Source organism: Lemur catta, chromosome 13 (assembly GCF_020740605.2).
Source record: "Lemur catta isolate mLemCat1 chromosome 13, mLemCat1.pri, whole genome shotgun sequence".
NCBI classification, from domain to species: domain Eukaryota; kingdom Metazoa; phylum Chordata; class Mammalia; order Primates; family Lemuridae; genus Lemur; species Lemur catta.
In genome coordinates, this window is record NC_059140.1 from 36932835 (window position 1) to 37077013 (window position 144179).

General features: G+C 35.0%; 1 protein-coding gene, 1 long non-coding RNA gene and 1 other non-coding gene across 20 annotated transcripts; 1 reads left to right on the forward strand and 2 right to left on the reverse strand.

The window, feature by feature from the left end:
• Positions 1-7540: 7540 nt before the first annotated feature.
• Positions 7541-14337, reverse strand: LOC123649389. The gene is made up of 3 exons (XR_006739001.1): positions 14317-14337; positions 7802-8008; positions 7541-7688 (listed from the first exon to the last, which is right to left on the reverse strand). It is a non-coding gene; the product is annotated as an uncharacterized LOC123649389 (long non-coding RNA).
• Positions 14338-15845: 1508 nt separating this feature from the next.
• Positions 15846-101517, forward strand: RBM26 (RNA binding motif protein 26). 18 transcript variants are annotated; one of them, XM_045567500.1, is made up of 22 exons: positions 15846-16398; positions 42415-42533; positions 43135-43271; positions 46109-46197; positions 46892-47109; positions 51043-51303; positions 52090-52329; positions 52721-52891; positions 53237-53392; positions 58521-58632; positions 59815-59974; positions 62544-62708; positions 63408-63539; positions 64792-64863; positions 73636-73761; positions 74101-74175; positions 75487-75654; positions 77157-77261; positions 80841-81041; positions 83504-83590; positions 93643-93756; positions 101072-101517. In XM_045567500.1, exons 1-22 carry the CDS (start codon positions 16328-16330, stop codon positions 101093-101095), a joined length of 3003 nt encoding a protein of 1000 aa, XP_045423456.1. In that variant the 5' UTR covers positions 15846-16327; the 3' UTR covers positions 101096-101517. The 18 variants fall into 18 exon arrangements, with proteins under 18 accessions (XP_045423456.1, XP_045423457.1, XP_045423451.1 ...); XM_045567501.1 differs by having other exon boundaries at positions 101075-101517; XM_045567495.1 differs by lacking the exon at positions 101072-101517 and adding an exon at positions 95400-96850.
• Positions 26654-26725, reverse strand: LOC123649565. Its single transcript, XR_006739065.1, has one exon. It is a non-coding gene; the product is annotated as a small nucleolar RNA SNORD56 (small nucleolar RNA).
• Positions 101518-144179: the final 42662 nt, after the last annotated feature.

A 144179-nucleotide genomic window follows, 5' to 3' on the forward strand; every position in this document is an offset into this window, starting at 1 on the left:
AACCTGAATGTCGTGTTAGTATATTAAGATTTAATTGATTAAAAATGCCATATGGTTACTTTGAAGATAGGAGGGATATAAAACATTTGCATAGCTAAGCAATACCTTATATAATTCTGAGTATCTATAAATATTGTTTTATTTTTTGTCATGACATTGTAATCTATGATATACTAATTTATGACATACTTTGCAAAATTTCAAGCTTTTGTTTTCTTATTTTGATATCTATTTTTATCTTCCAGGTCACTAATTTGTGTCTCAGTATTGACCATCCCATCCTTTTATTTAATAAATTCCTTAACTTTTTTGTGCTGTATTTAAATCTCTTTAAGGATGGATGTCTTAAGAAAAAGCAATTCAAGCTTTCATCTCTCTCTTTTTAAGTTCTACTTTCCCCTTGTTTATTCTGACTGATAGGCCTCTCTCATACTGCTAGTGCCTCTAATGTAAGGTGTTATTTTTCTTGGTTGGTTCATGAACTCAATTCTGAGTGTTAAAACACTGGGAATTCCACATGTGGTGGAAGGCAAAGGTGTTTACAGTCAGTGATGTGCAGAAACCAGTTGTTACCAGCTTGTGAAATGATTGTTAATTTTTCAAGAATTTTGCAAGCTAGTTAGTAAACGCAAACTTTATCAAAAACTAACTTATATAAACTTAAAATTACATTACTTATATTAAAAACAATGCAATAAATACTCAAAACTCCTCATTTCCTAATTATTTTCCTTCATTTTATTATTATTAATATTTATGCTCCTCAGGTAATTTACATCTATTGTACCTGCATGGTGAAAATATAGTATAATGGTGTGCTACTGTGAATCTCTTTCCAACTCTGCATTCCATGATGTTATATTGGTAACTCGAAGTTGGCTATGGTGGGAACATTTACACCATGGAACCTGGCAAACACTACAAGGCTGGGCTTGGTTTACTGTTTTCTTGATTGTCCAGACATAAGAAAGTAATGCAGAAAATGTTACAGATACAAGCATTTGGGAAAAATAAACTAAAACATTTTGTGAAAACCAATTGGCCATATGGAGTTTACAATAAAGAGTACTGTATATTTTATCAGTATTTGTAAATTGTTTGCTACACATTATTTTTATCAATAAAACTTATGCTCATACTTATATATCCTTATATTTTGTTTTCAAGAAAGCCAGTCGTTAAACATTAACCGGCACACCACTATAGTCTCTACTCCTAAAGTACAGGCAGGCAAGCAGTCAGTTCTCTGTGAGGCTCCTGGAAGAGTCACTGACATAGCACTTGCCCAGTCTCAAAGATAGTGCTATGGTTTTAAAATATGTCCACAAATTCTTTGATATATCTCCTATCTAAAGGCAGGGCCTAATTTTCCTCCTCCTGATTGTGGGCTGTATCTAATGACTCTAATGAATAGAATGTGGTAGAAGTAACTGTGTTAGACTTCCAAGGCTAATACATAAAAGACTTTGTGGTCTCTGACTTCCTTTCTCTTGGATTACTTTCTTTGGGGGAAGCCAGTGACCATGTAATGAGGACACTCAAACATCTATGAAGAGGTTTATGTGGTGTGGAACTGGGGACTCCTGCCAACTGTTATTTTCAAAGTAGATTCTCCAGCTCCAGGCAAGGCTTCAAATGACTGTGGCCCCAGCAGACATCTTAACAGCAACTTCACAAGAGACCTTGAGCCAAACTTCTCAGCTAAGAAGCTCCTGAATTCCTGATGCACAGAAACTATGATATAATACATATTTGTTGCTTTAAGCCGCTAAGTTTTGGAGTAATTTATCATATGGTAATAGATAACTAATATAAGCAGGGAAGACTCATTATTGCCATTAAACTTCTTGAACTTCTGGGAGTCAGTGAGACCTAAGACTCTCATATAGTGCCAGTACCAAGTTTGCTGAAGGGGGGATGTCTTTCCAGAAAACTCTGAAAACTAAACTCTGCTCAGGATTCAGGTGCTCAGAAACCATCAGTATCCCTGTTCCTCACTTTTCTTGCTTAGTTTATGGGGGAGCAAGTCCTAGATCAATTCCTTGTACCAGGGTCCTCCACGGAGCTCAAGGTCTCACTTTCTCCTAACTTCCTATAGGCCTTGGAAAGGATTTGGCTCCAGGGAGACAAATGTCTTGGGAGTTGGAAGACAGGGAAAGGAAGTTATATCTAAGTTGCCATGTTTCAAGAATCTCCTGCATGTTATACATTAAAAAAAGAGATTAATCTTATATTATTGCCAAAAAATAAAACAAAGCCAATAAAATTTAGTTGAAAATATTTTAAATGCATATAGTATATGAGAAAGTGATGGAACAACCAATCTTATGTAATAATTTCTTTCCTTTTCAGTTTAAATATTTTTCATGAACAAAGTATAAATAATGGCCATTTCTTGTATTAATGCCTTTGGACTATCAATTAACCTTTTAAAACATTTTTTCCAACTTTAATTTTACAGAAAAATATGTATAAAGGGAAGAAGAAACAAATTCCTTGTGCAGTCTGCCTCTCATACCTAGTAAATCATAATTACCCAAATGTGCAAGACTGTTTGTATCCATTATTTGTATCCATTATTAGAGGTATTCCCTTTTATGTTTTTTGTTAATATATATTCACATTTTATATCCCAAATACTGAAGAAATCAACTAATGCATAAATAATAATGTGATTTAATACCTCTATTTTGTCAAACTCAGAGGAAATAGAACACAATGTGAGTCTAAAGAATCTGAATTTAACGGAAAAACCCAGACAAGATCTCATAAGATCATTATTGCTTTTTCAGTTCCTAGTAATTCTTATACAATGACAATTTGCAGTAGTTTTCTTTGGGTGTTTTTATGTGCTTGTGTGTTTTTTTGTGATTTGAATTTGTCTTTTGAACATAGAGCTCCCAGACTAACTTAAATTAATATCTACCTTCTGGAAAATTACATGCAAACAGATATTAATTTATTGAAGAAAAACAATTAGAATCTGATACTTATTAAAGTATTATCTGTATTAAAGTCACAACTTTTAGCATGCCAAGTGATTTCACAACTTATGTTTGTAATAAACCCCTCTTCCTTGATCAAAGAGATAGATACATACTCAAGCAAAGTCAATTAGATTCTCTATACCAATAACTTGTATCTTTTTTTTTTTTTTGAGACAGAGTCTCACTCTGTTGCCCGGACTAGAGTGAGTGCCGTGGCATCAGCCTAGCTCACAGCAACCTCAAACTCCTGGACTCAAATGATCCTTCTGCCTCAGCCTCCCAAGTAGCTGGGACTACAGGCATGTGCCACCATGCCCAGCTAATTTTTTCTATATATATTTTTAGCTGTCCATATAATTTCTTTCTATTTTTAGTAGAGACGGGGGTCTTGCTCTTGCTCAGGCTGGTCTCAAACTCCTGAGCTCAAATAATCCGCCTGCCTTGGCCTCCCGGAGTGCTAGGATTACAGGTGTGAGCCACCGCACCCAGCGATAATTTATATCCTGAACAGAGATACCCAAAGTGGGTGATTGTTACTGAGTCTGTTGAATGTAGGAGAATTCTATAGAAAACATCCATGAATGGACAAGTTTTGGCTGCTGTGATTCCTAGAGGTTTGATGGTTTCTGTTGCCTTGGAAGCTTATTCAGCATTTCCTTTGATGCTATGAGTTACTTTAATTTCATTCAAAAAAAAAAAGAATCTTTTTATATACATAAATCCACTGTGAATATTGGCTGAACGAATGATGGAGTGAAAATTAAGGCTGTGTCATAATAAACACATATGTTGATAGAGACCATGATCCTCAGTTTATGTTTGCTGGGCTTTCTATGAGTTAGTGTTCACTATATAACTAGCCACCAAAAGCTTAAAAACTTTATTAAATTTCTCACCAGTGTGTGAGTTGCTAGGGAGCTCTTTTGGATTGGCTGGGCAAGTTGGGTGGCTTAGGATGGTCTCACTCACAAGCCTGGTGGTTGGCATGCTGGATCTATCTGGGACTTCATCACATGGCAGCCTCAGTGTTCAAGCACTTTGCAAGTTGTTTCTTGCATCACATTTATTTTCATCTCATCATATTTTCTTTAATCTAATCAGCCAAAGCAAATCACTTGGCCAAATCCAGAATCAGTGTGTGAGGAAACTACTCAAGGGCCTAAGTATGGGAAATGTGAACAAATTGGGTGCATATTACTGCAGAAATTTACCAAGTGCTTGGAAATATGATTAAGGATTGCCTTTGGACTCCTCTACCTTTTTAGCTCCTCAAAATATAAAACAAAGAAAAATCTTGTAATTCTTTTTTAAACCAGTTCATTTTATTTTTTCCTCTTTCTTTGGGAGAAGGAAAAATATCAAAAAAGTTTATTTTTTTAAAAAACAATCTCTCTTATGGAGTAATGTTTCAATTCATTGCACCTTGAGTAACAGGCAAGTGTCAATTAACATTATAAGCATGATAATTACAATGCAGAAGAAAAAAGTGATAAATATCTATTTAAAAACACTTATTATTATTTATTATATGTTAGATTTGGGAATAAAAGTGAATAGAAAAAAGCTTTTGCCTTCATGGAATCTAATCTTTTAACAATACTGTGTGATATAACAGGGATAAACACTCTGCACATTCGTTCCAGTCAGGGAAAACTTCCTGGAGACAGTGATTTTTCAAGATAAGTCCTGAAGGGTGATTAGGACTTAGGTGAAGGACAGGGTTGGACATGTTAAATGTTCTAAACAGAAGGAGCTCCTTGTGCAAAGAATATAATGAAGGACAGCATGATTGGTTTGTTTGTAGAAATAGATTAAGGAATTTACAGGCCCTATGCACCAAAATATCATAGTGCTGTCCCATTTGAAATTCAAAATAAAAATAATGCTTAACTATGAAATACATGTAGAATCGTCATTCTATTTCTTCTCATCATGTTCTCATTATTTTAAAAAAATGCTAAATATTCTAAAAAATACATTCATGCTCCTGTTTTGATGGTCATACTACCAGTGTTTGTCTACTGCATAATGCAGTACTATTTGGGGAACTGAAAACACATTGGTTTGGCACCATTGTAGAGTGTGAAACGTGGACAGTGAGAAATGATGATGAAGAGCCAGACAGGGCCGGGCGCGGTGGCTCACGCCTGTAATCCTAGCACTCTGGGAGGCCGAGGCGGGTGGATCGCTCGAGGTCAGGAGTTCGAGACCAGCCTGAGCAAGAGTGAGACCCCGTCTCTACTAAAAATAGAAAGAAATTATCTGGACAACTGAAAATATATATAGAAAAAATTAGCCGGGCATGGTGGCACATGCCTGTAGTCCCAGCTACTCGGGAGGCTGAGGCAGTAGGATCACTTAAGCCCAGGAGTTTGAGGTTGCTGTGAACTAGGCTGACGCCACGGCACTCACTCTAGCCCGGGCAACAGAGCGAGACTCTGTCTCCAAAAAAAAAAAAAAAAGAGCTAGACAGGTTATCAATTAATGAAAGATCTAGGAAAGCCTCTGGTTAAGGATGTGGTGTTTGTTGATTACTGACATGAGTTCAATATTTGTTATTTACTCACTGTACATGCTTGGGCAACTAAAAGCCTTAATTTGCTGAGCTGTAAAATGGGAATGTTAAATTGTGGGGATTAACATAATAAATGTAAAGCACTTAACATAGTGCTTAATACCATAAAATACACTTAATTTCAATTAGGTATTATTAATAAATTTGTACCTCACTCTGGGAAGTGGGGAGCCAATGAAGGGTTTCAAGTAGGTAGTGACATGATCAAAGTGGACTTTAATGGATTCCTTTGGCAGCAAGTGTATAATCTGGGTTGAATGACGTGTAGATTGTAGATGTGCTTAGGAGGAAGATTCAATAGATATTAATGATTGATTGGATAGTGGTCAAAGGAAAAGGATAATACCTATATTTTTGACTTGAGCAACTGGATGATGGTGGCTTTCTATGAGTTAAGTACCATAAAAAAAGGAACGAAGTTGGTTAGGAAGACAATGAGCTCCATTTTGGACAGATTGACTTGAGATGCCTGGAAGATATCAAAGTGAAGACATTTGGGAATTATCAGAAAATACATAGTAGTTGAAATTATAGGAATATAGGTGTTGAATGTGTTACTTAAAAAAAAAAGAAATTATAGGAATAGATAAGGTGGCTCAGGGATAATGTTTACACTGAGAAAGGGACCAAAAATGAAATTTCAAAGCACATCAATATTAATGGATACGAAATATGGTTAAAGTTCAAGAATAAAATGTTGGAGTTTCCAGAGAAATTAGAGGTAAAAAAACTGAGGAGTGTGTGACACAATAAAAATTGTTGAAACAAAGTGTTTCAAGAAAAAAAGATATGAACAGTGTTGTTAAATGTTACCGGTGGTCAACATAGGTATGTGGACATTGGATTTAGTTAATGTCAGTGAAAAGCAGGTCACTGATAACCTTGGCAAGAAGTGTTCTGGGAAAATGATGCAGACAAAATCTAGTTTGCATTGAATTGGAGTGGTGGGAGGAGAGGAAACAGAGACAGAGAGTACAACTCCTGCTTGCCTGTAAAGAGAAGAGAAAAGAGTGGTAGCTGAAAGCAGATCTGCAGTTGATAGAGAGCTGAAGAGTTTTCTGTTTTTTTGTTTTTAAGATAGACACACAACTTCTATCATTTTGAAAAGATCAAGATCATCAACACTCTAGTCCAAACTTCCAACATCTCATGTGGACCATTACAATACTCTCCTGTCTTTCCTTCTTCCGCCACTTCCCATTGTGTCTCTCCCTGCCATCCCCCTCGTACATTCACCGTACAAGTCTAATTATGGCCTTACCTTACTCACGTAAACCAGTTGTGGCAGGTTCTTCCTTCTTGAACTAGAACGGGTGTACCTCTCAATATCCTCTGGTGAGAGAGATCAGAGAAGCTATGGGGCCTCACACTGCTGGTGAGTGTTCATCTCCATCCAGGAATTCACCTGCTGGTGAATATTCATCCTTACTTAGCAACTCACAAAAGGCAGAGTGTTGGCTGGACCCATGCAGGTATTCTTCCCTCCATGAGTCCTACCATTGAACTTCCCAAACTGAACAAATGCCAGTGGTCTTTTCAGCAGCACTTTTATAGAAGGGTTCCAAAACATACCAAAGCAGTACAGAGTAGGAGGACTAGGAGTTATGCTATTAATTAACTGAGCTCTTTATTATATGTCATATCAGGAGAAGAAAAAGTCCTTACATTTTAGAAAAGCACTGTCAATAAAAACATAATGTGAGCCACATATATAATTTTAAGTTTTCTAGTGGCCACACTTTGAAAAGTTAAAAAAAAAAACACACAAAATTAAAAAGACAAAATTGATTTTATTAATATACTTTAGCCCAATGTGCAATTAATATAAAAACTATTGAGATATTTTACTTTTTTGTTATTAACTAAGTCTTTGAAATTTGATGCATATTTTACATTTACTGTACACCGCAATTTAAACTAGCCACATTGTAAGTGCTCAATACTACACATTACTAGTGGCTATTATGGTATTGGACAGTGTGGTTTTTTAAAAAAATTTCAGTGGAATGTTTATTATTCATTTATTATGAAAAGATCTTGGGAGGGATGCTGCTTCCACAGCCAGGAAGTGGTCCAGCTGATGCTGTGTAATGGACTCAACTCTTCCCTCTATCTGATGCATGGTTCTGGGAAGGAAAGATCAAATCCAGTGTGAGTGTTGGTGGTTACGTGAATGCAGGTTTTGAGCTCATCTATAAACTCTGGCTCACACTGCATGGTAGATTACAACATAACTCACTTATATTTGCTGCTCCTCCCTATTTTTAATCCAGCTTGGTCACATGACTTCCTCTGGACAATGAAATGTGGAGAGAGTAGTGACGTGTTCCATTTCTGAGCAGAAAACTGTAGGAGCCAGTACATGGTTTGCTATGATCTTCTCTCTTGTCTCTGCCATTATGACTAACAGTGTCCCAAATAGACAGAAGTTCCATCAGCCTGGGACCTGGAGGGAAGACATGTGGAGCAAAGATGCAGCTAACCTGTACTGAACATACACTGTGTGAGTGTAAAGAACCCTTGTTGTCCATTACTACAGCCAAACCCAGCTTTTTCCTGACTTATGCTCCACTGCTTCTGGGTGATACAGAGTTTTTTGTTTTTGTTGTCTGGAGGATGGAACAGTGTAGCTTTAAAACTTTAGAGTGTGTCTCCTGAGAGCATTTAATAGTGCTTGATGTCTGTTATTCCAATGTTATTGGTTATTTTTCTGGCTCAGGTTCTGACCCCCAATAAAAAGGGTCTTGAATTTCAAAAGCCCTAATTAAGGTTCCACATCATTACCTTTGTAACAGACAGTTTTGTCCTTAGGCTATTAAGGAACCAAGAACAACATGCAGAGGTGAATCTTCTTCAAAAGATCCCTTCCCACACTTCAATTAGAAAATAAGAGAGGGAAGAGGAGGATAGGGTACATGCAGTTTCTTTCCCCCCCTGATTTTTGACTTACAGGGCAGAGATAGCTCTATAATAAATATCTGTTGAATAAAAGGGAATGAAATGAAATGACAGAGTATCTACAGGTCTCTAGAGAACATATGCATATGAGCATATATATATATATCTACTTCTCATGGAATCCCAAGGTGGAAGTTTGTGAATCTACTTTCTCTTGGGATGGTTTTCTTCAAGTATTTATCCTTACAATTGCTAATGGAATGCCATATGTAGTATGACAGATGAGTGAACCTCAGGACTCTTGACTCTCAGTCTGAGTGGTCAAACTCCCACCCAGATTATGGATTTTATTCTCCAGTGTTCATTCATTCAAGAAATATATATTGAGAAATTACTGCGTGCTATAAACTCCTCCAGGCACTGGAGATACAGTTGTAAACAAGACAGCAAAAGTCTCTGCTCTCATGGAACTTACATTTTTCCAGTCTGTTAGCCCTTCCCAGAGATCTTTTTGTTTTCTGGGTCTTCCTGCCTTAATAGATTTATGAAAATGTTTTTTTATTATGAAAAATTTCAAACATACAAAAACTGAAAGAAGTACAATCTTCCCTTTTCATCTAATTTTAACCATAATCAACTCATGGCCAATCTTGTTTCATTGATATTATACTCTCTCCCCTTACCCCATTTCAAATTATTTTGACAGCATAGTCATCATATCATTTCACTGATAGATGGTTTTTTAATAATATTACATATTTTTTTTCTTCTGGATGCTGAGATTTACACTTCTCTGTCATTGTTTGTGGCAGTTTGTTTAGGAGACTTTGTAAGTGGGCATGTGTGTGTATATGAATATGCAATATACGTATAATACATATATACCCTTTTAATGTTATGATTATTACCCATCATAACCATATCCATAAACAATAGTTTCACAGCACCTCTGAACTAGAGATGGAGTCATTATAATTAACCATGGGTATAAACAGAGTGCCCACAGAAGAGGTGGTGATTGTCCCTCAAACCATTTTATACCAGAAGTGCTCTGGTCCTGTTGAGGGGGTATGATATTAATAGTATGTCTTACAATTCCAGTTTACAACATCAGTAATTGCTAAAGTGTTTCCTCTTGAATTACCAAAGGACATACCTCATTACAGCAAGTATCATTTTTATTTGGAAGTAATCAGTGTTTAGTCTCAGATAAGAAAACTATATTCCCTTTATTAACATGGTCTTAATCTTACTTCTAGGGTAATGAAAACCCTGGCATTGTTATGTTAAAGGACAATTTGCATCCTTTCTGTTTTTATTTAAAAATTGTCAAATTTAATTAAGTTCTCTCTTAAAAGAAGTATGCATGGATGTGTTCATATTTTTAATTCATCCTGCCACACTGAAAACCTTTCAATGGCTTCCCATTATATTTCAAATAAAATCCAGTCCAAAAATCTTAACAAAAATTTTTTTACCTCTAACTTGACCTACAGCCACGCCCTCCCACCTCCAACCTGAGAGTGCCCACCTCTCTGGCCTTTAAGATCTTGTCTCTTCTTTACCTCAGGAACATCTCACAACCTGTTATGTGTGCTGGAATGTTCTTGTCTCTACTCTGCTTCACATGGCTAACTTCTGCTCATTATTCTTTTTTCTTAACCATTTAGATATATTCTTAGAGAAGCCATGCTTGAGCCTTTACAATCTAAATTGCTATAATGGTTAATATTTCCCTCTTTTATAATACCTATCATAATTTCATTTTCTTTCATACTACTTGTCATAATAATAATTTTTCCTTATATGATTATTTATTAAATGTCCCCTTTCCCACTAGGCCATAAGGTCCATAGGGCAGATGCCATGCCTTTTTTGTCCACTACTGTGTTCTCAACAAGGAGGAGTACATCTGAAACACAGCAAGCAGACCTCCAGTAAACACCTGTTGAACAAATGAATTAGAAAAACTCAGCAGAGTACAAGATTTAAAAATAGCAAGTAAAGGAAGTAACTGATGTAACAAGGTATCCAAGAAGGCCAGAGGGGATAAAATTCAAAACATTAGATGGAAGATAAAAAGTATGCATGTGTAAAAAGTAAAAAGATAGGTGCTAAATCAATGATGGCCATAGAAAGTCAAAGGCTTGTTAGAACAGATGTCTTTAGAGAAATCATATTTAATTGAGGGGGCCATGGATGGTTTCAAAGAAGCAGTTGGGACAGAAGGGATGGTTAGATTTTATTATTAACTATGAGCTTCTAAAAATTTATAAAAATAGAAGGAATTGGATTAAATTAAATTTGTGTTTTAGGTTGGGTTCTCTGGGGAGCAGACATTGAGATGGAGTTAGAAGTAAAAAAGGTTACTGGAGAGTAGCACCTGTGAAAAGGAAAGGAAGGAAGTAGGATCTGGTGGGGGAGCCATTAGATTATCATGCAGGTCCGACAATGCTTCTGCCATCCCAACATCAAGCAGGTCTTTATATAATACCATGCCTTGCTCAGCCTTTGGCTGAGGATCTATATGGGGGAGAAGGGTTACCCTGAGAATAGTGTAACTTCAGCTTGAAAGCTGAGGTGAATCTAGAAAGAGTTAACAACTGGAGGCTGTCAGCTGACTATATGCCTTGTAGATGGGCAATAAGTCCTTTACTGAAGGGAGGTCTGTGACTGCCGTAGGATGTCAATTCAATCCAAATGAAACTACAACATCAATGAAGAATATTTCTGACAAGTTAAACAATGTTGATCAAAGTATTTGGAAGACCAAAGGTTCACATTTAGCCAAGTTAATCTGAAAAAAAAAGAGCAAAGAGGATGGATTTGCCCTATTGTGCATTAAGATATTCTATAATACAATGGTAAATAAAAACAACATGGTACTGGTGTAGTCATAGACAAATTGACCAATTGAAAAAGAGGTCAGAACCAGAACAATGTATAAATGGAAACACAAAGATAGACAAGTGGTATCAAAAACCAATGGGAAGGGATAAACTGAGTAGAATTATAGAAAAAAATAGGCTAGATCTTCACCTTACATCATATACACCATATACAGGGATGTATTCCAGATAGAATAAAGACCTAACTGTGATTTTTATGGAGAGAGTAATGAACTGTAAAAGAAACAGAATATAGAATACTTTTGTGATCTTGAAATACAGACTGAGTTTTTAAACAAGACCCCAAAAGCACTAGTAAAAGTAATAATATTGCATCCACCAGCTAGGAGAGAGACCTGGAAGAATCTGAGGAGGAGTTAAGCACAATTTAGAGAACACTCCTGGGATCAGGGTTGCTAAAAGATGGAGGCAACTAATGGTAACAAACCATAAAGAGATATAGGTCTGTTAAAAGACATATTATGGCCGGACGTGGTGGCTCATGCCTGTAATCCTAGCACTCTGGGAGGCCAAGGCGGGAGGATCGCTCAAGATCAGGAGTTCGAGACCAGCCTGAGCAAGAGCGAGACTCCGTCTCTACTAAAAATACAAAGAAATGATCTGGACAGCTAAAAATATATATAGAAAAAAAATTAGTTGGGCATGGTGGCGCATACCTGTATTCCCAGCTACTAGGGAGGCTGAGGCAGGAGGATTGCTTGAGCCCAGGAGTTTAAGGTTGCTGTGAGCTAGGCTGACGCCACGGCACTCTAGCCTGGGCAAAAGAGCGAGACTCTGTCTCAAAGAAAAAAAAAAAAGAAGACATATTATTATATTGCCTATCCAAAATATTTTCTCATTCCTATTTAAAATGAAGCACATATCCTTCAATAAACATTTTTGAGTTCCAGAGACTGTGCTAAGTACAGGAACTAGAAAGAGGAATAAGCCTGAGGCCCAGTCCTTAAAGAGCTCATAATCAGGGTTGAACAAAAGATTTGAAAGATCAGAGAACTAAATAAAATGTTTTAACTCCTACTCTACAGGTAGGAAGAGATATGAGAAAACTGGAGTGGAGTGCAGAAGTGGAGTAAATAAATATTTTAACTGCTATTCTACAGGTAGGGACCTATAACTTAGGGTATCATTGAGGAACTGGCATTTGATCAATGAGGAAAGCCATTCCGGAAAAAGAAACAGCATTAACAAAGTCACAGGGCCTTGAAAGAACAGGGTGTGTTGGAAAATATTAAGTAGATAACCTAATACTGGACATTCCAAAATGTTCATGTTACTGAATAAAGAAAGTAGTCTATGGCATTTATTTTAGTCTTCTCTTACTAGCACTGATGATCACATTAACTATCTGTCACCTTTGAAGGCAGGGCCAAACAAGATTAAGCAACGAAGTGATGAGGAATAAATGTTGATGGTTAAGGAAGAGAAGCATGCTAGGAAGCAACAATGACTAACTCCAGAATAACACCGTACCACAGATTTAGTGGAGAAAGAGATTGCCATCAGCTACAGTGCTCAGGAAAGATTTCACCTAAGTGGTAGGGTTTCATTTGGTCATTCAAAAATATAGTTGATCTTTATTATTTGCAGATTCTCTATTTGTGAGTTTGCCTGCTCACTAAAATTCATTTGTAACCCTAAAATCAACACTTGCAGTGCTTTCGTAGTCATTTGTATACATAAACAAAGAGGCAAAAAATTTGAGTCACCTACCTGATGCACATGCTCCCAGCTGAGGTTGAACAAAGGGATGCTCTGCCTTCTTGTTTCAGCTCTCACTCTGAAACAAGTATCCTTTTCATGCTCTATTTAGTAACACATTGCTTACATTTTTGAACTTTTTGTTGCTGATTTCAATATTTAAAATGGCCCCCCAGTGTAGTACTGAAGTACTGTCTAGGTCCCTAAGTACAAGAAGGCTCCTCTTTCTTCCTCTGTATTTTACAGAGAAAATACATGCATTATATATGCTTTATTCAGGCATGAGTTATGGTGTCATTGGCCATGAGTTCAATGTTAATGAATCAACAGTATATATTTAATAAGGTGCCTTTAAAACAGAAACACACATAAAACAAGATGATTTATTATTGGCTCATAAACATGTTGTGACTAGAGGCTTGCAGAAACCTAATCCTGTGTTTCCCCTAGAAGCAATGGTTCCACTTTCACTAATTCCGCATTTGTGATTGTTTTATAGAACATAGCTACTGTGAATAAGGAGAATTGACTGTATATGTCAGGGGCTGTTCTTGAAGCAGGGGATTCAAAGCTATAGTCTACTAAGGAACAGATAATCAGGTAATTGCAAAAACAAAACAACGCGTGCTATAACAGAAGAAAGGACAGGCTGATGTGAGAAAATCTTAGAGGGACTCTTGCTTTAGAGCAGGGAGACCAGGAATAGATTTTCAAAGGTGATGCTGTATGCACTAAATTTTAATGGATAAGTAGGAATCCATCAAATGAAAGGGAGGGGAAACACATTTGCAATGGCTGTTTAGTGAGAGAACACACTTCTTTCAAGTAACTGAAAATAGCTCAGGACGGCTGCAGCAAAGACTGAAAGAAGTTTCTAGGCAAATAGGAAGGTATCTAATTTACAAAAGGCCTTTTATAGGATGTTAAAGAATCTGTTTTTTATCCTCAAGATAATGTGGAAGTCAAAGATTTTAAGCAAGAAACTGACATGAGTACATCCAAGTTTTAGAATTATTGCTATTAAAGACAATTACAATGAATGCAATGGAAGATGAACTGATTATGGGGGGCACTGTAAAAAGGCAGAGATTAAAAGGCTGTTGCTATTAGTTGGGAAGAGTAAGAGAAGACTTTAAACATGATAGCAGCAGTAGCGAGGTTTGAGCAGTCAGAGAAAGAAGTGGAGGCATTCTCTGTGGGCAATGTGAACGAATGTTTGGAGAAAGGGAGGGTAAGCAAATCAGTTTACCTGGAGTAAGTAGCATTTGACAGAGACTCTGGAAGGCTGAAATGGAGAGCCAGAGTAATGGAACAGTTGGTTACGAGGTTGAAAATATTGGCGAAGTCTGCCTGTTGCAAGGCAACAAATAGGCTAAACAATTGTAATTTTAACTTCCAGCAATGTTACATTGATAAATAATTTTTATTGTAAAATATATATAACATAAAATTTACCATCTTAATCATTTTTAAACATATGGTTCAGTGGCATTAAGTACATTCATATTGTTGTGCAACCCTCACCACCCATCTCCAGAACTTTCATCCTCCCAAACTGAAACTCTATACTTACTGAAAAATAACTCCTCATTTCCCATTATCCCTAGCCTTCCCTCCACCTCTGCTCCCGGCAACCACCATTCTACTTTCTGTCTCTAGGAATTTAGTTATTCTATGAATAGATATCTCATATAAGTGAAATCATAATATTTGTCCTTTTGAGTCTAGCTTATTTCACTGAGCTAAATCACTTTAATCAACACCCTGGTTATTTAGTAGCTGGATTCTAATTTGCATCCTACTGTATAAGCTGTATTTTTAAAACAAATGTCTAGCTTTGTACTTAATAATCTTTCCACTTAATGCTTAAGGACACTTCACTCTAGCAAATTATAAACTCAGAATTCATAAGGACAATTTAGTCTCTCACTGTGTCTCCCATAAAGAGCTTTTATTAGTCTACTTACTGTAAGTGTCTTTAGATTGTGAATTATTTTCATTCCTCTATTGTTCATGGACCCTAAGACCCTTTGCAAAATTCCACCTGGTACCTAAATAGAACTCAGGCAGGAATCAAACTTATTTCATCACCCAGGAGGAAGGAATTTATTTATTGGGATGCTCTCTTCTTTGATACTATGTAATCTCCCTGAGATAGGGCTGAATCTGCTCTAAATAAGAAGAATTTTAAAAACAACAAAACTTTTCTTATCTTTACCTGGGAAAAAGTTCCAAAGTTTCATGTGATTGGAAACTACTTGAGAGATGTCAAGTTTACCTTACCCTTCTCTTGAGGAATTCCTAAATCAGTAGGGCTCTGCTCAACGAGTTGAGTAATTTTGGACAAGACACTAATTCTCTGGAGGTCTCCGTAAGTTAGATTAGACCACATCACAGCACACACTGAATGTGATATTGGGGGGGCACTGAGGTAAACTGAGGCGGCAGCACAGCGCAGGACACCTCGAGCCCACCGGCAGCCCTGAGTCCCGCACACCAGTGTGGACGCTCTCAACGAGCTATCTGGCCCGCAGGTTCGTTCCAGCTGACACGCCACGGCTTCTTACCCGGGAGGAGTTGGGGCTACTGCTGTTTCTCAAGCCTTTCCCTCCTCGTAGAAAAGAAAGTATTCATTCACGAAGAGGACCAAAGCGGAAAAAGGCGCTAGGGCCGCAAGCCGCGTTAATGCGCAAATACCTAACTACCGCACTTAGCCGCCGCGCTCTCCGTCGATCTTACGTCTCTTCCCAGCAGGCTCAGGGAGTCACCGCGAGACTTCATCAATTCTCGCGAGATTTATCGGCAGCCATCTTCTTGGGGGTGCTGGGAGCCGGGAAGACCCCCTGAATCGTTCCCATTGAGCTGCCCTTCTTCTTCGCTTTCTTTACTTTTGCGTCTTCTGCGTTGCCAACAAGCACCTAGTTCCGAGGCGGAGGGAAGGCCTGGGTCTGAGCGCGTGTCGCGCTTCCGGTCCGGGTAGATTTGCCGGGGAAGAGAAAAGGGGGAGGGCACGGGCAGACCGTTGCTGCCGTAGCCCGGGCCGGGGGCCAGGGAGGGGGAGCTCCTGGCGCCCCGTGGACTCGCGGCCTGCGGCGGTCCCGGCCGAGCTGGTCGCCGACCCAGGCTCGCGGGAACCTGCCACCGGCGCCTCCCACCGCGGCCCACGCGGGCGGCGCGCGGAGGAGGGGGCGGGAGCAGCGGCGGCTGTAGCGGCCACGACCTGGGCGGGCGGAGTGTGACGGGCCTCGGGGCCGCCGTGGATGGTTTCTAAAATGATCATTGAAAACTTCGAGGCACTCAAGTCCTGGCTCAGCAAGACTCTCGAGCCCATGTGAGTATTCGGGGGACATCGCGTTGCAGGGGTGGCAGTGGGAGATAGGCGGACCCACAGATCTGTGCAGTTTCCCCGAGTGCCTGCAGTGGAGGCCGAAATGGTGAACGGAGGTCCCGGGGCTCTGTATTTTCTCTCCGTTCACCCTCGCTTCCAGGTTGAGGATACCTCTGAGAGCCTGAGCCGAGCTTTATTTTGTCGCTGAGCTGGTCTTCGAACCCGTGCCTCCTGCTCTTGTTTTCCCGTTATATGTAGACCAACCCTGACCTCCCTGCACACACCTATATTTTCTGAAGGCCTCAAAACAGATTTCTTTTCTTTTAATGAATCCGAGAAGACCCTCCTGCCCAAAGACTCTTTTACCTTGTTTTTTAAAATGAAGTGAACAGCATTAATTAGGGATTAGGGAAGTTCTACTTTAAATCACTCATGTTTCACCTAAATACAATCCTTGAAAGAAAGGCCACGTCTCCCATGTGCTATCTGGCTCATCTGCACCTGTCTTAACTGATTGAAGATGTAACAGGTGCTGCTGAGATGCCCAGTAAAATTCCCTTTTCCCGCCTACACGTTCGTTCAGTCTTCATCCATATGGAATATTTAGCAGTTTTAGAGTGGGATGCTATAGATGGACGGGGGTGGAGGGTGGTTAGAGTGCTGAAATATCTTAGATTGGGAAATTTAAGGATTTATTTACCAATACCAAATATAGAATGGACCAAGTGCTTTATCAGAATGAGTTCTTTAAACTTAAAATGCAGTGGGAAAAATTCACTTATTTAATAACTTATAAAGCACCTACTGTGTACTGTGGGAGGCTTTGAGCTAGAGCTTTTAAATTTTAAAGTCGACAAGACATAAGGATCAAGACAATAAGATCTTTTCAGTTATTAATAGAGTTATGGCCATTGTAATAATAATCATGTAAAAGAGTGATTAGAGTTTGGGCTACTTCAAGTCAGATAGTCAAGGAAGGCCTGTCACAGTAGGTGACATTTGATTAACACCAAAGGAGGAGAAGGAACTATCTATGTTAAAGTTAGGGAAAAGAATGTTCTTTATAGAAGGAAGAGCAAGTGCAAAGGCCCTGGAGGAGACATGATCATGGTGTGTTCTAGGAAGAGAAAGAAGGTCATTGTGGCTACAAGGAGCTTTGTGATGGGGGAGGGAATGGAAAAACATGAAGTTGGACAAGTAGATAGAAGCCAAATTTTGTATGGGAAGACAGTAGATGATTTAAAGCAGACAAGGACAGATCTGATTTTGTTGTAACTCTACCTGTTTTGTGGAGACTAAGAGGGCAAGAATGGATGCAAGGAGACAGACTATTCTGAAAGGGATTGTAGGCAGAGATTTAAGTAGTTTGCGGTAATAGTGCAGACAGAAAGAACCAAATATGTTTCATAAGTGGATCTCATAGAACTTGCTGATGAATTGAATATGGGAGATGAAGGAAAGGGAAGCAACTTGATGGTTTATGGTAGAGAGTCTGGGACAGAACAGGTGTAGTGGAGAAGGGAAAGGTGATTGGTTTTGATCATTAAGTATGGAGTTTGTTGTGCCATCTGAGATGTCAGATAGGTAGTTGGTTATATGAGTCTAGAACTCAGGCCTGGATGAGAAAAATTTGGAGTCATGGAAATAGTATTTAAAGCTTTGGAATCATAGAAGATATTCTAGGAAGAATGTGTAGATAGGAAAGAGAAGAAGGCCTAGGACAGAGGTAGGAGGAAAACTGGGCTATGTGTCATTAAAGTGAGAAAGAAATGTATAACAAAAGAGAGAAGTTGGCTAACTTTATGGGATGCTGCAGAATGGATGGAAAAAAGGCTGATAAATAGCCCTTAGATTTGGCAAGGTGGAGGTCATTGGTAACCTTACCAAAATAGTTTCACTGGGGTGGAATGGTGCTAATGGAAGCCCTGTTGCGGTGTATTTGGAGAGTGGGCAGCATAGTACGGGTGTTGAGAGGGAGAACTCCTAGAGCAGAATGGCTAGCTTTCAATTCTGCTTCTGTCTCTTACCAGCTGTATAAGTTACTTAACTCGGTGCTTCCATTTTCTTAATGGTAAAATGGGGAAAATAATGAATATATATTAAGCAAGTCTTTAAACGCTGCCTGGTGTGTGATTAGCATTCAAAATAAATATTAGGTGAACAGAAAACTTTTAAAAAATGTTTTGGGTTGAAATAGCTTTTCTTTTTTTAAGCAGTTTCACATCAAATTTACTGCCTTTTTTTTCTCCACTAACCTAAAGAGAAAAGACTGTATAGCTATTCAGAGTATATGCTTATGAAAATTTTTTTAGTTTTAATAAGACACATTACACATATCATAGAACCTTCTCACATCGTTGTAGCACTGCAGTCATTACTGTTGTAATAAATGAGGCACTGCTAGTAGAGCCTAGACAGAGGTAGGAATTGTGATTGGTCCTTTTCTAATGTACATAGCTGTGGTAAAATTGAGCTCTTATCCAGTTCCTGTCCCTTTAATTGCTTTTCAGGTGGATTCTTTTAGATGATTATTATAAAAGCTGATCCTAATTACTTAAGACCAGTGATTTCTAACCTCGGTTTTGTGAAACTAAAGATCTGTTATCTAAAGGGATTTTTGTTTTACTTTAGCATTGTAATTGAGAGGAACATATCAAGGACCAAGGGTAAGATTTAACTTGAAGCTTCTATAGAACTTTTTAGCTATTTGTGCTAGTAAAATACCCCCCAGGTTTGAAGTTACCATGCATTTTGAATGTATTTATTTAACAAACTTATTGGGTACTTAATCTACTCTGTGCTGACCAATGTGCTAGGTATTAGGGAAATAGTGGGAAACATGACATGAAATGACTATCTTCATTTTGTTTACCATTTAGCAGGGAAGACAGATGTTGAACAGGTCATTATAAGACTAATGAGTGTTGTGAAGAAGTCCAGAATGCTGTCAAAATATATGTCTGGGAAGGTCAGGAAAGGCTTCCCCAGTGAAGTAACATTTATCTCAGCTTGGAAGGACGAAGAGCAGTTTGCTGGGGCAAAAGGATGGTAATGGAGACCTGTGAAAGCATTCTACTTGATTATAAGTTCTGTAGGTGTATCAGAGTTCCGAGTTTCCTTTTTCATAAATTATTGACAATGTAGGTATTAAAATTGCTATCTTGAAGGACTTAGGACTGATGTTTTGTTATCACAAACATTTGCTTAGTCATACTTGCTGCCAATAATAATAAATTAGATGTTGGTCTTCAAACATTCATTTCTTTTTGATAATGTGAAGTCCTGGAAAAAATTTAAGCCCTTTTGTTGTTGCAGGTCAACTTTTTTTAAACGAAGTTTTCTCCTGTATTTTAAAACTTTTTTATGAGTTTACATATCACTTAATGTGGTAATTTAATAAAGTCATGAACTTTTTTAATCTGAAGAGATACCTCAAAATCTAATCAAGCCCTTCAGTTTTTCAGAAAATGAAATTAAGAGACAGCTAGATCTGATAACTTGCCCAGATTTTGTGAGTTTAGTAGTAAAGAACAGAATGCCTGGTTTTGTGCTTCTGCTACTATGTAGTACTGTGGAGGTAGTGTTGTGTAGTGAAGAGAAAATAAGCTTTGTGTCCCCCATAGATCAGTGTTCAGATCTTGGTTCTGTCATCTGTTAGGTGAGTGATCTAGGCAAATGAACCTCCCCTTTCCTAATTGGTATAATAGGGAGAATTGTACTGTTTCCGTATATAATTGAAAGGGTTAAATGAGATACATATTTAAGAGCCTCACCCTTCTCTCCTTCCTTAGATATTGGTTGATTAAACACAAATAGATTACATTACTAGTAATGTACTATTTTCACCACTACTACTGCTACCACTACTACCTGATACTTGTATGCATTGTTGTTAAGCATTTTGTATTACTGTACTTCTAAGTTTTATGAGGTAAGCATTATTTATCTCCATTTTGCAGGCAGTGACACTGACACACTGAAGCATGAAATTAAGATACTTGCCCACAGTGATTTAAACTCAAGCTTTTTGATTCTTGATCCATGTATTTTCTTGATTTACTACTACACAATGCAGCATCCTAGTATTTTCTTTCCTATTACTGTATATACTTTTTTACTAGTACATTTTCATAGTAGTAGCTACTATTGTTGTAAAGGAACAGAGTTCTAAGGCATCGTGGTTATCTGTGCTTTACACAGTTTAAGAAAGAAACCTCTTTGGAGTTTTTGTAGTATTTTCCCCTTCATGCACACTTGTTTACTACACCTTTCTCACCACATTAAAATTTAATTTTGTTCCTGTCTTATAGGAAGAGTTGTTATTTTGGTTTTGCCAAATAATGATCTTTTTATTCCTGAACTTTTGATTCTCTTTGGCTCCTTTGAGCTTTCCCTTTTCTACCGGTTCCTTTAGGCATAGTGAGTCAGTTTCCCATTTTTTTAAGGAAGAAAAACTCAGCAACAACAAAACAAAAACAAAACAAAAAATGAAATTGTACTTCTAGTCACTTTTGTGCTAGCTTTTCCTTTCACTGGTAAATCTTGAAATAGTAGTCAACCTTTAATTTTTCACTAATTTATCCTCAGCCAGTTACTTCTTAATGCCTTGTGATATGATTTCTCCTGTGCATATTCAACCAGAATTACTTATCTCAATGTTACCAGTGAATTTGTTTGTTAAATGTAAAGGCTTTATGTAAATTTTATATTTTTTGACCTCTGTTTATAACATCAGACGTTGATACTGCTTTTTTAACTTCTTATTTTCCTTGAATCCCTAATACTTTTGTTCCCTTTCTTCTCAAATCAGCCTATCCCCTTATGTTTCTTTTCTTCTAATTGCGTTTTTCGAAGTTGTTACCATGCCTTTTTTTTCCTTCAACCATTTCTACTTCTGATATTTCCTACATTCCTACTATGGTTTGAATGTTTGTCTCTTCCAAAAGTCAAGTAGAAATTTAATTGACATTTTAACAGTTGTAAGAGGTGATTAGGTCATAAGGGCTCTGCCCTTATCAGTGGAATTAATGCTATTATGAAAGGGCAAGTTTGGTCTCCTTTTGCCTCTTTGCCCTACTCCCCTCCAGAGGATGTAGTGTTCAGGGTTCCATCTTGGAATCAGAATTACTAAACCTGCCAGTGCCTTGATATTGGACTTCCCAGCCTCCAGAACTGTGAGCCAACAAATTTCTGGTCATTATAAATTACTTAATATGTGGTATTCTGTTATAGCAGCACAGATGGACTGAGACAATTTTTATGAACGGTTTCTTTTATAATCCATGCCAGTGGTTCTTAAAAACTTTTGGGGTGGGGTATGTTTTGTAGATCCTTTGAAAATCTCATTAAAGACTCCCTTCCCTAGGATGTTGCATATACATACATGTTTGCATTGAATTTCAGAGCTTTTTCAACTTGAACTTGTTAATGGACTCCAAGCTAGAATCTCTACTCTCTACATTTATTTTTCACATAAGTATGTTTAGACTTAACCATTCTTCAAAGTTTTAAGCTCTTATCTCTAATTGTTAGCTGTATGTCTGTCTGGATCTCTCAACAGAACTTTAAACTACATTTCTGGAAATAAATGTTCTGTGGATTTACTTACTTCCATTTCATTTCTCCAAATTATCCAGGCTTGAAATTTTGTTTTTTTGGCTTTTCCTCCTTCTGCTCCTTGTACCCCATTGACTTAATCATTAGGTTCCGATTCATTCTATTAATAATCCTAACTGACTTTGCTTAGCAGGGGGCTTACACTCCTTATTTAAAACATTGCAGTTTGTTTCCTAATAAATCTCTATCTCCAGTTCTTTCTCCTTTCCACTTCTGACATGGATGTCCAACCTTGTTCATACCCCATTGCTTGATCAAAACCTTCAGCATTCCTAGATAAATTGCACGCTTTATAGCTTGGCTTTCAGAATGCTAATGATCTGCTTCAAATTATCTTTCCACTTACATCTTTCTATTTTTACATGAGTCTTGATTTCAGCAAAGCTGAATTTTCATTGTGAGTCACTATCATGTTGTTTTTACTGTCCCTTTTTTCCCAACTTTAAGTAGTAGGTAGTATTCATTAAGTGCTTACTATGTGTTCATCATTGTGCATTCATTGTACATGAGCTAAGTTCATTTATCCCAATTTTAAAGATGAGGAAATTGAGTCTTAGGAACGTTAAATAGTGTACTCCATTCATAGCTAGTGAGTGATGCACAAGGGATCCAACACAAGACATTTTGATTCCAGAACCTTGTTGTGCATTATAATGTATAATGCTTTATCTATATCCTTTATATATGTTGAAAGCAAAGATAAAGTGTGATTCCAGTTCTTCCAGAAAGCTATCTGTGATCTATCCAGCTGGAAGCAGTGACTTCTCCCACCCTGACTCCTCTCCCAGCACTAGTTTGCATCGTTTATGACACTTACCACTTGCACACTTATTTAGTTAATTGTTACTTGTTTTGGCTTTATTGTCTGCTCTCAGGCCCTTGAAAGCAGACTTCAGCTCTTAGGATTTAACTGTCTTCCTGTTCTGTACAGCACCTAGCACAATGCCTTCTGTGTGTTATATACTTGGGTATTAAATGCATTAGTTGAAATTTCTAGTTTATGTACAATAATTTGGGTAACACTATAAAATCCACCCTATTTTACCTTGAAATTTATTTCAGAGAAGCAGGTATGAGCAGTTTCAAAATTAAGTAATCTTTGGGTCTATTTCTGTCTCTTTTTACTTCATAGCACCTTCAGATTAGGTAAATCTTAAGTTCAGGTAATTTAGTGATTTTGGGGGGGGGCTGGTAAGGACATTTAAGAGTATTAATAATTACTCAAAGTATTATTGAATGTTACTATGTTCAAGATTGCTACTTTCATGAGGCTGCACAAAGAGAATTATATATAGTAATTCTAATCTGTTGAATTTTATAGCTGATAGAAGAGTTAATATTCTGTAGTTAATAATTGGCTAAAATATTTTTCATTACTCTCTTCATACGTTAAACTTTTGATGAATTGCCTCTCATTACTACATTTTACTGCTGTAGTCTTATTTGGCCTTTCCCATCTGAGTGCTGGGTAATTAAAATAAATTTAGCATTTTCTATATGTTGTAGTACTTCCTTATCTTTGGTATACAGTGCTTGTCAAAATTATTTTAAATGCTTACAATAAGAGATACAGTATTACCAGCAAAATGGAAAATAAGATATTCTCATGGTAGGTATGTATATATTGAATATCACTAACTCAGGCTTGAGCTAAATGGCGTTTAAGATTTTTTTCTATCTTCCTCCTGCTTTCTTTGTCCCCTCAGAGAAAAGAGAATGGATAAGAGAAATGAGTGGATGGTAAACTATTCCTGCCAGACTTACTACCCTCCCACTACCTTATTTCTGTGAAATAAGTCTTTTTCAGTTTACAAATAGTAATTTTGAAATAGATAAAAGTTTATTTTTAACTTAAGGTTATATTTGGTATCTTTTATATGTGTATGGAATAACAGTTCAAAATTTGTTACTCAGTGATTCTTCTAAGATCTTTTGCCTTCTGAGATATTTTTATATAATATATACAAGCATTTTTTATAGTTTTCTGTATAGAGATTTTACAAATTTTTTTTAATGTTTTTTTTCTTGGCACGTGGTGTTTAATAAGTTGCATTTAAAATTTTTATTTCCCAATTTTTACTGTTTGTGTACAGAAGTATAATTGATATTTTTATATTGATGTTGAATTCTGAAACTTATACTGTGTACTTTTTAGTTCTAGTAGCTATTTTGTAGATTCTATGAAATTTTCTTGCACCGATCTTTTCATCTGTAAATAATGACAGTTTTTCTTTTCTGATTTTTATGCCTTTATGTCTTGTAACCTGGCTAGAAGCCACAGTATGATGTTGAATTGGAGTGGAAAAAGTGGGCATCCCTCGTCTTGTCTCAGTCTAAGAGTAAAGAGATTTAATGTTTCAGTATTATCTGACATTAGCTCTAAGTTTTTAGTAACTGCCTATTACTAGATTGAGAAAGTTCTCTTTTTTTTTAATTTGCTGAGTATTTTTGTCATGAAAGGGTGTTGGATTTGTTCAATTCTTTTTCTGCATTTTTTGAGATAAACATAAGGATTTTTCTCCCTTTTTCTGTTAATATGGTATATTAAATGGATTGATTTTTCAAATGTTAAGCCAACCTTGCATTCCTGAGATAAACACTGCTTGATCATGATGTTTTTTTTAAATACATATTCCTAGCTTTGATTTGCTAATACTAAAACAAGCGGGTAAGTATTCTGTCCTCTTTCTGAAATACTTTATTTAAGATTAGTATTATTACTATTTTTTCTTAAAGTGTTTGGGATTCTTCACCAGTGAAGCCATTTGGGACTAAAGTTGTTGTTGTGGCAAGGATTTTTGATGACAAAATCAATGTCTTTAATAAGTATAGGGCTATGTAGGTATTGTTTCTACTTGTGTCACTTTTTACAGTTAATGATTTTCAAGGATTTTTCTCTAATTTGCCAAATTTATCGACATAAAGTTTGCATTGTAGCCTTATTATTCATATAATGACTATAGGATTTATTGTGATGGCCCCCTTCTTTTAAATCATACCTGTTGTTGGTAATTTTGCTTTTTTATTTTCTTGATCAGTTTTGCTAATACTTGTCAATTTTATTCTTTTCAAAGAATAATTTTTTTTTTCTGTTTTCTATTTCAATGTTTTATTTTTATCATTAACACTTTGGGTTTAATTTACTGTCCTTTTTTCCTTTTTCTTAAGGTGGTACCTAGGTCATTGATTTTACACCTTTATTTAGGCCGTTGTATGATATTATTCCTTTGCCTCTGTCCTCTGTTGTTTCTGGTGAGAAATCTGCTATCATTTGAGTATTTGTTCTCCTTTATGTAATGTGTCTATTTTTCCCCTTTGACTACCTTTAAGATTCAGTTCTTTTTATTTAGTAAGCAGTGTGACTGTGATATGCATGTGTGCACGTGTGTGCACGCACATGTGTCTGTGTTAGTGTGTGTGTGTGTGTGTGTTTTATCCTTTTTGGGTTTGCCACTTTGGATCTGTGTCATTCATCAGTTTTGGAAAGTTCTTGGTCATTATGTTTTCATATTTTTTTCTGCCTTATTTTTCTTTCCTTTTTTTCTGAGCCTTCAGTTACTTGTATGTTAGATTGTTTGATATTATCCTACAGATCTCAGATATGATGCAAAAAATTACATTTGTCCCTTTGCTCTTGGTTTGTATATTTTTTGTTTTCCTATCTTCAAGTTAACTGTTGTTTTTCTGTATGGTTTCCAGTGTGCTACAAAGCATAATTTTTTTTTATTTCTGGTGTCATATTTTGTATTTCTAGGTTTTTCCAGTTGGCTCTCTCTCTCTTTTTTTTTTTTTTAATTTCTGTGTATTAGCTGATGTTCAGTATCTCTTCATGCATGTTGTCCACATTTTCCAATAGATAATTTAGCATTTTTATCATAGTTATTGTAAAGTATCTATTCTGTTATCAGGTCACTATCTGGATATGCTTCCAGTGACCGTTTATTTTCATGTGGATCATATTTTCTTACTATTTTGTGTTCCTTGTTATTTGGTCTTATGCAGGACCTTTTGTGTAAAAGAACTGTAGAGACTGGAGTAAGAAAGGTTTATTTGCAGTGAGGGTCATGCCCTTTCTTATGTTAAGTCAGTAGAGGTGAGGCTGAGTCAATTGCTCTGTAGTTGAACTGGTTATGGGCTTTGTAACAACTTCAGTTTGATTTAGTTCACCATTGGTTTCAAATGTTTTGAGGGCAGGATCAGAATTTTCCCTTTGGTAGGACCTAGAATCAGAACTGGTGAGATTCTGGATGTCTGCCTTTACCTCCAAGCCCCCAGCTTTTGGAACTGTGGATAATCTGTTTGACAGCTCTGCTGCCAGGTTTTTTGAGTTGTTGAAGAGATCTTTGTTCTTTATTTCCACCTCCTGCCTTCATGACTTTTGGAACTGTTTTTCACCATAGTTGCTCCTTCCCTTGTCTTTTGAAAGGTAACCCACCCAATTCTCTGTGAAGGCTTATAATGCCTCAGAGGAGTTTTGCTCAGCCCTCTTGCTCCACTGTCAGACTTTGCTAGCTAAAAGCTAGTAGAGTGTTGGCAATCTGTTCCCTGCTCCCAGAATGACTACAGAGTTTTTGGTTGGTAAGTGTTAATGAGTGGTTGTAGACTCACTTTGTGGCTATGGTCCTTGGGATTTTTTTTTTCTTCACTCAGACCCAAAGTATCAACACTCAGTAGGTGAGCTGCTGTTGACAAAAAAATATTGCCATCATTGTGGTCCTTGGGATTCAAATGTCTTGATAGCCCATATGTGACTGGTAAAAGATGATTGAAAGTTTGGCTGGTTTTTCCTTATCTCCATCTATGGCAGATCTTTCTACTTGAGTTTCTACCAGGGATGAGAGTAACCATGGGTTTCTTTTCTGAAGAGCTTGTCACTTCCTAGGATGTAATTAGTTCACTTAAGTTATGTCTCCTCAGCTTATTTGGCTTTGAAAAATACTGTGGTTTTATAGCATAAGTGGGTTATCTTTTGCTGTTGGGGTGAGAACAGTGGCCTTTTGTGATTTTCCACATTCAACCAGAAGTAGAACTGCTAATGTAGTTTTAACATGTATTTGTCTTATAAGTTAGATTGAGACATTTTTCTTAGGTTTAAGAGCCTTATTTTTTTCTTTTGATTGTTCATACCCTTCATAGTTTTTCTGATACATTGTTGGTTTCTTAAAACACTGAATTGTAGAGGCTTTTCATAAATTGAGAAATTTTGACATGGACTGCAACTTTCTCTTTCCCATACTGACATTTATGTTTTGATTCTGCTTATGGTAAATTATCTAATATAGAAATGTTTTATGTAATTGAATTTGTCTTTTATTTCATGGAGTCAATTTTATGTTGTCAGAAAAACCCTGTTCTGAGACAAAGACATTGACAATAATAATATAGCAATAACTGTCATTAATAGGACTTACTTTTTGCTCGTATAGTAATTGACTTACCACAATCAATTTAAAACTTTAAAGACAGGCATGCTACCAATCATACCGTGACTTACCACAGGAAGTCAGTGAGCCAGAAATTGAAACATCATTGTATGTCTTTCAGAGATACTTTCTAATAGTGTCATCCATGTCCTTTATGATCTTATTTTTAACACTTAAAGAGAGTAAGGTATGCAGTATGGATCTGGTCTTACTGATTTACTTTTATTCACTTGCATACAAAGTTATCCCTATACAATTGACTGCATGTTTTTATAATGATTCGAGATGCAACCTTAGTTATATACTAAATTCTTGTATGTATTTGGGTTTATTCTAGACTTTTTGTATGTTGTATTGATCTATGTCTACCACACTACATTTAATTTTTGGTGATGTGTAATTCCTGATAAGGCTAGTTCCCTGTCATTAATGTTCATTTTCAGAATTTTCCTGGCTGTTTTGCTTGACTGCTCTCCTCCCACAACTTTTTATTGTGAATTTTGAATATATAGAAAAGTTGAGGCCGGGCGCGGTGGCTCACGCCTGTAATCCTAGCTCTGGGAGGCCGAGGCGGGTGGATTGCTCGAGGTCAGGAGTTCGAGACCAGCCTGAGCAAGAGTGAGACCCCGTCTCTACTAAAAACAGAAAGAAATTATCTGGCCAACTAAAAATATATATACAAAAAATTAGCCGGGCATGGTGGCTCATGCCTGTAGTCCCAGCTACTCGGGAGGCTGAGGCAGTAGGATCGCTTAAGCCCAGGAGTCTGAGGTTGCTGTGAGCCAGGCTGATGCCACGACACTCACTCTAGCCCGGGCAACAGAGCGAGACTCTGTCTCAAAAAAAAAAAAAAAAAAAAAAAGAAAAGTTGAAAGAATTTTACAGTGACATACCCATCACTTAGATTCTACCATTGACATTTTAGTGTACTTGTCACTATTCTTTGATTCATTTCAAAGTGAGTTACAGACATCAGTGAACCCCGAAAACATGCACATCATGCTTTCGTTCAGTATTTATTTAGTTTTTTTTATGGTTTTAAATTTTAGGATTTACATACAATCAAGTGCACAGATCTTAAGTGTACCATTTAATGAGTTTTGACAAATGCATACATTTTTTAAACCAATCCCCATCAAGATAAAGAACATTACTATCACCCTGGAAAGATTTCTCATTCCCTTTCCTATGCTCCCACCTACCTCTAGAAGAAAGCACTGTTATGATTTTTTTCCATTATATATTAATATTGTTCTAGAACTTCACATAAATGGGATCATGGAGTTTGTTGTTAAAAAGATGATCTTTTTAACTCCTTAGAAAGATCTTTTTAACTCCTTATAATATTCCTGAGATTTATCCACATTGTTGCATATATCTGTAGGTTTTTTTTTGTTGGTGTTTTTTGTTGCTCAGTGGTATTCCATTGTTAGAATCATGCTGTATACAGTAGTTATGATAATAATGCCCATATTGTTTTAGGCTAGATTAGTTAATTTAACACAATTTTGTATGTCTTTTTAATTGAAAATAATACATTGTTGTTTTAGTAAATATTCGAACAGTATAGAAGTGGAAACCCAAGATGAGTTTTCTCACCCCTTCCTGATTCACATATATAAATATGTAAACATAGTATTAAAGTAAACATACATGTATCAGCTATTTATGTAGATATATAATTTTTATATAAATGGGATATTATTCACTACTCATATGAATAATTCATATGAATAATATCCTATTTCAGATAACACTGCACATCCTCCCCTAAAACTTCTTTCTAGTATTCTATTATGAGAATATATTGCAATTTGTTTTAGTAGTGCTTTATGTATGATGTGACCATTACTTTTTAGAAAAAAATATAGCCTGTTTTCTTAAATTATTAAGAAATTATTAAGTAATCCCTACACATAGTTAAAATAAGGGAAACTTACCAGAAGGCTTTGAAATGAAGAGTAAAAAGTCCTCACTTCTCACTCTTGTATTAATAATGTAGTCTTTATACTTTTAAAATGGCTGAAGTCCAATGTTACTGCATGAACGGAACTATCTGGTTATCCACTCTGAATGCACCTGATCTCATCTGATCTTGGAAGCTAAGCAGGGTCGGGTCTGGTTAGTGCTTGGATAGAAGACTGTAGTTTATGTAATCATTTTGTTCTTGGTTGTCATTTAGGTTGTTTTTTATTTTCTGACTTTCTAAACTATTTTTCTTGGTTTTGACTTTCTAAATAACTCTGTAACGAATATCTTCCCCTATGAGTAAGTGTGCTTTCTTCTCATTAGTCAATATTATTTTCCAGAAGTCAGCTAATGGTGCTGTTGGAGGCTTTCTGAGAATTAAGAAGTGTATGTTTGAAAGCTGGGCCAGGTACTTTCTTGGTGGTTTAAATCCAGTACTTCAGATAAAGTTGTTTTATGATGTCATGTATTGCATTGTGACATGTAATTCCCCTCGTTTTCTTGCCTCAAAGAGCCATTTTAAAAGAAGTTAAAGGAGATATTGTGTCAGTGTAAATTCTAGTCTGCTTTTGAGTTCTCTATAACCTCTCCTGCATACATTCTCCAGTTATTTATTTTCCATTGCTTACTGGCAATTTTGAAGTTGCTAGGAAAAAACATTTATGAAATCTTAAATGAAGTCAATTATAAATGAAAAACATTTGAATGATTACAAATCCAATGTAAGCATTAATATGCAGTTCAGATCATTTATTTACTGCTCCTTGTAACAATTTTAAATTTAATAGCAGAGACTTTGAGACCTATAATTTATGACCTTTTTGGGGCTATTTTATAAGAAATTGCCAGAGTGATCCTAATATGTTCATATTATTTTCTTTAATGATAAAACACTAAATTCTTTATAATGGCATATAGACTGTGAAAGAGGTTTCCCATTTTAAAAACTGCATTATAAACTTGCAGTTACCAGTCTATAAAGTTTCTTATGTACTATCCTTAATTGTAAAGTTTGGATGTTTCTGATAATATTAAATAGCCCAAATTGGAAGAACAGTTACATTCTGTAAGAATATATGAGGAATCATATATTGAGGAACCATGCATATTCATTGTGATTAGGAAAAGGCATTTGAGTCTACCTAGTGTTTGTTGGTTTCAGATTAACAGAAGGTTTTATTGCCATGCTGAAGTGTTTGGACATTTTGTGGGGCTACATTATGAGATATTGGGAAGTTTGCTTAAAATGGGAGTAACTTGATCAGATCTCTTTTTAAGAATGTTGTTTATGGCATATAGATGTTTGGTTAGTATGTAGTATTTGGGAGACAAGGAGAGCTAGTTAACACTTTTTTATTTTAGTTTAAGAGTGAGTTGTGAAATGCCTGAACTAGGACTTTGGCAGGTGGTGCTCTTTAGTTAGTCTAGGAGGTAGCAAGAGAGGAGGAGATATCCTTGCGACATATATACCAAATTTGTACAAGGGCAGTCTAATATATATTCTTCAGCAGTAAGGATATGGGAGGAAAGGGCAACTAGGAAGGACTTGTCAATGTACTGGAGACATTTGTATTGACCTTTTTTGTATCTGTGACAGGTCTGTGAACTTTTTAATACATTTTTGTATTTGCCCTAATTGGGTTTGACATAAACGTGAAAATTGCTTTTTCTGAGTATTAGTTGCTGTGACCCTGATGTAGTATGCCCTCATATAATGTTGGTAATTAGTAGCTACTTTTCAATACATTGTGATTGGTTCTGAGGAAAAGGCAAACATAGTTACCTATGGGAGAAGCAGACAAACAAACCACTAGTTACAATTTAACAGTGGTAAAAATGTACAAAGTCTGGCAATTTAGGAAAGAGATGCAAAATGTTGCCATTTAGAAGACTTTAGTTATTATTTATCCCTCCCAATGGTTCAAAATTTTTTTGATGAGTGTTGAGAAAATGGGATTCTATGGCTCTTCAAGAAGTTGTAAAGGAAAACAAAATCCTGATGATGCTAACATTAAGTACTGAATTATTTTGAAGTTCTGGTAACTAAAAGTTACTGGGAACGGGAAGGGAGAAAGGGTGAAATGATGGTGAAAGCTTAGCATTTTATTCCCCCAAATGACCCACTTTTTCAGATCATATAGTTAGGTGCCTTTATTTAAAAAAATGAGTAAACTAAAGTCTAGAGAAATAACATGCTAACCCAGGATTATATAACTAGTGAATAAAGTAGAAATAACACTAGACTAGAAATCTGAAAACTCCAGCTTTTTGAAGTTTGTTTCATGCTTTTTTACAGTACCAAGCTGCTTCAAGGAAAGGCTGACAATTTGGCTTAGAACAAAGTGGGTTTGAAAGGTAATATAGTATTTAAACTGTAGCAACCAGTTTTTAACGAAAGTATATTCTTAGGGGTGAGTAGAGGCATTTTATAACTTTAAAATTTTATCATAGTTCATTCTTTAGTAATCCCTCAACATTTGTTTTGGTGTTTGGCAGGCTGATAAAATGTTTTCTTATTTGTAATCTCATATTATTTGTAATTATTTCTAGTTTGGGAGAGCAGCTGTTACCTCAGGTGAAGAAACTGAAGCTTAGTTTCCTTAGACTTGAAATTTCTTAGCTGAAAAGTGTCTATAACAATTTCTCCTTTTTAATGAAAAATTTCAGCATGATTTTGGTGGCAATCTTAGAAAATTTTGGTGGCAATGTTAGAGATTTAGAAGAGATATTATATGTGACCACACAACATCAGCCAGACCTTTTAAAAAATACGTGAGAAACAAGTCTTAAGGGTTTGACACAGCCAAGTGTGTAGAACAGAATGCTAGAACTAGGTTTTCCATATATCTAGTCTTTGTGATATTTCTTTTGGATAAGTTTGCCTTTGTGGTTGTGAAAGAAAATGTTGACTAGCCTCTGCTCTCTCCTTTTAGTAACTGAAAAGATGGATTACCTGAGATCTGTTTTGTAACTAGGTAGAATGCGAGTAATTGAAAGGGTGGACTCTGCAATCCATCTCTTTCTCAGAGAACTCAGTTCTTCCTCAACTATACATTGGAATAAAAAAAATACCTAAATATGGAGTTTTGTCATGGGCTGCTGTGTTGCAGTTCCACTTTTAAGAGAGAGTTCTGTGGCATGATGTTACAATCACAGCTATCTGTGCTTAATTTGTCATTTGGGCAGTAGCTCTGCACTGAACAGTACAAACTTTTACTTTGGCTTTGGAATCTGACTATTGGGTTTTATCTTTGAAAGTATAAAAATTGATTTGTTTTTGAATTAGACACTTAAAAGATACTTCCTAAATAACTTCTGTGGTGGTTCTCAAATGTGTTACAACTCCTGGAATTTCCTGCGATCCTTTCCTGGCATCTGTGAGGTCTCCATTTTTCCAGTTATATATCTGGGTAGAGCCAGATTCTCTTCATATACTTCAACCAAAATAACATATCACAACAGATCAAATCTAAAAGCACATATAAGAATTGGTCTGTCTTCTCTTAAGCCAGACGAAGGTATTTGCCAAAATGTAAAACATTGTCACTCTCTCATAAAATTTTTATTTTGTTTTAGAAAATACAGTTATTTTTCCATTAACATACATGGTATTTAGTGTCAGGTGAGGCTGTTAATCATCAGTCATTGAGCTATACCCATCTCTAGCCTCCAGTGGGGATATGACCTAAGCTGGGGAAGATGAGTCATTTTCATAGGCCAGTATGGATGCTGGAGAAGAGAAGGGCAGCTTCCTTTTTCTGGCTTCCCTAGCTGTGAGAATAGTGTAAACCTGGAACTGCCTGGGGCCATTGTTGCCACACAGAATGGGCCTGCCTGAAAGTCAAATGAAAGCATAGTAAAACCTAGAGGGTCCTGGTGACATCATTTGAACTCCTAGATCCCACTGTGCCTAAAGTGAGCTCCACATTTGGACTTCCGATTTATTTGTATCAATAAATTCTTCCTTTCGATTACTCAAAAAAATGTGTTTATGCTAAGTTGTAATGTATTTATTGTTATTTCAAGCTAAACTAAGTTAAAATTTACTCAGTTTTAATTTTTAATATGGTAAATATTGATATAACCCTTTAAAATAAAAAGCGCCTTGGAGTTGTCTCTAATTTTTAAATCATAGAGGGGTCCTAAGACCAAAAATTTGAGAACCACTGTTCTAAAGTGAGAAGGAATCACTGCTATTACATTTCTTGGGGTGATATAGGAGAATCAAAGAACTGACTGAATAGTTTTTAGTGTTATAATTACATGTACTTGATACATTTTTGCAGTGATTAAGAAGTAGATTGTGTGATACCAAAGGATGGATTGTGTTTAGATATGCTTATATTGTGATGATTTTATTTTGTAGAATAGACTGTATGACTCTTAATGAGTAACCTTTGCTGTAACTAGTTACTGTGTGCAAATCTGTTTTTTCTCATTTGCATTGAATGGAATGGCATAATAACAGCAATTAAAACTATCAGTCTACGTTTTGTGTTGTTGCAATGAAATTTGGATTTTTAAAAGAGTAATTCTAACTACAGAATATACAATCATGACTGATGCAAATTAGATATTTTTCTTGAACATAAAATGAAAATTTGGAAAGAACAGACGTGGGTGCATATCCGTGTTCTAAAGTTACTCAGTTAGCATATTTAAATTTAATTTTTAATTCCCACTACCACCTCCAGCTCCTTTTCAAGATTACTGAAAATGGAAGCTTGGGTTAAATTCCATCAGTTATCTTCCACTGAATTTCTAAAGTCTCCAAGAAACTTGAGCAAAACAAACTTCTTTTTGAAATATTGTACTGCAGTGTTATAGCTTTTTTTACTTTGCCGTCTCTTTACTATTTTGAAAATCATAAATTAAAAACTAAAAGCCAAAACACTAATATGATGAATGTGTTAGGAGGATTAATTACAACCTTTATTTCTAGGGTGATTTGATTCATATTATTTAAACTATTAAAATTCAGGGGTTTTGGGGGGAGATTTTCTTATAAATTTTGATTTTTGGCATTATTTTGGCTTCTCTTCCTTAGTGTGTGTACTTTCCTCCTCCTAGATATAGTTGGAAGAGAATGACCCTCTTATGCGGTCACTGCCATGCTTCTAAAGGGAATGCATGAAGCTGGAACTCTCCAAATGAACTATTTTTAAAAATAAAAATGCTTTCCTATTAGCTGTATCCTTAACACAGTCTGTTCAGTTTATTTATTTATTTATTTTTACTTTTATTTTTTTGAGACAGAGTCTCGCTCTGTTGCCCGGGCTAGAGTGAGTGCTGTGGCATCAGCCTAGCTCACAGCAACCTCAAACTCTTGGGCTTACGAGATCCTTCTACCTCAGCCTCCCAAATAGCTGGGACTACAGGCATGCACCATCATGCCTGGCTGATTTTTTCTGTATATTTTTAGTTGTCCAGATAATTTCTTTCTATTTTTTAGTAGAGATGGGTTCTCGCTCTTGCTCAGGCTGGTCTCGAACTCCTGACTTTGAGAGATCCTCCCACCTCGGCTTCCCAGAGTGCTAGGATTACAGGCATGAGCCACCATGCCCGGCCTCAGTTTATTTTTAATGCCTTTAAAATCATTGATTTGAATGACTTAATAGTGATTTGTGTATTTAATTTGCCAAAGCTCACTGAAGTAGTTAATTTGAAATCCTTGGAGAGGGGTAAGATTGGAAATCCAAATGTTTGTGAATGCTCATTTTGCTCCATTTCTCTGGACTGTGTTCCTCACAAGTTTCCAGTAGGCTCCCACCTCAGGCCCTTTCTGATGGGTTCCCTTGTCCTGCACTGTCCTTTTCCCAGGTAGCCACAAGTCATGCTCGCATTCCATTCCCATTCCTGTCTAAATTCAGATCCCTGTTTAAATGTCACTTCATCAGTCCTTCCCTGATGATCTTATCTAAGATAAAATTCATTCCCTCCTTGCTTCTATTTCTCTTCTGTCCTCTTCCTTTACATTTAATCTCTTTACCCTGGATTGTTTTTCTTCAGAGCACTTAGTTTTATCTTTGGGATCTAGAACAGTATCTGAAATAGGTACTTATTAAATGTTTTTGACTAATAAATATGATATTTGGAAGATTATCTCTAAATCTAACATAATAAATTTTCTTTTATTCATCAAACTTTATGAAGATGAAAAAGAAAGGGTCCCTGATAGAAATGAGCCAGTGATCTAGTGAGAAAGGTTTGTATATATAATCTCTCTCTTGCTCTGGCTCTCTATACTATGTCTCAGGGACCATAAGGTCCAGAGGCCATACACATGAGTAAGAAGTTCTGGTTTTGAATGTGTTCAATAAAATTATCTTTAATAGTGTGTATTTTATCTATAGCGTATTTTTAAAAATAACTTTATGACTAATATATGTAGATCAGTAATTGAAGGGAGTATTGTCTTATATTTCTTATATTTGCAAAATATCTCATGAACAAAATGAAACCTAAGGTCTCTTTCAGGATTTTGAGGGACTCACTGTCCAATCCAGTACTTATCTGCCAAGGAGTTTTCAGCCTGTGCTTGAAAATATTTGAATGACGAAGAAGGCTTTTTTTCAGGCAGTTTATTTTGCCTTTGGAAGGCCTCTGATTATTAAAAAAGTCCATCTCTATTTTAAGCCAGAATCTATTTGATTGCTTCCATTTACTGGTTCTAATTATATCCCGTGGAGAGTATATTGAATAAATGAAGTAGTTCTTCCTTGTAATAGTCCTTCAATTATTTGAAGACTGACCAAGTTCTCTCTGATTATTTCAATTCTCCAGGATGAGAATCCCTAGTAAACTATCTGATAATGACATCCATTTAGTATCTTGGTCATTTTCTAAGAATCTGTTTGAGTTTATTTATATATTTATAAAGATGGCACCTAGAACTGGAAACAGTAGTGCTCTCTATTGCATAGAAAAGCAGCACTGTTTTCTCTCTAGTTGTCAATTTTCTGTTTTATTGCATCTTTATAATTTGTTTTCCCCCAACCATTTTATACTTTGATCTCATTTAACTTACTGTTTCCTAAAATACTTAAGTTGCTCCCCTTCTACCCTACTTTCCACAAATGCTATTGGTAAGTCAGGTCTCGTGCCTTCCTTACGTAGCTTTTGGCTTTCTTTGTTTTTGTTTGTATTCTCCTTGCCCCCCTGCCTTGCCAGCCCCATCACACACACAGAAGAGTAATAGGAGTTGGAGCACTCTGTGGTCAGAGTCATACTTTATGGGCATATTTTGGTTGTTTGGGGGCTAAGAAGAGCTTATAGAACATAGAATCAGTGAGAATTTGGCCTGGTTTCTAAGTAGGAAGTGCGTCATTCTTCCGATATTATTTCTTAATCCTTAAACATTTTTAAAACTTTTTTTCTTCCTGATCTGTAAGACGATTTCAGTCCCATTTTTCTTTCACATTTCCAGCATAGCAGAGAGTAAAGTCTAGATCTGATAAGATATGTATCATTCAAATCACAAACTTATCAGCAGTGGCAACTGGTATAGTAAAGTACTCATGAACAGTCTTACTTGCCATGGAGACAATTTTTTAAAACCTTTACTACCTGAATATAATTTTCTTTCAATTAGGTAAAAATTTTTTTATTTAATTGATTTTTGCATATCAGGTTACCATTGCTGGGTATTCAGATAATATAGCATTGGCACTTTTAATTAAGACAAATAGAAAAGAGAACATACATTTTGCCTTTCTGTTCCTGGTACCTAACATTTTGGTATAAACTTCTATGGTTCAAATTGTTTACTCAACTGTGATTTTTAAGTATATACTTTTGTTTTTAAAAATAGTGAATTAAAAATTCTTCTGGGACTTAAGAAAAATTGACTCCTAAATGCAAATTCAGTTGTTTTCCTATTAAATGTGAAACTATAAGCCCTGCTTCTACTATATCATTTGAACTGTAACCAATTTTAAAAGTAGTCTGCCTTTTAGACTATTTCAAGCATTTAGAATTTCTGTATATGGTAGTTTATTGTGTGGTGGTTGTGGTTACTGGTTTTTGATTAAATTCAAATTGCTTCCTATAGAAGATGTTGAACAAAGATTGTTCAGGAATTCTGTCTTGCTGTTTTGTAAGAACTGTAGTTTATAGACCACAATAATTACAAAAATCACAAGTCTTCCTCCAATTTTTTAGTTGCTAACATTTTAATTCATTCCTGAAGTGTCCTATTTAAAAAGTAATATGAGAATGAAATAGATTTGATGTTTAGAGAAATGAAAAATGGTAAGTCATTAGAAAAACCATTATTAAAAATTCGCCACAAGGATCAAACCAATATTAAATCGAATTATAGTATTTGGATTCAGTGTAGACTCTGACTTTATTCACAGCAGTTGCAATGAAACACAAAAAACACAGTAATAGTATTGTGTATCATAATGATTTCCAGTAAACTGAAGTATGTTTAGCGTGATGTCTAGTTGATTGTGCTTATTCGGGTTATCTAACATGAATAAGTATTGTTTCATGGTCTCATATAGTGTTACCAGATTGTGAGATGTAAGTGTATCTCTAGATACATTATAAGGTGGTTGTCCCACTTCTTCATGCTTAAATCACAGATCTGAGTATTTTTATGCTCATTATGCTAAAACATAAATTTACTTCATCATAAATCATTTTGTCTGTATTTTAAGGAAAATGTTGGTTATAAGAATATTGAAATAAATTTTTGGAAGAAAAAGTGAAAATCTTTGAAAATCTCTCTTGCATTGAAATGGATTTTTTTCTTGTTTGCTGTTGGGTTATAACTTCAAGTCTTTGTAAATGAATGGAAATAGTTTTATGAGAAAAGTTGATTTATGATTACTGAGTAACAAATTACCTTGAAACTTAGTGGCACATCAGACATTTATGATCTCATAGTTTCTATGGGTCAGGAATTTGGGGGCAGGTTAGCTGGGTATTTCTGACTTCAGTGTTTCTCATGAGATTGCAGTCAAAGCTGTTGGTCACAGCTGCAGTCTTCTCTGGGTTGCGCTGTGATTGTAGAGTGTGCTTCTAAGCTCACTCACATGTGGCTATTGGCAAGAGACCTCAGTTCCTTGCTAGTCATTGTCTGGAGCTCACATTTCATTATCACATGGCATTCATAAGGCTTCTTGAGTGTACTTGGTAGCAGCTTTCTCTAGAACAAGTGATTAGAGAGAGAGAGAGAGAGAGCGCGAGCGTGCGTGCACCCATGCACATGGGAGAACAAGGAGGATGCCACATTCCTTTTATGACCTAGTCTCAGAGGTCAGATACACTGTCAGTTCTACCATATTTGTTGGAAGCAAGTTGCTGGATTCCAGTCTTAAGGGATGGGAAATTAGACTTTACCTTTTTGGAGGGAGGGGTTAAGAATTTGAAGATGTACTTTAATAATGATGTAGACAGAAGGGAGTCTTACAGCATATGTAATAAATGCTATACTGGTTCCTTAAAAGAGTAGTTCTTAACTCTCACCGTATATCATTTACCTGTGCAGCCTTTATTTTTTTTATTTTTTATTCTTTTTGAAACAGTCTCACTCCGTTGCCCAGGCTAGAGTGCTGTGGCATCAGCCTAGCTCACAGCAACCTCAAACTCCTGGGCTTAAGTGATCCTCCTGGCTCAGCCTCCTGAGTAACTGGGACTACAGGCATGCGCCACCATGCCCGGCTAATTTTTTCTATATATTTTTAGTTGTCCAGCTAACTTCTTTCTAGTTTTAGTAGACACAGGGTCTTGCTCTTGCTCAGGTTGATCTCAAACCCTGAGCTCAAATGATCCACCCACCTCGGCCTCCCAGAGTGCTAGGATTACAGGCATGAGCCACTGCACCCGGCCCTGTGCAGCCTTTATAAAAAAATAAAGCAAAATAAAAATGGATGAATTAGGCCTGTTGATTGACTTGCAGTTAGGTTTTTCCATAGAGATTCTGTGCAATGAAAGCTAGTCACGTCTTTAAGATGTACTTTTTGATTCAGTGACATTTATTACTGGTATACTTTTGTTGAACCACTATATATTATATTCTGTGTATAAGAATGGAGATGTTTTAGTATGTGTTTTGTATTTTCTAGATTTTTTTAAATTTTAACTTTGTCTTTTTTTTTGAGGAAGGATCTCCCTCTGTCACTCATGACTAGAGTGCAGTGGCACAATCATAGCTCACTGTATTCTCGAACTCCTGGGTTCAAGGGATCCTACTGCCTCAGCTTCCTGAGTAGCTAGAACTATAGGTGTGTGCCACATGCCTGCTAATTTTTTATTTTTTGTAGAGGTGGGGTTTCGCTGTATTGTTCAGGCTGGTATTGAACTCCTGGCTTCAAGTGATCCTCCCTCCTCTGCCTTCCAAAGTGCTAGGATTACAGGCATGAGCCACTACCTTTGGCCTACCTTTGCTTTAATGTGTATAGGTTATTTAATTAATATCTTAACATTTCAACCTTACCTAGAACATGTGGAGTCTCTATTTTGTGTTTATTATTGTTAGTTGAAACTTTTTTTTTTTTTTTGAGACAGAGTCTCACTTTGTTGCCCGGGCTAGAGTGAGTGCCATGGCGTCAGTGCCATGGCAACCTCAAACTCCTGGGCTTAAGCGATCCTACTGCCTCAGCCTCCCGAGTAGCTGGGGCTACAGGCATGAGCCACCATGCCCAGCTAACTTTTTCTATATATATTTTTAGTTGTCCAGATAATTTTTTTCTATTTTTAGTAGAGACGGGGTCTTGCTCAGGCTGGTCTCGAACTCCTGACCTTGAGCGATCCACCCGCCTCGGCCTCCCAGAGGGCTAGGATTACAGGCGTGAGCCACCGCACCCAGCCTAGTTGAAACTTTTAACAGTTATTATAATAAAGAGAAATAAAAATGGATTGAATATGTCATGTCAAATGTATCATGTATGTGTTTTTCCTCAAATGAATTATGTTATCCTTTTCTCCACTGGTCATTTGTAGTCCTCTGTCCCTACTGAAATTCCCTAATCTTTTTTTAAAGCTATTATCATTAAACCTTTTAATGTCATCCATATGCTTGGAAAATCTGTTTTACTGATCCTCACGTTATTGGTGTGAAATTAAGCCATTGTTTTTATGCTACCAAGCTATGAAATAAAATCTAGGCAGGAGGATCACCTGAGGCCAGGAGATCAAGACCATCCTGGGTAACATAGCGAGTCCCCATCTGTATAAAACAAACAAAAAACAACTTTCCTTCATTACATTATGTTAAGTGAAATAAGCCAGGGACAGAAAGATAAATACTGCATGTTCTCACTCTTATTTGGAAGCTAAATAAGTTGATCTCATAAAAGTAGAGAGTATAATAGAATAGTAGTTACTAAAAGCCAGGAAGGTTAGGGGATTTGGGGATCAGGAGAGGTTGGCTAACAAATGCAAAATTACAGCTAGATAGGAAGAATAAGTTCTAGTGTTCCTTAGCATTGTGGGGTGGCTATAGTTAATTTATTCTATATTTTTAAGTGGCTAGAAGAGAAGATTTTGAATGTTCCTAACAGAAAGAAATGTTAAATGTTTGAGGTGATAGATACGCTAATTACCCTGATTTGATCATTATGCATTGTGTACTGTTATTGACTTATCACATTGTACCTCATAAATATGTACAATTATGTGTCAATTAAAAAAAAAAAGTTTTCCCTCTTGGCCCTGTCCTTCCTTCACTTAGTTTTCACTGTCATCCTCCCCCATACAGGTAACAATAGTTATTGGTTGTTTATCTTTCCTCATGAGTATTTCAAACATAAACCAATCCAAATATATAATTTCTCCCTTTCCGCCAACACAAAGGGTAGCATGCTGTACAAACCTTTTCTCTACCTTGCTTTTTAAGTGAAAAAAATTTGATAATGAAGATTTCAGTAAGAAATGAAAACAGCATTACTCTTGTGTCCTTTTGCTGCATATATGTCATTCCTCTATAACTGGACATTTACACATTTTTGATTTTACAACCAGTATAACAGTGGATAACTTCTACACATGTCATTTTGAACATGTAAGCATATCTGTAGAATAGATTCATAGAAGTAGAATTGCTGAATCGGATTGCAGTTGTGGCCTTGATACTGCCGGTATATTCTTACAGTGGGCTATCAGTTTACACACACCAGTTCAAAGTATGAAAATTGCTTGTTTCCTTAGTCTTGCCACCAGAATATATTTCCATATTTTTGGATTTTGCCAACTTGATAACTGAAAAATGATATTTCATTGTAACTTAAGCTTGCATTTCTCTTATGGATGAGGTTGAATTTTTAGTCATATTTAAGAGTCACTTTCATTTCTTTTTAGTATCTATTCATACTCTTTGTATTTTTTTCCTCATAATTATGGTGTTGGACTCGATTAGCAGAAACCCTACATGTTAGAGGAATTTGCCTTTTTGTGATGAGTTAAACTATTTGAGCTTTTTTCTCATTTGTCTGTTGACTCTTTTCATTCTGAAGTTTTTGATTTTCTTATATAATCAGATTGCTCTTTTACTCTATGGATTTTGTGTCTTCATTAATCCTCCAGGGTTATAAAATAATTCATGTTTTCCTCTAATACTATAATGGTTTCTTGTTTTATAGTTTTATATTTATTATAGTGTATGGAATAAATTAAGAATTCAAGTAAGTTTTTAAAAAGGTAACTGCCAAATTATTTCAGTACTATTTATTTCATAATTCATCTCTTTGTTGATTTGAATGCCACCTTTATAAAACCTAAATTCCTAATATAGTTGGGTTTATTTTTAGACTGTCTTTTCTGCTGTTTGATTAATATACCATGTGGTATGCTTTTAAATAATAATGGCTACATAAAGCATGTGAGGTACATTAATTTAAGGAGAAGAACTTAGATTTCTTCAGTACCCTCCATAAGCCAGGTGCTTTTTATATATGTTAACTCACTTAACTGTTTATCATACCTACTAAGTCAGTTTGTAACTGGAATTTGTAGAACGTGCAGTTGTTTATGGCTAAATTTCCTTCAACATCGCTTTTTTCTTTAGCTGTGATGCAGATCCATCAGCCCTAGCAAAATATGTTCTGGCTTTAGTAAAGAAAGACAAAAGTGAAAAAGAGTTAAAGGCATTATGTATTGATCAGCTGGATGTATTTCTTCAGAAAGGTAAGATCTTTGGTTTTAAAATACCACTTTATTTTAAACAAGGTTATTCACAGAGTATTAAAAGTGCTCAGTAGAGACAGGCTCCAATTGTAACAAAGTTGAACAAACAATGTTATTACTTGGGATATTCTTAGCTTATTTAAAGCCTCTCATCATTAACATCCTCATGCTTATTCTTAAAGCATATTTATGCTGATATTTTTTATTACACAGGTTAAAGGATTAAGAAAAGGACTGAATGCTTATTTATTTAAAGATAGTACTGCTTTGGAAACTGCTTTGAATCTTGTCTAGCACATTGCTTGTCAACTTTTTGTACTTCGCTCATAGCTAGATAATGATAATATTTGTGTTTGGCACAGTGAGTGGGCTACATGGAGACTACTCATGGCTGGAAGTGACTGGCCTAGAAGTTCTAGCCATTTCAGTCATTACCACCCTTGAATGAGTCAGTATTACCTCAGGACTTGTGCCTTAGTATAATTTCTAAATTTATAATAGTCAAGGTGTATTTCATCATTTTAGAGTTCTGATGTGTAAAAGTGTGAATTAATATCTTAGCAAATGTCTTTTAATCTGTGGTTTTGGGTTTTATTTTTAGAGACTCAGATATTTGTGGAAAAACTTTTTGATGCTGTGAACACGAAGAGTTATCTACCTCCTCCAGAGCAGCCATCATCAGGAAGCCTGAAGGTAGAATTTTTTCAGCACCAAGAAAAAGATATAAAGAAAGAAGAGGTAAAGATTTGTGTTATACCTTAAAGCCTATTTAAACAAATAAAAGGAATAATTAAATTGAGTTTTGTCTTATGTATCTGTGTGTTGGGAGTCCCTAACACCATTTCCAGGTCTGATGATTTCACTATTAGGAAATCACAGGACTCAGCATATCATTAAGGCTATGACTTACAGCAAAAGGATACAAGGCAAAGTCAGCAGGTGGAAAAATGTGTATGAGGTGAAATCCAGTGGAAAACAGACACAAGCTCCCAGAGTCCTCAGAGTCACACAGGATGCACTTAATTTCCTTAGCAATGAGTTGCTACAACATGTGTGAGTCAGGGAAGCTCATTAGAGACTGTCCAGGGTTTTTCTTTTGTACTGATCACGTAGACACCCTCCACTTACTGTACACCAAAATTCTATACTCCTGGGAGGAAAGCAAGAGTTTAGCGTAAACCATGTTGTTTTCACAAATGATTCACATACAGTGAATATCAGAGAATAGAGGGAATCCTCCAGAAATCAGGGTTCCCTGGACCCAGCTAAGGGCTAGTCTTATAAGCAGGCCTTTCTAAGGATAATAGTCTTGGGTCTGCTTTTAACTCTTTTATGTACAATATCTTACAGACTTGGAATCTCATCTGTGTTCTATGAAAGTAATTAGATTGATAGTAGATCACTGCTTCTGTCCTATGTGCAAACACAAGGATTTTCACAGGGCAATGGAAATGATTTTGTACCTCAAGAGGTTTTGATATTTGTATCTATATTTTATAATCTCTATTCATTATTATCTAATAGTCATATGATAATTCAGATTTTCTCAGTTTGCTATTAAGAGTATAATTTCAGTGAAAATAATTATTAACAATTAAGCTATTACATTTCTGGATTCAGCGTAGCTTTAGGTCAAAGAAATCTTGCTTATGATTTTTCTATAAGTCACTGCTTTGTGACCTTGCAAACATTACTTTTCTGAGCCTCAGTTTACTCAGCTGTGACATGGAAGTATTGTAGAGTTGTTATGAGGAATATGTAAAATAATGTATATAAAGCACTTGGCCTAGTGTGTGGCATATGATAGGCTCTCAGTAAATGGTAGCTGGTGTCATTGTTGAGAGATTATTGTATGGTGGGAGATGTGGTTGTGACCTTTGATTTTTTTTTTCTCCTTTTATGCCCTTTCCCCAGATTATATACAGTTTAATACATAGTAATATATACGTATACAATACGTGATAATTTTCCAATGCATAATATATCTGTATCTGAATATATTTCCACATATGTATATGTGTATATTTTAATAAACACATGCCTACTTCACACTCACTCAACATATACATACACACATGCACACACAGCATCCCAGTCAGTTTTATCTGCAGGGGATGACCAGAAATGTAATTTTATAATTGGGCATATTTCATACCTAACAGTATAGGTGTTCTGGTAGTAAGAAAGAAAGGGACAGTGGATGTGTGTTGGCAGTCACTTATGCCATGTGGAGATACACAATAATTTATTTAAGCTTTGCCCACTGGTATAACTTTGGATTGGTTTCATATTTTTCTTACTAATTATATTTTAACTCTCAAAAAATCTTGAGTAAATCATGGGTGGTTGGAGAAGCAGTCTTCCCTCAAGTGAGTTAGTGTGGCAAAGCCTTAGTCTTATATGTATTGATGCAGCAATACTTTATCACAATTGTCTTGACCAATTGTAGAAGATATTAATCCCTGATCTTTAAGAATTGTCAAAATGCCAGATGGCAGTCTGAGTTTAAGATGCTGTGGGTGTACTAAAAGTTCCCAGATGGGCAAGTACTATGGAATATGGTGAAATGTCAACATAAATTACTTGCAAGAGTGCATTGAGGTAAATAGAAGGGAAAGAGTGCATCAAGAGGGTTTGTATTCATACCTAGTTTTTTTGTCTGGGTTGGGAAGAGAACTGGAGTAGGTGGTAAAAGGAGAACAAAAGAAGAAAAAAGGCAAACTGTTAAAAAAGAAGGCTTTAATAAATATTTACCCTAGTTTGGTTTGTTAATAGAGTTTCTATTTAATTTCTTATCCAATGGGACACACTTTTGACAATGAGAGGCTCTTACCAAAAGGAATTTGGGAACGGCTAGCATAAACTGGAAGATGTGTACCTTAACTGTAGAATACCTTCTTAAGAATATCTCAGGATTCTTTTTAAAAATGCAAAATCTTGAGCTCTATCTATTTATAGAAGTTACTTGTTCACTATTCCTAAATCTGTTTAATCTCCAATCCTTTTTTTGTAATCACATCTATTAATGCCCTATGGAACAATGTTCTCGGCAGTATAATCTGGAGATGGTAGCACTGATCAAGGGAATGTTTTCCAGGGTTGCTTTCTAGTAGTTACATAATGTGAATGGAGGCCCGTTATAGGAAACAGGAATATATAGAAACTGGAGAATTGTCACCTTATATATTATTTCCCAGATTTTTTTTTTAAATGACTTGGTTGCTTCTAATGCATTCTCCTATATTCTTTGATGTGTTTGGTGATGGACCAAATCCGTGAAACCAAAATATGAATGTATGATTTTTGAAAGAAGGAATAAAATCAACTTTCCATTATTTATTTTAAAATGAGGATGCTCGCTTAAAATGTTTTCTCACCCCTATTATCTAAGATAAGCATTTATGACTTTCTTTACCATTCACTTTAACTTTCAGTAGACTGTCTTTTATAGCTAAATTAAATGATTGTACTTAGTAGAGAAATTTATTTTGTTTGAATACTTTTAGAAGATGATAGTTTAACAGTTAAGGAATAACTGTTGCTAAACTGGTACACATTTTCATTTCGTATATCAGATCATTAAAGAAGAAGAGCGTGAGAAGAAGTTTTCTAGAAGGCTAAATCATAGTCCTTCCCAGTCAAGCTCCCGATACAGAGAAAATAGGTGAGTGGTTCGTTAAACTATATACCCAATGTTTAGACTTTAGTTATCTTTTATATAAATGATTAGATTTTGATTATCTTTTACATAGGGGCAAGTAATATCTACTCTTTGATTGGTCTAGGAAAGTGCAGCTAGCAGCTTTTCTACCAAGAAAATATAGGTCAGATTTGTACATCTTGGGAGTAAGATTTAGAACAGTACTTGACATATATTAGTTGTTAATATTATTTTTATTCCAAACTTCAGATTCCAATATAATTTTAATGTGTGACTCTTCTTTTGCTTGAAGATTCCCTTTAGTGTGGTTAAATTATTTTTTTCATTAAGGCTTCAAAAGTATTTAGAGTATAGTGCATGTAATACATACCTATGAGACTATATGTACAAGGCAATATGTTCTGTATGTTCCATAAGACATATGTATAGTATAGATGTCTTTATGTACAGATATCTAATTGTATAGATGCCAATGTGTATAAGACTAAGGATTAAGACTTTAAGAGTTTTCCTCATAAAAGTGTTTAAGGGTCCTTAAACTTAGTTTTTTTCAATTGTTTGAGTTTCACGTATATGTATTCTGATGATAGGGTAAAAAATTATGTTACAAGAATTAAATAACTTTTGCACTTAATAAGAGTTTTTTCCTATATCCACTTAAAATTATTTACATAAAAGTGATCATGTATTTCTTTAGAAGTCGTGATGAGAGGAAAAAAGACGATCGTTCTCGCAAAAGAGATTATGATCGAAACCCTCCTCGAAGAGACTCCTATAGAGACCGATACAATAGAAGACGAGGGCGGAGTCGCAGTTACAGCAGGAGTCGAAGTCGAAGTTGGAGTAAAGAGAGGGTTCGTGACAGGGATAGAGATAGAAGCAGGACTAGAAGCAGAAGCAGAACACGAAGCAGGGGTAAGTAGTACATGTATATGTTTGTTTTGGTTATCGCTCTTTTATTGTGAAGAAAGTTCATATTTAAGGGTTTTTAAAAATTATTTAACATTTTGCCGAAGTTGTCCTCATTTTTTCTATTGTGTTGTGTTCTGTTCTGTGGTCCAAGTGAATGCTTTTTTATTTTTAAAATTTTATTCCATGCAAATTAAAATCACCATTACCACTGCACATTCAACAAGATGACCACAATGAAAAAGACTGATTATATTTAATGTTGGTTAGAAGGTAGGTAAACTGGAACTCTTTGGAAAACACTTCAGTCATATGTTAAAATGTTAAACCTACACCTAGCAAATGACCTCAGCTATTCCACTTCTCGGTATTTATCTAAAAGAAATGACGGCATGTGTCCACACAAGGACATGTACACACATGTTCATAGCAGCTTCAGACATCCATCAGTAGATGAATGGATAAACACATTGTAGTATATCCATACCATAAGATGGATAACAAGGAAAGAGCTATTGATATATACAACAAAATATATGAATCTCAAAATAATTATGCTAAGTGAGAGAAGCTGGACAAAAGTACATGTGTTTATAAAATTTTAGAAGATGCAAACTAATCTGATGACAGAAAGCACATCAGTAGTTGCCTGAGATGGAGTAAAGGAGGCATGGATTTCAGATTAGAAAGGTACATGAGGATACTTTTGGGGGTGATGAGTATGTTCATCATTTTGATTGTGGTGTTGGTTTCACGGGAGTATACATCAGTCAAAACTCATTAATTTGTGCACTGTAAATATGTTCAGTTTATTATATATCAGTTATACCTCAAAACTATTAATATTTAAAAAGTTAAAAAATTTTTGTTTCAGATGTGTTTGCAAGAGCATGTCATTTCCAACATGTATAGTTTTTCTTCTAGTATGTATTATTGAAAAGAAGATACTGCAGTAAAACAACTAAAACATCTTTGAGTAAAACACCTTTACTGAAACCTAGATTTTTGCTACTTTTAATACTATTTATGGCCTTTCCATGAGCCCTGTATTCTATTACTCTTGTTTTAGAATATTTTCCCCTACTGTGATCTAGGTGTAGTAGGCCTCTTTGCACATTGCTTCACTTAACTAACCTCCTTAATATCTTTTCTCTTTCCTTGGGACCATATACAGCCTAGTTAGTTTCTTTGTTCATGTTTATTATGAAGTCCTTTTTCCTCTTCTTTGCTCATCCATTCTTACCTTAACAAATAATGTTTACTGTAAAAAGCCATAGTAAGGTCTTTTTTTTTTATTTGAGTATATTACGCTGGTACATATGTTTAGGTTACATGTATTGCCTTTGCCCCACCTGAGTGAGAGCTTCAAGCATGTCCATCCCCCAGATGGTATGCACCGGCCCCATTAGGTGTGAACGGATCATCCCCTCCCCCCCCCCCCTGTCTGACACCCAATGAATGTTACTACCGTGTGTGCATATAAGTGTTGGTCAGTTAATACCAATTTGATGGTGAGTACATGTGGTGCTTGTTTTTCCATTCTTGGGATACTTCACTTAGTAGAATGGTCTCCAGTTCTATCCAGGATAATACTAGAGATGCTAGATCACCATTGTTTTTTGTGGCTGAGTAGAACTCCATGGTGTACATATACCACATTTTCTTAATCCACTCATGTATTGATGGGCACTTGAGTTGTTTCCACATTTTTGCAATTGTGAATTGTGCCGCTGTAGACCTTCTAGTGCAGATGTCTTTTTTATAGAATGTCTTTTGTTCCTTTGGGTAGATGCCCAGTAATGGGATTGCTGGGTCAAATGGTTCTACTTGTAGCTCTTTGAGGTATCTCCATATTACTTTGCACAGAGGTTGTACTAGTTTGCAGTCCCACCAGCAGTGTATGAGTGTTCCTATCTCTCTGCATCCACACCAACATTTATTGTTTTGGGACTTTTTGGTAAAGGCCATTCTCACTGGAGATAAGTGATAACTCATTGTGTTTTTGATTGCATTTCCCTGATGATTAGAGATGTTGAGCATTTTTTCATATGTTTGTTAGCCATTAGTCTACTTTGGAAAAGTTTCTGTTCATGTCCTTTGCCAACTTCTTGATAGGGTTGTTTGATTTTTTTTCTTGCTGATCTTCCTGTGTTCTATATAGATTTTAGTTATTGGCCCTTTATTGGATGCATGACATGAGACTATTTTCTCCCATTCTGTAGGTTGTCTCTTTGTTCTTGTGATAGTTTCCTTGGCTGTGCAGAAGCTTTTTAATTTGATCCCATTTATTTATTTTTGTTGTTGCGGTGATTGCCTTTGGAGTCTTCCTCTTAAATTCCTTCCATTGTCTTTGAGTTTTTCCAACATTTTCTTTTCGAATTCTTATAGTTTCATGCCTTAGGTTTAAGTCTGTTATCCACCGTGAGTTGATTTTTGTGAGTGGTGAAAGGTGTGGATCCTGTTTCCTACATGTGTCTATCCAATTTTCCCAGCACCATTTATTGAATAAGGATTCTTTTCCCCAGTGTATGTTTTTGTCTGCTTTGTCAAAGATTAGATGGCTATATGAGGAGGGTTTTATATCTGGATTCTCAGTTCTGTTCCATTCATCTATGTCTCTGTTCTTGTGCCAGTACCATGCTGTTTTAGGTACTATACCCTTGTAGTATAGCTTGAAGTCTGGTAAATTGATGCCTCCCCCAATAAGATTGCTTTTGCTATACGGGGTGTTCTCTGGTTCCATACAAAGCGTAGAATTATTTTTTCTAGATCTGTGAAAAATGATATTGGTATTTTAATAAGGATTTCGTTGAATCTGTAGATCACTTTGGGTAGTATAGACATTTTAACAATGTTGACTCTGCCAACCCATGAGCATGGTATGGTTTACCACCTGTGTAAGTCCTCTGCTGTTTCTTTCCTCAGTGTTTCGTAGTTCTGCCTGTAGAGGTCTTTTACCTCCTTAGTTAAATATATTCCTAGGTATTTTGTTGCTATTGTGAAGGGTATTGAGTCTTTGATTTGGTTCTCAGTTTGACTGCTGGCGTATTGAAATGCTATTGATTTGTGTACATTGATTTTGTATCCTGAGACTTTGCTGAATTTGTTTATCAATTTCAGTAGTCTCATGGCAGAATCTTTGGGGTTTTCTAGATATAAGATCATATGATCAGCAAAGTTTGACCTCTTCTGCCCCCATTTGGAGCCCTTGATATGTTTCTCTCGTCTGATTGCTCTGGTTAGGACTTCCAGCACTATGTTGAATAGAAGCAGTGATAGAGGGCAGCCTTGTCTGGTTCCAGGTCTAAGCGGGAGTGCTTTCAGTTTTTCTCTGTTCAGTATGATGTTGGCTGTGGGTTTATCATATATGGCTTTTGTCATTTTTAGGTAAGTCCCATCTATGCCTACTTTGTTAAGTGTTCTTATCATAAAAGGGTGCTGAGTTTTGTCGAATGCTTTTTCTGTGTCTATTGAGAGGGTCATATGGTCTTTGTTTTTGCTTCTATTTATGTGGTGAATTACATCTATAGATTTGCATATGTTGAACCATCCCTGCATCTCTGGGATGAAGCCCACTGGATCACAACAAAATGTTCATCACAGGAAAAATAACCATACTTTATTGTGTTTTGTGGGCTGCCATTACTCATACTAACATTATCATGAAGACAATAAAAATTTTCTTTTTTTTTTTTTATAAATAAAACTCCAAGGATAAACTTATTAAATACAGCAGTTTTATATGTGGTTTTATAGTTAGGTTATATTGAAAAGAAATAGTTTAACTGGGAACATTGTTTATTGATGGAGCAGTTTTTAAAAGGGGTATTATGTAAAATGTAAACCTTTATATTTAGTAAAATGTCACTGTTTCTAAGATCTGGTACCTGGTGTTTTTTATAGAGTTTAATTTTATAAGTCATTTATCTTTTGTTGCAGAAAGGGATCTGGTAAAACCTAAATATGACCTGGATAGAACAGATCCATTAGAAAATAATTATACTCCAGTCTCTTCGGTACCTAGTATTTCATCTGGCCACTATCCTGTACCTACTTTGAGCAGCACTATTACAGTAATTGCTCCTACTCATCATGGTAATAACACTACTGAAAGTTGGTCTGAATTTCATGAAGACCAGGTGGACCATAACTCTTATGTCAGACCACCAATGCCAAAGAAACGGTGTAGAGACTATGATGGTAAGTCTTTCAACTATTTCATGAAGTATTAATGTTTCCAGTGCCTAAATTCTGTGAGTTTAGGTTATACACAGTTATTCAAAGATCTACCTTTGATATTGGAAATAGTGGGAAATTAGTCTCATTCACTTCATAAATTCTTCAATATTATTGAAAGCTTCATTAGTCACCAGTGATTATTATCTGAAGATAGTATTTACTATTAAAGATAGTATTTAGTAAGTGTTAATGTATTGTTGGAGTTTAGCAAACAAGAGTAAATATCTGCTGAGTTATTAGGGAATCTGCTAGTGAAACATTCTTGACAAAACTCATTTCTTTAGAATGAATGATTATTGAAATATAAGTAGGACCTAGAAATATAAGTATCACCTATGTTAGAATTCTATAAAAGAATTGAAGACTCAAGGATTTACTGTAAAAGTTTTGTAAGTAGTAGTAAAGCTGTAGTTGCAATGTTCTTTTAAGTGAGATATTTAAATTAAGAGTAATGTTTGTAATGACAAAGATATGGAAAAAAATTATAAGTTTTATATCATCCTCCTAGGTAGGTATATTTATTTTAATGTGGTTTTTTTTTTTGTTTTTTTTTTTGTGTATGTTAGCTAATGACTTAAATATTTATATTACTGAAAATAAGCAGATAGATCTTAGGAAATGGTTACTTGTACTTTTGCCCAATATTAAAAAATATTTATATTTTAAATATCTTTCTTTTGTTAACTTAGAGAAAAATTATATTTTCAGTGCTTTTCACATTTCTTTCTAACTGTTCTTTCTTTATAGAAAAGGGTTTTTGTATGAGAGGAGACATGTGTCCCTTTGATCATGGAAGTGACCCAGTAGTTGTGGAAGATGTGAATCTTCCTGGTATGCTGCCTTTCCCAGCACAGCCTCCTGTTGTTGAAGGACCACCACCTCCTGGACTTCCTCCACCTCCACCAATTCTTACACCCCCACCTGTAAATCTTAGACCCCCAGTGCCACCTCCAGGTCCATTGCCACCCAGTCTCCCACCTGTAACAGGTAAGTAAATATGGTTGTTTGCTTGTGTTTATTATCTAGCCATTCATAGTCTTTTTATAAAGTTAACAGTTTGATGCTTACATGAAAAGTATCTAAAGAAATCCCATAGATGCCTAATAGAAACTAAGAACAGTATGCTGCCATTTGGTTGTATCTCGACTTTGCAGTCTATGCCAGACCAGTTACTGTGGTTCGGAGTGGCCTTGTCAATTATGTATGGCACAGTCCTATATAGCTTAAGGCAAACCCATTTTGGAATGCACTAAAAGGATATTTTACCCTAGAAAACTAATTTAGTTGTAAGAGCTTGGTGTTTGTAGATATTATAGTTTGATAAATGAGAGTATTATGTTTGGATATATAATAACTTATTTTATTTGTTTGCTTTCAGATGATATTTCTTATTCTTTGGTTTTGACAGGACCACCACCTCCACTTCCTCCTTTGCAGCCATCTGGCATGGATGCTCCTCCAAACTCTGCGACCAGTTCTGTTCCTACTGTAGTAACAACTGGCATTCATCACCAGCCTCCTCCTGCTCCACCCTCTCTTTTTACTGCAGGTGCAGTTTTGGCCCTTTCTATGTTCATAATGTAATATAGTTTTAGAGCAATTTTTTAGACAAGGAATTAAAAAATGTCTAAGGAGTGAATTGTTCTGTCACGACTATTTTTCTTACTAAAATTATATAGAATACAATGTAGGCATGGTTAATATACATCAAATAAGCCTTCAGTTAATACTTTTTTCAAAAAACTATATTCTATAATTTTTATATAAAACTATTTTCTTAATACGTATAAAACATGTTTATTATATATTATATAATGATAATGTTAGTTTACTTTTTCTGTTATCAATATTAAAAATTACCAAATAGAGTTTTATAATTGTTTTTTAATTGCAGTTTTTGTATTACCAGATACATATGACACAGATGGCTACAATCCTGAAGCCCCAAGCATAACAAACACTTCCAGACCTATGTATAGACACAGAGTGCATGCACAAAGGCCTAACTTGATAGGACTAACATCAGGGGATATGGATTTACCACCCAGAGGTACTATGATTAATCTTTTCTTCCTATCATTTTCATAATATCAAGAGTGACAAAACATTTATGAAAACCAGTTGGTCCTGTTTTTATTTATTGGGTTGAATAAGGAATGGTAATTTTGTTTGTTTTCTGAATCCTTTTAGATTTTCCATGACAGCAAAGTTACAGTGTGTGGTTTCATGTCTGTGATGTTGTGGTATGGGTGATACTTTATTGTAGTATTGAAGAGGGAAAGGAATTTCACGAAAATACATATTTTCTCAGGTAGCTTTGCATGTGCGTGTGGTATTTTGTATCATCTGTGGTCTTATTAGTTCATGGTTCATTTACACTCTTGCGTAGTGCTTTAATTCCTAAAAATAAATTTATTCCTAGCTTGGATAATGAAATTATCTGTACAAACTAGTGCTTGGTATGTCTTTCATCTTTGTTTACTTTTGACATGTTGAAATTTAATAATTGGTCTGCTTATGATATTTTTAAACAAGGGAAATTATGTGTTAGGAAGTGACTTATCTTTTAAAATTTTCTTAGAGGAGATAGAGTATTGGATAAAATAGCTAAAAGTTTAGACTGATACAGTTACTCAAATAGCAAAAGTGGTATAATAGAGCTATAAACTAATAAGAAGGTTCAGAGGAGGGAGAGCTCACATTAATTTGAAAGGTACGTAGCATTTGCTACAGGTAACTTTTGATATAGGGAAGAAAAGGATTGTCAGACATAATAGAAAATATTGCCTGGGCTAAAAAACATATTTTTTCCTCACCTCAGTTAACTTTTAAGTCTGATTTTCTTTCCAGTGTTCTTTTGCTGTTTTACCTAATAAGAATAAAAAATCATGCCTCATTGGTTGTGAATAAAAGTCCAATTTATTTAAATAAGTAACAGTGCCTAATGTGGTTTAGTAAACTTGTGATTACTTACATTACTTTGTAGTTTTTTTATTTGTTCCTTGGAAGCTGTCAGATTCTGAACATCTTCCTTGAATGTTTGAAGAACTTTTTGTTGTGGAGATGTGAGGAACATTTTAATTCAAGTTTACATTCTCTGTAAGATTATAGGACATTTAATGTGGATGCCTCCTTCCCCCACCTTTTAAATTCTCCTTGAGGAATTTAAATAGCTATCATTAATAATAACAGGAAAATTATTTTTTTAAACAGTTTCTTTGTAAGGGATATACCACAGATTGCTTGTAATTGAAAAGTAGTCCTTCAAGATTAGAGCTGTTTGCGATGTTGACCCATCCCCTGAAACTCTCTCCCACCTAGCTAGTTCACAGAAACCCTCTTTCCTTCTTTGCGTCACTATTTAGCACTTACTTTCTTTTCATTATACCAGTCAATATTTATTGCTCTTACTGGGAACTCTCAATTCATCTCTTTCTTACCTTTGCTACCACCACAAACTAATGTTTATTAGACCCATTTCAATGCCAGGCCAATTTCTGATTGTGATCGAGAGAAGAAGGAGGGATCAAACCCCTTACATATAAATCTTAACGTGTAGAAGTTGGAGTTATGGTTATTTCAGTTCTTCATGCATATAGTTACAAATTACAGAAAGTGGCCCTATTAAGAAATAAATGTCTGGCATTCCTACTTAAAAATTTGAATGCCTTTTCTCATAGAATCATTATTGTACATAGTGATTATTTTAGTGCTGTTCTTTAGATATATCATGTACTATTTCTGTGAGCTGGCTTAGGAATATATTTTCCATTCATACGTGTTTTTGTGTAGCAAATAGCTGATTTAGCAACTCATTTACTTTTTTTTTTTTTTTTTGAGACAGAGTCCCACTCTGTTGCCCTGCTAGAGTGCAATAGCTCACAGCAACCTCAAACTCCTGGGCTCAAGCCATTCTCCTGCCTCACCCTCACAAGTAGCTGGGACTACAGGCGTGTGCCACCATGCCCAGCTAATTTTTCTATGTTTTTGTAGAGACGAGGTCTCACTTTTGCTTAGGCTGGTCTTGAACTCCTGATCTCAAATAATTCTCCCACCTTGGCCTCCCAGAGTGCTAGGATTACAGGCGTGAGCCATTGTGCCAGCCCAGCAATCCATTTAAATTGAGGATTGCCTATAGTACTTCTATTTCCTTTCCTTTTTTCAGTCTTCTCCCTCCTTTCCCCAGTATGTTCTCATCTGTTTCCTATTTAGGTTTCAAATTTATAGTCCTGGATTGTGACAGATACATAAAAAGCTTATAATATTGTTAATTATTACACATTTCTAATAGCCTGTAGATGGCCTTAATTTAAATTTGTGATAGATTATTATGTTACTTAATACTCTTATGCTTAATACTTTAAATCTTGATGGGGACTTATCATTTTTAAACACAGGAAAATATTTTAGACCCTTTGATGCATTGGAATTATTAATATAAAAGTGACCTAGAGGCCCTGATAATGGTTCTTTCCAGATTTTTAAGGAGGCAGAGAACTTGATAGATGCTCACATGGTTGGATATAGGCAGGAGGAAGGGTTAAGTAGTTTTCCATTGGCATTCCAGAAAACCATTGCTGATGATTTTAAGCAGAAAAACAATTTATTAAAAGGATATTGGAGGAAAACATATTACATATTAACTATTAGGTAAATTTGCTGATTATATCAAGAAGAAAGTGCTTTTGTGTTTTTTAATACCCCTTTTTAAAATAAATACCAATGAAAGAGAAACCTGAATGAGGGAATACAGATGAGTTGGAGCAAACCCATTTCAATTGCTGGGAGAAAAAGCACATTACTGCCTTTCTTAGTGAACTTTTGAGCACAGAACATATAAAATTAACAAAAAAAAGACATTGGATAGCTCACAGATTAGATTCTTCTCCCAGTGAACCAGGCTTGGGAGACAGGAATAAGACCAAAAATCATGTCACAGAACTGGTCCTGTGAAGGTACCACTAGGCAAAGAAACTGCAGCTTGCTCTGTGAACATCATCAATGCTAGATACAGGATGTTTCCACCCTATTTGCTTGGGAGATGTAGGATCAATTAGAGTCAGCCAAAGAAAGGTTAGGTAAAGCACATGCACCCTCTGATACATTTGAGAAACTAAAAGGACTTTTTGATTAGAACAGAGGAAGTAAGGACTGTGAAGGGAGGTAAGAGGCCAATTAAAGGCATTTGAAGAATTCTAAAATAGAGGTGTTAGTAGCTGGACTAGGGTAGTAACAGAAGTGAAAATATTTAACGTTTAGTGGAAAGAATCAACCAAACTTTAACTTACTGAATTGTGGGGTTTAGAATGGGGGTAATGGAGAGGGTGAAGTTAGACACATGGATAATTGGGCAGATAATAATATCATTCATTGAGAAGTAGAACAGATTTGGTAGGAAGATAAATGTAGTTTGGGAAGTGTTAAATTTGTTGTGGCCATGGGGCATTTGAGTAGAAATGTCCAGTGGAAGATAGGATATGGGAGTCTGAGGTTCATGAAGTTTTCTTTCTTATAATTTTAGCTGTAATATTTAAATATTAATGGAAGTGCCAGTGTTGTGGGAAAGGTTGAAGATAGAGGAAAGCAGCAGGGCTCTAGGGCATTGATTTGGGGTCTCTGTGTGTATGGGATATGCAGAGTCATTGACGAATCAAATATGATTGGCTGAGGTGATTGGGAAAATGATAGTTTCATTAATAGAAATGTTTCAGAAAGATAAAAAGTAGATTTATTATGAAGATAATTGAATGTTGTATATAGTTTTGAGATACCTGTAGGATTCCCAGAAGAAGATGGCCAGTGAAAACCAAGAAGTTAGATTTAGAACTATTCCTCAGAGCAAATTCCTTGTGTGTTCTAGAGATTGATATGACCTCCTGCATGGAGATCATAGGTATAGCTGTGAAAGAGATTGTGCTGAAACTGATTGTAAGTTGTTTGTGTTAGTTATGTGTTTACAAATATGTAAGAATGGGATTTTATACAATCAATTTGTTCATCTGTAAAAAAGGAATTTTAAAATTATATTTTTCTGTGTGGTAAATTACAGTTTGCATGTTTTAAACTTTGCAGTCATTTGAGAATAACAAGTTAAATGCATTATGTTCATAAAATGCCATCTAAGTTAATGTAAAATGTTGAAAGCAGATATTGACAGCTCTTTTCCACACTGCATTTATCTTGAATATTTTCCTTTTTAAATCAAATACATTCACATGTTGATGTTTAAATAAGCAGCTCACTTCCATCACAGCTCTAGGTTATCAGTTCTCAAAGATCATTGGATTAGTGTTAAATTTTGAATCTTTTAGATTGTGCATTTGATTTCAAAACTATGAACTTAAAGTCTCAAGATGATTTGTCTGTTATTTATTTGTATATTTATTTGTGGTGAGGGTGACGGCAGTTGGGAATAGTGACATGGGTTTTACTCCCCCAAAAGTGGCTTGCAGAATCACATTTTAATTTGGCTTGTGAGAATTATTGATTCTTAACATTTAGGTGTGCGGAATGAAATAATGTATTGAAATATGTTAAAAAATCTTAGATTATTATATTTGAATGTATGTTAGTTCTTTATCCGCGAGTGTTTCATTCCAAGACCCTTAGTGGATGCCTGAAGCGGGTAGTACCGTATCTTATATATACTATATTTTTTCCTATACATGCATACCTGTGATAAAGTTTAATTTATAAATTAGGCACAAGAAGAGATTAATAACAATATCTAATAATAAAATAGAGCAATTATAACAATATGCTGTAATAAAGTTTATGTGAATGTGGTCCCTCTTTTTCTCTCAAAATATCTTACACCGTACTCACCCTTCTTCATGTGATGATGTCAGATGTTAAAATGCCTACGTGATAAAGTGACAGAGCAGAATGGCATAAGATTTCATCACGCTACTCAGAATGGCACTCAGTTTAAAACTTACTGTTTATTTTTGCAAGTTTTCATTTGATAGTTTTGGATTGTGATTTGACTGTGGGTAAATGAAACAGTGAAAAGCAAAACCGTGTATAAGGGGGACTACTGTACATTTATTTCTGTTTCTTCTAAAATATACCTATTTGGACAAAAAGCCAGAACTTTTCAATATAAATTTAAGGAAGTAGTTATGATAAACAGAAAACATTAACTTATGCTTTCTTTCATTTCTTTTGTTTTAATATAGAAAAGCCTCCTAATAAAAGCAGTATGAGAATAGTAGTGGATTCAGAATCAAGGAAGAGAACCATTGGTTCAGGGGAGCCTGGAGTTCCTGCAAAGAAGACTTGGTTTGATAAGTAAGCTGGCAGGGAAAATTGAGGAATTTAATTGTGCCTTGATTTTTGGGATCATTGCTGTATTATTATGACAATATAGTATTTTTTTTTTCACAAAACTGTTATATTATTCTCTTCTGTAGGCAATCCCCAACTAAAGTGTAAGTTATTTTCTAAAAATTTGAAAGTTAGTTGTCTGGTACTAGAAAGTCATTTTATTATAGAAACAGTGTGGTAGTTGAAGATATTTTTCCTCTTTCTAGAAACTTCCCCCTCCTCAAAAAAATAAAAATAAATGCCATGTTGGTGAATATTAGCTGTATACAGGAGAGTCATGGGCCCCCCATCATTAGGGAAAGGAGGTGCGGATTAGGTCTGGCAAGAGACTTTTTAGCATGTGAACAATTCCTATTAAGAGGTAGAAAAGTCTTTGCAGGGGGTTTTGGAGAGGCTAGATAGGTATTGAGTTGTCAAGGAAAAGTCTTCAGAGAAAGGGGTAAGGAATCAAAATGTTGGGGGATGTGTGATGATTCATTTATAAATTTGTATATGTGAGGAGAGATTAGGATTGCATTTTTAGAGTTTTAACGTCTGTTAATAATGGATAGTTTCTAGTTCTTGCTTTGTGATTAATTCTGTGATTTTTTAAGGCAAACAGTATAATTTCTTTGGGCCACACTTTTGTCCTTTCTTCAAATGTCAAATGTATGGTCTACAGTTCTAACAGTTTTGTTTTTTTTTTTTAAAGCTGAAAAGAGGTTGAGATAGTCATCAACAAAAATAAAACTTAAAATCAAATATAAAATATAATCAAAGTTTTAAAATAGGATGCATGCATTTCAGTAAGCTAGCTTTTATAGAAATGGAATAAAGGTTATATATGCAATTGACTAAAAGAAGGTAGTAGAGCCTTTCATGCTAAGCATGTTAAATAGGAGCAGATCAAAAGGGAAAAGTAACAAATGATATGGCAGAACTCGTCTCAGAGAGTTGGCTTTGGTGAAAGATGCTAACACTACTAATTTGGAAACTTTGTTGCTTAGAAGAAAATTTAAATTCCTTTATGAATCAGTACGTTCAGTTTCGGGGGAAAAAATTGAACTTAATTGGATATCCATTTTGCATATGTAAAACTTTATTCCTTTGTGGTTGGTAGGTGTCAGGAATTAGAAATATATTGATTAACTTTAATTTTGTTTGCAGACCAAATTTTAATAGAACCAACAGCCCAGGCTTCCAGAAAAAGGTTCAGTTTGGAAATGAAAATACCAAACTTGAACTTAGAAAAGTTCCTCCAGAATTAAATAATATCAGCAAACTTAATGAACATTTTAGTCGATTTGGAACCTTGGTTAACTTACAGGTAAGAGCCATAAAATGATTGTTGTCTTTGCATAATTGTTTAGGGAGCTTAATGTAATAAGAAAACTACTTTTATAAAGAAATATTATGGAAAATGTGTTAATGATCTAAATTTGGAAAAATGGACATGAAATAAAACTTTACCTTTTAGAAAAATGTGTGATTATGAATAAGTTTTTTACTTTTCAAAAGATGATGAGTTTTGATCATATTATTATAAACTTTTTACCTAATAGAATAGAATTGCAGCAAAGTTGAATAATCATACTTGTAAAATCTTACACTAGTTTTCAGTTCCTCAGTTTCTCAAAATCATTTCACCAGAATACTTAAGTCAGATTTATTTTTGCTACCTCTGAGATGGGATACATTTAACAGAGACTTTGGGGGCCCAGATACCATGTAATCTGTGATTAGTTTAACCAATTTTGAGCATTCTTCAAGATAAATGACAGTGTAATTTGTATTTGACTTCACCTAAAATTAAACCGTGACTTGAGTATATATAACTTGTGTGGTTTTTTTTGAGTTTATATTATGTGATATGTTGAAAATATTGAAATATGTTGGCTTTTCCCCCCTCATTTTATATGGTGTTCTTTTCAACTAAAATAATCATGTTTTATAATCCAATTAAAATAAGAGCAAATTTCAGAGAATATAGCTTAAGTTGAGACTTTAGAAAATTTTATTTTATTGACATTAAGAAGTTCTATTATAAAAGTAATAGAGGGTAAAAAATGCATGTTTGCTTAGGATAGGGTAATAGAGATGTATGTAGTTTTTGTTTTTTTGCTGGTTTTTTTTTTTTTTTTTTTGAGTCAGAGTCTGTTGCCCAGGCTAGAGTGCAGTGGCATCGTTGTAGCTCACTGCAAGCTCAAACTCCGGGGCTTCAAATGATCCTCCTGCCTCAGCCTTCCAAGTAGCTGGGACTACAAGTGCACTCTGCACCATGCAAGGCTAATTTTTTTTTTTTTTTTTGTGAAGATGGGGTCTCGCTGTTGCCCAGGCTTGTCTTGGCCTCAAGTGATCCTCCCGTCTTGGCCTCCCACAGTGCTGGGATTACAGGGGAGAGGCACCATGTCTGGCCTAGCTGCATATAGAATTTTAAGGAAATGTTTCCCCTTCAACTCTTTGTGTCCTTCACATTCCCCTACCCATATATGATTACATTATTGTTAACAATTTACCATGTGATATTCTATATTTTGTTATAAATTTCTGTATCTATCCATATATAAACTTAAAAATATTTGTAAACCCATAGATACATATTACTCTGTAGTTATTTAATTCATCTTGAATATCTTTTTATGGCAATTTAATTTGATCTGTCATATTTATATCTAGACATAAAAAAGTTTTCAGATATTCTCACACAATTATTACACTGATAATATTAATTTAAAACATCTTTCAAAGCTGAGACGCAAAACATGGTTTCTGACTATTGTTTCTGTTTGCATTTACCCAATTACTGGTGAGGTTGATATCTTGTCTTTATTAGTCCTTTTTGCTGTATCTGTATGCTGCCTGCATTATTATTTATAAAATGTGTTTTTTTCAAAAATAATTAAACTCTTTAGCTTCTTCCTAATTAAACATTGGTGAGATCAGTGTTTTTAAATTCCAATAAATGTACAGTTATTAAAATGCTACCTAAAATCATTCTTATAATTAATACTTATTGCCTACTTATGACATATATTCTCTGTTTTCCATGAATCATTTAATTCTTAAAGTAATAGTATGGAGCAGATATTGTTACTTTCCTCATTTATAGAACAGTCACAGAAAGGTGAAATAACTTATTCATGCTAATATGAGAATAACAGCCAAAACTTGAGCCAGGCTATTTGATTCAGAATGTGCCGTTAATCTCTATTCTCTGTTGCTGCACACCACTTGTGTTTTATGTACACCACTTTGGAAAACACTGCTATTATTGAAAGAATAGAAAATTTGAAGTGAAAAGCCTTGGATTTATTACTTACTAGTTGTATGGGTATATAGAATCCTTGAAATTTTAGTTTCCTCATGTGTCAAATGTGATTGTGTGATTGATGCTGTTATGTAGGTCTTTGTTGTTGGTGCTCTTAAATTTTCTCATGCTCTTGGAAATATGTTGTGGGAATTACAAATGTGGGATACTGTATGAATAAGTTTTTCTGTAATTTTTAGTTAATGATTACCCCTTGCAAAGTGGTTTACTGCCTTCTCCAGACTGTATGGATCTTGGCCATGCCACTCATTGACATATAAGGGTTATTTCTCGTAGTATTATAGTTGTGGGTAAAAAGAGAAACATTTTGAATGCACGTATATAACATTTGTGCAATCAGCATTTTCTGCTATTATATAGAGGAAGGAGGCTCTTTTTATACTATGAGCAATTCTCAGTTACTGTTTCTCCTGGCCTAAAAGTAAACCATGGTAATAATCTAGATGTAAGGAAGTGTATAGGTAGAATCTTCCTTAGAAGGACCAATATTTCACTTCTTGATGAATTTTTCCATGTAAAGCAACAGATTCCTCTGTAAATTCACTGTTGTTAATATTTTAAATCTTAGGTTGCCTATAATGGTGATCCTGAAGGTGCCCTTATCCAATTTGCAACATATGAAGAAGCAAAGAAAGCAATATCAAGTACAGAAGCAGTGTTAAACAATCGCTTTATTAAGGTTTATTGGCACAGAGAAGGAAACACCCAACAGTTACAAACTACTTCCCCAAAGGTAAGAGAGAAATTTGTATGAAATAAGTGCTTTTTTTTAGAAAGTTCTTAGTGTAGTGTTTAAGGGCAGAGGCCTCAGGTAGACTTGAGTTCAGATCCTGGCTCTACTGTTAGCTATTGTTAACTGTGTATACTTGAACTTACACAACCTTTCTAACCTGTTCTCTCACTTCATTATGATGTTAATCCCTAGTTTAGAGAATTATAGGAGATGGTATATATAAAGCATATAGAATAATCTCAGGCAGATAGGAGGCACTCAGTAAATGGTAGCTATATATATTTCAGAAAATCAGGCTCTGGGTTCATCTTAGAAATTCTTTCTTCCCATCTCTCTCTCACTTTTTCCCTTTCTTCCCTCACTTCTTCCCTTTCTATCTCCTCCCCCCATTAGTGAATCGATCAGAATACAATTTTAGATTAATTGCTTGTAGAGGTATATTACAGCACTTTGTCTGTTGAAACAGAAGATAGTAGAAGGTGGATTTTAACTTTTTCCTGTACCTTATAAATAAATAATTTTATGCAGAGAAAACATCTATATTCATGTGTGAAGGAAATTGGAAGGCAGTTAGGTTTTGATTATTAGCTGCATTTTTACAACTTTTTCTGCATGGGCAATTTGGTAACAAAATAACAAAGGTTACCTTCCATGCTCCTGAACTAATCAGCTTGTTTGAAATTTTTTTCTTGTTCTGAGGTAATGCAGCCTTTAGTCCAGCAACCCATTTTGCCTGTTGTGAAGCAATCGGTCAAAGAGCGTTTGGGTCCAGTACCATCAAGTACTGTTGAACCTGCAGAAGCCCAGAGTGCCACTTCAGATCTTCCTCAGGTAAAGGGAAGGTCTTATCACTGTGCCTGTCACATAATAGGTTCTCAGTAAATTAATTTCCCTTGATGATTTGATTATAGTTAATTGTATATATTTTACACAGAAATATGATAGACTTTACATATTTGAACCCCACCTATAAGTTTGTTTTTTTTTTTTTTTACCATTACCATAACATTTTCACACTCTACTTTTCCTGTAATATTTGAATCTTAAATTCTTCTCTCTAGTTAACACTTACTTATGAGAACAATTTCTCTTTCACTTTGTGGAGGTGGTATATTTTAGCAAAACTGCCTGAAGAGTGAAGTTCAGTACACTAAATCTTATTTTTTCCATCATCTTTTTACTTAATTGGAATTCTGCTCCAGAGATAATTGTGTAGTAGACTAAATTAAAAGCTTTGGGGAAGGAAAGACTTAAACTATCAGGTTAAGCATGCTTAATGTAATACTTTTTCAAGTACTTATAGAGCTCTCTCAGAACTCTGCATCACTTGTTCCTGGTTCTAGGGTTCTCTTCTCCATATGTCATTTCCTTCCCACTTTCTTCCACGCTTGAGTGGCAGTCTTTTTTTCTACACTCTCAGTCTCTGAAACTTAGCTTTCCTTTGTTTCCCTATGTTTCAGCATTTGATGTGTAACATAGAGTTAGAATGTAGTATACTGCTTAGCTAATGGATGCCACCTTATTAAAATTGTCTTCTTAGATAATTCCTGAAGTGTAAGATATTGTGATTCAGTGAGAACATAAAGAATGTAATTTGGTAAATTATTAGTTATTAAAAATCCCCAATTTTAATATTCCAAATCATCACCAAATACAGTGTATTTGGATATAAAAGAAACATACTTTAGGAAAGAATGGCACTAATTGTTAATAGTGTAGTGGGCATGTATTTTAAGTACTTAAACCTAATATTCAGTATGTTCAGATTTTCTACTTGTTAGCATATGATTCTAAGAATTTATGATTCCATCTCAGTAGAAGGGACTTTAGCAACCACCTGGCTCAGACCTCTTATTTTACATCATACTTTTTCATGATTAATATCATACACTGTTTATTTTTGTTTTTTCCACACACATTTTCTTTCTGTTTCTCTCTCTTAAAAAAAATGCCCAAGTTTTTGTGATTAGCATCAGTATACTCGTAGATTTGGTATATATAAGTAGAATCAGAATGTTCAAAATCCCAACAGACTTATGTATGTTTGGGGAAACACTGAATATGTCCATTTTAATTTTTTTAGAATGTAACTAAGTTATCTGTGAAGGACAGGTTGGGTTTTGTATCAAAGCCATCTGTTTCAGCAACTGAAAAGGTAAGAAGAATAGCATGATGTGTTTGTCTTGGCTTCGTAAATGTTTTCAGGTGGCATCTTAATTTTTAATTTTTTTCATAGTTCCAAACTCTTGCTTCTTAATAGTACCTGTATCTCCTGTTCCTACCTTTTTGCTTTCTATTTGCTGAAAAAGAAAAAAATATTTGCCTTTCTTTTTTTACTTTTTGCATCAGCATTTTAATACTTGCCTCTCACTATATTTCCATGTGCTCCATTCTTTTTTTTTTTTTCCTTAGAAATACTGTGCATATTTTAATTTGATAATTCTGGCAGCCTAATAGAAAAGGCCAGGAATTAGGAATTTTACCTGAGTTTGAGCCCTGGCTCTTCACTTACTAACTGCATGACATTGGGCAGTGTTCTTAACTTTTCTGAATCTTTTTACTCATCAGTAAAATGGTGATGGTAATATTTGTCTTGCTCATGGGGTTCTGTGAGGATTAAATAAAATCAATTATTTAAAAGTATTTTTAAAAATGGAAAGGATGATATAAATGTAAGTTTTTTATTTATTACTAAACAGCTATTGATGTAGCCTGACAATACGTTTAGTCATGTCTTTTTTTAAATAAAGGGGTAAATAATGATTAAACGAAGAACTTTATGGATCTGTCTTATAGTTCTGTGTAGATGTGTTATTTTTTTCTGTTTAGGTATGAGTGAATGCCCTGATCTTTAGTCTTATTTCGAGGTATGTGAAATCACAGAATGTTAGAATTAATCTTTCTCATTTCTGTATATTTCACATTATATTAGAAAGTCAAGACCCAAATAGTTTTATGGTTTGATCTATACACTATGAGTTACTGAGCCAGAACTAGAATCTGGGTCTCGTATTTCTAGTCCGTGGCTCTTTCCATTCTGAAGATTACAAAGGAAATTGATTTCATAAACAAAGCATCCAGTGAGACAAGCTGACCTGCTGTCTTCACTTGTTCTTCAGAATATTATTTTCCTTATTTACTGTGTTAAACTTTGGCAGTTCTAGAAATTTGAATCTGAATCTCATTCTGTGTCAGACTTTTGTCTTGGTTATCTCAGTATTACTTCAAGCATAACTCGCCTAAAATGAGTTCATTATTTTCCATGTAAATTAACTTCTCCTATCTCCTAGCTCAGGAAGTGATAACACCATTTTCTAAGCTATATGAACTAAAAACCTTACTGTCATTTACTTGTTTTTGTAGGCTACTTCTTTTTCTCTACCACCTTCAGTTCCCTGGCCTCTGGGTACAATGTCTTAGCTGGCATCATGGAATTTTCTTCCTTTAGTTTAAACTGTCACTAATTCTACTCTCACTTATTTTAATGTTAATTCATTACAGAAACTTTAAACTTCTCAGCTACGTTACTTTGCTTGATTCACAGCTCATCAATACCACATTAATTCTGGTTCTCTTGCTCTAGTCTTTCTTTTATACCCTAGGAAGTACTTTTCTGCTTATCGTTTCTTGCCCTTTCCTGCCTTTTTCCCTTTTTTTTTTTTTTTTTGGTGGTGATTTTTCTGGAGTGCATTTACCCCTGCCTAACTAAATTCTAGTTATTCTTTAAAGATTGAAAAATCTCTCTGTCTCCCACGAAACCTCCAAATTTTTCCATTTTATCCCCCTTCCTGTTCTGAACTGTTGCTTAGTCTGTGCTATTAAATTCAGCAGTATCAAGTATTTACTTTGATTAGATTTATCCTCCTTGATAATAAGTGATTCAGGAACTGAAAAAAAAAACACTGTATTTGAGGTGATGGATATGCTAATTACCCTGATTTGGTCATTACACAGTGTATATATGTATCAAAACATTACACTGTACCCCCTAAATATGTATAATTACTATGTGTCAATTAAAAACAAAATAAAACTTACAAAAACACTAAATTCTGCTGTACTTAGTGTATTACTGAGCAATTCTGGAGACATCTAAAATACCTAGTAATGTTTAGGATCTGTTTATGTCAAGATTTGTACTCTTGAGATTAAAGTCTGTACTCACAGCTTTTACAAAATTTTCATAGTATATTTTACTATTGTTTTATTACTGCTTTTTATAAGTATTTTGTATAGCTTTAGAATAAAATGGGTACAAATTTGAAATTGATACTATAACTTTACTAATATGTAACCACCATATATACCAATATATACTATATTCGTAATAACCCTAAACTGAATTTGTGAAAATTCATTAATGGTAGCAGACTATTTATGAAAAAATATTACTCAATAAATACTGTAAAGGATCTTTCCAGGAAAAACAATTATTTATAAGTATGTAACTTTTAGTCATCTTTAGTGAACCTCTTTATACAGTAACATTTTATTTTTGCTTCTCCATGGTGGTTTCTGTTTCTGTTCCCCTAACCCTTGGGGGGTTTGGGTGCAGAATCCTTAGAGGGCATTGACTGAGAGAAATCTTAGGAAGAATAGAAGAATATTCTCCATCAAATATTATTTAAAAAATTCTTTTTTAAATTGAAGGCAGGGGAAAACTCAAAGCTAGGATCTGCAGTATCCTCTGTCATTATTAAACCAAATAAGTACACAAATGTAACATTTTGTACTCTTTCTATAAACAACGCCCAGTAAACCCTTCTTAAAGCCCTTCTAAATTGTAAGAACGTAAACTGTGTAATCAGTTGAGTGTTTAATGCTCTTTATCATATCAGTTTTAGACACCGAATTTATGATACAGGATGTTATTTTTCAATAGTTTTTTTTTTTGGCAATCTAAAAATATATTTGGTCCGTTTACATAGATGATATGTTAACATCTATACCATGGAGCTTTTAAAAGGGAAATTGTATAGTATAATTGGAAGAACATTCCATGTCATATAGAGACTTCATCTATTGATTTAGCAGCTGCCATTGTGTATTATGCTGAAGTCTTACTGGCTATGTTTCCTCAATTGTAAAAGGTAGTCATTCTTCCCTCCCACCCCAGAACATTATGGGGGTACAAACATTTTGGTCACCTGAACTGCTGTTTGTACAGTTTCAGTCAACATTATATGTGTGCCCATCACCCAGATAGTGTGCATTGTACCCATTAGGTGTGAATTTACCCACCTCTCCCCCCCACCTGCTTGATTTCCTTTGAGTTTTACTTCCATATATGCATATGTGTGTTGATCGATTAGTTCCCATTTAATAGTGAGAACCAGACAAGGTAGTTGTTCTTAACCCTTTTATTTTTAAAATTCAGATTTGTTGTGTAATTTTGCTATTTTAAATATAAAGATTAGGAACCTGAGCAACATAGTGAGACTCTGTCTCTAGAAAAAATAGAATAATTAGCTAGGTATGGCGGCACGCGCCTGTGGTTCCAGCTACTCAGAGACAGAGGCATGAGGATAGCTTGAGCCCAGGAGTTTGAGGTTGCAGTGAGCTGTAATGACATCACTGCCCTCTAGCCCAGGCAGCAGAGTGAGACCCTGTCTCAAAAAATAAAATGAAATAAGTATATAAATAATATAAAGATTAGAGAGTTTATGGTATGTTCCTTTCATAACTGTTATTGATTAATTTTTTTAATGTATTGGCCTCTGTCAGTATTATGACCTGGATTGTGTTTATTATAGGAAAATGCGATTTATTTGAAAGTATTTGCTTAACTTTCTGAGAACTAAGCTATTATAGCAAAAATTGATTACTGACTGAACACATTTTTTACTTTTATATTTGTTAAAATATTTCTAAAGATTGTTTATTCCTTTGTTTCTTTTAGTCTCTTTGTCTATTTCACTGATATGTGGAATCCTACAAAGTTGAACTCAGAAGCAGAGGGTAGAATGGTGCTTAGGGGAGGGGTTGAAGGGGTAGGGGATTGGGGAGGTATTGGTTAAAGATTTAAAATTTCAGTTAGATAGGAGGAATAAGTTCAAGAGATCTATTGTTATAACATGGTGACTGTAGTTAATAAAAATGTATTCTTGAGAATTGCTAAGAGAGTAGATTTTAAGTGTTCTCACCACAAAACATATGTGGGGTAATGCAAGTGTTAATTAACTCGATCTAGCCATTCCACTATGTATATATTTCAAAGCAACATGTTGTCCGTGATAAGTATACAGAGAATCCTCAACTTACAATGGTTTGACTTCCACTTTTTCTACTTGATGATGGGTTTACTCTGGGTTGTTAAATGCATATTCAGCTTAGGACATTTTTGCCTTATGATGGGTTTATTGGGACATAGCCCCATCATAATCAAGCATCTATATACAATCTTTATTGGTCAATGAAAATAAATTTAAAAAATTTTAAAATGAGTAAAAGATCAATGGATTAAAAAATGAATATTTAGTATTCTCAGAAGAAAAAAACTGTTAATCTCTAAAAATATTTTATAAATTTAGCTTTAAAATCTTAATCTTCTCACTGGAATTCTCAGGCTTGGCATAGAATGCACATCTATGAGTTACTTTAAGTGAATACCATAAATAAACATTCATAGTTACTGAAAAGATGATTTACTTAATATAAAAATTGGTCATATAGTAATTACATTAATAAACATCCACATTACTCCTCAGATACTGTTTATATTGCATTGAAACAAGGTATTTCTGTTTTAAAACCCTGTTAGAGCTACTTATTTTGAGTATGGCTTTTAGCACATTGACCGCCATGTGAATTGTATTTAACTCATGTTAGTTTTGAGCCTGGGGCCTTGTGAAACAAAATCTGGGCAAAACCCTGTAGTTGCTTCGTGAAAATCTTACTTGTTGATGTTGTTATTGTAATAATTAATATTGACAAATTAATTCTAAAAACGTGGATTAAATGAATAGAACCCAATAAATTTCATTTTTCATTAAATTAGGAAGGATTGTTTTATTTTCAAAGTTTTTATTCTATTTTTTTAATAAAATACCATGGCCCCAAGGAAAAAAAATTTTTTTCCTAGTGTAGCAGTCAATGTGTTAAGCATTATAACTGTGTTTCTTTTGTATTTAAGTACAGCTTCAGCATTGTTTATTAAAAAATGATACTTCTGTGACTTAATTTATAATAACTTTTTGTAGTAATTGTTACAAAATACTTTTTCCCTTCCATTCTTATCCGTGAGAAAAAGCTGTTTTTTCTCTTTCTTTACAAGTACTAACAGTAGTTATGTGTGGTAATATTTTACATAGGAAATAAAATAAATGAATTATAGCCTCTGTCTCTTTAGGGAAAGTAAGAAGTATTAGTGATGTACATTTTGGCAACATAGCACATGATATCTTTCAACTCATTTTTTAAGTTCAACATTCCTTTGATACCAAAACCTGGGAAGATATTACCAGAAAGGAAAATTATAGATCAGTATCTCTCATGAATATAAACACAAATGTCCTAAACAAAATACTAGCAAATGTCCAGTGATTTATTAAATACATAATACATCATGGTCAGGTAAATTCAGGGTTAATTTAACAGTTGAAAATCAGTTTAATTGACTATATTAACAGAATAAGGGAGGGAGAAAACCCCAAATAATTATTGTGGTAGAAAATGCATTTGATAAAATTTGTTACTTAGTTACATTAAAAACTCTGCAAAAGAGGAATAAAGAGAAACGTCCTTGCTTTGATGAAGGATATCTGCAAAAATTCTTTACAGCTCACGTTATAGTCAATGGTGAAATATTGACTGCTTTTCCCCTGAGATCAGGAACAAGACAAGGGTGTCCACTCTCATCACCCTTTCTCAGTATTATATTGGAGGGTCTACTCCATATACTAAGGAAAGAAAATGATATAAACCATATGAGGGATATTGAAAGGAAGAAGCAAAACTCTTTACTTGCAAATGACATGATTGTATATGTAGAAAGTCCAAAAGAATTCATAAACAGTTGAAATTTTTAAATAAATGCACTCAAGGTGTCCAGAAGTAAAATAAATATGTAAAATTATAGCACATACAGAAATCCATTTGGAAAAAGAGAAGGTATGGTGGTTTGGAAAGGCCACTATGTGTGGTTTGACTGTGTTCTTAGGAATTATAGCATCTTCTTTTCTATTGAGCTTGTCACTTCCCTCCTCCACTGGTTTCATTTTTAATAGATTTTCATCTTTTGAAAATACATATATCCCTTGCCATCTAAACTTGGGAACCAAGTAGATTCAAATAGTGAGCAGTGTTTGTAATTACATATTCATTGTTTCCAAGACGCTTTTTTTTTTTTTTTTTTTTTGTTTACATTTTAACACCTCTGCAATTGGGCTGTATCTTTTTTTTTTTTTATTCAGGATATTATGGGAGTACAAACATTTTGGTTACATGTCATGCTGTTTGCCCCACCCAAGCCAGGACTACAAGCATGTCCCTTCCCTATACAGTATGTTCCGCTTCCATTAGTTGTGGGTTTACCCCTCAACCCTGGGATGTATCTTTAAGTCGTTGGTGTTTATGGTTATAATTGGAAGCCTTTTTTTGTGTAGTAGGGGTAGATAAAATGATAATGTGTCTTATGGTCATTGAGTCTTAGGCTGAATATATTAGTGAATGTTCTATTTTTATAGAAGGAAGTTCCTGGATAAAACAAGGAAATGGGAATACTTCTAGGAATTAAAGGAGTGTTCTCATTCTTGTCAGATACTTTTGTGCACTTTAAACCAACACTGCTTAGTCTGATATTAGATATTAAGGATGCTTTGAAAAGGACTATTTATTCTCTGCACACTGAAGTTGGAGAAATGCTGGATTAAATAAATTATATGGGTTTCTTTATTTCTGCTTTTATTATGATAATACACATTTGAAATTGGAAAATATGTTTATGATATTTATTGTTTCCAACTTGAGTATAGAAATCCTTTTTGGTCACAACTTTTCAACTTGTTATAGAACCCCCCTTATTAGGAAAACAGTTTATGAAACACTCAGACTCTGTTTTTGGCAAATTATCTTGTATCTCTTTCCTTATAAAAGTTATTGTCTCACTTTTGTATAGTCGTACAGTTTGGCATTTTGTTGTGTGGTAAGGTAATTTCTTCTATGGAAGAAATTTATCTCTAGAATTACAGAGGATGGTTAATGAAGTTAGACCATAACTGAAATTTGTGTTTTACTCCCTATTTTAATGAATGCAACCATTTCATATTTGTTATTGATATCTGAGTATTAGTTTTCATCATTGAAGAAAATTATCATATTCTGACACACATCAAGTATTGTTAACTTTTATTTTCAAACATCAGTTGTACTATATGGAACTAGTACAATTACAATATTCTAGGTTTTTATTTCATTTAGAGACAAAGACATTCTTGACTACTTAGAACAGAGATGAGTTGTCTAAGCTTTGTGATGTTCCCTAATCTAATTTCATGATGGAAGATTAGAAGGTGGTCTTCGGATTGCTACTTCTGTTACCCAGATGTTAACATTTTAGTAGCTCAAAAGTAGAGCGATTTTTCTCATTATTACTTTTACACTTGAGTAGGTCTTTAACTACTTTAAGTTTTTTAGGTTATAAACTCCTTTTAAGACTTTAGAAGGAATGTTTTTTCCTCTGGGAAATTACAGCATTCACATACATGGCTTAAGGTTAATTTTTTTAGCATTCGTAGATCTCCCTACAGGGATCCCTAGGCTCCTTTTTAAGAATCAGTAACCAACTACCCTATGGAACTTGTTGTAACTGTTTAGATTTTGAAGGATAAAAAAGGCAGCCTATGAATACTTTTCTTTTTAAATTGACCCTTGTGTAGAAAAGGTTGTCCACTCTGTCCTATAATTATTTTCATTTAGTTTAGTACAAAAATTCTCTTTACGTATTTACCGTGTGCCTTGGCAGTGCTCTAGGCATGGAAGATATAGCAGTGAACCAAGCAAAAAGAAAAAAGAAAAATCCTTGCCTTCATGGAATGAATTTATGGGTTTGTAAGGACCTTAGCCTCCATCAAATTGAACTTCCTTATTTTATAGATAAGTAAACTGAGGCCTAAAAATGTGCTTGATCTTACCTATGGTCTCATAATTAATTGGTGGCAAGACTTAGGTACTGGAAGAAGCACAAAGAGGAGAAAGACATGGTCTTTGTTACAGGGCCCTTACAGTGTAGACAGGGAGAAAGACATGTTAATTAATATATCATTAGGTCATTTTTATTAAGTAGCTAATACTAGCTAAAAATAGCTAATAGAATTTTTACCTAATAGCTAAAGGAATAAAATTTAAGGACCTGCGTAGAAGAGAGAAATGATGAGGGCTTTGTGGATGTCTCAATTGTGTTATGCTGAACCTGAGCTGGGTTTAAGGAAATGAGGTCACTTCAAGCAGAAGGAGCGTTGCTACCAAAGAATGGAGAATGAATGCAATAAGGGTATATTTTAGAATTGCAAATGATCAGGTAAAATTATTTGAGGGACACTATCCATTTTCCTCCTGTGCCATGCTCTTGTGTGTGGTTTTTGCTTTAATCATTAGGAATAATAGTAAATGTATTTAACAAACTAATATTTTTCAGTGATATAGTAAATGTCTTGATTTGACATTTTTATATGTTTGTCTTTGTATAATATCTTTTTCTGTAGGTATTTGGTGTTAATTTAAATTTTTTTCATTTTAGGGCTTATTCCTCATTATATCCTACCTTTCAAACCACCAAATATGATTTAGTTATTTTAAGTATATAATGAATTAGTTCAGTGTGTTTTGAAATTGGACAGTAGTGCTTTAAAGTTAAGCTTTATAGAAATTAGAACTTAGGAAATCATGAATCATTGATGTATTTTTTAAGAAATTGAATTTGTATTGATAGGTGTTGTCTACATCCACTGGCCTAACAAAAACAGTGTATAATCCTGCTGCTTTGAAGGCTGCACAAAAATCCTTACTTGTTTCCACTTCTGCAGTTGATAATAATGAAGCACAGAAAAAAAAGCAGGTAAGTGCAGCTAGTATAGTGCACAAAATTTGCATGTAGGAAATCTTTGTGTATGTGTTTTTTCAGTGCTTATCACAAAATAAGACCAAAAGGTATTTGTTGGCTATCACTAAACTTTTGTTTTCCACAGTGTATCAGTAAATATTAATTTTTTCTTTGAACAAAAGGTTCCCATGATTGATCTTTGAAACTTTTAAACGTATTTTAAGTTTTACATAGGAAAACTTTGCATATAATTTTTGTTGCTGACCTTCTGCAATTATAACCGCTTTTTTCCTCTTGAGTAATATTGTTTATCCTTAGTAATATTCTAATGATATTTTTAATCCCTGACTCTAGGAGGCACTGAAACTTCAGCAGGATGTAAGGAAAAGGAAACAAGAAATTTTAGAAAAGCACATTGAAACACAGAAGGTAAAACAATAAAGTTAGATTTGGCAAAATATATTTACAAATGTTATAATTTTGAGTGAATTTAATGTTACACTAAATAGTTTTGAGAAACAGATTTACTATAATTGTTAATGGTAACTGATACAGTTATCAGTGATAGTGTATTAGAGATAAAGAGCAGACAGTTAATGGTGGGTATAGTTTAAATGGAATTATGATTATCAACATGAAATGAAAATAAGGTAGTATTCATTCAGTTATTTTGCTTCACAGTAGTTTGTTCAACAGATAATGAAATGGAAGCTTTTTCTCAATGTTGATATGTACCTTTCCTTACTGACTTGAGATCCTCTAGTCCTATGTTGTCCAGTATAGAAGTCAGTAGCCACATCTGACTATTGAGTATTTGGAATGTGTCTAGCCTAAATTGAGGTATGCTATAAGTGTAAAATATACACCAGATTTCAAAGATGTGGAACAAAGAAACAAAACATCATAATAATTTTTGTTGGAATATAACATTTTGGACATACTGAGTTAAATGTATTTTAAAGTTAATTTTCTTTTTTTTATCTTTTTAATTTGACTGCTAGAGAATTAGAAATTACTTATGTGGCTTGTGTTATTTCTTTTGGACACCGTTGCTCTAATTTATGACATTTAATTAGTCTTACTTCTTGACTAAGAGAAATCACAGTGCTTTATGCCAAAAACTGAAGCCGTCCTGACTCAGAATAACCAGATAACTCCAAATAATATTATGTGGCTTTTTCTACTTCATATTACCTTATTTATCATCTTATTTCCTATTCATGTTGTGGGTATCATTCTTAGGCTAGCCAATTATTGTTCCCTATGACAAAGAAAGTAATTAAACATTCAATTTTTCTAATATCTCACTATATGAAGGGAACCATAAAACTTTCTCTGGTTCTTTCTGGGCTACAGACTACGTATATAGAGTGGGAATACTTACGGGCAGTAATGTCAGCATATAAATCAGAAAGTAAAGTTGTTGATATTATTTCAGATTGACAGTTTTTCAGTAATAGAATTAAATTTCTTCTGGTTGTGTGCTTTGATCTTAGGTTCTGAGAGACCGAAATAATAATATAGTTCTTCACAAAGTAAACCAGGAGTAAGACTTGAATTGTTAAATGGTTAGCATCACCAGATCTGCTTTTCTGCCATTTTTACTTAGTGGTTGTTAGCTTTGTCATGAATGCATACACTAAAAGTAGTAGTATTTATTTTTATACTTACTTTCTGTGTTTGCTTTGTTAATGATAGTAGAAGTATCTTAATATTTTTCTGTCTTTAAAAATTTGGCAGATGTTAATTTCAAAACTGGAGAAAAACAAAACAATGAAGTCTGAAGATAAAGCAGAAATAATGAAAACTTTAGAGATTTTGACCAAAAATATCACCAAGTTGAAAGATGAGGTCAAAGCTGCTTCTCCTGGACGCTGTCTTCCAAAAAGTATAAAAACCAAGACTCAGGTATTTTAATTTGTGTTGTTATTCCTATTATTACTTATTAAGAAACATTAAACACTACACTTTGAAGATTTAGTTTTACTTAATATCCTTTGTTCAAAATCTGAGCATTGTACTATTCTCCCCTTGCCATAAATAAATAAATATAAACAAGTAAGCTATACTAATCTCTTGAATCCTGTAGAGTTGTAGTTGGTAAGCCAGTAATTAGGAAAATAGGTATGGATAATCTCGAAAGGTACTTTGAGGACAAAATAATATAGGTTCTTTAATGTTTGACTGAGAAGTTTGAGCTTTATATTTTAAGTAGTTGGTGATATAAAAGGTTAATGACAGAGAAGTAACATTCTGACAGCACTGTAGAGAGTGGATTGAGTGAAAAGGGGAAATTCAGGTAGATTAACCTATTAGATACAAACAAGTGAGCAAGATAATTTCAGTTGGTAATAAGTGATTAAAGAAAAAAACTACAGAGGTACACAGTATTTATACTTGTTGTCTATGTATGTATGTATAAAATCATGATTTATATTGATATTTCTAATTCTAATCTAACACCACATAATTCTTCCTTTTCTTATTCTATATTTTATCTCCTATTCTCATAATGACAGCTTGGTTCCACTAACATCGATGTATTATTCATTGACACAGTCCTATAGTAGATTCAAAATAGTTTCAAAATTGATACAATACCACTTCCAACAACTAATAACATTCAAAATTTATTTGCATTCTTGACAACTTCAATATATTCCACCTAAGGATGTAAAGTGAGAACTGCAGTCTAGAATTGCATTTTTTTCCCTTTTGTGTAGTTATCAATTTGATAAAGGTAGGTTTATTTCTACTTGTGCTCAGTTTTGGATCCCCCCCCCCCCCCGAGTTCTTGCTGATTTAATTTTATTTTTTGAATTAGTAAAACAATTGACATGGTTCAAAAGCCAAATTATATTAAAAAAATATGTGCATAGAAGATCCCTTCCCCTTTGATCCCTTACACTCTATGCCTATCCCCTGCCCCATAGATAATCAATATCATTAGTTTCTGGTTTATCCTTCTAATATTTCTTTCTGTAGATTGTGTGTGTGTGTGTGTGTGTGTGTGTGTGTGTGTGTGTGTGTGTGTGTATTCTTTCTTGCATAAAAGCATGCTGTATATTGCTTGTTACCACCTTCGTGTGTTTTTTTGTTTTTGTTTTTTACCCTCCTTTTTAGTTATTTCTTGAAAATTACTCCATATCAAGCTACAAAATTCTCCCTCTTGGCTACTGCATGGAAAATAAATTGTAGGGAAGTCAGTGAAAGCAGTAACTAGTTAGGAAGCTATTACAGTATTGTGGAGTTGTGGAATATTATGGCTTGGACTAGAGTGATGTAGTACTGGAGATAGAAAAGAAATGTACGGATTAAATGGGAATGTATAAAAATTCTTTGTAAAAAAGCTTTGTGTAAATGCAAGATATTTTTGCCATATAAAATATTAATTAATATCTGTATTTTAGATGCAGAAAGAATTGCTTGACACAGAACTGGATTTATATAAGAAGATGCAGGCTGGGGAAGAAGTCACTGAACTTAGGAGAAAGTATACAGAATTACAGCTGGAAGTATGTTTCATCACAACCACATAGTATACTTAAAAGGAGCAGATGTAGTTATGTTGGTTAATTTGAAACTATATTCCCTTTATTCTAGTCAACAGTTGTTGGTAATCCCTGGCATACATATTGGGATGTTGATATAGAAAAAAGGAAAGAGGTTAACAAATTTTTCAGAGCTACTAGAGAAAATCTTATTTAATGAGGAGTGGCAGTAATTCTACCTGTACACCCAAGTCCCTCCATTTCTAGTGAATTTTTTTCCCTTTCTGTTTTTGGCCTATCCTTCCTGGGACAGTAAACTATTAAAGCCTTTTCAGGTATTCTTATGGAGATATGCTTTGCATAGAAATTGAGTTGCTGTACGAATCAGACTTCTAGTGGTAGAACTATATTGAGAACAATATTGAAGAACATGCTTACTTGAGTTTTGCCTATAGATGGTGCTGTGGATATTTATAAAAGAGAAAATAAACTACCTGCTTATAATTTAGTTACATGGTTATTTATGTAAGAAACAAACTCCTAGTGAAATCGATCCTATTACATGACATGAGAATTTTTAATACTTAACAAGAAGATGTTTAAAAATTGGAATTATATTTTGAAGTACAGAAAGAGACATTAATGCCATTAATATAATTGGTACATGTCTATATCATTGTTTGATACAATAATTTAAATTATTTGTATTTTAGATTATTTTACTTCATCTGAGAATGCTTTCTTCAGAATTTATTGGCAACTTGATCATAATTTTTTCAGCACAGTAGAAATCTATGTTGAATACTGCCATTCAGGTATTGAGGACTTAACATTTAGTAGCTACCAGATTTGCTGTAAGACCATATCTTATCTGAAAGTCATAGGAGATCATAGGATGTTGTCCTGCATTTGCATTTTCTGAAAACTTTCTCTGGTTTCATGTGTATCCTGTCCAAGATCTTTGAGGGGAAAAAGGCTTTGAGAAAGATAGATTTCTTTTATGTTAATTCAGAAATTGTATTTTCCCTATTCTAGAGATTTCATGCCAGTTTTGTTGGGACTACTTTAAAACAAAATATTTTCTAAATTTTGGCCCATAATTTTATTTATAATAATAAATAATACCGTTAACCAAGATTCTTTATTAGTTTATGTTTTGCATTTTTATTATGAAAAAGCTAAAAATGGAATGGCATTTTCTGTTTTTGTTTTATGATGGCTTAAATTTAGTTTGCAGTTAATATTAGTATATGCAGTAATGCAGTATTTCCCAGACTGTGTTCATTTACCACAGTAATTCCACTAGTTATTAGTGGATAATTAGTGAATGAAGTTTCTCAGGCCAAATAAATATAACCTTGAAAATGTTATATTAAACATGCTTTTTGACTATGGGGGTTCTTAGAGGCTTTAATTTGTGAATCTCTAAATATCCATATTAAGTATTCAGTGTTGCTCAGATTTATTTGGCCATGGACCCCCTTTATCAAGGAGCATTTTGAGGCATTAATATTCCTCAGAGCATACTTTTGTATGTGCTAATCTATATTAACATCAATCCTTGACCTATTAAGCTTATTATTTGGATTTTTATTTTTTATCATTTTAATTTACAAATGAAAAAATATGTATATGTGGTATATAGCATGATATTTTGATATATGCATACATTGTGAAATGATTATATCAAGTTAACATATCTGTTACCTCATATATTTATCATTGGTTGATGAAAATAAAAAATTTAAATCTACTCTATTAGCAGTTTTCAAGTACATAATGTGTTATTAACTATGTCACCAGGCTGTATAATAGATCTCCAGAACTTACTTCTCCTTATCTGACTAAAACTTAGTACCCTTTGACCAGCATCTCCTCATTCTTCTGCCCTTGTAGCCCTTAATAACCACCATTCTGCTCTCTGTTTCTATGAGTTTGGTTGTTGTAGATCCACATATAGGTGAGATGATCGTACAGTATTTGTCTTTCTTTTCCTGGCTTATGTAACATAACATTATTGTTTTGATTTTAAATGATTATTTTAGCTGATTTGAGATGAAGAAACTGCAATACTTAGACTAGTAGAGATTTGGTAGTTGTGTCTGCTTGACATTCCATTTGAAGATCTCACTACTGAGACTCAACGTATAGACACTTACCTTGTTCCTACACCCCATCTATGCGGTTACCCAAACCAGAAATTTAGGAGTGATTTCTAGCTGATTCTTTTTTCCTTCAGTGTCCGTATCAAATTAATTACCAGGTTTAATATGTGTTACTCTTTAATGTATCTTAAATGTGTTCACATCTCTCTGTCTCTATTGCTACCAGTATAGTCTAAACTTTCACCTTCCAGTCCTAGGACTACTGTGGTGGCATACTGATGGGTTTTCCAGCTTGTTCTCTTCTTCCTTCTGCTCTGTTCTTAAAACTCTGGTCGGAATATCATTTTCAACACCAGTTTAATTACATCACTCTATTTTACTGCTCAAAATCTCTTAATTGATTTTCATGGCTCTTGGGATAAAAATTAAAATCCTTGACATGATATCCTTAAAGTTATGCATGATCCAACTCTACCTCTCTCTCCAGCTTCATCTCTCCACTTAGCTGCATTGGATTTTTTTTTTTATTTCAGCTTATGCATTGGATTTTATTAATTCTTTGGAAAACCACATTCCTTTTAGCCTTGGTGCCTTTGTCCATGCTGTAATCCACACCTCACTTTTGCCTTTTTCATTCTTTGTTTCTTTGATTAAGTACAATCTGTCAGCTACTGTTGTAGGTGCTGGATATAAAGCAGAGAATAAAATGAAAAAAATAAAAAAAAAATAGTTTCAGGGAGCATTCATTTTAGTGGATTATTCACTGCAAATCTTTAAAGTTCTGTTCAAATCTTCAAGTAAAGCATTTCCCCAGTTTTTGAGTCACTTCTTATTAATATAAGTAAATATATCTTAGTTGTTTAATGTCTCTTTACCCCCTTAGATTTGAGTTTCATGAGGATACACAGAAAGTGTTCATTAAATAATTGCGGAATGAATGAATAGTGCCCTATTCGTACTGAGTAATGTAGAATATCAATAAGTATGCTACATTGATTCTGTAATGATGTTAGTTATAAGTGATGAAAATGATGAATTTGAGATAACTACCTACTGAAGTCAATAGGCAAACAGATGGAAACATTATATTTGAAAGTCATAACTAGAAAAATGTATTTATTGTATACATAGGCATTATGTATCTGTATATTAACCTGACTTCTGAAGTAACATTTTTAACACTATATGATTTGGAAATCAAGAGTTGCTGATCTTTTTTTGTTATATATCCTGATGTCTTAGAGACCAAGAACTTAGAAAAAGGCACGTTTAGTAATTTCAAAACCTTAATGTTATTTCGTTGTTTAAATTCACTAGCTACTTAAATTTGCTTTTCCTTTAAAAACTAAAACCTCAATTTAAATTATGTGATCCTTTTATAGGACATTGGAATATGATGTCAAATTCAATAGAAGTTGTGTTCATCTGCCAGAGTATAATACTTGGCTTGTATTCTTAGTTACAGCATTGTTTAATCTGTGTGTCTAATCTCTTCTAGGCTGCCAAACGAGGAATTCTTTCTTCTGGTCGGGGCAGAGGAATTCATTCAAGAGGTCGAGGTGCAGCTCACGGCCGAGGCAGGGGTCGAGGTCGAGGGCGAGGTGTGCCTGGTCATGCTGTGGTGGATCACCGTCCCAGGGCATTGGAGATTTCTGCATTTACAGAGAGTGATAGAGAAGATCTTCTTCCACATTTTGCGGTACTTTCTTACTGCCCAGCAAAACAAACACTGATAATCATTGTTGGAGATGATATAATTAAAGAGGAAATTATGAAAATGACATGAGTAATTTCAACCTGTTGATCTGAGCAAAGCGTTTGACTTCTCTATAATCTCTCCTTAATTTAAAGAATAAACTGCGGGAGTTTTTTATTTAATTATCTGGAAGAAATGTTACTATTCTTACACTTAATAAGCTTTCAGATATTGTGAAACGAATAATTTAAACTTTATTGTTTTAGAGAGGGAAATTCTATAATTTCATTTGATATTTATTTTTAAGGAAAAATTTAACATGTTACATGAGCCATCCAGAGTTTTTTTTTTTTAAAAATTAGAATTTTATTTGTTATTATTGCATTCTTGATCTAGCTGACCCAGACTTGATCTTGAAGTCACCTTAGTACCTTAGTCAGGGTATAATTAAAGGGAGTCTATCTAATGGTAATAGATTGACCTATGAGAAAGGAGAATGGAATTTTAGTCCCTGCTAATCCGTTATTTAACTTGGACTTCTGGGATTCATTAGGTTCATGTGCTGAACGGAGAAGATTATACCTGCCAAATGGCCCTTTGAACTTACATGTTGTGATTCTTAGTGGTATCCCAAAGGTTAGTTACTAAACATCAGTTTTACCCTCAACATTATAGTTATTGCTGTGTAGATATGAAAGAAATAACTAGTTCTCTAACCCTAGGGCTTCTACATACATTGGCTTAACACAAACCAGTTAAACTCAGCTACAAACATAACTTGTAATCAAGTTCAATTTGTTAAATACTGTAAATATGTTAGTAACTTAGGGAAGTATCTTTCACACTGGCATATCATGGGAAAAAAACAGTAGAGAAAAGTTTCATGGGGCACTAAAACTGGAGCACAGGTCCTGAAGGATAGGTACGCTTGTAGACGGGTACAGAAATGATTTAACCTTTTGAAAATTCAGATTTAAGTGTTTAACAATCATATTCCAGGCTTGCAGCAGTTACAGATACTTTAACAAGTCATAAGGTGTTGAAAGAAATGGTTTATCTTTAAGAAATAACTAAAATGGCTAATGTTTAAGGATGAGGAGTCTGGAAAGTCCTGTTCTTGATGGATTTAAAGAGTTAAAGAAAGGAGCTCGGGGTTAATCTTGCCCAGCTCTTTTCTGCTGTGCACTCCACTTCTGTACCTTCCATAAGGGAAAGGAGATCTCGATAATGTAAGTGTATTGTGTATAGTTATGCAGCTGATCAGGAGAATAGCAATTAATATATTAAAATAATCCAAATAAACCAGGTGAGTTTGTTATGATTATATTTTGGTGAGACTGAGGTGGTTTTGGTTTGAAAAATATTCAGAGCCTCTAAGTGGAAATTCTTAACTTGCATTTGGAGGGTCAAATTCCACTCAAAAGTTAGCAGTGGTAATTCACGTTTAAAAATTAATAAGAGTGTAGGGGACTTACTTTGTGGCAGCTATGCCTTCTGAGTGCCTTATAGTAACTCATTAGATTATGAGTTATTTGGATAACCCTATCAGATAAGGTACTGTTTATTATGCCCATTTTAGAGATGAGGAAAATGAAGCATGAAGAGATTAAGTAACTTGCTCAAGTTCAAGTTTACATAGCTAGTAACTGGCAGAGCTGAGTGGCTCTGGGGTCCATTCTCTTCACTATGCTCTACAGAATTTTTCTCTATGGGATGTGTGAGTGTATTTAATGAAATTGTGATTATGATTTTATTTTGGGGTAAGAAAGAAGGAAAGTATTATATATAAAGGATTAGAGTTTTATGTGATAAAGGTTGCTGTTTTTAGAACAGTCTTCCTACACATGGGGGGAAAATCCAATAAACCAAAAGCGGGCTTAATGTAAAGTGTTCGGTTTCTAAATGTCCTAAAAGAGTGTATGGTGTAGTGAAATACACAGTAACTGAAAGCATGGTTAGAGTGTTAAACTTTTAAATTAAAAGACCTAGACTCTTATCCAGGTAATTAACCTAATTTGGGAAAATTACTTAAATTTTCTGAATCTTTTTTCCCCATTTATTGGGAATGATACCAAAACTCATAGAATGTTCTGAGGATTCGGTATGCTGCTTAAGAAAGAATTTATCCTGCTATTGGATTAATGAGTAAAAAAGGAAAGTCAATAAGAAAGCTCAGGCTTTGACCATTATTTCTTTCATTTAAAGAACAGTTCAACTGAGTATAAGTTTCACTAATTCTAGAAAGTGTGGAATGGTAAATAAGATTGGAAGATAAGACCATCCTTTATCTCATAATATCAAGTACTAAAATGAATTACTCAGCATTCTTTTCTGTTAACCAGTTTAAATTGTTATATATTCTAGATTATACTTAATAGTATTTTAATGGTTTTAATACCATTAGGATTTTTGGATGTTTCAAAATATTTATTTGGAGGAAATACTTTTTTTTTTTTAATTTAAAGCAATATGGTGAAATAGAAGATTATCAGATTGATGACTCTTCACTTCATGCAGTAATTACATTCAAGACAAGAACAGAAGCTGAAGTAGTAAGTATTGAAAATAATTTTTCAAAATTCAGCTTTAAATGATTTATAAATATTGCTTTTAAGTTTAATATAAGTGAATTTTTTAATTTACTAAATACACTTTGACAATAGGTAGAAAATTTGAAGTGGAATTTATGCCCACAAAAAATTCCCTAATGTAGTTAGGCAATTCTATATATAACATGATATAATTAGAATATATATAATTAGTCACCAAGTTGAGTGTCAAATTGTATTGTCTTGAGACTCCAGGAATTCTCTCTTTCTGTTTCACAGGAGATAGGGCCACCCCACTACCCATTATTGTTTTCTTCAGGAGGCCTGGAACAAGGTCTACTTTGGCAGAATGAGTGGTGAGGGATAAGGTAGAAGTGGAGAGTGTAGTACCCATCTGATTATCTACCCATCTTAACTGTTCTGGGTTTAAACTACCCAGAATTTAAAACTTTCCTGTTAAGATGTATGTATAAATATTGTACTGAAAAAAGTAGATCTTTTTTTTTATTTTTTTTTTAATTTTTTTTATTTTTGGAGACAGAGTCTCACTTTGTTACCTGGGCTAGAGTGAGTGCCGTGGCGTCAGCCTAGCTCACAGCAACCTCAAACTCCTGGGCTCAAGCGATCCTCCTGCCTCAGCCTCCCGAGTAGCTGGGACTACAGGCATGCGCCACCATGCCCGGCTAATTTTTTCTGTATATATTTTTAGTTGTCCAGATAATTTTTATTTCTATTTTTAGTAGAGACGGGGTCTCGCTCAGACTGGTCTCGAATTCCTGACCTTGAGCGATCCACCCGCCTCGGCCTCCCAGAGGGCTAAGATTACAGGTGTGAGCCACCGTGCCCGGCCAAAAACGTAGATCTTGATCAAGTTTTCTCTCAGAGGTATTGTTGAATACAAGTTTGAATAAGCTTCCTTTCAATGATGGCTTTAGTGACAGTTTTCAGTTCAATGTTAGGTGGTTTGGATGAGTAGCATGTCTTTTATGTTCTAGTTATATTCTGGGAACTAGTAATATAAAACAATGGTAGTAGTTATTGTATACATGGTTAAAATGTTACCAAGTTTGTGGATTTAGTAAGAACTTTAAAAATATATGACTACTCTGTTTACTTATATGGTGAGGGGGGAAAAATACCAAACCTCTTGCATCATAAATAATTTTTGGAAGTTTTGCTCTTGGTAAGACCTATTGACATATCTTTTTTCTTGGGTCTTGCTTTTTGTACCTTTGATGTATATTTTTATACAATGTATATGTTTTCCTAAATGAATAGCAGTCAACTAAAAAGACCAAGGATTAATGTATAAGAAAGACTAACAGTGAATTATGTGAAGGTTGAGCAAATGACAAAATAACTAAGGTGTAATGAGAGTTACCTATTCCAGGTAAATACGCTTTAGTTGAATTTACTTAATAGACTGAAAGGAGTAATACCACTGCTATAATAAACATTTGAAATTAAGTTATAAAAATTATTAAACCATAAACATTTCCTTAAGCCAAAAAGTTTCTTAAAATTTTGTAACATTCTATTTTGAAAAGAATAGAAAATTAACTTGAAGCTTACCTTATGTAAGCAGGATATAGATTATTGAAAACCACTAGAGAAGTGATTTTCAAATTTCTGGATTTCAGGGAAAAGTATAAGAATTTAAAAATTAGTTTGGCATAGGAGTGCCAATTTTTTATTTTGCCAAGGAAGAATGCTTAAAAAATACAAAAAAAGATTGCTGTGTACTAACACCATCATTATATAAAATAAAGGAAATTTTAACCCTGAAAATGTAGGACGTAAATTTGGATACAGGATAGGCCTTCCCAAGAAAAGAAAATTGTCAACCATTGCCAATATTTATTTCCAAATTTTACACCATTCTTACTTTCTGGACCATTGTCCTAGATGATTGAATGAATTTCTTGTTGTTTTGTATAATCAGCAGATGCATAGTATTTTAAGGTGAAAGTATGGGAATAAGGTAATTGAATTATTCAGATAAAACTGCAAAGTGAGAAATTTTCCCCAGGAAAAAGATTGAAGCATTTTTCAGACTAAAAATATAAGCAGAATAGTTTGACTCTGTGTTATTAGTTAGATGATTTCTATTACCTCATTTTCTATTTTTCTGTTTATCACTGTGCCAATGTATTAATGCTGAATAATTACCCAAATAAGAAAAAAAGAAGTGTCCTTTTCCCATGACTGATTAGAATATTTCTTTTTTCCTACTCTGAATTGTTTCTATATCAGACTAGGATCCTGTTTTAGATAGGGACAGTTACAGTCCTGTTTTAAAAGAATCAGTCCCCAAAATGAAACCTATAGTCTCAAACTCAAAGAGGTATAGTTTTTATATCAAAAGGAAATATAGAGTCTTGTTATACTGACATATTTTTGACACTCAGCCCTCAACTCCAAGTATTTGTGAGCATTTACTGTTTCAAAACCTGTAAGAGTAGTTAGAATAATGCCTGAGACAGAGTAGATCTTCTTATATTAGCTATTAGTAATAATGTTGTTGTACTTTTTGTTTTCAAAATGAGGAATGATTGGTACATCAGTGAAACAAATTAGGGACAAAATGGAGTAAATGATTTGAAAACTTAAACTTTCTTTAGACCTGAAGTTAGAAATGTAGAATTGGGTTTATAGAGAACAATGCAACATCAATAGTTAGAAGATAATGGTGCTGATTGAGTAAAAGGTAAATTTATAGCAAGAACAATATGTGTAAGTGGATTCAATCAAAAGAATCCAAATTATGTGCATGGCATAGTGTTTCGTGTGTGTTTTTTGCTGATTTACTTAATAGTTATTAAGTTCTGCCATATGATGAGCACTGTACTACCAGAAATAGCTAACTTTAGGTCTGAAGCTTGTGAGAAAGTGGTCATGTGTGTTGAACTCATTGACTTAAAGGAATGAAAGGCTTTCCCTATAAATTCTACAGATTAGATTTTGTTTTTTAGTATTTATGGTCATTATTACAAATATTACAAATATTATTACAAATATTAATAAACTTGCTTTTAGCTTTCTTTTATAGGTTAATTTTACTGTTGTTTCTAAAAATGTAAGGTACACTAGGATTACAGCTTCAACTATTTTGTAATTATTTGAACTTAGGTCAGTTTTCCCCAGAGTTTTTGCAAAACACTGGTTCTGCAAATGCTCTCCTAACAGGATTCTCTTGTCAGATATGTTTGTGAAAGGCTGCATTTTATATATTTCACTTAGAATCACAATCTAAATAAATTGATAAGTCAGGAGGTAAACAAACCTGTATAATTTTGCTTAACCAACTTTTTTTCCAAACGTAATTGTTTCCAGAGCCATTTCCATGTAAGATGTGGAACACATAACAGCATTACATAGTGTTTTCTTTCTCCGTTAGCCTTTTTTCCCCTTCTGTTTTATGTATATGCCTGCTTTTCTTCCTAATTTGCTGTAAGCTTTGAATGGATGTATGTAAGAATAAATAGTCAAAGGGCTGGAGGTAAGCCTATGAATAAAATGCTTCAGCTTTTAAACAAAGACAAAACAAAAAAATGTTTTTTTTAAACATTTTATAGTATAGAAATTAGAATTACAAAATGACTTCCCATATGCACATCACTGAGCTTCAGCAGTTTTCCACTTATGGTCAGTCTTATTTTATCTATATCCCACTTCCTACAACTCTCCCTCTCCTTATTTTGGAGTTATTCCTAGTTGTATTATTTCATCTGTAAACATTTCAGTGTGTGTGTCTCAATGATAGAGGCTTAAGAAAATAAAACATGATACTGTTGTCACACCCAAAAGTGATATTTCCTAAATATCAAATATCTAATCAGGGTTTATATTTCTCTTATTTTCTTATAAATCTTTTACTTTGTTTAGATAAGGATCCAAAGGTTCATGTTGTGATATAGCCTGAAGTATTATACAGTCATAAAATCATAGATTTAAGCATTTTGTGAGTATGGTTATTGATGTTTAAATTATCCCATCTTTGGCCAGTAGGAGAGTACATGTTGGCTCCTGAGTCGTTTTGACAGGACCATGGTGGTCTGTGATAGTTTCCTTGCTTGTAGTATGAAAGGTGTTCTGGGTTCATCTTACACACTCTTTCTTCCAGATATGGAATTGACCATTTCACTAAGGAGCTCTGGTTTATTTGTTAGGCACAGGGATTTAGAGACCACAATCTGAGTACAAGGGATGGTCATTACCACTAAATATGTTACTGTCATCAGTCCTTTTCAGTGTTCAGAACTGGGAGTGAAACAATAAACACATAACAATTTGATGTGACATTTTCCCTTGTCTTTTCTAGTACTTTTATAGTTTTTCTTTTTTCTTTTTTAGATTTTTACATTCACTTTGAAAAAAATTTATTTTGTGTAAGGAACAAAATAGGGAGCCAGCCTATTGGTTTCATTGGGTAAATCTAGTTTTCCCAAGCTTATGTGAAATAATCTTAGTATATACAAATTTCCCGCATGTTTATTTGGGTGTGTTCTGGACTCTTGTCGTCCATTGAACAGTTTTCTCTTTGTGTGCTTCTTCTAAGTCTTCAATTATTTTTTTTATCTTGCAAGAGCATTTTAAGGTTTTTCTCTACATAGGCAGTACGTATTGCTTGTTAATTTTAAGGTTTTCTTTATATATAGACAGTATGTATTGCTTATAAATTTCCCTACAATAATTTATCTTTTTATTGCTATTTTAAATGAGATTTTTTTCCCTTATATTTTCTACTGATCGTATGTAGGAAGACTATTCGTCTTTTTTATTTAATATGTAACTGCATCTTACCATATTATCTTCTGATAGTTTAAATTTTGTTCTCTTGGGTTTTGGGGGTATTGATTCAGTCATATCATCAGTAAATAATAATAGTTTTACCTCCATCTCTCACATTTCTCTGTTTACTACTTTCTGTTATTTCATTGTTTATCTTTAGAAAAATGTTAAAAACAGCAGTAATACTCTTGCTCATAAAATGGGTGAGAATGCTTCCAGTATTTTTAGTATTGTGTGTGTGCGCTAGCTTTTCGTGTTAAGGTAGAATACAGATAATTCCTGTTTTATTAAAGGCTGTAGTTATCTTTAATCAGAAATGGATTTTTATAATGCTTTTTTTATTTATAGAATGATGAGTTTTTTTCCTTCATCTGTTTGCTTCCTAATATTGCTTCCTAGTAACTATTCACTCCTGACATAAATACTATTTTATTGTATTTTTCTTGGATAAATCACTGAAATCTGTTCTTGTTTTAACTTTTAAAGTTGATTTTCAAAAGTAAGTTTGGTTTGTAGATTTTGGGAGGGATGGGATTTTCATCAGTTATTTTTGTTTTACTCAGATAATTTAAGTAGCATTGGAGATATGTTTCTGAAAAGTTTAATAGAATTCATCTGTGAAACTACTAGAATCTAATTATTTTTAAGACATATATCTTATAAAAAACTTTTGTAGAAATGATTTATTTTGATGTTTTATCTTTTCTGGCTTTAGTTTGATACTTTGGTAGTTTTTTTTTCAAAAATTATATTTTTTATCTAGATTATCAACTGTGTTTGCATTGAGATGAGCAAATTTAATTTTATTTTTATCTGAGGCTATATCCCCCTTCTTTGCTTCCTTATTTTGTGGATTTTTACATTTAGCTCCACTTACACCTTTATGACCTCTACCGCTTCACTCAATAGGCATCCTATGGAGTACATTTAAACATGATGTTCTTTGACATTTTATAAATGGTTGTAAAGCTCATTGTTTTGTTGGGGATTTTTTGTTTGTTTTTGTTGTTGTTTTTGTTTTTTTGAGACAGAGTTTCGCTCTGTCACTTGGGCTAGAGTGTCCTAGTGTCAGCCTAGCTCACAGCAACCTCAAACTCTTGGGCTCAAGCATTCCTCCTGCCTCAGCCTCCCGAGTAGCTGGGATTACAGGTGCATACCACCATGCCAAACTAATTTGTCTATTTTTCGTAGAGATGGGTTCTCGCTCTTGCTCAGGCTGGTCTCAAACTCCTGGCTTCAAGTGATCCTCCCGCCTCGGCCTCTCAGAATGCTAGGATTATGGGTGTGAACCACCAGAGCCCAGCCATAAAGTTTATTTTTAAAAGTATAATATATTTTAATGAAGTTTTAAAATGCATGCATAACTTTTGAAGCACTGCCACAGTACATTGTTAAAACATTATATTACTTGTACTGTTAAAAAGCGGTATGAAACAGATAATAGAGTTCAGAAATAGGCCAAAGTATATACAGTCATGCAGTGATGGGGGTATACATTCTGAGAAATGCATTGTTAGATGATTTTGTCATGGTGTGAATGAACATCATAGAGTGTTCACCAGCCTAGATGATATACTACACACCTAGGCTGTGTATTATACTGTGTAGGGGTGGCGAACCTGTGGCCCTGGAGCCACATGTGGCCTTTCTGGTTCCTTGAATGAGGCCTTTTGACTGAATCCAAATTTTACAGAACAAATCCTTTTAATAAAGGCATTTATTTGTTCTGTGAAGTTTGGATTTGGTTGAGGGGGCTGCGCTTGGGGATCTGGGGGGCCACATGTTGCCTTGAGGCTGCAGGTTTCCCTCCCTGGTAGGCTACAAACCAACCAGTATGGCACGTTACTGTACTGAATTCTGTAGGCAGTTGTAACACAGTGTTAAGTATTTGTATATCTAAACATAGGAATGATACAGTTAAAATACAGTATATAAGATGATAAACGGTACACCAGTATGGGGCATTTACCATGAATGTAGCTTGTAGAACTAGAAGGTGCTCTAGGTGAGTCAGTAGTGAGTGGTGAGTAAATGTGAAGGCCTAGGACGTTACTGTACTACTTGTAGACTTTATAAACACTATACACTTAGGCTACTTAAATTCATAAAAAACTTTTTGTTCAATAATAAATTAACTTTAGCTTACTGTAACTTTATAAACTTTAAAATTTTTTAAACTTTCTGACTCTTTCATAATAACACTTAGCTTAAGATACAAATACGTTGCACAGCTGTACAAAAATATCTTCTTTATATACTTATTCTATAATTTTTTAATGTTTTTAACATTTTTTATTTTTAAATACTTACACTTTTTGAACTTTTTTATTAAAAGCTAAGACACATATTAGCCACAGGGTCAGGATCATTGATATCACTGTCTTCTACCTCTACATCTTTTCCCACTGGAAGGCCTTGAGGGGCAATAACACACACAGAGTTGTCATCTCCTGTGATAGCAATGTCTTCTTTTGGAACACCTTCTGAAGGACCTGCCTGAATCTGTTTTATAGTTAACCTTTTTCTTTGTAAATGGAAGTATACTCTAAAATAATGATAAAAAGTATAGCATATAGTAAATACATAAACCAGTAACATACTCATTTATCTTTTTAAAGTATTATGTACTGTACATAATTATAAGTGCTATATATTTATAGCAGCACAGTAGGTTTGTTTACACCCACATCACCACAAACACATGAGTAATTGTGTTGTGCTACAACATTACAATGCCTATGATGTCATTAGGCAATGGGAATTTTTCAGCTTCATTACACTCTTACGTGACTGACCTTTGTCATAGATGCACTCCCTCTTTGACCGAAATGTTGTTGTGTGGCGTATGACTCTGTGAGGATTTTAGTGAATCACAAAGGAGATGTTTGAAGTTGGGGAATGAAACAGATTATTCAGTAGATGAACGGTATTAGTACAACTGACAAGCTATTTGGAAAAAAGACATTACACCTTTTTGTTTTTTTATATCTCAATAATTCAAATTGTATATTTTTTTCTTTTTTTAAGACATAAAACTAGTAAAAAGCTATGAGATTTCTGAAAATAACATGGAGAGGGCTTTTTAAGGCATGGCACAATATTCATAAAGGAAAATGTTGATAAATTGCAATACATGACAATTTAAACCTTGTTCATAACAAAAACAAAAGACAACAATCCCTTTCCTTCCAATAAAAATATATATCATAAACAAAACCAAAATCCAGCTGGGGAAAACATTTTCCCATAAATAGAACTTCAATTAGAAAAATATAAGCACACCAGATCTTGAAAAAAGCCAAGAAACTTTTATTCCTATAGAAAGTAACACAAGGTGTACAAATACACATGGCTGTTCATATTGGTAGAAATTGGTTTAATTATGCTAAATACATATGTAGCCATTCAAGAAAAATGACAGATGTGTATACTGAGAGGCATCTATGAAAAAAATTGGGTGAATAATGTATGTAGGAAGTTGTAAAGCATTAAAGTATCTTCCCATATACACATGCATGTGTGTACACAAACCCATCTAAGTATGCGTATAGAAAAATAGTAGGTCTTTAAACTCTTCATAAATTAGTGGTTATTTTTTAGAGATAAGATAATCATAGATTATACTTTTTTACATTATGTGGCTTGAAATTTAGAATCTTTTTAAAAAGCAAAATGAGTTGCAGAAAAAATTGCTTATAAAGCAAATTATGTTGCAAATTATGTTGCAAATTTTCTGAAATATTGGTTTCTTGAATTTTTCTGTTTATAAAAAGTTTTATTGAAGTGAAGTAATTATGGAATATAAATAATGTTTCTTATAACGTCAGAAACTTTTAGTTCTCTAATAAACTCAAGTTATTTCAAAAATTTACATAGCTTAGTAATCAAAAGTTTCTAGTGGAGTAAAGTTAATAAAAAATAATTTTAAAGTTGAAACTCCAGGAAATAGTAGACTCACCTTATAAATCTGAGGAAATGTGTGATGAATATAGAGATGTTTTACTCATGTAAGCTCATCAGAAGTTTTGGTCAAGAACTTACCATAGAAAATGTCAGTAACATGTTTTGCTTTTTAAATGAAATTTTTTTAGCTGAAGGAAAAGATGAGTTTTATGAATAAGTATTTTGTATGAGACTATTGGAGTTCCTTATAGTAATATGATATATTTTTATGTAATAGTTATAGCTTAAAAAAATTGCAAGTTCCTGAACTTAAGTATGAATAAATACTTTTAAAAAATTCTACTTACATGACATTGTGATGAAGCCATGGACCAAAAACTCCGGAGCTGCATTTTAGTAGGCATGAAATCTGTTAAATTTATCATAAATTTATATGTCCGGATTTAAAATTTATACCTGGGGACTTTAATATCACACAACTCTTGTTCAGATGTCATTGAACGTGTAATTGTTTCTACATTTCACATTATGCTGTACTTTGAGATTGCTCTATAAATCTTTTGTGCCTATGAGTTATTTCAGTATGTTGGTAACGTTGATTTATATTAGTTTATGTTACTTTAATTTGAATGCATTATTTCTAAACCAGTCACTTAATGTAGCAAGTACTTAGACTTGACTATTTCGTAAGTTCAAGTTTTATCATATCCAGTTATAAAAGCTTTGTAAGAAAGACTGTATTTTTCAATGGAAAAGAACAAGATTTTTATCCCTTTCATTGAGATATTTATATTTTTATTAGTTATGCCAAACATTTTATAGTAGTTGTGATCATTTTGATATAATTTGAAAATCATGTGATACTTTATACATGCAAAATTATTCTTATATTTATTAAAGGTTTCTAGTTAATAGTTACTATATATGCCATTTGTAAATTAACAATTAAAATGCAATAAAATACATTTAGCACATTAATCCTAATTTAGACATTAATCCAGAAGGTATAGCCAGGATCTCAAAGTGCTTTGAGACTGTTGTCTTAAATAGCAGTTATTGTAATAGCATTGTATTGTAAGCATGTAGACATATTTCTTCTAGTCAAATACTGGCCAGTAGTAAAATAGCTCTACTCACTTATGAGAAATTTTTGTTGTTTTCAAAGGAACTTCCAATCACTAGTTTGAGTGTAAAAGTAAATTATTAATTACGGTAATAAACAATAAATAGTAATCACAAAGCAGAAGGATAGGTAGCTGTCTTCAATTATGTCTAGCTATTTTCATTTAGTAGGCACTATTAAGTTTATTTTTTTCAGAAATTATTAATGTTTTGTATCCCACTATTCTTAATTGTTTTAGGCTGCAGTTCATGGAGCTCGCTTCAAAGGGCAGGATCTAAAACTGGCATGGAATAAACCAGTAACTAATATTTCAGCTGTTGAAACAGAAGAAGTTGAACCTGATGAAGAGGAAGTATGTTTTTTTTCCCATTTGTTTTTGCCCTTAATTGTTCATAGTTTTTATATAAAGTGTTATTTTTATGGCTGTGACTTTAACATAAAACTTTTATTCCTGAGCTATATTCCAGGCAGGGGATATCAGATAAATGCAAACAACTTTAAATTTTCTGGATTAACGAGAACTGTGGATTGCTAATCCAAAGAGAATATATGAAAATCATATATATATAATCAATTTTCATTTACTCTTAGAAGATAATAATTATTCATTAGATTTTTATCCACAGGAAACCTTGTAATATTTTAAGTTTTAGGGTATCCTACTCAATTGCTTTATTAACATTTCAACTTTCCTGTATTTTAATTCATATCATTTTAGTTCATTAGAATGAATGCCTGCTATGTGATAGATATCGTGATAGATGCAAAAATGAATAAGACACGGTCCCTATCATCAAGGAGCTTATAATCTGGAAAGGAGGGTGGTGGCAGACACATAAGAAACTAATTATAATAAAAGGCAGACTGATAATGCTGAATAAAGATTTGAACAACATGCTGTGGGAACCCAGAGGAAGAAGTGATTGTTTCTGTTCAGAAGAATCATAAAGGAGGTATTGACAGTGGAGCTGGGACCTAAATGAAAAATAGCTTTCCAAAACGAAGAGCTGAGGTTGGAGATATAGTTGAGAGAGAGATTTTAGTTAGAGTGATAAGCTTCAGAATAGGTGTGGAAGAGTGCATTTTTTTTGGATAACAGTAAGTTAGTCTGACGACTGAGAGGTATGAGCATATAGAACAGTGAAGTGGGAGAGCCCTTTGAAATCAAAAACTTGAAAGTAAACAACTCTGTTTTGTGTACAAAAAAGTTGAAGGAAGTTAAGAAATAAAGGTAAGGTGGAGAAACTAAATGATTCTATGTGTTGCCCTTGTTTGATCTTCATAACGGCACTTCATTTTCTTTGAAGAACATTTCAGGGCTGGTATACATATCCATAGTCAAATGCAAGAATAAAATGTATATTTTGAAACTCATATACATGATTTGTCATTTTATATTTTAGATTATACCTTTGTCCTTCCATGAGTTTGAATTGAATGGGGAGAAAAGCAGGAGAGCTCCTGGTATTAGGTATTTTGAAAAGTTTGAAATAGCAGTCTGAGAAGCTTTTATGAAGGGAGTGGGGAAAAGAAAGGAATGCTATAAAAGGAAATGTTTATTATACACAGCAGAAAAGAAATACAAATCTTGGTACAATTTCATATATGTTATTGGTTAATTTAGTATTCAGGGTTAGATAGGGTAAATCAGAAAACTAAGTGATGTTTTCTGTTTTAAAAACATATTGAGCAATATTTTGAAGGCATAGGTATCTTCTAAGATGGCATAATTTGGTAAAGAGGCAGGAGAAATGGCATGCACAAAGACTTAATTTGTTATTTCTTTAGTGCCTGTTTCATGCAAGCAATAGAATAGATACTATAGAGAAACCACTGAATGGATAAAGGTTACCTTTCTTTGTTTCTTGAGTGTTCTAGCTATAGAAATACCTTTTGTATTCGACTCTGTTGAGAGAGAGATCAGTATTTAAAAGTGTCACCTTTTTTTCTTTTCTTTTTTTTTGGGTAAATTCCTAAATACATTTTAACCTAAAGTTTCAGGAAGAGTCTTTGGTGGATGACTCATTACTTCAAGATGATGATGAAGAAGAAGAGGACAATGAATCTCGTTCTTGGAGAAGATGATTTGACTGATCATTGATCTGCATATGCTAGAACTCTACCTGTGTTTCATTAGTATTATCTAATGTACTTTTACATATTTGTAAAAACAATTTTTGGTAAAATGTGATGAAGATGGATTTCACAAATAGACAAAAGAGAAGAAAATTACCTTCTGATCCTGTATTTTGAAAGATTGATGTTTGCATTTTATTTCAGTAAACAGTTGCTAAAGACATCACACTAGAAACATATGCAATGTTTTTATTACATACTTCTACTGAACATTACAGAATTCTTTGGGTTCTTTGTAATTTAATGAATAGGTCTGAAAACTTATGACCAATACTTGTTATAACTTAGAGGATTTTGTTTTACTCCAAATAAGGAATGAATTTGCATTTAAAATCTTAATGAATGTTTTCAAAAATGAATAGATAACATAGTACTCTAACTAAAGTCTCCAAGTTATGTATTCATAATATTACATAGTAGTATGCTTAGGCTTTACTATGTATTAGCCTTTTGTTGGACTGTGTATGTATTTTACCATATGGGTTTTAATGATAATGGTGTATGACTGCTTTACATGATGAGTCCTTATGCATCCGGATGTTAAAAATAAAGTGGAATGGTCTCTTAAAAAAAAAAAAAAAAAAAAGAAAAGAAAAAAAAAAAAGCAATGACAAAAAAAAAAAAAAAAGCCAAGACAATGTTCCTTGATTTTAAAAAAAAAGAAAAGAAAAAAATTAAATAGACCATTCCAGATGGTGATCTACCCTTCCCCCCAGTTATCACAAAAGGAGCTATAATCACTAACTTACTCTTAATAATAATGGTTACTGGTACCTTTACAATAATGTACAATCCAATGTTTAAAATTTATACCACTTGAGTTTGGTTTGATCCTATAAATTTTCAACAGATGTCTTAAAATTTAAAAGCAAGCTGATTAGTTTGGAACCAGACTTCAAGTAGAGATAACATTTGGTGAATAAGAAAACATCACATTACATTTTGGATGTATGAAAGAAAACTTGACCATTTGAAGATGTATGAATAAAGAAATGTACTATAGATACTACTTTAGGAAAACACTGTTTGGTAAGTGTTCCAGTCTGATATTTTAAGTGTGCATTTCCTATACTTGTATAAAAATCTTTGACATTTGCAACAATATTGTGATTTTTAATTGGATTTCTCTGGCAAGTGAACATGATCATTGAAAATTGATACAGCAGTTTCCAGGAAATAAATACATTCTTTGTAGAATGAGGGGGTGGAAGATTACATATTTATCTTTTAAAACTCATTGTTTTGGTTGCAAGTGTTTTTGCTTCTCTTGAGATTATAGTGATAATATTAAAAATCACATTTAAAAAAAATCACTTTCTTCCATATCGGGGTCCTCACATTCAAAAACTATAATTCCACCACCACCACCGTAGTCTTCTGCCAATGAAGTAACTTGTGGATGCTGTTCTTTTTCTTCCTATCCTCTTCCCCCCTCACCCCCCACACTTGGGGTTAAAGTTATACGTATGTTCTTGATGGTAATACTATTTCATAGGAATGTTTTGGCCTGCAATTTGTGTACAGGTTTATATTTAAAATTTCAAAATCAGATTTCAGTGTTCAAAATAGTGACTTTACTCAAAAACTTCTTTACTATACTTAGATCTATGATATATTTTTATGTAGTCTCTTGTATGTTGACTATGTGCTGTTCTGATTCATTAGGTAAGTTTGTTTTCTTTTCTTTTTAGTAGTCGTGAAAGATGCCAAATTGGCAGAGGCTCACGTTTCTTCTCTTTACACCAAACAGGTATTATAAAGAAAGTAAATCTTTCAAAGGCCAGTTAAATCGCCATGCTGATTTTTGGCTTTATAATTTGATTAGTAAATTTTAGCCTGATATTTCAAAAATTATAAAATTCCCTTATAATGTAACTGAAATTACATATTCTGTTTATTTCAGTCCCTAAATAGCTAATCAGTTTTCCTTGCCTAAGATTCTGTTAGCCTAGAACTTAAAATATTTTAAGCCATGTTGCTTTGAATGAATCAGAAGACAGATATGTTTCAATTTGGTCCCAAAGTATGGGGGTTAAATATTACCAACATTCATTCAGTTTATGATTATTATTAGCATTAATATGATTTTAACTATAAATATTGCTTAGTATTAAGTTGCTATCAAATTTTTCTATTTATGAGTTTAAAAATAATATTAGTACTATACATGTACTTTCATATGTTCTCATTTAAAACTTAAGATATCTCTTTGAAGTAGTTATTTCCATTTTACAGATAAGGAAACTTAGGCTAATAGACATGGAGTGACTTGCCCAAAGTCATAGCTAGTAAGTGAAAGGACTAAATTTGAATGCAGACACTCTGGTTTTAGGGCCAACTTTTTTTTTTTTTTAAACTCAACATTGTTGCCTCCTTCCTAATTATCGATCAAACATGAGGTTGTGTTTATAGTAAACATGGTAGTTCTTGCCTCACAGATATTGGACAAAATTAGTAGACTTGGTCATTAGCCAGTTCATACTTTTACCCTCCCTTTTAATACAGCACTTTGTTCATATCTCTGTTACGGTACTTACGTTGTAATATAATTTATCTGGTTTATATGTCTGTCTTCCCCGCTAGATTACAAGCTCCTCTAGGAAGGGGACCATGTCTTATTCATCTTTTTATCTCTAGTGCTTATCGTAAAGCCTGGCTAATAGTGGGCACTCAGATGTTTGTTGGATGAATTAATGAATGAATGCATATTTAAATCTCCAATACTGGAGTGACAATTACCTCCCTTGTTAATTCTTATCAATTTTCCAAAAATCTTTCTTGAAGGTCTCCTCAGTCACTGGGACCATTTTGCTAACAATTGATACAGTTAAGTTTCACCACTGGGGTTACAAGTACTGATGTAGTCTCAGTGGAATTTCCACAACAATCAGTAAGGCATTAATATTTTGGGGTATTAAAGTAGTCTGGTTCAGGGATAAAATAGCCTTTGGTTTCTGTCAGTATGTATGATTAGGTACCAATCTAGTCCATCCCACTAATTTTTTATATCTAAGGTGACCTAGTGTAGAGTACTGGACAAGAGTTAAGAGATTTAGCTTTTGGTCCCAGCTCTGCAACTAACTCTGTGGCCTTAGACAAGTCTCTTACCTTATCCAGGGTTGTTTCCTTGTCTGTAAAATGAAAGGGGCTGGACTAGATGATCTCTAAGGTCTTTTTTACATCTATAGTTTTCCCAGTGCTATTAATATATTAGCTTTGGTCTAAAACAATTTAATATATCTAAACCGTTTTTATCGTTGCTGTCATATCAGTGGAAACAACTTGGATTTGATTCATAATTTATAATTTATATGATGTCTTTTGCTATAGTTTTATATGCAGTGTTACCAAATGCTTGGATTTGTCAGAACAAATTTCATTCAACCTGTAGGGACTAGTTTCTGTATTCACTAGCACTTCCCCTTCTCAATTATAACTTTAAATTTTGCTTCAAAACTCAAAAGTTTGAAAGTATAAATATTTGACTGTAATGCAGATATAGTCAATTTTCTTGCCAATATGGATTTAAATCCTCCTTTCCATCTGAGTTTACTTTGTTTTAAAAAAAAAAAAACAACAATGTGCTACCTAAAACTAGAAACATTTTTAATTCTGCAGCTCTCCTAGCAAGTATTTTGCTTTAGTACAGATCTGGGCTGTGCAGGCTGAGTTGGAAGTGGGAAAAGGATTGAGGGCATGCTAGGTAGCTACTTAGAGGAAAAAACTGAGGGACATTATATTAATGATTAAAAGATTGATTAGGATTGCCTCAAGGGATGGTTGAGTTGTCATTTTATATATTTCACTCAATATTTTATGTCTCTACTAAAGCAATTGTTTTAAATGTTATTGGATAATTGTAATGTAAAATTAAATTTTATATTTAACAATACCCAAGCGTTTCATGAAAACATGGTACAAAAATGGGAGAATATTCCATAGTTTTTGTTTTATTGTAATATGATTAAATTTGACAACCGGTAGTTTACTATAAAGACAGGACTTCACTGTTTTAGCTGATTACGTATAGAAAGTGTGGCTGAGCTTAATCGAAGGAAATATCTTCTTGCTAGAACTGTGTTTTGGGGACTGTATTTCCAATCTTACTTGAAACACTAACCATTGGCTATAAGGGTTTAAAAAGAAAGCAAACAAACAGTTGCTTGTTTGGTATGTTGAAATATCAATGGCTTTTTTTAGTGTATTATGCAAATTTTACCAATCTATATTTTCTTTCTCTTTTCCCTACATGTAATGTAGACTAAATATACAAAACTAGTTTAAACTAGTCCTAGAATTTATATGAATATTTGTAAGCTCCCCTTACAAAAATCCATTAGCCTTTTGAAACAGAAATGTCCTGCATGAAATTCTGGCTTACTAAAGTTAGTTTACTTTTTAGTCTTTCTCTCAGGACGTTTCTTGTTCTTCTAAAATCCTGTAAGTTAAAAATGGAAATTTAATGTAGAATTAAATGACTAATGTACAATATTTGTAAGGCAGAAAGAAAACTTCCTTTTCCTAGATCTCAGGAACCATCTTGTTCTTGTTAATGTCTTAAACAGGCTAGTTGCTTTGAGGTACGTATACAGGCCTTTAGAGAAGAGTAGTTTGTTTTTGTTTTTTTCTGATCATTATATATATACCTATCAGATGACAACAGATAGTCTTTCAAAATAGCTACCTAAGTGAAAGTCATAGGAAACAAAGAAATCCTGGTTAACAAGACTTCCGTTCTTAGTAATTTCTAATGGAAACATCATAGTTGCTTAGAAGAAAAACACCTAATTTGGTAATAAATTTCTTGCAGTTTATTAGTATTATGTGCTCATTATTTAATGTAATTAAAAGCATTTGTTATTCTTTTTTGTATCAACTTTTTATAGTTGTTCCCTTCCTAAATCCTTCCCTCCCTGTTTCTTTATTTCATTCATGCACTCATCTTCCCATCATCTAAAGTTACCTTTGTATATCAAGCATTGTCTCATTTTGATGTGTTCCTTTTTTATTTTTGTTGTTGACCTTTGTGCTTAGTATAGAATTCATATAGTGTGATTAAAGAATGAAATAATTATTATATGGAGTTTAAGGAAATTAGATATACCTTGCAATTACTTTGAAATCTTTGGGAAACTGTAGAAAATTGTTTTTGCTTTTATTTTTCTTTACAATGACATGGAATTTGTTTATGATTTCTTGAAATATCTTTGCCTACCCACACCTCTATGAAAATTTACTATCTGATCAATTACTAGATTTCCTAACAAATGTAGACCATAGCCATGTTGTATGCTGTGATCTTTTGTAGCTTAATGTTTGAAGGAAGCATGATTCAGAGAGGTTTTGTTAAGATCATTTTAGCCTAAAGCTGACCTTTTGTGTAATTTGTTTGCAATTTTGATTTGATTCCTTTCTCAAATAGATTTTTTTTAATGTTTAGAAAATTTGGAGGTCAATTTATGGTATGATTCAAGTTTTAGACTTTTTTGCTATTTTCAAAGTTTTTTTTTAATAGTCTTCTCTTTTTCCAGCAGAGAGAGATCATCATTGCCTGAATTTAGTTTTGTGACTACAAGAGCAAGACCTGTTCCTTCCTGTCTGGAGACGACTGTTATAATAATATCATCCTATCATTTTATGTTTGCCCTTTATCTATCAATTTGAACAGATGTTTACATGTACTATAATTAGCATTTTATCTTTACAGTTCTCAGAAAAGAGTACATCTGAGTCCAGAGTGTATTTGAATATGTGCTCTGTCTGACCTTATTCTTAAATGTTTTCTCCCCTTACTTTATAGCCATGTATTTTTTAAACACCTTAAGAAGGAACAAGGACTCTTGGTTTCTTAATATGAGATACGTTCAGTCTCAGCCAAATTGAGAATTGTGTCTAGGAAATCTATAAAGCCATGATACTGTGTTCATTAGCATAAGCAATTTAGAATGAAGAAAATGAATTAAAAAGTTAAACATGAGTTTGGTTTTAATTTTTCTGAGTTTTAATATATATTTCTGGGAATAGGGTAGCCACTTAAAATAATTTTGAAAAGCTTATAAAATACACACTGTAATAGCTTGCCAGTTCTGAATATACTTAACTGATGTCGTTGCCAAGGCCACTTACCCAAATATTTTTTTTTCTTTCTTAACTCTTCAAAACCAACAAGAAAAACTTTCTTTTCAAGTAATAAGTGATGATCTGTGGATTATAAATATTAAAAATATCTATTAAATGTCTAATTTACACAGTTTTTTCATGTTTTTTTCAGTTGCAATCAAGACATCAAAGACAATCTTAAAAACAAGGGGAAATAGTGTTGTGTTTCTAACATTACTAAAGACTAGTTTTCACCTGTTTTAAAAAGTATGTGTCCAAATTATTTATAAGCAGTGTCTTATAATTATGTATAAAGAATATGATTAAATATTTACCTACAGTATCCTTTTTATAGTGGGTACCATAAAAAAGTTTTTAATTTCTGAGTATTCCTTCATAGATTCTCAGGAGGCATTTGAGAAGTCAGAAGTTATCCTTGGTAATAATTCTTTATGAGAAAAGTTCAAATTACACTGATTGTATTCACCCTTATTTTTTAATGTCCATCCAGCCATACTCATTTTATCACTTTTCTTGTGCAAAGCTGAATATTCTGCAAACTCTTTTTCCCCCTCGAGTTATGCATTCCATTTGTCTTAATGAAAAATAAAAAGAATGTTAATGAATAAATCAGTCATAATGTAAATTATCTATGTTGATCCACATTGGTTGGATATTGCATTGTTAATGCTGAGCTTGGTTAAAGAAGAAGTACATAGTTTGAAAAATCTTCCAATATAATTAATGACCTAGTAGCCTATAAGGCGTTTTTTTCAATTAGGTTTTGTTTTGGTTCATGTTTGCTAACTAGCTGCAGGGAGTTCATAAATATTTTCCCGGATTAGTTCAGCATTTTTTATTTTCAACAAAAGAATTTTCTGCCCCCATAATAGTTTAGCTGCTAGTTTAGAACCCAAAGAACATTGTCTGAAGAGACCATACTTGCTGTTAACCATGTTGATTGGTTAATGGATGTGGACCACATACCACTACCCTCCAACTTTGTTATCCATTTTTTCCTTTGCTTTTAAATTAAAAAGCAAATCAAAATTGAAGATGCCATTGGGAATCAGAAGTCAAGATGATTTGATTCTCATTAAGATCACTGAGCTTTTTGAAAATTGCTGTGAGATCCCATTGATCAGTTACATATTTAAGTCCCTGTATGTTGATTAAAGATTTTCATCATTTTCCTGAAAAGGATTCTCATGGAGCTATGTATAGATAACTGTACAGAATCACTTTTGTGTAATTGAATGAAGCAGTTTACCTCTGCATGATTGCATTATGGAAGCCTTTTATATATCTTTATATTTTTCAATATACTTAGATTTTACACTATTAGCTGCTTTAGTCATGCTATATTTGTTTTTTTTTTAAATAGAGTTTATAAATATGCTCAAAATACAGATCAACTGAATATTTTTGATCTTGTTTACAAAATAAATACTTTAAAGTGATACAGGCCCCTCAAGTGTCTTAGGAAAAAGTCATTGGTGCTACAAAACCTTTCAATATCATTTTTGAACCTGTTGTCTAGGCTTTGCTAGGCTTTAACCTATGATCGCTTATGATTTATTCTCATCTAGTAGCATAATTACAAAAGTGGTCTTTGCTGAGTCATATGAAGAGTCCAGCCCATTAGAAACACCTCATAATTTAAGCATATGATGCAGAATGACCATATAACTTATTTGTGCCCAGCTTCCCCAAAAGAAAATCATTTATTTTGATAAGAGGAAGGTGGTTAATTTGGCTAGAATCAAAAAATACATTCAGCCTGGCTGTTTTCCCGTATTTCAAATGGAAAACTTTTCTAGTCCTAAAATATTATGTAATCCCTGCTCTGCTTTAAATTCCCATCTGTCTTTCACTCAACAGGAGGCAGAATAATTTTTAAATATTTACAGAACATTCGGTGAGTTGTAAAGAGATGTATAACTGCATTGTACAAGTTTTTGTTGATATGTAGATTGTTTTGTCCCCAAGATTTCCTTCCAGCACCTTAGTGAATGTTTGTTAAGATACAATTTTAAGTATCAGCAAAGCATTCATAGATGTTTACTTTTGATTTTCAGAAGCCTGAACCTGTTTTGGGTGTGATACTACGTCAGAACATACTGTCTGGCATAAGATTTCCTTTAATAAGTTTATTTTAACTCAATTTCTGTGGACTGTTGAATTGAAAAACACCAAAGGAGTCTCTTATCTGGAGACTAGATTGTTCCAGTTTTTAATACCTGTGCCCATAAGTATCCCATTTCACGAATGTGTGTTGGCATGGGGAAAAAACTTCCCTGCTCTTTGAGTGGAGCGAAAGCAATTGGTTAAGCTGTAGCAGCTTTTTTGTTTATTTTTAAAAGTGATAATAAAACTTGAACTGAAAAAAGGTAAAACTTGAACTAGAAAACTACTCTTGTATGTTTAGAAGAATGTTTATAGTATTACATGTTTATGTGGGGTTGTCAACATTTTTATTATTTATAGTTGAATTATGTTTTGTTTGTTAAATATCCATATTGTTTATTATTTTTATATTTTGAAAAATTTTAAAATAAAATAGTCTTACTAAAAACAGTTGTTAACGTTTTAAAATTGTCCTACATCATGCATCAGTAATGTTAATATGGACTAGAAAGAAAAATTTGCATCCATCAGGCATTACACAATTGAGAATTCTGAAAATATTGATACAAAGAAATGGCTCCACATGTCTTCCCCTCTTTATCCTACATTCTTTAAGTCACCTTTGGTACCAATGTGTTACTGGTCTAATTACGACTCCTCTCAAATGTACACAAATCCTCCTTACCCTTCTCCCTAATTCTTGCCTCTTTGCTACTGGAAATCTTTTCTTTTTTCCCTTTGGCAGCCAAAAAGTTCTCTTTATTGTGAGTGTTATGTATAAAAATACTATTGTGATGTCAAAGAAGGAATACTATAGATTCTTTAGTGAAATTATGTATAATATCAACCCCCAAAGCCACTAAAAGTTTTCAAAACTTCCCTACATAACTTTCACAGTTTTCATCTGAAACTTTTTTTCTCCTGATCTAATTTGGCCTGCTTTTTCCAGCATTCAGGATGTTCATTTCATATATAATTTTATTCAATAATGAATATTGTAATATTTGTTTGATTTTCATTGCAGATGCATCGTCTGTCATCTGTAATGTGGGTTAAGTAAGTTTGAGGGTAACCTGTTTTCTATTACTACTTGTAACACTGCTGCTACAAGAAAATACATTGTCATCTCTAAAGCGCATAAGTGGATAAAAATCTAGTTAGATCTGGTTGTGAAATAGTAGAGGACTTTGGTTAATACTGATATGCTTGGTAAAATTATTTTTAAAAGTACGAATGGCTGGTCCCTGTGGAATATTTGCAGATTAAGCATGTTGTCAGCCTTCACTTAACCTGAAAAGTATTTCTGCACAAAGTATGAATTTGTCCTTTTATAATCCTTTAAAAAAATCACATGTCATATGTGTCACTGTAAAGAAGCTAAAAGTTAAAGGGATAGTATAATAGAAAGCCTGTCATCTATAATGGTGCCTAGAGATTTTAAAATATGAGATTATTTAATTTGTAGTTTTATAGCCATTTTTCCCTTTTGATAAATTTATATCTGTGCCATTTTAAAGAGCCCCCACCATTATTTGTAGATGAATCATAATTTAATGAATCAATTCTTATTTGGGGCTCTTAGGATCTTTCCGTTTTTTACTTTAATATAAACAGTGCTGTGAATATCTTTGTATCTTTAATTATTTCTTCTTGATATATTCTTCGAACTGCTTGGTCAAGGTATACTAGTTTTTAAAACTTGTGATACATTTTGAATTTTATCTTTTACAAAGCAGATAATATGTACAAATACCTAAGTACTTTGACAGTGTAGCTTTGAGAAGCAGCATAAGTTCAGTTTTCTTTGCACATATGTTAGAACTTACTGATTCCATATTCGTATTGTAACAACCAAATTATGCGTGATGCAGTAGTGACACAGTTATTGATATTTTCCACAATATAATTAATTGCCAGGATTTTTTATGCGTTTGTAGATTTTTTTTTTCTTGGAACTATAGACATTCTATACATTTTCCAAGAACTTTCATAGTCTCATAACTAGTCTCTAGTAAAAGGTATGGCAGATAATCTTTATTTTGTGTTAAATAAGATAAAATTAAGTGGCAGAATCAGGATTGGAATTTTGATTTCTAATAACGTATTCACTATGAGAATCCACAAAGAGCCCCAAATAAAAATTCATAACAACCAAAGAGTTCCCATGTTTTAATCTCAATGCTCCAAACTGCTTTTCTCCAGTAAGATATTTGTTTTTTCCCCATGAAGTTCATACTGATACACATAAAGCATCAACTGGACTATGAAAGAAAATTAGATGAGAAAAAGATAGTGGTTCTATCTACTTTTTTCTGTCATAAATAGAAAAGGCTATTTTTGAAATGGAAAGTATAAAATTCCTTGCAAACCATGAGTATTTTTCTTAGCTATCCATGTAATGGTCATGTTTTTATTTAAATAGGTACGGGAACATTTGGGGTACCTAATACACAATATTGTATGACATTCTAATATTTGAGAGTTTGCAGTGTTATGACAGATTTTCTTAAGTTCTCAGCATTTGTTTTACTTTATAAATCTACAATGTGTAGTATTGAAGTATGCAGTAATGCATTTTGTGTTCAGTGCTATCAGTCATGGTTCTGATTAATATACAGTATGCAGTGTATTTGTTTTGAGGATTTTGACATGGGTTAATAAAATGACCGATTTCATATTTCTGATTTCAGAGAGGATAAAGTACAAAAGTCACAAAAACATAAGCCTTTGAAGTCTTTTAAATTTTTGAAACATTTCTAATGTTTTTATTTATCCCAAAGATCTCATTTAAATCAAAATTTTCAGGTGTCTGGATATATAGGTGAATATTCATAATGTCAGGGGCATTACCAAACCAGTTTTAACAAGGAATAATACCTATGACTTCAGACTGAATTTCCTGTTTTTTTTTTTTTCTTTTAGAAGTGTTAAATAAGAATTCTTAGAAATGATAGATGTCTTTGCAATTTTGGAGTTAGAAATGGATAGCTGTCAAGAGTAGTCTATTAGGTAATGTGCCAATTTTACATTTTTTAAATCAACTTAAGAGTTAACAGAAATTAAGGAATGATAGAAAGGAGGGTCTCTGGCACTTAACAACGGTTATGTCTGAGGTGCTTTCAACAGAAACCAAAAAGGTAACTCTGACCAAACGTATTCTTTGACTACTTATCTGATTATAAAGCATGACAGCCCTTATATGTCATTTGTAATACTAAAATGAGTGAAAGCTACATATATTAAAAATCTTACAGAATTTTAACCATTTTTTGTTAACTTGTAGGCAGGCGTAGGACTTTGTTTTGTCAAGATCTCCAGTGAAGAAGAAGAAGAGAAATCCCAATTTGGGAGTGCTCTCAAAAGAATAGAGCAGATGCCTTCCCATCTAAGATGCCAAGGATAGGAAGAGGAGGATGGCTTATGATTTAATCCTGCATTTGTGAAAATTCTCTTTTAGATTGGGAGCTGCCTGGAAGCAAGTCATGTGGTTTTTTTCTCCAACTGATAAAATTTATTAACCATCAAAAGACATTAAAACTTCATAGAAAAAGGTGCATCCCAAAGCACATCTGTTCAGGGTCCCTCTTGTGTTCCTTGTGGGGAAGACCTCAAGGTAAAGGTGAAGATCAACCTGAGTGGGTTCCCAGGGCACCCCTTTTTTCTTCGCTGCCACAAGAGCACTTCAGCACAATTATAAAGGCATAACCATAACCTCAGACCTAATGTCAAGGTTCAATGTCCCAAGGTTTTTACTATACTAACATAAATTACCTGTGACTATTCTTGCTCAGTTGGACCTGGGAATTTTCCAAGTGTGTACACTTAGAGTGTGTGTTGTGCAATTCTAGCTATGGTCTACCACAGCATCCCTCCAAATCCTATGGCTGTAACAAGGGGAGGTTTCCTACCTGAGACTTAGCCAGAGCATCTGGCCTTGTATTGGGATTCTATGTCAGGTTTCATTTGATTGAAGAGAGATCCAGGGTTTTTAAAATAGTGAAAACCAATGTTCTATACTGTGTATCCCCAAATTTTGTTACATTGAGCTCTATCTCTAACCCCTTGGCAGATTCTTACTCCATTTTTTTTATTGTTTTTTAAAAGTGTGAAGGATGTATATAGTTTTACAACCATTAAGGAAGTTGAATTTATGATTTAAGAGCTCCCCTAAAAGGAAATCTCCATGCCCATATTTCTTCACTGGAGAATTCTACCAAATATTTAAAGAAGAATTAACACCAGTTGTACACAATCTCTTCAAGAAAACAGAAGAGGAGGGAATACTTTGTAGTTCATTTATAAAGCTAGCATTATCCTGATACCCAAACCAGAGACAATACAACAGAGAAAACTACAGACCAATAACCTTCATGAATATATTAATAGACGTGAAAATTCTTAGCAAAATACTAACAAGTAGAATTCAAAATATTTTTAAAAGACCAGGTGGGGTTTATTCAGAGTATTAATAGGCTAAAGAAAAAAAACTCACACAATTATACCAATCAAAGAAGAAACACTTGACAAAATTCAGTATTCATGATAAAAATAAAACCTTTCAAAAATAGGAATTAGAGAATAACTGCTTCAACTTCACAAGGAGCACCTACCAAAGAAAGATAGCTAATGTCCTACTTAGTGGTGAATGAATGAAAAAGCAGGGATGTCTGCTTTCACCATTGTTAATTCATCATAGTGCTAGAAATTCTAGCTAATGTGATAATGCAAGAAAAAAAATACAGATTGAAAAGGAAGAATTAAAGCTCCCTATTTGCAGATAACGTTGTTCACATACAAAATCCTATATATAAAATGAGCTCAGTAAGTTTCCAGGGTAAAAGATAAACATACAGAAATCCATTGTATTTCTATGTATTAGCATTGAGCACAGAGACATAAGAAAATACAATGCCAATTACAATCAGAAAAAAATGACCTACTTAGTTGTACATCTTGCCACGTACAAGACCTGTATGCTGAAAGCTGCAAAATACTGATGAAAGAAATGAAGACCTAAATAAATGGAGAGACATATTATATTCATGGATTGGAAGACCCAGCATAGTAAATTATCAGTTGTCCACAAGTTGATGTAAATATCTAACACAATACCTATCAAAATTCCCTGCAAAATATTTTGTGATTACAAGATTATCCTAAAGCTTAGGTGGAAAGGAAAAAGCTAGAATAGCTAAAACAATTTTGAAAAAGAAGACTAAAGTGGGAGGAATCCACCAAATTTGAAAACTTAGAGCTACAGTAATCAAGACTGTGTGGTCTTGGTGGAGGGATTTTGATGGAGCGGTAGACACATAGATCAATGGAATAGAAGATAGAAACCAGAAATAGGCCCATGCAAGTGCGTAACTGATTTTTGACAAGATACAAACACGATTGAATGGAGGAAAAAACATAGCCTTTTAAACAAATGGTGCTGGAACAATTGGGCATCATAGGCAAAAAAACAAAACAGACCGAAGTCTCCCAACTTAATTAAAAGGATCATATACTTGAATATAAAATGTAAAACTATAAAACTTCCAGGAAAAATGGAACAGCAAAAAATCTTTGTGATCTGGAGCTAGGAAAAGAGTTCTTAGACTTGACACCAAAAGCATGATCCATAAAATCATGATAAATTGGATTTCATCAAAATAAAAAAAAAAAAACTTGGTTTAGCAAAAAAGATGTTAAAAGGATGAAAAGACCAGTTACAGAGTAGGAGAATATATTTGCAAATCATGTATCTAGTATGTCAAAGCACTAGTATCTAGAACATATAAATAACTCTCAAAACAATTACATAATGTGGCTGGAGTAGAAAGGTTAAGCGCCTGAGTTTAGTAACTGTGTGACCTCAACCAAATAAATTTCAGTCTACTCATATGTAAAATGGAGCTAAAAATAGCACCTTTCTCACTGAGCTGTTGAGAAAAACAGACAAGATTGTGTAGATTAAAGATTTACTTGGGATATAGTAACTCAATGGACTAGTAATTTTCAAAGAAGACCAGGGACTGGAAATCACTTACTATGAGCTTCATGTCTTGATAAAAGGCAAGGCCCAGACAGTTCAAATGAAAATGGATGCAGCTAGTTAGTTCTACCATCCACTCCCAGTGTCTCATTCAGGAAGGTAAATTGGACTGACTCTCAGACCTGGTCTGGTTGAGATTTAGGGACTCCTGTGCAAAGTCCAGCATTTCCCCTTCTTCACTACATTAACCTCTATTAATAATTTACTCTGGAGACCCAGCCTTAGAGGCATGGAGGCTATGAAATAGTGACACTTGAGCTCTTTGTGTTGCAAGGAATTCAGGCTACTTCAAGCAAAAAGGCTTGAGAGGGTATATATGGCTGGGAACCCCAAAATTATTCAAAGTGAAAAGCAACCACTCTGTGCCTCTTTTTCCCATAAACATCTCAGCTTTGTCTATTTCTACTCCATTCTCCACTCTCTTGGAAAATCTTTATGTTCTTCAGCATAAATTTTTTGAAGGATTTTCTAATTGGCTACATGCATACTATTGCCCTATAGTCATCAGCTATCGTCAAAAAATGATGTGTAATGAAACATTCAGCAACACAGAGCCTTACAGTAAGCCTTCATTCTGCATGTCTGCAGGTTCAGCGGATCTTACTAGGACCAACTGGGAAGCTTTGCTCCAAGGCTGTGGGGATGGCTTCAGTGTGGTTTCACATGTATTCCTCCTGGGGCGCAGGCTGACGGAGCAGCAGATTCCTGGGCGAGACTTCTCATGGCAGATCATTGCAGAACAAGAGGACGACTATAAACATGTCATACCTCTTGAGACCTCAGTCTGGCACATTGTCACATCTACCCATATTCCATCAGCCAAGCCTCTAATGTCGCAATAAATATATTCTGCCTGCACTAATTAAGCTATATGGCATGGAAGAGGGCGTGGATGTAGAATTCTGAGACAAGAAGTTGTAAAGAATTGCAAGCCATGATTCAACCTTTGTCCCAAACAACTGTAACATACGTGAGCATGAGGTGCCCACTGTCACCTTATCTGTGGCTGCACTTACACAAAAGGCAGCTGAGCAGAAGAGCCTACAGTAAGAATGGGTCAATAGGCAAGAATTCCCATGATCCCATATCTAGAGTGTGAATTCCAGAAAGGGTGTACGTGGCCTGAGGGAATACAGGATAGAAGGCAATAGATTACTCTTACTATTCCTAGAATTTTATCAGGCAATTTGTTTCAAAAAGAAAGTAGGTCAGTCAAGCCTGTTTGGATGTACATTTGTTGAAACAGATGAGTTACAATTCAAAAGGAATGAAATGATGAACCCCTAAATAGTTGAGTCTTGACACAAATAATTATGGGCAGTCCTTGCTGTAAACCCATCCTCTCTACATGAATTTCAGTTACTGCAGTGTACTTAAATAATACTCGTCCCCCAATGCCACAATGCAAAATCACAGTATATCAACAGTGATTAATTATATCAAGTACAAACTTTACTGCTAGCTCTTTAGTCCACAAATCATCGTGTAAACAGAAAGTGTGCATCATGATCTGTGAACAATCATGTTGCTTCTTTCACAGTCTGTCAGGGATTGGCCACCACACGCCTTTTATTCAGCTCATGAACCTACAGCAAAGCATGTAGTTGTGCTGCTTTCTTGTTTCCTAGTGACAAACTCATAACATTTTACAAACATGATAAAGAAGTGTTACTTACAGCAGCTTAGAAGTGATGGAAGGGGGTTCTGCTGCTTCAAGAGCTAAGAATGAAAGGAAACAGATAGCTGTCACAGAACAGGGACCAACTCACAAGTGGTGGCTGGTTTTCCGGGGGGACCACACACAGCTGGTTCTGAAAGTGATGAAAGCTGCTGGAGGGGTGCCCACAAGAGCTGCAAGTGGGAGCATCTTTTCTCCCTTTCTTCCCCTCCCTTGCAGTCTCTCAGTAGTGCTTCCCATTGGTGGAAACCCACCTGGAAGCCAGCTGTCAAGTTGAGAAATACAATTTTCTAACACTCAGTTGTCTGAGATATTTGGCATTACAGAGCCAAATATAGAAGGGTTGGATTGGGTCTGAGAGACACTAGGTGAATAACTGCCATAGCTGCCATCATGTTCCTTCCAGGGAATGTTGACAAAACAGGACTGCTAATGCCTTGCTCTAGTACCCCCGGTGTTTGAAGAGGCACAGCTACAGGGCCACGGTCACAAGTCTACTACACTTGTAAATCATGCAGTGATTCAAATGGACACATGTAGCCCAAATATCAACCAGAGGTCAGTTACAACTACTTTTTCTTGGTCCACAAAAATCAGACATTTTTTTCCCAAAGGCTATCATTGTTATTTGCTAATAGCTTATTTCATTTCTTATCCTCCAATGGCTAACCTTTGTATGATTCCGTGGTCCGTGGCCTTTGCTTGTCTTCTTTTATCTATTCTCAGGCTGTGAGTTTGCTGATTCTTCGCTCCATTTCTCATTTGCCTCGCTATTTCTGGTAATGAGGTGTCCTGGGTGTTGATTCTTTGAGAGTATCTTTCAGTTTGCTACTCAAAGAAAAAGAGGCTAAGGAATCTGATATTTTTATATATTTCAACTTCTGTTTCTTTCTCATACCCCTGTTGGCCCACCTGGAAGAAACAAGTATAGCTCTTCAGAGATTTTTAAGCTCATGCTCTGAAAAAGAAAACAGTAGCTTCTACTTAGTTAATGTATTTTCTGTTTTCTTTTACCTATATTCTTTTACACATAAACATTTGTATGTGATAAAAATAGACATCTACAGCATTTAAGTCTAAGAAAATACCATTCACACAGTTCTGGGACCCTCCCTGACTTCCTCTTGCACTGGTGGCAGTGGCGGCTCAGTGGAGGAGCATGATTTGAATTCATATGGTGAAAATTAGTAAACATGACTAACTTAATAACCAATTGAAAAAATTATATAGATCATCAGTCTTACTTATATTCTAATTACCATAGCTATTTAAAAAAAATCTATCTTCGATATGCTAAGAAACTATTAAGAAAAATGCTAAACAGTTAAATTGACCAATGCTTGTTTTCATTGAATTCTTTTGTGTTTTACAATTTTTATGGCACACTTTTAGAGGTATCTCACTTTTGATTAAAAAAATTATAATATATAACATAATATATAACACACATATATAGTTATGTATTTTATATAACACAGGCACATATATATTGTATAGCTGATTAGTAGGAATAAATATTTCATAGAAAATGCCAGGTTTGTTCATATATATATACACACCCATATATATGTATATAGATTATCAGTTTAAAAATGTTGGTTTTATCATGATACATATGCATACATATATACATAAATATGTATATATACATATGATGTCATGAGCAAAACTAACATTTTCTATGAAGTATTTATTTCTATTGTAAAATTAAAGTGCATTCTAGTGGAAAGAGCCTTAAGTGTTCTGGGTTCTAATCAGACTCTAATAGTAATTAGCTTTGTGACCTAAGCAAAGTCATTTAACCTCTCTGGACCTTACTTAGCTATCTGCAGTAAGGCAGAATAAATTAGATCAAGGGTGGCAGGCAGGATTATTTTTGATCACCAACTCCAAAAAGCAGCCTGTTAAGTGCTGAGTTGAGAATTCAAAGGCTGAGGCTGGGCTTAACGAGAAAGAGCACCATGATCGATTAGTGCTGTCTGGTATGGGTGCAGGAGGTGGAGAGCAGGCCATGAGTGCCATATATTAGCTGTCTTCCTAGACTAGATTGCCTCCGAGGCCATTTGTGCTATGCTGTATAATTCAAGTTATTTATCACTTCAATTTAAATTTATAAACATAAAACAAACTGGAAAAACAAATCTTGAGGTGCCCTGATCTAAGTGTGGATTTTGGAAAAACACACTTTTCTCTTGGAAGTTGAAATGAAAAAGGAAGCTTCTATCAGAACTTTTTTGAAAGTGCTTTAAGATAATGAAAATTTATCATCCTTCACTCTTTCATTGTCTCATAAAATATTTATTAAGTACTAACTTTGAAATTGAAACAGTGCTAGGTGTTGAATATTTGCTGAATTGAATTGAAGTGGGGTATTGAAAGATGAATAAGACACAGTCCCTGCTCTTGCGGAGTTCATGGCCCTGTGGGAAAGGTAGACTTCCTAGCAGGTAATTATAATACAGCATGTTAAATACTATAATGATCTTATGAAGCCCAGAAAATGAAATGACTAACTTTGTCTCAAGGAGTTTGCTGCAGGTTTCACAAAGGAGGTGATATCTGAGCTGAGTGTTCAGGAACGAATAAAAATTTGTCCTTGAGAGGATAGTTTAAGTATTTTGGCATGATTGAAAAATAGAATTTCTTCCCAAAAATTATTAGTGTTTTGGGGGGCTGTTTTGGCTAAGGTGAAGTGTAGAAAATTGAAGTGTCATTGTTAATGATTATTCTGACGTCTGTTTGAGAAATGGTGGTCCGATAATGTGGGCCTGGAAATGTGATTTGACTGCCTGGGAAAGACAGGATGAGGCATTTTGGGTGGAAGCTTACACATCCCTGATGGTAACCTCGGGGGACAGTTTGGAAGGGAGCGAACAGAACTGTGCTAAGACTGGAGGGTCCAAGAGAATGAAGGAGGGGCATTGCAGGTGCTGATCAGGGAATTGGAGTGAAGATTTGGGAAAGGGTGGCCAGAAACCAAGGGCCTCCCAGAAGAGGACCCAGCTGCTCCAGGGACGCGGCGATGGAACACATCTCATGCTGGAGAATGACAGTAGAGTACATTGAGAATGACCAGCAAATGGGAAGCCAATGAGAGGGGTCTGTTTGTGTGGAATGCATGGAGGGACGAGCTAATTGTGTGCTAGTGGGTGAAAACTTTATTATTAATGGGTGCAAGGAAAAAAACCCACAAAAACAAATAAGAAAAAAAAATCCTTCCTTTGTACACTGTGTTGGTTTATGGGGAGAAGTAGGAAAATTCTCAGACCTGGGGCCTTCTTGGAGGCAAGAAATCCAGATTTCAACTCCTTCTCCAAATAAGCTACTGAAAACTAGATCAGTAGCAATCACTGCTCTCTGATTTCTATCACCGTATATTAGTTTTGTCTACTCTAGAACTTCATATAAATGGATTCATACAATCAAATAAAAAAGATAAATGATTATATAAGGTAAAAATAATTCCAACTATCAATATAGCAGATAATGAATGTGATTTATGCTTGTTTGTTAAAAAGTTATAGCTTACCAAGAATATAATACTATAATTAATACATACATTATTTTATTTATCATATTAAGGTAATTGTACTTTGAAACTATAGCCAAAAACTTTAGTTATTGCCTATCTGTATTTATATTTCCATGTATAACTACATATATATACAGTTATTTTAATAAATCCTCTACTACAAATTATTATAAATAATGTTTGAAAGAAATAAAATAAGAATTCAGGTCTTTTTCTGTAAAATAATTGTTATTCTCTTCCCAGATAAGTAGAGGTTTCCTTTGGTCACCAAAGTAATCTGTTAATTCTCCGTGCTTTTTGACATATTCTTAAATCAGTTTTGAAAAGAGTCTTTACTTTTGAAAACAATTGTTTCTAATAACCATTGTTGTTTATTGCTGTGATTTTGCAATGTTAGCTGTAACTATTTCTTGCGTTTAAATATTTTTGACAGAATTTCTCTCCTCTAACAACTATTTTTGATTTTTGCCTTTCCCAAACTCAGAATAATAAAACTGTTAAGATGTCAAAAAAAAGAAAGAAAGAAAGAAAAGAAAGGGAAAAAACTGTTGGGCAGAAGTGAGGGTGGACCTGACTGCAAATTTTCGTGACACACACTTCAGTGTTATTTGAAGGATTTCATTGCTGATGCTTTGAGTTGTGACTATGTGTTGTCATGCCCAGCAGATAAATTCAGCAGCTGGATTTGCTTCTTAAACTGCGTGTTTCCATTTTGGCAGCAGAGGAGCCTGATTAGGGCCACGATTGCCTTGTAGAGTAGCCTGGGCCTGCTTTTGGGTGAGAATAGATAGGAGGCTGAACAGTGAGGACTGTGTGCATTTATCCCACTGGAAAAGCACATTCATAGATTAAAAGTGAAACAAACCTTTTTTTGTTCTAGAAAGAGACCAGATTTGTTTCAGGAATAAATCATGGCTCATATTCTGAATGTATAGAATGGGTGCTGTGTCTGCCACTTAAGATTAGAATTTGTGGGCAGATACATCCGGTTTTAGTCTCACAGCACATTTTTTTTGGAAACCATTCAACAAAGTCATCATTTCCCAGTGCAATGAATGACCTCCTTAAGCAGATTGCATCAGCATTGACAGGCACGACGACCACTCCTTTCTTTCCATAATGAGACATATGCAACTGGGGGAGGACTGGGAGAAATCAACATTTAGGTTTTGATTTAGGCACACTATGTTCTGGCTTTGAGTTGTGCATATTTTCTGGCTTTGTGTGTATGTATTTAATTTTGGACAATTTTTTCTCTTGCTGGTTTTTTTTTTTCCTTTGGTAACTAAAAGAAAATTTCACAGGACATGTTAGGGAGAATCTACTAAAGTTGTAAGTTCATATTTGTGAACATCCAAAGACCCAGCAATCCCACTCCAAGGTATATACTACATAGAAATGAAACCATAATGTACACCAAAATCAATGTACGAGAACGTTTGTAGCAGCATTTGTAATATCCCCAAACTGAAAATAACCTAAGTGCTCACCAATGATAGAATATTCTGGACATACAATGGAATATCAGGCAACAACAAAAAAATAAACTACCGTTTATATAACAACATGTATAAATGCCATGGACATAATGTTAAGAAGTCAGACCGTCCCCACACACAAACACACGAAAGAAGACAGACTATAAGGAACAGATTTTGTGTGATTCAATTTATATAAATTTCAAAGATAGGCAAAACCAAGCTGCACTGTTGAAACTTAGGAGAGCGGTTACATCTGGAGGGTCATTGACGAGAAGGGCCATGTCAGGGGCTTCTGCAGTGTTGCTGGCACTGAATTTCCTGAGCTGGATGGTGGTTACACAGGTGTGTTTACTTTATTAAATTTCTCCACTATACATACTTATGATTTATGCAGTTTTCTGTATATATATATATATATATATATTTACTTCTATAAAAAATTTTAGAAGGGATTTGTTTAGTAACAAACATTTTATTTATAATATTATTCTACTCTAGTAAAGGTGGGTTTGATTATTTCATACATATTAGCACATTCGGGTCAAGTCTCTTGCACAAGAAATCAGGATTTTGATTTTTCTTTAAATATGTATGTGTGCCAATTCATATTTTCTGAGTTTTATGACATTCTCTACAGTGGTTGACCTTGTGGTAAATTTTAAGAGATGGACTAAGGTAACAAATCATGTCAAAGTTTCTTTTAGAACGGAAAAATTCCTGTTAGCTAATAGCATCAATTATTGGTGAAAATTGTATTTTATTTTAACATTTATGTATTTTTTTAAATTGAATATGGGTATTACACCACTTACTCAAACATAGGTTGCCTTTGCTCCCATCTTTACTTTCTGCCTGTCTTCATACTGTATTGTACCATTTGGTATCCTCTGTTTTTCTAAAAAGAAGTTAAAATTACATTCTCCCACATATAAAATACATCTAAGTGGACTTTTTCTGTCTTTTTGTCTAAAATCATTGATGTCTTCTCAGAAAGTTGTGTGCATGTGTGTGTGTGTGTAGTGAGAATAGAGAAATTACAGTCATGTTGAAAAGAACCAAGGATGATAGTTCAGATCCCTGTTTTCAGACAGGAGACTCCTCTCTAAGAAATTGTATTGTAAAACATTGTATAAAGAACTTGAAGAGACAAAAAAATCATGAGCCTTAGGTGAAGCAAACAAGATAAAAAGCTCTAGTGTTTTTCAACTTTTTTGATTTGGTAGAGTTATAGAATGCTGGTGCCGGGGGCTGGGCGGGACAGAGGACAGACACCCAACAAATTCGAGGAAATGGTCCCTCAGGGTCTCCTAGGTGCTGGTGCTGGAGAGCCCAGACCCTGCGTGCAAGGAGATGCCGTTCTGCACCTGTACCTCTTTGCGGTCGCCTTGGCACAGGCAAGTGCAGACACAGTTAAAGATGAGCTGTCTATGGCAGCTTTGCAGAGGGCACCGCCGCCCCGCCAGACATGGAACCCCATTAAGTAGAAGGCTGCCCTGCCTCGAATTCCTTTCCATTGTGCTTCGCTTGTACATTTTTAAACTTTGCTTGAGTCCTAAGGCCCGCGGTAGAACACAGCTTTCCAATCTTATCTATTTTCCAGTGGAGGATAAACATGTTGGGTTTAGTTAAATTATGAATGCTGATAATATTCATTTGGTACAATTTATATTCTTCTTTTATCTTCTTATTTTTGACAGTTTAGGCTGGGGCATAAAACCTAATTATGTCCTTGGCATCCTCCCTTAGAAGTTTTAAATCAGTTGGTGAGGCTCTCAGCGCGGCTCGTGTCGTTTATCCATCAGCATCCAGTCCATTTAATCGCGGCCCCTCAGCCGCGCAGCCCCAGCCCCTGTTGTGAGTGATTGGCCTGCTCCGGTGCTCCCAGCTTCTCCTGTCACATCGCATTTGCATAAAAGAGGACAGATAACCAAATTTGAGCACACAAATGAAAATGCTAAGCGCTGAACCTGTCACAGTTGTTGTTCAACTAATTGTGAAAAATTTGATTTGCTCGCCTTTCGCTGTTTGTCATGCGGACCCCCTTCTCAAATGCGCCTTGGCTTCTGCCTCCGTCTGCGTGGCCCACCCTGGGGATTACTTACCTCTTCTACCAGCTTTTAATGTTGGCTCATCTTCTTGACTAAATTAGGCCACCATGGCAAACAAACACATAATTAAAAACCCAGGAAAGACAACTGCACTTGCACTTCTTAAATTGATTTTTACAATGCCGGTGTACGCCTCCATGCGCTTTTCCATTTGATAATTTCCTTTCTTTATCTAACCTTTGGGTAGGAGAAATTTAAGGATGGGTGTTGTGGCAAGCTTTATGTTTTTAAAAGCTATGTGTTATTTTGTTTCTTACTTTCTGTTCCTGGAATAACAAAAATTGTACAATGGGTCCTAAAAAGCACATTCCTATTCCCTAATACCTGACCTGACACACCAGTATACATTTTTAATCAAGGTTTCAAATGATTCCATTCGAAATAGTATTAGGAACAGTAGCTAAAATTCCTGTGCTTACAAAACTCAATCTCAGGAGCTCTGTTTAAATGGTATGTAATATGGGTGTTTTGAAAATCTGTATGTGTAATGTGCACAATCCAGTTCAGTATTTGTTATAAAGAGGTATTAGCTATTTCTTCCTTATAGGTATTAGGTTAGTAATTTCTTGATGTCCATTAAAACAATACATGTGGTGTGTCTATAGTCAAAAACTCATTTTCCAGAAGTCACACAAGAAAATGTCTATTTTGTTGATAACAATACCTCCGACTGCTTCACTGCATTAATTTGTTCCTGATATTTCAGGTATGTAATGTTCAAGCGACGGTGAAGATGGCATTAACTAAAGTTGAAACCTTTTAAGGTTGAATACAGATAGTTTAAATCACCTTTGAGAATTGGAGGGTTATAGTCTTGAAATTGGGATGAAATGAAATGTGACATTATCGTGACAGTTTGTGGTTTGCAAAAGTTGGATGTAGCATCATTTATTGCACTATTCCTATGGGATTTATTTTTACTAGGTCACATAAAATGCATTAATGGAAGAAATATCTGACTGTATGTACATATGTATATAAAATAGTATATATACATGTTAATATATACACACACATACATAACTATTCCATTTTACAGTCATATCCTAAAGAAAACAATGTCTTTCTGTTTGCCACACCCACCTAAGATGCCGAAGAATTAAATATAACTTGAAAATTGGAGTGTACACAAATCTCTTTACAACGTTCCATTCCATTTTAGCTCAAAGAAGATTATGGTATGAAATGCTTACTACTTTCAAACATAAATGATCCATTTAAGAATTGAGGGTTTTTTTTTTGACAGAGCTAGGAAAATAATTTCACTCCTCTTATAATACATTTTGTTTATACTGTGCTACAGGCATACCTTACAGATATTGTACATTTGCTTTCAGACCACAGCAATAAAGTGAATATTATAAGAAAGTGAGTCACACAAAATTTTTGGTTTCCTAGTGCATATAAAAGTCATGTCTACACTATGGTATAGTCTATTAACTGTGCAATAGCACCGTGTTCAAGAAAACAATGTATACACCTTAATTAAAAAATCCTTTATTGTTAAGAAATGCTAACGATCATATGAGCCTTCAACAAATTATAATCTTTTAGCTGGTGGAGGTTCTTGCCTTGCTGTGATGACTGCTGACTGATCAGCGTGGTAGTTGCTGAAGGCTGGAGTGGCTGTGGCAATTTCTTAAGACAATGGTGAAATTTGCCACATTGATTCTCTTCCTTTCAAGAAAGATTTCTCTATTACATGTAATGCCATTTGATAGCATTTCACCCACAGTAAAACTTCTTTCAAAATTGGAATCAATCCTCTCAAACCATGCTGCTGCTTTATCAACTAAGTTCATGTAATCTTCTAAATCCTTTGTTGTCATTTCAACAATGTTCACAGCATCTTCTCCAGGAGTGGATTCCATCTCAATAAACCACTTTTTTGCTCATTCACAAGAAGTAACTCCTCATTCGTTCAAGTTTGATTATGAGATTGCAGCAATTCAGTCACATATCTAAGCTTCACTTCTAATTCTAGTTCTCTTGCTATTTCCACCACATCTGCAATTACGTCCTTCACTGAAGTCTTGACCCCCTCCAAGTCATCCATGAAAGTTGAATCAACTTCTTCCAAACTCCCATTCATGTTGATATTTTGACCTCCTCCCATGAATGTGAATGTTCTTAAAAGCATTTAAAATGGTGAATCCCTTCAAGAAGATTTTCAATTTACTTTGTCCATATCCATCAGAGAAATCATTCTCCATGGTAGTTATAGCCTTATGAAATGTATTTCTTAAATAATAAGACTTGAAAATCAACATGACTCCTTGATCCATGGGCTACAGAATGGATGGTATCTTAGCAGGCATGAAAACAACATTTATCTCCTTGTGCATCTCCGTCAGAGCTCTTTGGTAGCCAGGTGCATTGTCAATGAGCAATAACATTCTGAAGAAACTCCTTTTTTTCTGAGCAGTAGGTCTCAACAGTGGGCTTTAAATATTCAGTAAACCTTGCTGTAAACAGGTGTGCTGTCATCCAGGCTTTGTTGTTCCATTGATAGAGCAGAGGCAAAGTATATTTAGCAAAATTCTTAAGGACCCTAGGATTTTCAAAATGGTAAGCAAGCATTGGCTTCAACTTAAAGTCACCAGCTGCATTAGCCTCTAATGAGAGAATCAGCCTGTCCTTTGAAGCTTGAAGCTAGGCATGGACTTCTCCTTTCTAGCTATAAAAGTCCTAGATGGCATCTTCTTCCAATAGAAGGCTGTTTCATCTACATAGAAAATCTTTTGTTTAGTATAGCCACCTTCATCAATGATCTTAGCTAGGTCTTCTGGATAACTTGCCACAGCATCTACATCAGCACTTGCTGCTTCACCTTGCAGTTTTATGTTATGGAGGTAGATTCTTTCCTTAAACCTCATAAATCAACCTCTGCTAGCTGCCAACTTTTCTTCTGCAGCTTCCTCACCTCTCACAGCCTTTACAGAATTAAAGAGAGTTAGGGCCTTGCCGTGGATTAGGTTTTGCCTTAAGGGAATGTTGTGGCTCCTTTGATCTTACGTTTTCCACCCATATCAGCAGAAAGGCTGTTTGCTTCCATGTGTTCATTGGAACAGCACTTTCAATTTCCTTCAGGAACTTTTCCTTTACATTCATAACTTGGCTAACCATTTGGTGTGAGATGCCTAGCTTTTGGTCTGTCTTGGCTTTTGATATGTGTTCCTCAGTAAACTTAATCGTTTCTAGCTTTTGATTTAAAGTGAGAGGTGTTCAACTCTTCCTTTCACTTGAACACTTAGAAGCCATTGTAGGGTTATTAACTGGCCTAATTTCAAAATTGTTGTGTCTCAGGGAATAGGGAGGCCTGAGGAGAGGGAGAGAGATGGGGTTGGGGGGCTGGGAATGGCCAGTTGGTGGAGCAGTCAGAACACACACAGTGTTTATCAGTTAAGTTCTCTGTGATCTGATATGGGTGTGGCTCATGGCACCCCAAAACGATTACAATAGGAACGTCAAAGATCAGTGATCACAGATCACCATAATTGATATAATAATAATAAAAAGTTTTGAAATATTGCAAGAATTACCAAAAAGTGACACAGAGACACAAAGTGAGCCCATGCTGTTGGAAAAATGACACCAATAGACTTGCTCAATGCAGTGTTGCAACAAACTTTTGATTTGTAAAAAATACAGTATCTACGAAATGCAGTAAAGCAAAGTGCAATCAATTAAGGCATGCCTATATTTTTATGTTGTGATAATTTCTTATTTTGTGGACAAAAGTGTCTATGAGATTTGAAAATCTTTCAAATGAATGCTTTTACATATAGAATTTTTTCTTTGAGTATTAAGCTTGAATTGGGGCCAAAAGCTGAAGGAATCCATAAATTCATATGAAAATAGAAGTTGTCAGTTTGGTGCAGAGTGGGGACAGGAGGGGACAAAATGTTTATAGAATCATTTTCTCTTTTCCAGTGAATGAAACCATTTCTGCACCTGAGAGGCTCTAAGATATCCTCCTGGTCTTAGTGTGGCAGGACTTGGGATAAAAGAGACACAGCACTCAACAATTCCTTGGCTAATTATGTTTACAAAGTGCTTTACACTTCTCTTGCCCTATTTAAATTTTTAATTGTAGAAAACATTTCCCTGACCTTAGGAAACTTAAAAGTTACTTGGAAAAATAAACAAAACATTACAAAAATTTCACAGATAAAAATTATGAAATAAACAATGCCACCAGCATGACATGGCATGTACCAGGGTTTTTGAACTCAAGTGCTAAGAGAACTGAAGAGTGTATGTGATCCCTAAAAGAACTAAACTTTAGTTTAAATAATAGCAAAAACACTGCCACCATAGTTGACCAAACAAAATACATCTAAGTGGCATTCTGTGGGATGCTGCTTTGGGACTACTTGCACACAAATTATGTTTTATTTACAGAGCTAACCATGGTTCAGAGAGAGTTTATGGAGACACTGGTACTCGGCTGTAGATGACCAGGGGCATTTGTCCAAGTGAAGATGGGAGGCCATGAGCCAGGTAGAGGTGATGCGTGGGAAAGGCAGAGGATGACAAAGTAGGTGATCCTTCTTAAGGTCAGTGAGTGGATTCGATTTTTTTTTTTTTTTTGAGACAGAGTCTCACTCTGTTGCCCGGGCTAGAGTGAGTGCTGTGGCATCAGCCTAGCTCACAGCAACCTCAAACTCCTGGGCTCAAGTGATCCTCCTGCCTCAGCCTCCCGAGTAGCTGGGACTACAGGCATGCGCCACCATGCCCGGCTAATTTTTCCTATATATATTTTTAGTTGTCCAGATAATTTTTTATTTCTATTTTTAGTAGAGATGGGGTCTCGCTCAGGCTGGTCTCTAACTCCTGACCTCGAGCGATCCACCCGCCTTAGCCTCCCAGAGTGCTAGGATTACAGGCGTGAGCCACCGCGCCCGGCCTTGGATTCGATTTTTTATGGGAAGAAATTCACGGTCAAGACAAAAGCTCCAATGATAAAAAGAAGTTGTTGTTTATGCTGTATACAGTGGCAGGCTATAAAAGTGTCTCCCCCAATCCCCGCTGGGAAATTAACATAATAAAAGCGATGTTTTAGGATGATGGTGCAGGTGGCTGAAATTGGAAGATGCAGAAAAGCCTACAGAGCAGACCAGTTAGAAGACGGTATCAATGGTCCAGGTGTGAGGTACTAAGCACCACACTATGCATAACGGTGGCGAAAAATTGAAAGGGCAGAACACACAAAAGAGGCATTTTATAAAAAGAATTAATAGCCTTTGAGGACAGATACAATTTGGGGCTAAAACTGATGACAGTTTTGAAGTCCATTGATGTTTCAAACTTGGGCAACATATTAACTAAAATAAGAAACAAAGTGAACTGGCGTGGCGTGGAAATGATGAGTGTGATTCTAGATCTGTGAAGTAAGATGTTCAAGTGATGTCCTGTCTCCTTGCTGGGGTGATTGAAACTGCGGTGCAGATCTGGAGATCAAATCTGAAAGTTATATGGAAGGAGGCAATGGAAAACGATGAACAAGAGTCAGGAGGTATAATTTGTTTCAGTAGTTTAACAGTGAAAGGAAAAGAAAGCTAGGGGGTAGCTTGAGCAACTAGGAGAAGTAAGCAGAAAGTTTTTAATTTTCAAAAAAGGTAGGGAAGTTGGAAGGAGCCAGTAAAATAGGAATATCTCTTTCGTGTGAAGGTGATTTTCTGTTGGTTGTTCCCCTGCCCAAAGCAAGTCATGTGATCATATCGGTTAAAGTCCAAGTTCCACATTGTTCTGGGGACAGAGACATAGGAACTCCCTTTCTTCTGATATGGGGTAAGATCGGAGTTTAGAGTGGGAAAACAAGCTACAGTAAATTGCTGAAATTGTGTGTGAATGAACAATGTTTTAGTTGGGTTCTTCTTTTTTGACTTTTATTGATAATACCTGCTATGGAATTTTGTGTTTTATTGGATTTGTAATGCAATGAGAGCTTCTTATTAGGAACTTTGAGAAATTACAATCGCCAAGACCCAGCCACTGGATAAGTGATTATTATGATCCTTTGCAATTGTGGCTGGCATTCCCACTTCTCTTCAGTCTCTGGTTCTCCTCCACCTTTTGGCAGGTGAGTGGGCTTTTCCCCACCTGCTGCCCCTAAAGCTAGGCGTGCTATGCAATATGGCTTTGTCAAGGCAAGGGAGTGGAAGTATTACGTTTTTGTCATGACTCCACCCCCAGGCCTGCTCTTCCCTCCCACAGTCACGGTTCAGGGACATGCGTGTTGCTGGGGAGGTAGCCTGAGATTGAAGCTGATGAGAGTGAAGCCCACATGTGATTACTGCCCTGGACTGTTGTCTGTTATCTGGACCCAGCCGACCTGGGAAAGCGAGAGAGAAAAATTTGTTTTGGACTGATTTTTTTTTTTTTAAATTACAGCATAATCTAGCTTAATCTGGTCAATAAAATGACCGAATTGAACAAATAAAATATTTTAAAAAGGCAGTTGTAGGATGCCCAGTGTTCTCTCTTTAGTCGTTTTAGATGTTTATAGTGATTCAATGAGTTATGCTTATGCATAGTTAGAATGTAAACTTTTCTAATTACAATAAGCAGGCATAAACAGGACAGTAATCATAGCTAGCATTTATTAAATTCTTGCTGTGTGCCGGGGCCTGTTCTAAACCCATGAAACTCTGTTCATTCTCTCATTTAATCCTATGTCAACCCTAAGAGGAGACTGCCATTAATAAGACCACGATACAGATAAGAAAACTAAGGACCACAGAGGTTTAATAACTTGTCCATTGTGAATTCAAGGTTTCTGAAAGTAAAACTCACTTTTTCTTCTGTTATAATTATATTCGTCAAACCTTCAAACTTGTGATCCTTTCTGCTACTGATTAATAAATCTTCACACTCAAAGACAAGGTACAGATTTTTTTGAGGAATGATCGCAGTTTGTAAAGACGAGAACCTTTGATTAGTCTATGTGTGAAAAGCCTAGTCAAAGTGGATTTACCTTTGAACCTTGAGAACCAATTAACTGGTTGGTTGATTGGATACATGTGGGGATGGAAACAATCTTCACCAATAAGAAATCACTGATCATGTAGACCCTTTCAAGGAGCATTTATTTATTTGGCACCTCCGATATGTAAAGGACAGCACTAGGTGTTAGGAGGATGCAGAGATGAATAAACACAAAACCTTAGGGAGCTCACAATCTATAGTGATTATGTGACATTGATAACAATGACAATATCTAATATTTCTAAACATTAAAAATGTACCAATATCCTAAAAACCATTGAATTGTGCACTTAATATGTGCCAGGAATTTCACATCCATTTTTCATTTAATCTTCAAATTAATCTTATATAATAGTTTTGTGTTTTTTTTTTACTTTATAAAATAGAGATAAAATATCTGAGGCTCAGAGAAGTCAGGTAACTTACCTGAGAACAGAGTGGTAGAGCTGGGACTTAAACTGAATTTTGTTAGGCATCAAGGACCACATCTTTCTTTTCTATACTAGCATTTCTCAAAGTGCATTCGATCTATACTGGTGGTACATAAGAGATATGAAGGTGGTGCATGAATGAACACCTTATTTTAAGAGTTACGGTTTTTATAGTTATTTTCTACTTACTGGAAGTGATGCTGGTTTTCCAGTTCCAATAGTAATATGAAGTTTTATTTTTAAATAAATGTATTTAGGTAGATGAATTTAAATTCATTGAAATGAAAAGAGTCTTCAGGTGTGTAAAAAATTGTGAAGATGGTACTTGAGTGCTCAGGTGTGAAAAACGTTTACACCATACTGTACTACGGCTGACAGACAGGTGAATGAGGGCTATGCTATGCTACTGTAACAAACAGCCTCTGAATCCAGGGGCTTAAGAAAAATCATTGATTTATGGCTCATATTATAAATCCAACTTGACTAGAGGGGCAGGGAGGGGTGGGAGTGTCTCTGTTCCATGCAGTTACTCAGGAGCGAGGCTGACAGAGGCACCGCTGTCTTGTGTCACTCAACCTGAGGCTGGAGGATTAAGCAGACACCAGATCCATGAAAGGTTAAGGAGTTTGGACCTTATCCTGGGGGCAAGAGGGATTAGTGCTTTTAGTGGCTTTTGTTTTTCCCATTGGTAGCACAGGCTGTGTCACAGCCTAAGAAGACAATACAGTTATATTGCCTGGGGAACTTCCACTAAGATTTTTGCCGTTCAAACCTAATATATGAAAATCCAGGCCTATGCTGCAAATACATATGGAGATTGTTCATATTGCAAAAGGGTTCTTTGTTTAACTAAAAGATTAATTTCAGGGTGCTCTTTAAGAGTAAATATCCCTTAGTATGGGGTTACTTAAAATGAATATTTATTTAATTCTGTTTATACCCAACTTTTTAAAACTCTTCTGTGATGTGGCGTTTCACCTGTTTTATTAATATGAAGGTAATAATGTAACTATTTAAAATGTGAATATGGATCCCATTAACGTTAACAGCAAATGGATTTTTTCCCCCTGAGAATAAAATGAAAGCAAGTGTAATTTAGATTCTAAGCATTGTAACAAGTATAATCTTGAGTGGCAGGAACATTTCTTTAGTGATAATCTGAGTTCCCAAACTCTTGGTTTATGTTTCTGTAATAGTGCCTAGCAGGTTTTCTCTCCTGCTTTCAGAGCCTTCTTCTTCAGTAACTCCCAGTGTGCAAGGGCCATTGTCTTTTTATAGCACCTGACACAGGGCCTGGCTCCTAGTAGGTGCTCAATAAATATTTGTTGAGCAACTAAGTAAACAATTTCTTGCACTTTTCAAACCAAATTCCAATGCAAAATGTTTTCCCAGTGAATTTTACCTCTGCCATCCATAACTTTCTTTTTAATTCATCAGACTTTCTCTTTGGATTACACCTTTGCTTGACAAACAGTTAAATCTTTACTCTGACTAAATAATCCAAGATAAATAAGAAATACGCTTCAAGAGAGCCCATGTGTTCTTAAATTGTTGGTTCCTGTGACTGAGTGAGAAAAATGAGTGTGTCTGGATAGCCAAGAAATAAATTCCAGGCAACCTTAGCATAGTTGTCTAGTTTTGAAACATTAAGGACAATTTATCAGCCATTACACTGTAGTTAAGTGCTAATCAAGTTTATGTTTCTCCTCCAAGCTAAGTAAGAGAGAACTCTGATTGCAGGGGAACACTAAAACCATCTATCTCATGGTCTTGAAATGCTTGTGACTTTAATTTCTATGAAGAGCATATGCTTATTGTGTTTAAATGTCAGTTTCACAAAAGCCATATATCTCAAGAGGGACAGTCAAGTAGTTGGAAAATAATTTGCAAAAAAATGAGTTTTTGCTTATCCTCCTACTTTCCAAGCATTTTTTCCCCCTTTAGGTAAATTTCTATTACATCTTTTTATGTCCTGAAGGGTATGTATTGATGGGGATTCCAAATTCTGTACCACTCGTGCCCTTGAGAGCTCTGGGTCCCCAATAATCGCCATTCCCTCTACTCACACTTACACATCATTCCTTGTCCTTGAAATTTATGTGACAGCCCAGAATTATGGCCATGTTTTCATTTGCTTCTGAGAGCACAGAACTTAACAAAGAAGTAGGAAGCAGATGCACTCGGGGCTCAGATTAGCACAGGAGCTCACTAATAAACGACCTGCCAGTAATTAAACCACCTCAGAATAATGAAATGATTGTACATAGTATTGAGAGAAGCCACTCATTAGATTGCCCGCCATAGCTAAAGCAAAAGCAGACCTGGGCTTTGAGGGAAGCATTCACCTGCCAGATGTTTTCTTTTGATACTTGTGGAAGATGACATTATTCAGAGGCATTTAAATGAGTGCATCTTTGTTTAGATAAAATACAACACTGGCGTCACAATATATTTATACTTTCTATACGTTTTTTATCACCTAGATCTAGGGACCAAATTCTTTTGGAGATCTTTGTTAATCAGAAAGCCATTGTGTAAACCAGAAAGAATTTCTTGGGGGTGGGGGTAGGTGTGGGCACCAGCCATTGTTTAGCAAACAGGCAGAGTGAGTCTTCCTCCCAGCTCCTGTTATTGTAGTTCTGTTTCAGAAAGCAACACTTAAAGCTATTTAGGTGGAAGGGAGTGAATAGGGATGAAGAGACCAATTAACCAATTTTTCTTGGCCTTTCCTCACACATAGACACGTTCTATACAACACCCCAGTTTTGATGTATTATTTTAATTAATCCCAGTCTTTTGATTCCTGCAAAAAGAAGGTTAGCAAATGTAACAATGCTCCGGAGTTTCTTTATCGTAAAAGACACATAATTTCAAGCATTTAATAAGGTAGATTTATTCTGGGTAGTTTAGCTTGCACATTCACTCAAAGAGCCCTCCCCAAAGACAACATTAAAAATGTGATTAGTTAGCTGCCATCAATAACACAAAATAGGAAAATGCTCTCTGAAGGGACAGCTTTGTGGAGGGCACTGCACAGTGTGTAGTAAAAATATATGGCCTAATAAGTTTACATTTGCAGGCTCATTTGTTAAAACTCTTGAATTTCTAATTTGTGTCGGAAAGATAAATGGATGGAGCCACAGCAAAGTGTGAGATTAATACTGATGGATGGGGATTCAGTTTTTTGCTAGCCTCTGAGTTCCACACAACCCAGTAGGCAGTTTATAGGAAAACCAAATGTAAATAAAAAGAAGGACATTATTTACTCTGGTTGAGACCAATTACCAGTTATTTTGTTCCGTTTAGCTTCATGGTTAAGGATATTTCTGTGTAATCTAATCATTATACTTTAGTAATCAAAAGGCCTACAATTTATAATTTGATGCTTCTAAGATTGGCCCCTGGAAGCTCTATTATATAAGGTGCAGTTAAGGATGGTATTTCTCATATTTTACAAAATATTTTCTCAAATTGTCCCTAAAAAAATATTTCTGGATACAACATGAGAAGAAGACCTGGGCTCTGAGGAAACATGTAAAAATAGTGAGGTTTTTTATAGCCAAGGATTTAGGAAAACAAAATGAAATTTCTATGGGAAATTGAGAGCAAAAGGTAAATTTCATGCCTCTTTTTTGCTGTCTTAACCCCACTTCCCCATCACCATCACCAGGGCATGACACTCAAGGCCTTAAGCCATCCCCTGGCATGCAGCTGCCTCCATGGCTCATGAATGTCCTGCCTCTGGGTCACTGATGGCACTTAGGTCAGAAATGGCTGCAGATGTTCAATGGCACAGAGGGAGGGAAATCACTTAGTTTGGCATAAGTCACTATAAGATCATGAGATGAATCTCCAATACATTTGTAAACTCTAGCTCCTTTGATTGAAGCCAGACGTATTTCTAATTATGAAACATGCTCTAAATTTTGTGCAAATATGTCATAAGGTCCACTTGGAGGGGTGGAAATCAGCAAGTTAAATTCCCCTCCCCTTCTTTTCTCTTTCCCTCTCTCCTTCCCTCTCTCTTTCTCTCTCTCTGTTATCACACACTCATATACCAGAAAGCAATCTCCAGGAGGAAATCTCCAACCGTCCTTGAATTCCTCACTGACACCCCTTTCTGTGCTCAGTCTATCCCAAGAGGTGGTGTGCCACAGAGGAAAGAGCGTTGGCCAAGGAAGCAGAAAAATCTAGGAGGTGGCTCCAGTTTCACAGCTTAAGAGCTGTGTATGGGAAAGTCACTTACCTTTCGAGTGTCTCAGCTCTAGAATGGTGATAATAGTATTTATCAGAAAGGCTATATGAGGATGAAATGGGATTAACATATAACAGTGCTTTAGAAAGTACCTCAATTCCCTATCCATCATTCATTAAACTGAAAACTAACATAAAAAATATTAAAAATTGCAAAGGGGAATTTAAAAAAATCAATGTGGAGGAATTGTGTGGCCTTGTCAGTAGATGCTGATATTAATCATAGCACCTCCATCAATATAATGCCTGGGTCACTGTTAACATGCATTGGCTGACTCAGAGGGGCTGCTTGGGTCCCACCGCTTCGCTGCAATATGAGGAGCCCAGGCTGTACTTTGCAAGCCTGTCATCAGGCCCCTGGCCTGCGGCCTGGACTGGTTCTTTCCTCAGCTCCAGTCGCAAGTGTCAGCCTGGGGCTCTCTGGAGAGATTTCTGAATAAACTACATCTGTCCACGTGGCACTGTACAACAATGATCTTCAAAGAACTGTCTCTGACCAGCAGTGTAACTGAGGCTACTTTTAGTGCTGATTGGTTGTATGTGCTCCAATTAGATCAGTCCTGATAAGGGGGCCTTGTCTGGAGATTTGCTGTTCCTCTAATCTGCTAAGGAATTAGCAGGGAGTGCCCACAAATCAGGCAGTCAGCAAACACTTATCGAGCACTTATATTTCTTAAAAGGATCTCTTTTCATAGGAGGGCAAGAAAATGATCCTCACCTGTTTAAGATGTTACCATCCCCCCTGCCCCTCCCAGTCAAGTATGTGTGGCACAAGTGGAGCAGTAAGGAATGGGAGCGTCGTCACGCAGCAAAACCACACACTGGATGGGAGGAAGGGCAAAAAATCCACATATATTGAAATTTTTGATTTGGAAATATCTGTACTAAAAAATAAAGCAATATGTAGAATAAAGGTGAGAGGATTCTAAACATTTTCTTTGGCGAATATTATTTGTAGAAAACTCAAAGCTGCAGGTTACTTTAGGAAATTCTAGAAATAGATTTAGCATGCACTTAAGGCTCCCTTGCTTAAGGCTAAGAGGAATTGGAGGTGGGTATAAAACACATAGAACAATTATATTCTCTCCTCTTATGGGCCTTTGATCTTAGGCCAATAGAAGAATTTGTGTTGGTTGGTGAATCCTCCTATAAAATCTGAAATGAAAATAGGAGACTTTTCAGAGTGAATGTGTGGTAAAACACAAAGGAACAGATTAATTTTGAAACCTCTAAGACTATATTCTCTTACTTAAAAATTCTGAATGCTTCCCTATTACCTACAAGATAAAAAGCCAAGCTCCTCAGCTCAGCATACAAGTCCCTTTGTAATGTATCCCTAAAATTTGTCTTTGTATCTCGACATTCCCTACTAATGCATTCCAGCCTCAGTGACATGAAACCCATTTATAGGTTCTCGAAACCAGTATCCTCGCAGGCAATGCCTTGCTGTCCTCGGGACTGGAATGTTGCCCTTGGCCTCTGCTGACCGCTGCCCTCCAGCCCCCAACCTTCAAGGCATCGTCCAAACGCTGCCTCAATGCAGCCAGAGTAGCCACGTCCTTCTCTTGGCTCCTTTCTCGTGCTGACTTCTATTCCTCACCCAATATCTGGCCATCATCTCTCTGGCTGTTGTTTCCTCGAATAAACTATGAGCCCTTCAAAGAAAGAAATGTGTGCTGTTGTTCCCATATATAGGTAGTGTGAGGACAAAGGCACAAGGAGTCTGAAGGAAGGAGGGCCATGTTCCCAATTAGAATCTCAGTGTTTTGTGCCTGGGAGTAGGACCAGGTGGATTGAGGAGAGTGGTTGCCAGGAGAAGCCACTCACCTGTGCGTGTTGGCTACTTAGACACAATGTGTGCAGCTGAGGGAGCTTGGGGAGGAGTAGGGCGTTGGCTGGGCTAGAAAGCAAAGGCATATTTAAGTTTTTGGGGTAAATGATTGGCATCAGTCTGGGATAACATTTTCCATCATTATTCTAAAAGGTTTCTATGTTTTCAAGGGACTTTTAGACTCATTAATGAGCACGTTTGTGGCTTTTTGCTCTTTAATGTGATAAAAAGGAACACAGCACTTCAGGTGACAGTTCTGTTTGTTGCATGTTGGAAGAGAGTATATAAAGTTAATTTGAACAAAGCACACCATAAATGAATGTGGAGGCCACAAACTTTCAAATCTGAAATTCCATTTGGTCAGACATTCAGGAGCTCCGGTTCCTGCGTCAGTGATCAATAACGCAAATGCCCAGAATCAAGCAACCTGTCAGTCCCTTGTTTAATCAGAATTTTAGGAAGGATTAAGTTTGTAATGAATTCTTATAAATTTGCTTTCAATCTTCTCCATGTTGACGACATCCTTGTATATCCATATTTGCCTCTCAGTGGGAATGCATATTTGACATTTCAAAGACAACAAAATATGATCTGGAAAATAAACATTGTAGTAATTTTGATGGTTGATTATCTGTTTAGTGTAATGTCAGTTAACTTTGAGACTGTAAATTAGTCTGACTTCATTTGTTATCAGTTTTCAGTACTGTTCAGCATCCTCAACAAAAAACCAAACCAATAAAATCTAGGGAGGATGAAGTATAAGGATGAATTTTTATCCTTATGAGAAGAACTATCAAATGTTTTCTAGCATCTAAATGTAGATTTCTTTCATTAATTCTAAGATACAAAAGGCATTTTAGGTTTTCAGATTTAAGGAAATAGTATTCCATACAATGGACCTATTGCAGCATTTCTCATTGTCTAGCTTATTGGTTAGCTTCCACCCATGGTGAGAACCCAGGCCTCTCTCAGGTTGTATTGATTCATAAAAATAAATGTCTCTGGAATTCTATAAATAGGTGTTTGGTGAGTTTTGTGCTTGTATGACATTATTGTCTTTCTGAAAATATTCAGGTTTTTCTTTAACTGATTGCTTTAATGCCATACAGACCTAATTTTAGGATTAAAGTTGTGATTATATTTCAGATCCTGATGATGTGGAAAACTTCCCTGGAATATAGAAACTTTTATGTCCACCAAATTCCATCTTTTGAAAGTAAAGATATGAATTTCAGAATCTCAGATGTGATATAAATCCCCAAAAGAGCAGTTAACCCCCAATCCAGCTCAATAAACATTGGGTATATGCTACGGAAGTGACCACTGTGATCATTGTCTTCCTGCCTGTGTTGTTCATTATAAGGGTCAGTGTTTATCAGTGTTTAGCATCTAAGGGATGAAAAGGAGGAAGGAGTGGAATAGTTGGGAAAGTAAATTAATTTCAAAGGTTATTTTCTATTTTTATCAAAATATTATAACACACAATTTAAAATGTTGAGGCTTTTCATGAAGGTGAACAATGAAAAGCTATAGCCTCCGTCTACCTTATCCTTCTCTACTCCTCAGTCCCGCTCCCCAGAGATAACTACTATCAAGTCTTGTAGTTGTTTCTTGTAGTCTTTACTCCTGTATTTCTAGATAATATGTTCATACTACTATTTATTTAAATTGATTTATCCATTTTGGAAATACCTATTGACTTATTTTAACGGTAGATGAGAGCACAGCTTTCCCCGACCTCATCTTCTTCCACATCAACGTAGTTATATCACAATCCTTCAATATAGTTATGTCATAATTTTTTTAAAGTCATATAAGGCTTTTATTGAAGGGCAAAGGATACAGTACACTGAGGGAAAGAAAGTCTAGGCTAGTGAAAAAGGTTCAGGAGACTTCCAGGTATAAGATTTCCAGGATCCTTATTCACAAATGGACACGCTTCATCTCCACATTGAACCACCAGGATCTGTACTATAAATCTTGGCTTTGGGAAAACTCAAGGCAGAATTCCCAGCAGGGCCTTTTATATATCATTTTTTTTTATTAAGAAACTTTAGTGTTTATATTATTCTGGCAATGTAAATATTTTTTACTGCTGAGCAAAATAGTGTACTATGATTTCATTTTTTTTCTATTAAAAGTTACATTCCTGGTATTAGTCATTGCTGGTTTTTTCCTTTGCTAAATTTTCTGTTATTTTCATAAATTCTTCATAATCCTGCTAACAGCATCTCAGTACAATTTTTCAAGTGATCACGTGTATCTGATCATCTGGCAAGTCCATTCTCCACATTGGCCCACCCCAACATCCCTCCTGCAGCCTTTCATTCACCCACTTCAATGTAGGACTCTCTTTAGGCTGATTAATGCTGTCATTTTGGGTCTTTCCTTTATTGTCACCCTGAAATTCTTATTTTTTGTTGGATCCCCTAATTCCTGGATCCCATATCTTCCTCTTTCATGATTTGCTTTTCCTTAGTTTAGTAAAAAGTGTATCAATAATTTATGAGAAAGGGCACATGGGAAGTAAATAATTTGGGAAGTTGTATGGCTGAAAATATCTTTATTCTACCTTCACACTTGATTGATAATTTGGCTGGGTATAAAATTTGAATTGGAAAATATTTGTTCCTTAGAATGGGGTATTTTTCATTTATCGTGCTAGATTCTTATTGGCCCTTTCCATCTGAAGACTCATTTTTTGGTTCTGAGAAACGTCCTTTTATTATTCCTTTGATGATCTTCTTCTTTTCTTTGTCTTTCTTTAGAACTTCATTGTTTGATTGTGGGGTCTCCTGGACTGATCCCCCCATTTAAAAAAATCTCTTCTGTCCTATTAGCCATACCTTGATTTTTGTCTTAGTTTTTTGACTACTACTTCAATTTTGTCTTTCAATTCTTCTGTTGAGGTTTGTTTAGGCATTCATAGTGTTAATCTACTAGGGTGCTTTCATGTTCTCTCAGTGTCTTCTTCTCCCTACCTCTCTAATAAGTAGCATCTTATTCTTGTTTTACACATGCAACCTCCTCTTTTCTTTCCTCTGAGCATATTCTCCTTCCTACCTTGCTCCTACCCTCCCTTCCTTCATTCTTTCCTTGTCTTATTTCAATATTCTTTTGTCTTTTTTTTTTTTTTTATGAGACAGAGTCTCACTTTGTTGCCCTGGCTAGAGTGAGTGCCATGATGTCAGCCTAGCTCACAGCAACCTCAAACTCCTGGGCTTAAGCAATCCTACTGCCTCAGCCTCCCGAGTAGCTGGGACTACAGGCATGCGCCACCATGCCCGGCTAATTTTTTCTATATATACTTTTTAGTTGTCCAGATAATTTATTTCTATTTTTAGTAGAGACAGGGTCTCACTCAGGCTGGTCTCGAACTCCTGATCTTGAGCGATCCACCGGCCTCGGCCTCCCAGAGGGCTAGGATTACAGGCATGAGCCACTGCGCCCAGCCTTCTTTTGTCTTTTGTACTGATAAGTTCTCTGCTTTTCAATCTCTCCCATCCCCCATATTTATTTTGTGTTTTAGGTTTAATTTGAAAGTTTTTCTCAAATTATGGAGCTTTTCTGCTATATGATTTTATTTTGGAATTCAATTAACTAACAAGTTAATTGAAAGGTCTGAGTGTGAATGGAGCTTGTCAAGAAGTGAGCTTTTTTTTAGGATGAGGTCATGGCTAGCCTATATTTTTAGAAGTGTTAAATATCAGTGTCTATGTGTATTTTCTCTGGAGCATTTGGTTTTCCTAGGGCAAAATTCTTGAATTTCCTATCTTGAGATAAATGGTTTGGAGTAGAAACCTGGTAACCAAAGATTTATAAACTGTGGAGTTGAATGTTTGCTTAGGAGCTGGGGGTCTCTCTGTTTTCTGTCCAATGTTTCATTCATAACTATCTCTAGTGTCTGTAGCCTTTCTGATTTAATTTCCCCAAATTATAAATTCTCTAATAAACTTCCTTGAGAAGTTGGGAGGGGTAGTCATTTGGCTTCACATAGTAGAGGTGGGTTATTTGAGCATTTCATCACTGTACCTTTTTTCAGCTCCATGTTTCACCAATACATATCAATACTTCCAACTATGGGGCCTTTCTGGGGCTCTGTGACTGAAGACAGCTTGCTTCTTGTTGGAAGATATGCATGTTTTAGCTGCATGTCAGATAAAATGTCTTCAAAAACTTTTCATCTTCCAAAATTTGGTGTCATCTTGTGTACTATTTTCTCCTCTTCTATGCTTTGTTTATATGTATTTATGATTTTCTTTTTATTCTTTATTGTTTATTTGGAGGGAGTGCAGATAATGCATATGTTTGAACTGACACATTTAAAGAGAAGTCCCAACATGTAACTTATAGCAGTTAGACTCTGTAAGATACTTTACAGGTATTTCTCTCATCATCATAACAATCTTGAAAAGGAGATGTTAGCATCTTTACTTTGTAAAGGAGAAAACTGAGTTTCAGAAAAAATAAGTAATGGATTCAACATCTTATGATGGATAGCTTGCTGGGAGGGTTTTGAACCCTGTGCATCTGACTCCCAAGCCCCATCGTTTTCTGTGGGGCCATGGTGCTGCTTCTTGTGAATAACATTATGTTGTCTTCATCTCAGCATATTCGCAGGGCTCAAAAGTGTCTGATGTTTTAGCTACTTGCAGGAAATGAGGTAAAGCCCTATCCCTGGACAGGCAACTCCTCGACGGACTTGAGCACTTAGGCCAGCCCCTTTCTTGTCCTGGTGCTCAGGTTGCTTCCCTGTGCCTCTCTCACCCTCTCATGGGTCCTCTATTTGGTGAATCACAGTCTATGTTGCAATCCTAGTCTCGATCACTCCTCTTCCCAGATGTTGTTCTTGTTCCTGGCTCCCACCCTCCCAGATGATTATTTTACGTTCACTCTGTTCTTCTCTAACACTCTTTCCCCCTACTCAAGCTCAACTAAAGACCTTGTATCTTCTATCCCTGAGAAAATGGAAGCTATCAGAAAGGAGTGTCTGCATCCTCCTGGCTAGCAAACTTGTATCCGTACCGAGTACCCTGTGTTGCCTCTTGTTGCATTGGATGAACTATCCCTTCTCCTAACTTAGGCCAACTCCACATACCTGAAGACTTTTCATCATCATTTTCCCCTGCTCTGTTGGATTATTTCCATAAACATATATTATGACATAATATTCTCTATTTTCTTAAAAAAAATTCCTGCCTTGAATACTGATCCCCCATTTAATTTACCTTTCCATCTTTCTCCTCCCTTTTACAGAAAAATCCCTTGAGTTGTCTATATTTGCCTTTATAACTTTTCTTCTCACATTATTTCATGAATCTTCTCAAATCAGGCATTTGCACTTAGCACTCAATTAAAACTACTTTCACCATAGAACACCGAGGACTGCCCCATGCCACGTCCACTGGACAGTCCTTGATGTTCATTCCTTTACTAAGTCTATCAGCAGAATTTGGCTCTGTTGGTCTCTCCTCTCTTCTGGAAACACTATTGGTATTTGACTGCACCCTGTTGGATTTTTTTCCTCTTTTGTGGGCTGTTTGTTCATTCTCAATTCCTTTCCCAGATCAACTTCCTTTGCTTGGCCCCTACCTATTGGAATGTTCCAGAGCTCCATCCCTTGACTGCTTTACCTTTCTTTGAACATTGATTTCATAGATGGTACGTTCATTCCTGATGCTTTAATACCATCTATGTGCTGATAACGCCAGTATTTGTGTCTTCAGCTTGAATTTTCTTCTAAATCTCAAACTTGCACATTCAACTGCCTCCTCCACATCTTCAGTCAGTTGTTGAACAGGCCTCTGAAATTTAACATGCCCAGTAGAACTCTTGATTTTTTTCCCTTTGCACCCGTTCCTTTCTCAATGTCCCTCATTTCCGTAAATGGTTTCTCTTTCATTCAATATTTCTCAGTCTCTGAACCTTGAAATCATCCTTGACACCTCTCTTTCTCTCACACTTCCACATCCAATCCTTTACAAATCCTGTTGCCTCTACCTTTAAAATAGATTCCACATATAACCTCTTCTTATTGCTTTCATCATTAACACTCTAATTCAAGCTGTCTTTATTTCTTGTCTTGCCTAAGACAATAACATCCTAGCTTGCCCTCCATAGTTGCCTTACTGTAGTTTATTCTCCACATTAGCATCCAGAATGATATTTTAAGAGTGTGTTACTAACTATTGAATAAATGAATGATCAGTCTCAGAAGTAGCCCCTTCCTAGCATCATGTAATTGTTTCTTCAAGTACCACTGCTAACTTCGTCCTCCTACATCATCCTAAATAGCCACTCTCCCACAGATCTCTTAAATATATAATAATGTAATGTTATGCAATTTGTTCTATTGCCCTATCCAGTTTATTTAAATATGGTTTAGAATTCTGGATAATGGAATGAAGTGCATAATAAATGGATGACTAAACAACTTGAAATATGGCTAATATGGACTTTTCTGTAAAACAGTCTTTTTTTTAGGAACAAAATTCTATAATGACAGTTTTAAGGAGGAAATAAATTTGAGTTATTTCATCTTACAGGAAATTTTCTTAGAACATGAACTGTTGTAAATATCTAGGTACCTGTTTCATGTCTTGCACTGTGTATGCCTGTGTGTGTTGGCATGGGGTATATGCATAAGTGTGTTTTAGAAGCTGGGACAATTACACAGTCAAAGATACCATCTCGGCCAGTAAGGACCCTCGCAGCTTCAACCTCTAAATTTTCTAATATTAAATAATGTTTCATTACCTAATGTCCTTCACTGAAAACAAAGAACATAGTCATTGTCAGAGTATAACCAAAGGCAAGCACGAAATGCTAGTCATGACCCAGTTGAGTTGGGCACCAAGTTTGCTTGCTACTTTCACGTGGTGCTTTTCTTGCTTTTCTTGGAACTGTTTGCAATGGGTTATTACACATATTTACAACAAAATGACAAGTCCTTCACAGACAGGATTCTATTGGTTTAACTTAAGAGCATATGGCAATTTACATATAAACAGCTTTATGTTTGGACTAATAAAAATGTCAGGACAAATAGGAAATGTTAAACATGGTGATATTTTTATACCACTTAAATTTATTACCCCATTTAAAAATTAAAATTATAAAGAGATGTGATTGATACTACACAATGCATTTGCCAGCAACACTATGCAACACCACTAGAATGGTACGTTCACTTTCAGGGTGAGTGCTGTTTTAGTTGGTAAATAATTTGACAACTACAATGCACTTTTGTCTTGTAACCCTATGTGAATCCTACCTAGAAAGCTTAAGAATGTTCTGGATGTATTGACTTATGTGTAAACAAGTTTCCCTCGATGCTTTCCTCATAGGAATGGAGTGAAATACAGGCTGGCTGCTTCATTCCATCTTGCTGCCCTCCGTGGAGTTTACTGTGGTTTGGTGCTTCCAAAGTCCCGGAAGAGAGCTGGTTTTCAGATCCCTTTCCCAGGTTATACAAGAGTACAAGGTCCTCAGTGAGTGCAAACTGACGAGAGTTACGCTGGCCTTTTCAAATGGAATCAAATAGGCTCAGGGAAAGAAGGAGACACAGAAAGGAGACATGTCTGAACAAAGGAAGTGCCTGCCGGATAGTAGATCTTGTATGATTTACTCAAGGCTCGTGTTTTTATTCCTTCTAAATTTTGAAAGAGGTGAAAGATATGTGTGAACACCTGTGAGTATATATAAAAACAAATGTGTGCATAAAATTTTGTTTCTAAACCATCCAAAATAACTCAGGCCTGTCAGTTGGATTCCCTTGGAAAAAGAATTGGTGGAAAGAAATTCTTTAAAGCAGTTATAGTCTCTTTTGGGATCAGAGAATGAATTTTGACTTGTGTTTAGAGACTACATTAATATGAGCAGTACAAAGATCTCGATAACATATCCTAGCCATAAAAAAAAGATAAAACCAGAAAAATAGAAATTTTTGCATCAACTCAAAACCTGGACAAGGGTCAGTAGGGAGCCGTTGAGCTGCGCTTCTCAAGCACAGAGGTGTCTGCTGCTTTTTCTTGATGAAATGCTGGGATGGAGGTGAATTGTGCGCACTTCATGCCTTTGGAGCAGACAGAGAGGTGTCTAGCCCTGCTGGCACTAATTGTAAATAATGCACTCCCGGAGCGGCCCCGTACCTAAGTCTCGGCAATTACACTGTGCTGACCCTCCCAGCCCAACTGTGGAGAGTTCAGACTCTGCATCTTATTGTTGGGAGATTCTTTAGGAGGATTTAAGAAATTCTTCCAGCATCCTTTCTCTTCTTCACAGCCTTTCTTTCAAAGTAAGGTAAAAGAGGTAGTGAGGGGGACAGGCCAACCCAAACCATAAGTCCTCCCTGGTTATAACTGAAATGTTCTCTAAGACCTTCTTCAGTGAGGTGTTCCAGGGTGCTCAGAATACCCTTTGCCCCAGCAGAGTCGACAGCTCACTGTATGTGGTCATGGTGAAAGCAGATGGTCTTCATCCGAACAGCAACTGCACAAGATGGGTATCATTGTTGTGCTGTTATTATTATTATTGTCATTTGAAAGAGGAGAAAACTGAGGCTGAGAGAGGTTAAGTGATTTATCTATGTCCCATAGTACAGGGTGGAGCTGGGATTTAACTTCTCCCAAATGGAGGCATCAGTGGCAACATGAAGCTCAACAAATTGTTGTGAAATAAACTGATAAATTAGCGGGATAATTTCAAGGCAAGTGCACTGTTGTTGGCATATAAGAAATACTTTGCTTTTGCCCAGTATCAGAATCTTCTTTAGAAATCGTAGAAGTGATTATACCCCCCAACATACTGCCAATAATTAATAACACCCCTTCATAATAAAATGACACTTTCAAATTACAGAAGCACTTTAAAAGTAGAGAAGCTGTATCTATATTCTGCATTTAATTCTTATGACAAGCCTGTGAGGTAAATAAACCTTATTGTCCCTATTTTATAAAGCTATGGGGGCTCATGACTTGCCAACATCTGTCCACTGCCAGCATGTTTGGAACTGTAAGACGTCAGGATATTCTAATTTAAACTCTTCCTCCTCTACTTTTCTTCCTTATCTTCTGCACTGCTACAGGCAACTGGTTGCTTAATTCCACATTAGGGATATGGCTGAGAGGCCATCTGATATGAATTTCATGGTTGTCCTTCAGGAAAATAAAAAGCATTTATCCATTGGTGTTTTTCCCCCTTTCCCCTATGATTCCTGCATGTGTGGCATCCCCAGCCATGGCTGAGCCCAGAAACTGCGGGGCGGGAAGTGAGGAGCCCATGTCATGGGGCTGAGACAGGTGCTGCCAGGTTATGCCTATGCGAAGCTGGATGGGGCCCACATGGAAATGGTCACTGCAGCAGCAGCCACGATAAGAGGCAGGCAGGGCAAGAGACTCTGAAGTAACATACAAAATAGGTTTCCTATAGATGAAATAAATAAGCACATAAAAACACACAAATTAAATAACTCCAAAAAAGTGAAGAAGCACTAGAAATAGGACAAATAGAATAAAAAAGGTGGTAAAAACAAGTCCAACTTTATCAATAATACAATAAGGAAAAATAGATTAAACATACCAGTTAAAGATAGGAATGATCAGACTAGATTTAAAATATTCCAGCTCCCATCTAAAGTATGAAAGCATAGAATGGTTAAAAGGATGGAAAAATATATACCAAACAAATGTTAACCAAAACAAAGGTTGTATAGATGTATTATTATCAGACAAGACAGACTTCAAGACAAAAAGCGTTATTAGGAATGGAGGACATTAAATAATAATACAATACTGAAACCACCAGGAAAATACAGCAACTCCAAACTTGTATGTCTCCAGCAAAATATCTGAAGTACATAAAGCAAAAATAACAGACCCATAGGAAGATAAGACAACCATAAATAGTGAAAAATTTGTTTTATTTGCCTCAATTGTTGTCATATCCAAGAGAAAAAATTAATAAAGGTATAAAAATTTGAACAATGCAATAAACAAGTTTGATCTATTAGGAAGCTGCACCAAACTCTTAAAGAATAACATTTTTCTTAAGCACACATGTGACATGTACAAAAAAATGATCATGAACTAGGTGGAAAAGCAAGTCTCAACAAATTTCAAAGAATCGATATTATGTACACTGACCTATATCCTACATTTTCTAGATCTTCCAAAGTTCTGGAACCTTCTAGCAAACTCTGGAACAATAATAACCATGTATGTTAACCTCACATGGAGAGACTCTAGAAGTGCCTGAATGAATTTATAAGCTTAGGTTAGTGTTGTGGGGAAAGGGGATGAGTGGGCTTTGTTGTAAGCTGAATTATGAGCTGACAAACTACTTCCAATGATGCCTAGATACAAATATACATACAAATATACAAATATACATAGAAAATGCAAAGAAGGAATTAGAATTGGAGCCATTAAGCAAGGGCTGAAAAGAATTCAGTTAATCAGCAGTGTTAGGTATCCAGCTTCTAGTAAGGGTAGTTATTGGAAATCTAGCTGAACCAAGGTGAAGAGATGTTTAGTTTATTAGAGAGGAATGAAAAATTTTTAGGTGTTGAACTATGTCAGAAGAGGTCAGATTATATGACTTAATGTGAAACTAACCAACTCTGCAATGACTGTTTCATGCTGTGTCTACAATTTAAGGCTATTTCTTCCAGGTAGTATATGCAATATGTACAGCCACATACAATTTTAATTTTCTGGATAATATCCTCATTTTGGTTCTTTCACTGCTTTGTCTTGTTGCCCAATCTGTATAGTTGATGCAGCCCTTTAATTCCTCCTCCTTTACATTTCAGATTTTAGCCTAGATGATATGATATTAGATTGACACATGTATACATCACGAACCTCCTTGGACTATTCTTCCTTTCGGGAGGGTTGATAATTCTAGAGGTAGGGATTATTAAGCACTGGCTGGGCACTAAACTTTACTACTGACATTACCTATTTAGTATCTCTAAAGGAAATAATAAAATGGCAGCTTTTTAGAGCCCATTTGTGACTCATAAAATATGGGTTAAAACATCCCATTTTATTACACCTTTATTTCTGTAATTATCACTGTAAGTGATAGAACAGTTCAGGACACTCAAGAAATCAACTCTTGCAAGTCCTACCTAGAGCTGCAGGCTCTCTGAAAATGATACAAACCCTGCATTTGCAGATTATCTCTAAAAGGCTAAAGAATAGCCTGATGAAATAAAAAAAAAAAATACACAGAGCAAAAATAGAAAAAAAAAGGGGAGACAAAAAACCAAAAGATAAACTCTGAGTAAAGTAAAGCAATAAAAATAATGGTAATATGCTAATGTTATAGATCTGCAGAATCTTTGAGTCCAAACAGAGCTGCTCATACACTGCTTCAAACCCTTAAGGATGACCCCAGGAGATTCGCTCAATGCCTTCACACCTCAATTTGCCCATTCAGAAAATGGGGGATAATCACTGCACATAAGGAATTTTGTGTTGTGGGGACTAAGTGAGCTGATGCATATAAATACATTATCACCAATTCTGATAGACAGCGAGTGGTCTATAAATATTAGTTAAAATTATCATCATTATTTTATTATATTAATAATCATACTTTTTAAAAACATGATCCACCAGATTGTCTTGTGAGATATCTGATGTAATGTTTATGAAGCTATTAGACTGATATCTTTCTATTTTTTTCCCATCCTGATATGTGCTTGAACTAGGAATCACAATGGGTTTGTCATAGTAAAAGCCTGCTCTTGTTCACTTTTGCTGGAAGTGAATGGGAAGACAGTAAATCTAACTATTAGTTTTTACATCTACTGTGTGAATGCTGACGATCTTCAAAGCATTGCTCTTTTAGTTGTAAGAATAAGCCATGGTCCCTGATTTCAAGAATTTATGGTGTAATATAGTGCACAGACACAGATACAAATACTGTCATGCAACAGAGAGAACTAAAAAGAGGTTGCATGGGGAGGGGAAGTGTGCCTGGATTAAGATTCAGATTTAAATTAAACCAATATTTAACCAATAACCTACTGGATTTCAGGCACTTTTCTCAGCATTCACTGCTGT

Bases quoted from the DNA above. Each gene is read 5' to 3' on its own strand.
- RBM26 (XM_045567487.1), top strand. From the start codon at position 16,328: ATGGTTTCTAAAATGATCATTGAAAACTTCGAGGCACTCAAGTCCTGG. The intron at 53,393-58,520 runs GTACTATGATTA...GTTTTAATATAG, and splicing joins TATGGATTTACCACCCAGAG to AAAAGCCTCCTAATAAAAGC. The intron at 59,975-62,543 runs GTAAGAGCCATA...TTTAAATCTTAG, and splicing joins GAACCTTGGTTAACTTACAG to GTTGCCTATAATGGTGATCC.